The sequence below is a fragment of the Pholis gunnellus genome, assembly GCF_910591455.1.
Source record: "Pholis gunnellus genome assembly, chromosome: 7".
NCBI lineage: Eukaryota > Metazoa > Chordata > Actinopteri > Perciformes > Pholidae > Pholis > Pholis gunnellus.
In genome coordinates, this window is record NC_136533.1 from 25,774,593 (window position 1) to 25,896,488 (window position 121,896).

Sequence of the window (121,896 nt, forward strand, 5' to 3'; positions counted from 1 at the left end):
ATTGCGCCGACAAACTCAGAAGGACCACATCTTCAACCACAAAATCACCTCCTAGTAAGCTACTTACGGTGTCTGGGCTAGATTTAGGTTATTGTGTTTATTGTCTTGTTTGTGTTGCTTAAGTTACTGTCATTTTTATAACGTGGTGTATGCTCAATAATTGCAGAGATTAACGATCGAGATCGTTAATGTTGTGTAGAAGTTACTGTGTATTTCATACTACTGCGATCGTGTTGAGATAATTCACCGCTAGCTGAGGCAGAAGTTGTTTCTCATCAGTTCAGAGGTCAGAACCGCAACTGGGCAATCAAAGAGTCGTCAGCTTTGCTTCTGTAGCTGAGAGGACAATCTTCCGTACTCCACCACGGCGGGGAGGATCTTAATCTGTTTTTGGAGGATCCCTTTTGTTTCGTTTGCTTTCTCTCTTCTTTTACTAACCCACACACACATGTAGCTTTAAGCTAATGTAGCTCCGGGGTTGTGCTAACGGCCTCAGACACGTGTAGATAACGAGATCTCTATTGTCTACCACCATTGTAGAGTCTCGTGCCATCTTGTGGTTTCGCGAGAGACGTCGCCACGTTTCAGATTACGTCATACGTTGTCTGAGCTGTTCTCTCGCCCCTCCCCCCATACACACACACACACACACACACACACTCTGCATAGTTTGTTGATTTTAGATAGCGTGCTCATGAATGTATAGTTTTGTTGTTAGTTTAGATATTAGTTGACTAGATCATTATTATTGGAACTTAATAAACTCTGTTATATTTTAAAGAGCAGCTGTCTGTGATTACTTTGTGCATGTATTGTGATAATAGCTGGATATGTGGTCTGTTGCTCAAACTAAAACCTTCACTTTCACTCTGAATGTATAATAGTACTTTGACTGTTGACATTGAATACTAATTATGAGACTTAGTTTATCATTTGGTTATTGGTCCCTGTTCGCAGGGTGGTGCCCCGTTATTATTAATAATCGTTAATAATCTTACTGACATTAATAATTATATTGATGTCAATCATTTAGTTTTCATATGCTAATAACTCAAACACGCTCCTTTTCATTCCCAACATTACATTACAGTCATCTTCTGCCTCGCCTTTCGGGCTTTTATCCAAAGCGACTTACAATAAGTGTATTCAACATCGGTATTCCAGAGAACTACTAGTCACCAGAAGTCATAAGTGCATCTCCTTTTTTAAACAAGCATCTAAGAGCATAAACCAGAGCAAACGTACAGTGCAGAAACAAACTAATATGAATATAATAAGTGCAACAAAATAATGTGAATACAATAAGTGCAACAAACTAATATGAATACAATAAGTGCTGTGTGTATGTACAGAGGCCACAATGTTGTGCAACACCCCTCAATATGGGGTTGATGAGATCTGTAAAACTGAACATAAAAGTTTCAGTTGCATAGAAGGACAATCATTTTCTGTGTATTTGGCGCCATGACCAACTCTTTAACAATATATTCCTTTACTTTGATGTTTATATCAAACATAGTAATAAGGGCCCGAGCACCTACGTCGGGCCAGCGAAGGCCCTATTGAAACTGGTATGTTTATTAGGGCCCGAACAACTGACGTCGTGCCACGAAGGCCCTATTGAAATTCGAATACACATAGTATATCGGGTGCATATTTGGGGGACTTGCCATACTCGAAAACTCACCAAATGTTGCACATTTGTCAGGCCCGGTGAATATAGCCATCTGATATAGGTTGCATATTTGTGTGTAAAAAAATGGCTCTCTAGCGCCCCCTACCAGTTCAACCAACGATGCCCCTCGGCCATGTCCGATTTACTTGAAATTCGACACACATGTCCAGCTCCGCTAGTCCTACAAAAAAGCCTGACCCCTAAATTCCGCCAACCTAGATTTCCCACCATTTTGAATTTTGCGAAAAAATTATTTTTGCAAACTCCTCCTACACGCTGATTCCGATTGCTACCAAATTTGCTAGATATTTATTAAAATCTTTTTGATATCTCTTTGCGTTTACAAGATATGGACCAATAAACTTCTTAGGGCTTATATATTAATACACATAACTTCTCAACCATTTCTCCTAAAATCACCAAATGTGCAGAATATGTGCACATCGCATCCTGTAACTTACCCTACAATTTCCATTTCATTCAACCACTAGGGGACGCTACAGTAAACCCGCCATGTTGTGCTTTTTTGTCACTTTTCGACAGTTTTCAGCCTTTGTACGAACTCCTCCTACAGAATTAATGGGATCAACCTCAAATTTGGTCAGGATGATCTTCAGAGCTTTGTGATGGAAATGTATCAAATTCGTGAGTTTTCATGTAAGAACCTTGGGTACATCCCAAGTCTCTTAATTGTCGTTTCTTCGCTCCTCGCTCGAACCGGAAGTTGTTCTGCGCCGCCATATTGACGGCCGTCCCAAAGCTCTTATTTAGCTCGGAGGAGTGAGGAGAGAGGAGGGATCTCGGAGGAGCCATGAGCGAGGACCCACGAGAGCAGCCTTTCAGGAAGTCTTTTAACGGCCGACACGCCCCCTCATTGTTCATCAGTTATGTGATTGGACGCTGCAGCCGATCGGACTGATGACATTTTTTTCAACATGTAAACAGTGAAGACGGATCGCAGATTAAACTCTAGTTTCTATTTGATTAGTTTTCTGATCTGGTTTACATATATGTTCATTGTAGACTGAACAACAAAAGGACCACAAACAACTTTCTTCATTTATTAGAAAGATTTGTCTTTTCTTGATCTGATATTTCCCTCAATAACTTTTATTATTGAAACAATTAAAGTCAGAGAGAGCTGGAGAGACGAAACCCTTCATATATTTAATATAATATAGAGCTGGAGAGACTAAACACTTTATATATTTAATATAATATAGAGCTGGACAGACGAAACACTTTTTACATCTTTTATCATCATTTCATTCAGTCACATGAGGCTGATCATTCCTGAGTGTCGGGTTTGATGAAACAATGCATAAATAAGATGATCGCATTCCGCCGGTAGAAATCGGTCCAGCACTTATAAACAGAACACAGACACAGTTTGTTAACAGGCTACAGAGAGAAAACACCTCTACAGTCATGATTACTGTGTGTCTTTATTAGTTACTATTATTAAATACAGTGATCATGTGAACAGACACAAACTTCTCAAAAGTCTCTCCAGCTGTTAAAGCCGACTAACAGCTTATCCAGCTGTGATCTGATCCTCCGTCATCAGAAACAGACGTCGCTTCACGTGACGCAACTGAGGAAAGGACGTCTCATGTCTCTTAAAATATATTTCCTTGTTTCCTCTCTCCTCGCATGGTTTCCTTGCGTCTCTCCATGCATCCCTGGTGGGAGGGACTAAGACGTAAGGAAAGGAGCCAAGTGAGGGAAACGGGGATGCAATTAAGAGACTTGGGATGTACCTCTTGACGTGGCGTGGCGGCCATTTTGCCTCATTCGGCATGAACAATAAAGTAGTTATTGTTATGTGATGATGTCGAGGTGGACCCAAATGCACGCCACACAGCAGGTTATATCCAGCAAAGGACTTTATTAAGTGATGCAGAACAAAAACAAAGTATAAACAACCTAACGCGGCTAAGTGTCCGGTGGAAAAAAGGTCTCTCCTTCTCCACCGGAGTCGGGAGGGCAACTCGACCGACGCCGGTAAGGGCAGTCTTCGGAGACGGGAGGGCAACTCAACCGCTCTCTCTCACAGCCAGGACGGCACGATTGTGTGGGGCCCTGGCGGTCCGACACGGTGAAGGAAGGGGCACAGGTCTACGGCGCTGAGTGGCAGAGGAAACAGCAAACAAAAGTGGGTTAACGAAATGCAAGGACACGGAGATCCGACTTACGTGACCAGACTGGTAACTGGACGGACTGACGCCGCGTCGGAGAAACGCCGTGGTATTTAACCACAGCATGTGGCGATCACCGGAATGAGTTACAGCTGCGGCGAGGGGCGTGGTTGGGGGCGGAACACAAGGGTGAAAACTGGCTGACATAAAAACAAAACATAAGCACATGGCCCTACATAACAATAACAGACAGGGGAAAACAACAGAGGAGCACACAGACGGGAATCCTAACAGTTATAACTTCAAGTTACATTATTCAATCTGCACAAAATTACATATGCATGATGCTACTTCAAGTATGAGAATACATCAATGCCAACATTTTCAATAACTCATAGCGCCACCTACTGGCAAAAGGAAATGTCACATTTTATACTCACATTTATTACTCCTAGCCAGTTGACCAGATCAATTTCAAATTTGGTAAGGATAGCTTTGACACATTCATGATGCATCATCATGAATATTGTGACTTTTCGTTGAACGCTGTTGCAACGCATCATTTGACATAAAAAGTAAGCTGATAGTTCAGTGGCTTGGGACGCTCAAAAAGTCATAGAACTTTGTACATGTGTCATAGGTGATGGAAAGACGTATTTTCAATGGGTTTTTGGCTTGGTTGTTGTAAATTGTCTCCATAGCGCCCCCCCCACCCATAGACGTGACCTTTGCTCTATGTATTGTTTGTTGCTTCAGTGTTTTTACAAGGTTATTTTACTGTCATTGTACAACAGGGTTGCACAACAAAATGCAGATGATAGTCCCGTTTTGCTACATAACAAAACACAAAAATACATCATACACAGTCATATGTGGAGGGTGGAGGATGAATTTAGGAGTCTCAGAGCCTGAGGAAAGAAACTGTTCTGAAGTCTGCTGGTACGACAGCTTCTGTATCTCTTTCCAGACGGCAGCAGGGTGAACAGGTTGTTGCTGGGTGGGTTTTGTCTTTTAATATCCCTTTAGTTCTTCACAGGCTGCTCCTGTCACCAACATCACTGATGCTCAGTAGATGGTACCAATGATGTTCTGGGCGATTATAATCATCTACTTTTGAGTCCTCCTGTCCTGGGGTTTGCACATCCCAGTTTGTAATGTTCGCAGTCAGGATGCTTTCTATTGTTCCTCTGTAAAAGTTGACAAGAAGTTGTCACGGGAATTTTATTTTCTTAAGTTCCCTTAAGAAATACGGACGTTTATGAGCTTTATTCACTTGGATGAAGATGTGTGAGGACCATGTCAGTTTGTTTGTGATGCTGATTCCCAGGAACTTCAAACTGTTCACTTGCTTCACCTCAGCTTCATTGATGTAGAGCGGGGTGTGTGTCTTCCCCCTGCTTTTTTCTAAAATCAACAATCAGCTCCTTGGTTTTACTTTAAAGCATATATTTATTGTTTTAATTCGCTATGGAAATCTATTTTCATCATCTCTTTTCCTTCTCTTTCCTCTTCTGCCTCGCCTTTCAGGCAACCTCCTATATTTCCCCTCTCCTCCCTCCTCTTTCCTCCGCAATAATGAACTGCCTGTCTTGCCCCTGTGAATCTGTTCAGAGAGTTTGTGAATGATAGACTAACCCCTTTCGGAATTATAGACTCCGAGGGGTCACCCTGTGTCCCCAGGGGCCCATTGTCATTGCCCCGCTCACAGCCTCTCTCAGCTGCACTTGACAGCCCATTGGTGTGTGTGTGTGTGTGTTTGTGTGTGTCTGTCCTGTGTTTCCTCTCAGGTAGAAGAAGCCAGCAGATCCCGTCCTGCATGCCTCACTGCCTCTTTTATAGAGTCTCCCTCTCTGACTGAAAGGAGCCTGGATACTTAAATCCAACTGCTACCCTCTCCCACTAACTTCCCTTCTCACCACATTTTCCAGGGAAGTGAGCAGCACAGTCACACAGAGAGTGACTTGGAGATACTGGAAAGAAGAAAAGAAAGAAAAGAACAGAGTGAATGTGCAATAAAAGAATATGATTTAATGAACCTTTAAATATCTGTTGGATAATTGGATGAATATTACAGCTGATTGGAATACAAAAAGGTAAAGATATTGAAGACAACAAATACAATAGCTTCAAAGTACTTGCAGGAATATACACTGACATAATGCAAATACTCCATCCAAAATTGTTGCATTTTAGTATTGTTTTTAAGTCAAACGAGTATTGTTCGCTGTTCACTTCCTTTGATTACAAGAGGAAAGCCCACAAACTGATGTTGAACATATTCGATCAGATTGTACCCAGATTGGTTTATAGGAACAAGGGAAGCATACAGATAGAATAACAGAGGATCCAGTCAGATTCCTTTATTAATTACAATAAAGAATTGATCTAAATATGAAGTCTTTCATTTTGCTCTACCCACTCAAGTTTGCAGTATACATAACTAAACCACTTATATGTTTGAGGTGGAAAGAGATTTGTCAGATGTGTATTTAAGACTAAAGACAAAAATCCCCCAAAAATGTTTGCCACGGTAAATCCCTTCCTGCAGAATTTAGCTTCCAAATCACATTTGTGAACACCAGTCTTTTTAACAGTTTTAACAGTCTAAGACAATATAACAATATTATACACAAAATGTTCACTGAGCCACAAACAATACTTTCGACGGACGTGACGGTGTGGTGCCATTTTTGCTAACACGGCACACCTGACAATCAACTAGACACCCACACAAACACATTCATCTTTATATTCACAGACATCCATTTCCTAGCTACCTAGCCGCTAACAATATGCTTATCTAAACAGACTCATTCATTATTCAATACTTCCTCAACCTCCTGCAAAGAGGACACACAAATGACACAGGGTCATTTCACGTCTGTTCATCTCACCTGATCCACAGAATGAGGAAACGGCTTTGCGCCATTATGGTCATAACTCTACTGTCGTAAAGTCTGCCCAAAACAAAGCAAAAAGCACCACCCTGCCCCCTGCTGGCCACAGGGTGGAATGCATACTCCATACACAATGAAAGCACGTCAGTCCTTTATAAGATTATTATATTTCTAGCATATACAATGCTCACTGCAAACCATATTGGCTGTACATAACACAAAACACACCAATTCACATGTGAAAGCACATTGGTGGGCGTCACACACTCCCCGACAAAATAACAAAATGGCTCCTGACATTTCCAAAATTCAAAAGTCCCAAAACTAACATCAAAACACATATAACTCACAATTTCTCTCAACATCAGAAACTCCCTTTAAAATCCATAAACAGGTGTAATGTATGGCATGTATGTTGGTGGCATGTACGGTGCAGGTTGGTATGTCAGTGGGAAATGGTAAGGTGTAACCCATAATGGTAAGTAAGGTGCACCGTATGCCCCGACTGTGTTAACTGTAGGGTTCGGTTGTAATGAAGGCTGGCCAAGTGTGTCATAGGTCAACATGTTCCTCTGCCTTCTTTCCCTAGCAGATCGCCTAATCTCTGTGTGTATGTTTGCTGGAGGTGGGGTCACTGGTCTCTCTTCGTGTCCATTCTCTGCTTCTGTTTGGACTGACCAAGGTAAGTGTTAATTTTCATGCGTTCTTTCTGTATGCCTTTGTTCATCTCTGGCAGGTGCTGAAACTGGATCAGGTAAGTATTCATTCTCACCCCAGTTTTCATCTCTTACAGATCCTTGGGCTGATCCTCTCTGGATTGAACCAGGACTTTCAGGCACTTGGACTGAACCTCTCTGTTGTGTTCTGCTCATTGGTATCCGTAGCCAATAGCCTCCAGTGCTCTGTTCATCCTCTGAATCATCTGAGTTGTCACTCTTATCTGTCTGTTCCTCCAAATCACTGACTCTCGCATGCCTTTTCCTCTGTCGTGTCTTAGGTGCTGACTTCTCCGGACAAAGAGGAGTTTCAACAGGTAGGTCACTCACAGGTAACAACAGGTTGCGATGTAGAGTTCTCCTTTTCAGCTTATCTCCAGCCTCTGGGTAGACAATGTACACAGGATTTTCCGATACCTGTTCCTTGACTATGTGTATGGCCTTCTCCCAGTAGGATCTTAGCTTCCTGGGCCCTCCTCGCTCGTTGAGGTTCCTTACCAGCACTCTGTCTCCGGGATGCAGGACTGCTCCTTTCATCTTGCTGTCGTAATAGGACTTGTCTCTAGCACTTGACTTCTTGCTGTTCTCCTTTGCAATCTGATAAGCATCAGACATTCTCTTTGCCCACGTTTGTGCATATCCCTTGGGTGTGACTAAGTCTGTCTCTCACATCCAGCCTAATAAAAGTTTGATTGGCAGGCGTGGATGATAGCCGTACAGCAAATAGTAGGGCGAGTAGCCAGTGGACTCGTGTCGGGTACAATTGTACGCATGTACAATTTGTGGGAGATGGTCCTTCCAACGCTCTTTCTCTTTGTCTGCCAGCGTTCGCAACATCTGCAGTAGGGTGCGGTTAAACCTCTCGGCTGGGTTGCCGATGTGCCTTCACATGTCCAGTGTCCTGTGTGGATCTCACACTTAAAACAACGTTAGTTGCTCTGAGCAAACAACAGCGATCTTCCAGCCATGAGACCACTGTTTGTCCCCCATGGTAAACAAGAAGTCAATGTTCATTTATATGTCACTTAACTTGCTTAAGTACCACTACCACTTCGGTAGTGGTACTTTTATCGTTATTTTAACCCAAATGATGATCTTTTCCTAAACTAAGTGGTTTTGTTGCCTAAACCTAAGTGTTGTTTCCTGTGATAACGTTTATTTTGAAAAGACCGTATATGGCTGTAACCAGCTGAAATTGACACGTGTTGCTAGCTTTTGTCGGAACACACACAAAAGTGAGGAGTAACTCTTCAGAAGATATCATAATAACCGTTGTATGAGGATATGCTGCATACCTACATAAGGAGTGGGTCCTCTTCATGGAGTCCGCATGGGTACAGAGCCAGGTTTCCTCAGTAGCCCAGAACGGACAAAGGGGACCATGATATAGTCACATCATCGACACCTGTTTGAGAAGAAAGAAGTAGGAGACATATTGTGTCCAGCTGTTAAAACTTTTGAATTGAACAATATTTGAGTATTAATAGTTTCTGGCTTTTTAAATGAGAAAGAGGGAGACAACGTAATTTGGAGCAGTTACTCACACCGAACACTATTTCAGGAGATGAGACAGGCAGAGATAGTGTAGAAAGAGTTTGAGATGGAAATATCAGCATGGATTTACATAATTAAATGCTACATGTATGTTCTGCGTGTCACTACTCGTCACTCATGATTAGATAATCAAGAGTATGTTAGCAATCCCAACAAACAATCTTTCTTATTCAACTCTAGATAAAAAGGAAAGAAAAGGTACGAAACAGAATTAAAGGAGATAGTTTATATGAGAAATAAGTGCAATGAAGTAAATAGTTCAAATGTTTTCACTTATTTTTCATATTAAGGCAATACATTATACTACTTTTTGTCTAAATTTAAAAGACTGATTAATCAGAATATTGTTTTTTTTCAGCACATCATTCTGTAACCACGTCTCCTTCACCAGACTCCCATGCCTTTTAACCAGGAGTTAATTAGCCTTTTCATTTCCATGAATGACTTAATTGATTAACGAGAAATGTTAATAGCTTTATCTGTAAACAGCCTCTCATTTGCTTTCAGTACTCTCCTCTTCACCCCTTCTGTCATCCCTCTCACATTATAGTCCAGACGAGTTTTTCAACACATTAAGCTCTGAACTCAGAGAAAGAAAGGCGAGGCTTGTTTAGAATTTCTCAGGGTGTTTTAATTAAAACCTAAGAAAGGAGCCTGGGTACTTATCGCTGGCACTCTTTTTCTACCTCTCACATCACTCTACTTTGGTCTTTCCCCTTACACCGGCTATACTCTTCCTGATCCACTTCTCCCATCATCCTTTCTTCAGAGTGGTAGAAGGAATGGCCCTATCCCTCCTTGAGGGATCCCTTGTGGCCTGTCAGCTCTCACAATAAGAGCCATTAAATACAATGAGAGAGAAAGACGGTGCTCTAATTTAAATCCCCTCCTCCTCTACCTCTTTACATCATTATGGCATTAGACACTGATAGAGAAGGGAGAGAGGAGAAAGAGATGGATGAATGTGGGACTTCAAAGTCCCGCAGCAGCGGCAGCACTTGAGGGGAATAATCAGCCAGGCACTCTGGTGGCAGAGGCTTGTATGTATAGAGCTCTGCGTGGCTTAGCAGGGCTTCTGTGGCCTAATATAAAAACCTTCATCAAACTCACCCCATTTTCACTTCAAATACCGCAGCTTGGTCAGTTGCTCCTCAGCAAGTAGGCTTGTTTGAGATGAGCTGCGGCCTCAAAAGTACACAAGAGTAGCTGAATGCAGCTGGGGGAGGTATAAAAAAGCGCGCCTGAAGTCGAACAGCTTGGAGTTGGTTTGACTTCAGTTACCTCCACTTAAAACTAAAATCAAGTGAAATAGTACCCAACAGCAGCAGTGATGGAAACAATGACAAAACACTACAAATCAATGTGTCTGTTCATTTTAAAGCAAACCAATACAGGGTGTTGAATACTGCCTGTAAAAGGCTTTACTAATACTAATCGATCTGTCACTGCTTAAGATTAAATTAAACCTTGACGTGATTGCATAGAGTACAGAGACTGACCCATGGAATGCAGTTTAGCATCTAACCAGGAGAGCAAAAAAGCAGTAAAGTGCAGGGTAATGTACAGAATCTACAAAAGAAATGGAAGGGGAATAAACCGTATGGTATGAATACACTAGATATACAGTAGCCTATGAACAGTATGAACAGTGTGTATACGCTAAGATACAAAAAAGTATGAACCTGGTAAGCTGTGCAAGTATAAAATACATAGAAGTTCATGTAAACATTGTAAAATAATGATTAAAAATGATATTGGAAGTCTTGATGTGAATCTCTTGCTGAGCCAATTGGAACATGTTAAAAACTCCCAATAAGTGCTCAGCTTGATATCAGCAAGTTGGTTCACATCAAGCATTTCAAGATTGCGGGGTCTCTTTATGCAGTCAAGTTTCCAGAGTAAGTCTGACAAAATGACTTACTAACAGCAAGAAGGCAATCACAATGCGCAGGTCTGTGTCGGTCTGGTTCATCTCAAACAAGCCTACTGTTAAGTGTCTGTATGTAACAAACTGGGTTTTTAAGTCCAATGTAAACACACCCGCGTCCTTATCTCACTCAGAGCTCAGAGCAGCTGACGTAGTATTAAGTCCACACCGGCTGGGCGGGGTCCACAAACACAGGATTTTTGTCCTGGAGACTGATGTTTGTGGCACCTGCAAAACTAAAAGTAACGGTTGACACCGACTCGTCCTCTTCAACCATTCGCTTTTCCTAAACCTAACCAAGTGGTTTTGTTGCCTCAACCTAACTTACTGTTGACAAGCCACTTGCAAAACATGCAAAAATGATGCCAGAAGGGTACATAGCGCGTCATAGTTTGAAGTAGTGCTGGACATTATACTGTTTCATCCAGTATCTGGTATTCATTTCCCATGCGATGTTCATTTTAATATGCCACCATACTGCAGAATAGCCATGAAGCCATAGCACTGCGACCATGAAAACTTTGAGGTGCATTGACAGGGGAACATATTAACGGCGAGCCCATCTCACTCATGCTTAAAACTTTGTAACACAACAGTTTTACAAATAACTCTCTTCGACAGGGCACACATTCATTTGTGACATATAAACAATTTGTAAAACTAAAAAGTGTACATTTACAAATTTACAAAACAGTCTTTTAAAAAGCTGGGAGGCTCCGTCACTGCACATTTAAGAACAGAAAAGAGAGATGGAGGATGAAGAAAGAGAAAGTGGAGAATGCGACTGTGGCTCAGTGGTCGAGCAGAATCGTCCTTCAATCAGAGGATCGGCGCTTTGATCCCCGGCTCCGCTAGTCCATGTGTCCTTGGAGCAACTTAACCCCAAGTTGCTCCCGCAGGCTGTTCCTACAGTGTATGAATGGGTATGAATGTTCTGATTGGCAGGTGGTACCTTGCATGGTAGCTCCTCCATCAGTCGATAGGAGAAAAGCAGTCTAAATATATATCAGGGTTTATAGTCTCTAAGGTTCAGGTATTTAAGGATAAATTGGCACAAAGATGCGACTGAGGTCTGTAGGAATACACGGCTCAACAGAGCTGTGACTCTCTGTCAGCCTGGCTACAGTGCTGAAGAGAAACCTGGGGTTGTTCTTATTTTTCTCTATTAATTATGAGTAATAGGCTGCTCTGGCATTATGGAGGGCCTTCCTATACCTATGAGACTATCTTGCCAGACTAGCCGAGATTCCTACAACGCTTCGTCTCAAACCAAAAAGGAAATAAAAGCAAATAAAATCAGGTAGCACCATCATGTCTTCTCAAATAAGGATGATTCATAACCATATTAATTAACCTTATCTCATTATTACAAGGTCCGGATTGTAAAAACGATGTCATAATTACAGATATTATTTCAATAGAAAATCTATCTTGAGATAAGGCCTCTAAATTGTTCTTCTTATTTTCCTTTATGAATGCGTATAGGCGACTCTCCTAGATAATTTAACAATGCTATGATTTATATTATAAATTGTATTATTTCAAATTTGGCAAAAGATAAGTTACATTTTACTAAGTCGGCCAATGCAGTCTATTTCACATGTCAACGACGTCATTGTAAACAAAGTGGATGCTGTAAAGCAAAACATCTCTCTGAAAGGTTGAGTTAATTGGTTGATAAATGAGTTTCAAACTGGGCTTTGCTGAAATGTGTTGTGGATTAGACTTAAGATGTTTAACAAAACTCTCCTCTCTCGGGAAACAGAGACGAGAGAATTAGGTCCAAATGGAATTAGTCACGTAGGATTCATTCCTTTTTTACTCTTTTACATAAGAAAAGCATCAATTATCTCAACTCTAAAACATGGACGAATGGATGGATGGGAGGAAGGAAAGGATAGAAGAACGAGGGTTCTTACGTCAATGATGGGAATGATAATTTGAGGAGAATGTTTCACTATCAGACATATGGTGAAGTGGAGCAGGCTGGTCCAGCAAGAGGGCTTTTCATGATCTGCAATCTATCACAGGGATTAGAGATGTAGGGAGGGCAGGCCACACACACAATACACACTACTTTTTCCCACTCTCGCTCTCTTTCACACACACACACACACACACACACACACACACACACACACACACACACACAAAATCTTGAGTCAATCCTTTCTAACGCATACAAACATAAACATATGCACGGACATGTTACACAGCTGAACATAAAATACTCAGTCTAAAAAGAATGTAATTATAGGGGAACCTTTACCATGAGAGTACTCTGTTCCACCTCCAGCTCCTACAGTCCACATGTCCAAGTGTCCTTCAGTGAGACACTGAACCCCCCAGTTGCTCCGAGGGCGCTTCACAGCAGCACATTGCTCTTCATGCTTAGGAAGGGTTAAATGCAGAGGTCACATTTATTCTATGTAACGATTGACATAATGTTAGAAAGCTTTATTAATCCCCAGTGGAGAAAATCATCTGCCACCAAATCGACTCATACAGACAACAAACAATAGACATTGCACACACCAAACAGAAAATACAGTACAATGACTAAATAACAGCATAAACAGCGTGAGACCCAATTAACAGCAGAAAGATACTACATCTAAAAAACACATCTAAAAGTGTTTATGAAGAAATCTGACCACTGCCGGAACAAAAGACCTTCTGAGTGTTCAGCAGAACACTGAGGCGTCCTGCGTCGCTCACTGAATGAGTCCATTAAAGACATGTGATGTGATGGATGGCCTTCCAAACACACAACCGGTTTTAACTTTGCCCTTGTTTATTGATTGAGATTTTTAAGAGACCAAAACTATAGTCTCACGAGGCGATTCATCTGCCACCCCTCTTGTCAAAAGAAACAAGGTACATTTAGTCAGACTGGCCATGATTGCTGGTAATAAATGTTTTGCTTTATTATAGAACGGTGCAGATCTTCCGCCTCTCTCCATGGAGCTTAAAGGAATGTCCTCGTACATGTCGTCAAAAACAATTCAATTCAATCTCAAAATAAAAGCACATATCTTTGATAAATGCTGTTCTGGTTTTAGGTCTGTTATGGGTTTATGACATTTGTGTAGAAATGAGTAGTTGAATTGATTTGTATTAATGTGTGTACTTCTAGTGTTTATTTCACCAACAGTTTCTCTCTTCTCCTCTAATACTATTGCTTTTATTGTGACCCTTGTAGCGGAGGGAGGGACTGGTGGGATTACTTAATCATTACTTTATTTTGTTTTCATGTTTTTCTGTAACATGAACATTCTTTTTATTTTCTTGAAAAAGAAAAGAGATAGAGCAGGATTATAGGAGTCAGCAAACTTTAAGTAACTACTGTGGGAGTGATGCTGATGCTTGATATATTATGTCCAGGCCAGGGCTCTATTCCTCGTACATGGCTAACTGAGTTAGCCGGATAATTTTCAGGATGAGATTACATAAGTGAGGCTTTTCGGTTCCTCGAAGCAAGTTTGGAAAAATCACCATAGCAACACATCCATAAGCCTGAACCTGCTCCAGAGCAGGCTTGAGCTAGATCCGCTGGATAAGCTGCCACTCCCCCGGAAACAAGTGTCAGCTCCCTTCCTCAGAGATCCATCGATGAGGAAGGGATATTAGTCAGATTAGCGTTTTATAGGGAGAGAGTTCTTCGAGATCGCCAAGATCCGTTATCACATCATGATGACTTCCTGTACGAGCGCTATCGATTCTGCCGACAAGGAATCATTTATTTAAAGACCTTCTCAAGCCGTACATTGAACACCACACGCCATCTACTGTCTCACGGACTGTATCACAGCCTCGCGCTGTTTTGCGAGTGGTTCATGTTTGTACAGTGTCGGTGACGCGGAGAACATCGGGAAAGCCGCTGCATGCCGTGCTGTTCATGAAGTTTATTTGGCGCTTAAGAAACTTATGGATGTGTTCATTACATTACCATGACACATGTATCGACTCACCATTCTGAATGTTTGTGTGCTTAGTGTTTACTTGCTCCCGTGTCCTCTTGATGGCTGGTTGAACTACATGATGGTTGAAAGCACTCATAATGATATGACAGTATTATTAGTACACCATAGATATCATTATTGTAGAACATGATGAAGGTGGACTCATGATAAGAATAGAGATAATTACACACAATTTATTTTTACTGCTTATTATGAATAATACATACACACTGATCCGCGCATACACAGATTCACACACACATATTCAAACTCCTATTCTACATGGTAATCTACACATACATGTATATACACATATATGTATATATATATACATGATACATAAGAGCATACAGTACATATATCCTCATCAGTATCTATTAATTCGTATCAGTTAGATACTCTTTGGGCTTGTTTTTATCTACTTATTCTGAAAGAGTTGATATAATTATTTTCGCTATAGATCTCATTGGATGATGCATTCCATTAAGCCCACTTAAAGAAATATCATCTGATTGATTGGGGTGATGAGGCACTTAAAATTAACCTATACATTTTCCCAATACTTGCGCATTTAACGACGTCTGCGATATTTTGCCATGCTTCTCGTCTAGCCCTCGCAGCGTTAGATTTCGCCATGATTATGGTCTTGAATTCTTCGTATGTGTTCATGATCATCTCCTGCTCGTCAGCGGAGTAAAAAGAGGCTCTTTCTTTGAGTTGATTTGCCGTTGTACTGTTAGAAAATCATGGTTTCGGTGATCGACGCTTCCCCCTTTTGAAGTAGGACGGACACGCGCAACGATCCTGATGACTGACATCTGGTTCAAATTAACGAGACTGTTTGAGCGGATCAGCCTTTGAGGAACCGTGATAGCCTGATGTCAATCATCGAGTTAATTTAAGCTGGATAATAGGACATTTGATCGACTTAGTTGAACCACGTACGAGGAATAGGGCCCTGGAGTCTGCATGCATGCATTTTAATTTGAATGGAGATTGTTTTTATGAACTTTTCCGTGGGTGTAGGTTTTATATATTAAATTGAGTTGTAAGGTTTAATAAACATTGGCATCTATCTATTTTACTTTGGTATAAATAAAAATCCTTAAAATGTGTTATTTTAATATTCAGCATCAGCACAGATGTGGATTTAAGTGAGGGTGCCTGCCTTGTGGGGGCTGTGTGTCAATAACTGTGAGGATCGCACTGATGGGCTATTATAGAATACAAGGACACATTTACATTATTGTTATTTGGGGTTTGATGGGTTGGGTACTACTGCCCAACTACGTCCACTCAAACCGGTTTGCATCTACGAAAAGAGAGCCTGTTTATGCATCCATATAGTGTTTTGGGTTTGTTTTTGTAAAAATGTTAACTCCTGCACTGCTGACTGAGACATCCATCAAATCAGGCAGCAGTTATCATTTCCAAGACACAAGACTGCTGGTCTCTCTCTGCTCTTCTTCACTGATGGTGGCGACACACAACATGCAGTTAATTAACAACATTAAAGAGACTTTTGCCTCATTTCAGCTGGCAGAATGTGTTGAATACATTTCAAACTGTCATCTCGATTTGATCTGAGTGTTGAAGTAAGGCGCAGTCAGTCACAGCCTGGAGCAGCCATGCACCACACTGAGACAGACATTACAAAAAACAAGGTTCACTTTTTGCATGTAGCCGAACAAATAATAGTAAGTTAGATATTAACTGACATGTTGCACTTGACTTTGACAAGCAGTAGAGCATAGAAGCACCTGGACCTGAGAGGCAGGGATTTACACAGAGCTTTCCTCTCCTTTCTCAAGACAGACCCCCATGAAATTATCCTTTAACTAAGGGACTACTCACTGTGTGTGTGTGTGTGTGTGTGTGTGTGTGTGTGTGTGTGTGTGTGTGTGTGTGTGTGTGTGTGTGTGTGTGTGTGTGTGTGTGTGTGTGTTTGTTCATGCTGGTAATGCCCATGGTAAATTGATACCATTACTGTCTGGTTGTGAAAAAGGCAGAACTAATGATGTTGAGTGTATCTGACACCATATTGATTTGCATGAGTTGACACATCTTTTTCTTTCTTTCGTTATTTCTAGACTTTTTCTTTCTACTATGTCACTCCCCCCAGACCCACCACCACCCATCTCTCCTGTGTCTCAGACCTAGCCATGTATGACAGATATGGTTGAGTTTGAGTAGATCAGAGCAGATCATTGAGGTGAATGGCTTCAGTGAAACCTCTCATTCAGCTCAGAGTCAAAGCTTTCAAAGGGGCCTTGATATGGAAGAAATGGGGATATCCTCCTGGCTGATCCTTTATTCTAATGTTTGTATGTGTGTGTGTGTGTGTGTGTGTGTGTGTGTCTGTGTGTGTGTGTGTGTGTGTGTGTGTGTGTGTGTGCATGTCTGTGTGTGTGTGTGTGTGTGTGTGTGTGTGTGTGTGTGTGAGTTGCGTGGGTTGCTGACTTCAGTCCATGTGAAATTATCAAACAAAGCTGAAATAGGAAGTAAAGTGAATAGCACTCACGCTGGGCACCATGACCATAATCTGGTGTGTGTATGTGAGTGTGTGTGTGTGTGTGTGTGTGTGTGTGTGTGTGTGTGTGTGTGTGTGTGTGTACATGCGCTGTATGGGAAAGAATGGCTTGACACAGTTTTCAAACAGGAAATGTTTTATCCTTTTCTTTATGAGAAATTTTGAATTCAGCCTTTTGAATTTTTCTTCAATGATAACATGACCCTCTGCTTGTACTATCAAAGGTGATCTTCTGTGAGACTGTCAGTCAGTTTGGAACATGAAAAGTGTTTGTTTTTCTCAGAATGAAGATTTAAATGAGTAATGTTCGCCATTTAATATCTTCACTGAGAAAATGCACTTTACAAGACAAGATCACAAGACCCTGTGGTCCTTTGCCCGTGGAGGCAATTATTCTAAAGCATCAACTGCACCTCGTGGTAATGTTAGTGATAGGGTTTCTCCATTGTAATAACTTTTACAAACAACTTTCAAAGCATTAAGTCCATTGTTATTTACCAACTGAATGACTCCCTGACTAACAGACCTTTGGCCTGTTAACTTGGTGTTTTACTAACGAATAATGTATTGTATGGTGTTTGGTGGTCCCGAACACATACTTCAAATCTTAATATCATAGTTTGTTAGTAACAATAAATAGAAACTTTTTAATTCAAAAGTTGAACTACTTGGCACATGCTGTCTCCTAAATCACTGTTAAGTCAAACCTCAGGGTATGTGAGATGGATGTCTCAGATTTTAAATTAAGTTACAATAGCTTCTACCACCCACTAATGCAATTACCTGTGACTTCTTAAACCCACCACCTGTGCCTCATCAACTCAATCCCCTGTGCAGACTTATATACGTGTGTCTAACCCTTTTCTTTCCCACTTGTCACAGTTTTGACGACCGTTTGTTTTGACTGACACACTTAAACACTGTTTTCAATAAATCTAATAGTTTAGATTGCTTCCCACTATAGACTACGAGCCCCCTCTGACTGCGATCTGTTAGACCAGTGGTCGCCAAACTACGGCCCGCATCCGGCCCGCCTCCACATTTGGTCCGGCCCCCTGAACAATACCAGAGACACATTATGATTTTTTTTCAGTCTGCACAATTAATCTAATTTTAATCGCGATCACGATTTTGGCTGCCACGATTAAATGAGCATGATCGTCTGCGATATTAACGTTTAAAATACGTGCTCTGCTACATATCAAATCAAACGCTTCCTGAATCAGCCAACCACCAGGGGGCGAACGAGATGAGAGCTGTCATGCGCGCACCCTGTAGAAGTAGAAGAGTAGAAGAAATAGAAGAGCAGAGAGATGGGAGCTTGAAGGACGAGTACTTGTGCTTAATTTATTTACACGCCGGCATGTCATGTCTGTCAATACATGGTCGTGCGTTTTCAATTCCCCTGCTCTCTGCACGGCGGTGTTCCGCCCCGATCCGCGCGCACGATGCAACAGTCGCTCACCTGCGAGTAGCACGCACGTAGCACACCCACCTTTGTCATCCTTCTACACCATAACCATAATCAGCTTCATCTCTCACGCCCACTCAGTTCTCAAAACCAGAACGTCCACCATCCATGTGTACCTTAGCGACATCAACTTCTTCATCACACTGCTTACCGGTGCGCCAGCTCTCTCCATTTCTCGCCCCCACATAGGTTATTCAAAGGCCCCATAACGCTCACCCCTGACAGCAGACCTCCTCTTACGTTGCCTCCAAACTCTCCATGCAGTTTACTCATCCCCTTCCACGAACTTGACCCTTTAATCCATGTTCCTCCGAGCATTCTTCTTTTTTTTACGATTCTTCAAATCGCCTCAATCACTACCAACCCATCAGGGCACGCAATCCTCTGATATTTCTTCCACTCCCCAAACACCCTCAAATCTAAACTTAAACAAGACAAAGCCGACTAGTTTGGTCTCTCTCACCCAACTTTCTTTTTTCATCCAAAAATCGTGTCCGAGCCCTTTTCAAGCTCTAACATACAGGAACCAGAGATTAGCCCACCATGGTTCTCAAGTCCTCGCAAGCCGATTATAACTACATTTACAGTGACATTCTAGAGCCCACGCTCACTCAGTTCAGCAATGTTTTTGGGGGATGATGAAGCACAATCGGGACATGCCCCCACTCTGAGTCTCGTCCCCGGGGGATACCCAATACTCCAGCCACAACACCAAGGCCTCTTTCATCCCCATGTCGTCGGCCCCCTTTCATCCCTCCTCTCAACCCCCACCATCCCATCGTACATGACTCCGATCAACCTTCGGCTCTCGCTCATCCCCTGGCAACCGCCTCCCTTCCATCCCTCCCTTCGACCCCCATCATCCCACCGAATACGACCCTCTTCCTACCATCCCAACGAACTCAACCCATAACCAATCTTCTCGCATTCTCATGCCACTCCAAATAAAAGTACTTTTGTTCCTTACTCATGAATTGGTTTTGGTTAGTGCACATCACACTTGTTTAGTTACATTTTAGACCAGGATTTGCCATGCTAGTATGAACATGCCTTAAACTCAGACCTAAGGTGAGCACAGAGAAACTTTCCCCCTGCAGCATAAAAAGACAAAGACAGCCTTCGAGTGTTAAACTGTACATCATTGTGTACTGAGAAGCTCAAACATCCCAGTAAAGAAACAATGAGAAAAACACATTTTTGAGTGCAGGGGGGCAGCATGCACTTAGTGGACGGGGACCTTTTAGACACCTAGAAGAAAGGCCCACCTAAAAAACTCAATATTGGTGTAAATGTATGCTATATGTAGAATATTTTCACAGCTTTACATCGAGGAAACGCATCTCCGACAGGGAAATGAAGCCATTATAACACCAATTGTCAACCCCCAAATTACTGTTTGTTTTTTGTTTTTTTCAATGGATTTTGGTGGCTTTGGTTGGTGCACAGAAAACAACTTTAGTTCCCCCTCAGAAACATAGATTGTGTCTAAAATACGTTTTGCTGCTTGCTACGCCCAGAGATGGGCAGTATTTCTATTACTTGTAATTGAAATACGTATTTCAATTACTTTTGATTATTTTGTAATTTGTATTTGATAGGGCCGATTAAAAATCTAACGTAATTTGTAACAAAATACTTTAGAGTGGAGTAATTTTGTATTTAAAATACTCAAAATACTTTCTCTACGAAACAAAAAACAGTTCACGAGTTCAGTCTTCAGATCTTCAAGTTCAACGGATTGTCTGTCAAGCAAAATATTGTATCTGAGTGTGACAGATGTCAACTAGCTTGATGTATAATTTTTGTCTGGGTCTGGCTACATAGCCTATTGTATATACATGGTGATGATTATAATATCAAGCTAGCGATCGATGCTAACATGCTAGCGATCGATGCTAATATGCTAATGACGCTAGCATGCTGTCTAGGCTAGTGCATAGCCAGTGTTTAGCAAGTTAACTTATCAGTCGAGTAGCTAGCTATTTAAGCAAAGCAACTTCACGTGGAGAATCTCCAGAAACTGAGCAGAGTGGATCTGCTTCTGTGTTGAAGGCATAATGATATGAAATGTTCTTATTGTAGAACATATGATGTGTCTACTGAACTAATCTACATCAAATTATTTTTATTAAACATGTTTCTTTTTGTTAACTTGTTTAGAACTTTTCTTCTTTTAGTATACAAGTGTTCATGGCAATAAAATCTTAAACTGCCTTTAAATATTAGTCTTGGCCAATGTAAACATTAAGAATAAGCTTAAATAAATATGTTATATATTTGTAAACACACACTGCTATATATTTGTAAACACTGCTATATATTCGTAAACACATTTAGTGAAGCTTAAACCATATGCTATGTGCAGTAATCATAATATGTCTCTAAGTGTAAAGTCACAGAGTGAGGCAGTGTATTCCACCTGCGCAGGGCCCCCTCATTATCTAATACAAAACAGGAACCAGGTACTCCCCGGTCTTGCCACTGCCTGGTACAAAATAACAGTTTCGACTAAGAAGTAGTTAAGCGACCTTGGCTTTAGAATGAACTCTCAAACACACACACACACACACACTGATCTGACTCATCGCTGGAGCGGCTGGCTATCCGTGTGCCGGTGGGGACGGACGTCCTGTGCACCAATGAGGCCCTCAGAAAGTTTAAACCAAGAGCCGTCTCCACCAATAGTCAACCAATCACAAAATGCCCTGAAGGACATATAAATCATTGTGACTGCCCCTTGGGGAGCGCCTTTTTCTTTGCTGTCACAGATAGTTTTGATGAGGTCCGAGCTCGTATTGATCTGCTGCGTCAGAATACTCCTGTTATGAATAAACACTTTGTTCGATTTTAAGTATTTTGAGTTCAGTCTTGTCTGTGTCCTCTTTCATTAACACCAACTAAAGTCCAAAGAACCTGAAATGTAGAGATGAGTATATAAGTAAGCCGTTGTAATGAAACATGTTGGTTAGATGTCTTTAGGAGAAGATATATCAACCAACATACTGTTGTCTGAGGTGCAGGGGAATGTGTCACAGACTTTCAGATGTGAAATAACTAAATAACATTACAATGAATGAGAGAGCTTTAGGGCTCTCTTAGTGTTTGGAGCTAAGTTGTATTTCCTAAACGTGCAAAAGGACTAAATATCTGTTTTAAGTTATCGATTTTGTATCAGAAGGCACATTTGTGAGGCTTATAAGGACTTCAGTGTGAAATGATTGCCTAAAGCAGAACAGCTGGAGGTCAGAGTGGGTGACATCAGCTGCTCCGCTATCGCCCCCTTCTGGCTTGGGCCCCGTTCCTCGTACGTGGTTCAACTAAGTCAATCAAATGTCCTATCATCCAGCTTAAATTAACCCGATGATTGGTGTCAGGCTATCTCGGGTCCTCAAAGGCTGATCCGCGCTCAAACAATCTCGTTAATTCGAACCAGAAACCATGATTTTCTAACAGTACAACGGCCAATAAACTCAAAGAAAGAGCCTCTTTTTTGTCCGCTGATGAGCAGGAGATGATCATGAACGCATATGAGGAAGTTAAATGCGTAAGTGTTGGGAAAATGTATAGGTTAATTTTAAGTGTCTCATCACCCCAATCAATCAGATGATATTTCTTTAAATGTGCTGCTGGCAGTAGGCTTAATGGAATGCATCATCCAATGAGATCTTATAGTGAAAATTATTATCTCAACTCTTTCAGAATAAGTAGATAAAGACAAGCCCAAAGAGTATCTAACTGATACGAATGAATAGATACTTATGAGGATATATGTACTGTATGTGCTTATGTATCATGTACTATATATATGTGTATATACATGTATGTGTAGTTTACCATATAGAATAGGAGTTTGAATATGTGTGTGTGAATCTGTGTATGGGCGTATCAGTATATGTATTATTCATAATCAGTAATTCAATCAATTGAAGCAGTGAAAATAAATTGTGTGTGATTCTCTCTATTCGTATCATGAGTCCACCTTAATCATGTTCTACAATAATGATATCTATGGTGTACTAATAATACTGTCATATAATTATGAGTGCTTTCAACCATCATGTAGTTGCAACCCAGCTATCAAGAGGACATGGGAGCAAGTAAAAACTAAGCACTAAAACATTATTCAGAATGGTGAGTCAATATGAAGGCAAATCACTGTCAAAATCCGATAGCGCAAATGAGATCCATGCGCACGTGAAAATCAAACAGTCGCGCTGTTACTTTGACGAGCGCTTTTATATCACTCAGCGAGCAGAAGTCCGTCTCGCGCGAGCGAAAGTCGCTCGCGAAGTTTAAACCTGCTCGCTCGTGAGTCTTTTTCCTGCTCGCTCGCGAGTAGTTTTTCTTTTTGACCGTAAGTGGGCGGACCCAGTCTCCCTTGTATCTCTACATATAATTGGTTACAAACCTCGTCTTTGGATAAACCGGATATCACTCTGACTTTTCAGATTTTCAGATTGCACTACAGGTTAGGGGCAAATAATGTACATTTTACTGCACGGGTACTTTTACTTTCTGCACATAAAGTACATTTTGCTGATAATAACATACTTGACTAAGGTTTCGATTGCAGGTATTTTACTCGTAGTGGATTATTGTTTCATCAGTATGTTATTAGTACGTTTACTGCAGTGAGGATCTGAATACTTTTTCATCCACTAATTACTTGTCAGTGATTTAAGTTGGGCAAACAGTTTATATACAAATAGTGGTCCCTAATCTCGGCTCCAGATCCTTGAGCGGGTCCAAATTGTTGCTCATATTATATCTCTTAACTTCTGTAAACACAACAGTATGATTAAATATGATCATCATGTTTTAATCAATTAAGATCAAAAAGTGTCTTTGAGCTGTTTGTCACAAGAGGTTTGACTATCAAACACACATTGTCTGTAATAGAATGATGGAGTGAATTTAAACCAATCTGAGCAACTTGACTTTAACACATTTTGTATTATTGTATTTAATAACACTATTAAATTGAATTGAAAACCACCTCTATCAGACCTAGCATCTGCATCAGAGTGATATCCGGTTTATCCAAAGACGAGGATTTTAACCAATTATATGTAGAGATACAAGTGAGACTGGGTCCGCCCACTTACTGTCAAAAAGAAAAACTACTCGCGAGCGAGCAGGAAAAAGACAGGTTTAAACTTCGCGAGCGACTTTTGCTCGCGCGAGAGTGAATTTTGCTCGCGCGAGACGGACTTTTGCTCACGGAGTGATATAAAAGTGCTCGTCAAAGTAAAATACGCTCGCGGCTGTTTGATTTTCGCGCGCGCATGGATCTCATTTGCGCTCTCGGATTTTGACAGTGATTTGCCTTCATATGCGGCGTGTGGTGTTCACGCCGTGTGGGGCTCTTGTAAATAAATGATTCCGTGTCGGCAGAATCGATAGTGCTCGTACAGGAAGTCATCATGATGTGATAACGGATTTTGGCGATCTCGAAGAACTCTCTCCCTATAAAACGCTAATCTGACTAATATCGCTTCCTCTTCGATGGATCTCTGAGGAAGGGAGCTGACACTTGTTTCCGGGGGAGTGGCAGCTTATCCAGCGGATCTAGCTCAAGCCTGCTCTGGAGCAGGTTCAGGTTTATGGATGTGTTGCTATGGTGATTTTGCCAAACTTGCTTCGAGGAACCGAAAAGCCTGATTTATGTAATCTCATCCTGAAAATTATCCTGCTAACTCAGTTAGCCACGTACGAGGAACGGGGCCCAGGACAGGATCCCACACTGATCCTCTTAACATTAATAAAGTTAATTTCATGTCAAAATGAAATAAATACGTGAACAACAATGTGACTACATCCTGTATGGGTCACATTCTTCTAAAGATAAAAATATTAATTTCCCCAGATATTAGTTTACATCACCGCAAATATGAATACAAAGCACATCACATGTATTTTAGAGCATCCAAAATATGCTTTCCAGGTCAGGGCCCTATTCCTCGTACGTGGCTAACTGAGTTAGCCGGATAATTTCCAGGATGAGATTACATAAGTGAGGCTTTTCGGTTCCTCGAAGCAAGTTTGGAAAAATCACCATAGCAACACATCCATAAGCCTGAACCTGCTCCAGAGCAGGCTTGAGCTAGATCCGCTGGATAAGCTGCCACTCCCCCGGGGAAAAGTGTCAGCTCCCTTCCTCAGAGATCCATCGATGAGGAAGCGATATCAGTCAGATTAGCGTTTTATAGGGAGAGAGTTCTTCGAGATCGCCAAGATCCGTTATCACATCATGATGACTTCCTGTACGAGCGCTATCGATTCTGCCGACAAGGAATCATTTATTTAAAGACCTTCTCGAGCCGTACATTGAACACCACACGCCATCTACTGTCTCACAGACTGTATCACAGCCTCGCGCTGTTTTGCGAGTGGTTCATGTTTGTACAGTGTCGGTGATGTGGAGAACATCGGGAAAGCCGCTGCATGCCGTGCTGTTCATAAAGTTTATTTGGCGATTAAGAACTTATGGATGTGTTCATTACATCACCATGGCACATGTTGTATTGATCACCATTCTGAATTATGTTCGTGTGCTTAGCGTTTACTTGCTCCCGTGTCCTCTTGATGGCTGGTTGAACTACATGATGGTTGAAAGCACTCATAATGATATGACAGTGTTATTAGTACACCATAGATATCATTATTGTAGAACATGATTAAGGTGGACTCATGATACGAATAGAGAGAATTACACACAATTTATTTTCACTGCATATTATGAATAATACATACACACTGATCCGCCCATACACAGATTCACACACACATATTCAAACTCCTATTCTATATGGTAATCTACACATACATGTATATACACATATATATATATAGTACATGATACATAAGTGCATACACCTACATATATCCTCATAAGTATCTATTAATTCGCATCAGTTAGATTCTCTTTGGGCTTGTTTTTATCTACTTATTCTGAAAGTGTTGATATAATTATTTTCGCTATAGATCTCATTGGATGATGCATTCCATTAAGCCTACTGCCAGCAGGCACATTTAAAGAAATATCATCTGATTGATTGAGGTGATGAGGCACTTAAAATTAACCTATACATTTTCCCAACACTTGCGCATTTAACGAAGTCTGTGATATGTTGCCATGCTTCTCGTCTAGCCCTCGCAGCGTTAGATTTCGCCATAATTATGGTCTTGAATTCCTCATATGCGTTCATGATCATCTCCTGCTCGTCAGCGGAGTAAAAAGAGGCTCTTTCTTTGAGTTTATTTGCCGTTGTACTGTTAGAAAATCATGGTTTCGGTGATCGACGCTTCCCCCTTTTGAAGTAGGACGGACACGCGCAACGATCCTGTTGTCTGACATCTGGTTCAAATTAACGAGACTGTTTGAGCACGGATCAGCCTTTGAGGAACCGAGATAGCCTGATGTCAATCATCGAGTTAATTTAAGCTGGATAATAGGACATTTGATCGACTTAGTTCAACCACGTACGAGGAATAGGGCCCAGATCAGAGTTGAATCACTGAATCCATGGAAATATTATAATGCATGTTTGATTCCTATATTTAAAAATGTTTGAAAATTATCATCCCACAAATATGAGTTGCTGTCAAGTGCACCTTTAAAATTTTAAAGTGATATTCAGAGATTAATTTAGGGTTGTAATTGTTTTAGCCTGAACACATTGGTCAATTGTTATTGGGGTGGATATGTATAGATATGTTAATTTATTATAATCTTCTAATAAATGAAGTATATGTACGTATGTATATGTACGTATATGTATATGTACGTATGTATATGTATGTAATATATGGGTGAAGGGGTCAGTTTGTGTTTTCTTCAGGATTTAGTTTGGTTCATTTAAAATGATCAAGATTAAATAACATTTACAATGCACCACCAGTAAACAACATTTTCCTTTATAATGTATCAAATCTGGAGTCGGTTGTTTTAAAACAGTTATGTGAATAGCTCTGAAATGTAATAGTGTAGTTAGTTATGTTAGCAGGTTGTAATGAAGTTATTTTTAAACCTTTGTTCTAATTCTAACTGATGTAAAAAGAATGACTGAAAATACAGGTGGATGGACCATAATAAAACCAACAATAACAACTTAAAGTTAAAAGGAATTTTATTCCCAATGTAATACAGTTCAACATAACATGTAACAATATGTTAGAAAATGAACAAGTACATTCAGCATTTCACATCATAATACCGCGGGCACCGCTCCACTGAGGCACTCATGTGTTAATTTCAACACAGCAAATGTGTAAACCATTCGCCGTCAAGTCAAGGCTCCGCTCCGCCGTCAACTGCCGACAGGCTCCGCCCCGTCCCGCTCCGCCGTCAAGTGCAGACAGGCTCGACGGGCTCCGCTCCGCCGTCTAGGGCCGACAAGCACGCGAATGCCGACAAGCTCCGCCGAGCCCCAAGCTCCGCCGGCCACAAGCTCCACCGAACCGACAGGCTCCGCCAACGCCAACAAACTCCGCCGAATCCGACAAACTCCGCCGTTGCCGACAAACTCCGCCGATGCCGACAGGCTCCGCCAATGCCGACAGGCTCCACCGAACCGACAGGCTCCGCCAATGCCAACAAACTCCGCCGAATCCGACAAACTCCGCCGATGCCGACAGGCTCCTCCGATGCCGACAGGCTCTGCCAATGCCGACAAGCTCCACCGATCCGACAGTCTCAGGAAACTGTCGGATCGGCGGCGCTGCTCCACCGAGCGTAATGCTCGGCGGAACCTGTCGGATCGGTAGAGCCGCTCCGCCGAGCCTGTCGCTCGGCGGAGCCTGTCGGACGCTCGGCGGAACCTGTCGGATCGGTGGAGCTGCTCCGCCGAGCGATAGGCTCGGCGGAGCCATGAAGGCAAGGCTCCGGCGTCAAGGCTCAAGGCTCCGCCGTCTAGGCTCAGGCTTCGCCGTCTACACTCAGGCTCCAGCATCAAGGCACAAGGCTTTGCCGTCAAGGCTCCGCTCCGCCGTCAAGGCTCCGCTCCGCCGTCAAGGCTCAAGGCCGCCGTCGGCCTTGAGGTCCGCTGCTGACCTTTTATAGCGCCGTGGTGGCGTCGTTTCCATGACATTTACTGACGTATGCGCGTCCGTTGTCATGCACCTGATAGCAACAGAGACTCTGTTTTTATTTAAAAATCTAGAATCATAGAAATGCTCATCAAAGCACTGAACTTCAAGCACTCTAATAAGAAAGAGTAACTTCTCCTCCTGGGGTAGAACATGATTTATCTGACCAAATAAGTGCTTCCCATGATACTGTGTTTTTAGTGGCAGCACAGATGCAGTCCTGTATGTCTGTCCATTTACAATCAGTGAATGTGTAACATAAATGATGCTAATTGTGAAATCTTTGTGCATGGATGACTTAAGTCCCTCGAGTATAAGATCAGCTTTCTTTAAAGAACCAATCAGTGGCGGCTGGTGGAAAATGTTCTAGGTAGGGCCATCCAATCAATTTCAGCAAACATCCCTGTATGATTTAATGCAAACAAATTAAGGTATCAAACACGCATTACTACTTTGCAGTTAAATATTTAACATTTATTCCAACACGAAAAAAAGCAGTAAATAACATCTTATTTTTGTCACCCTCACAGGCAATTCAATATATATATATATATATATAATAATAATAATAATAATAATAATAATGACGACTATAATACATTTAATTTCATTATATTTTTTAAATAAAGATGTCTACATTTCCCTTTCTCTCCTGTAAGCTAAGCTCTTTTTTATTCTACTAAGTAAATAATCAATGTGAACAATTTGATATTCAAGGAGGGATTTGGTAATCCTAAAATCAGTATGGTGGCACCAAACATCCTGAGCCAAATAACAAAAAGTGGTAGCGGTCAAAGTCTATTCTGAATCCAAAGTTACAGGTCAGATATGCTACTGGTTTACACGACAGGAGTTTGGTGCAAGTATCTTACCACAGCATCCTGTCAGGATTCCTGTCTGAACCATTGTGTGTTAACCTCTGTTTTCCCCCAATCTCCTCTCCTCATGTGTCTGTCATTCCCCTGTTTGTTATTGTATGTCATGTGCTCGGTGTTTGTTTTCTTGGACCTGCCTCCAGACGATTTCCATGGCCACACCTCTGATTGGCACTCAGCTGCGGACCATCTGGATCGTTATCAGCTGATCCTGATTCCACTGATCACCGCCTGGCTGCTTATCAACCCTGGCCCTGCAGGCCTGGGTAGTCTTACCTCTGTTCCGTGAATTATCAGTTGATGTTTTCCTGGACTAACTTCCTTCCTCTCCACTACGGTTGTAGATTATTCGCTGTTCTGCCTGGCCTCCGGTGTCGAGCCACGGGACTCACATCGTCGATTTGGCTACCTGTGTCGGACCACGGGCTCCACACATCCTCGCCTTTAAATCCTGGTGAAATAAAATCTGTTTTGCCAGACTCTGTCTCCTGTGGTCTTGCTATTGGGTCCTCATCTTGACCTGCCGTGACACATCCTACATCAGACCCACGGGAAGCTTGAAGTGAGCTCTGAGGCAGACTGGCGCAAAGACTTCCTGCCCCCAGGTAGCACTGAAAACTGGCCGACCATCTTTACACTCTGCTGACGGCAGCCTGCGGCTTGCCCCACACAGCGAACTAAGCCACACAGTGACCTATCACTGGCAGGACTCAAGAGCGCGACTGAGTCTTCCCCCCAGTTCAAACACTCACCGTCAGCATTGGCTCCGAGAAGCCAGCTACTACCTGGGGGTAGTTCTGAAAATATGCTGCGGCCTACCTCAGAGCTGTCCAGCTGTCCTCTGTGGAGTTGTTTTTTTTCCATACTATACAACATTTCTACAACTTGACCGCTTCTCCAAGGCGGCTCACTTCCTCGCGCTGCCCAAGCTTCCCTCTGCTCAGGAGACGGCTGACATTATGGTCAGCCAGGTGTTCCGTCTGCATGGGATCCCTGTGGACATTGTTTCTGACCGAGGCCCGCAGTTCGTATCCCAGGTCTGGAGAACCTTCGGCCGGGTCCTCGGCGCGACCATCAGCCTGTCTTCTGGGTTCCACCCCCAGTCCAACGGGCAGACAGAGAGACTGAATCAGGAGCTCGAGGCCTCCCTCCGCTGCGTGGCAGCATCTAACCCCTCCAGCTGGAGTACTCACCTGCCCTGGGTGGAATATGCCCACAACTCTCATACTTCTTCGGCGACTGGTCACACTCCATTCGAGGCCTCCCTGGGGTACCAGCCACCTCTGTTCCCCGCCCAGGAGGTGGAGATAGCCGTTCCCTCAGTTCAGCTCCACCTTCGTCGCTGTAGGAAGGTGTGGAGGGAGACCCGGGCCGCTCTTCTCCGTACCGCTGAACAAAATAAACGCTTGGCGGATCGCCGCCGCATCCCGGCTCCACGTTACCAAGTCGGTCAAGAGGTGTGGCTCTCCACCAAGGACATCCCATTAAGGACCGAATCACGGAAGATGTCCCCCCGGTTCATCGGTCCTTTTGAGATCCAGGCCATTATCAACCCTTCCGCAGTTCGTCTGAAACTCCCCTCGTCCATGAGGATCCACCTGTGGTCTTGCTATTGGGTCCTCATCTTGACCTCCCGTGACACATCCTACATCAGACCCACGGGAAGCTTGAAGTGAGCTCTGAGGCAGACTGGCGCAAAGACTTCCTGCCCCCAGGTAGCACTGAAAACTGGCCGACCATCTTTACACTCTGCTGACGGCAGCCTGCGGCTTGCCCCACACAGCGAACTAAGCCACACAGTGACCTATCACTGGCAGGACTCAAGAGCGCGACTGAGTCTTCCCCCCAGTTCAAACACTCACCATCAGCATTGGCTCCGAGAAGCCAGCTACTACCTGGGGGCAGTTCTGAAAATATGCTGCGGCCTACCTCAGAGCTATCCAGCTGTCCTCTGTGGAGTTGTTTTTTTTCCATACTATACAACATTTCTACAACTGTGTGATTATAAATACCGTGGCTCATTGGGTAGAGGGGGTCGTCCGGTAACCGCAAGGGCGGCGGTTTCATCCTTGGCTGCTACATGTCCTGTGCCGAAGTATACCTGAGCAAGACACTAAACCCAGCCCACTGCTCCCAATATGCTAGGGATTGGTTAAATGCAGAGCTTGAATTTCATATGTATATAATGACGACTATGATACATTTAATTTCATTATATTTTTTAAATAAAGATATCTACATTTCCCTTTCTTTCCTGTAAGCTAAGCTCTTTTTTATTCTACTAAATTAATAATCAATATGAACAATTTGATATTCAAGGAGGGATTTGGTAATCCTAAAATCAGTATGGTGGCACCAAACATCCTGAGCCAAATAACAAAAAGTGGTAGCGGTCAAAGTCTATTCTGAATCCAAAGTTACAGGTCAGATATGCTACTGGTTTACACGACAGGAGTTTGGTGCAAGTATCTTACCACAGCATCCTACATCAGACCCACGGGAAGCTTGAAGTGAGCTCTGAGGCAGACTGGCACAAAGACTTCCTGCCCCCAGGTAGCACTGAAAACTGGCCGACCATCTTTACACTCTGCTGACGGCAGCCTGCGGCTTGCCCCACACAGCGAACTAAGCCACACAGTGACCTATCACTGGCAGGACTCAAGAGCGCGACTGAGTCTTCCCCCCAGTTCAAACACTCACCGTCAGCATTGGCTCCGAGAAGCCAGCTACTACCTGGGGGCAGTTCTGAAAATATGCTGCGGCCTACCTCAGAGCTATCCAGCTATTCTCTGTGGAGTTGTTTTTTTTCCACACTATACAACATTTCTACAACTGCAGTTGGCAGAGCGCTACCGAGTCTTCCCCACAGTTCGAACGCTCACCGTCACCTTTGGTTCCGAGAAGCCATGGGCTACTAACCAGAATGTAGTTGTTAACATATACTGCAGGACACTCTCCAAACAGCTCAACACAGTGAGCATGAATCTGCTTACATGAAAGGGCAAGACTCGACTGTAATAGGTTGAAAAGCCTCAGCCAACTAGCCAGATGATAGACCTTCACGTCAACAGGGAGCCCCCCAGGAAGCCTGACCACAGTCAAATAAAATAAAACTGTACTATAAATTATGAGCAGTTGTTTTCCCACGGCCTACCTCAGAGCCTCAGAGCTGTCCGGCTGTCCTCTGTAAAGTTTTGGAAGATACTGAGTTTAATTTGCATAAGCACCTGGCTTCATACATAAGATGACACGTCAACATTCTAATTTATTCGAGTCAGAGAACAGTGCGTGTTCCATCCAGCATTCTATTCTATTCTCAAGGGCAGATAATGTCTTCTTTTATGAATTCACTATTTGCTAGTCCAGCGTTCACTATGTTTTCCATGGCACAGTTTTCACAAAACTCCACACATTATGACCAGTTAGCAGTAATGAAATAACACTGTATATTACAAATAAAATGTGTCTATTGCTTTGCAGAGTCACAAGTCAGAACAAAAGTTTAAGCTGTTGCAAGTAACTCAACAAATTCTCCTTTTAACATTAAGCTGTCTATGTTTGCAAATTCATATTCAAATGCTAATATATTGCATCCCGTGTACTTGATGGTAACTATAGCAACATCCAATCTCACCTGCTCCTGAGTTTGGGAATTAGTCAGTTGATTTCAATTTCAATTTCTCTTTATTTGATATGGACATCACAGTAGCATTAGAATTGTAACATACATTTATGCACAAAGCCCAGATGCACTGTGTTAAGTGTTTGTAGCAAAATGCTAATTTACAACACCTGTCCACAGGAGGCTTTTTTTCTTTTTAAAAAGAAGTGTTAAAATGGAAATAAAAAAGTTAAAATAGAAAATAGGAACAGAGAAAGAAAATATATCCACAGATACATACACAAATACAAATACAGATTCATACACAAAGTGCAAGTGTGGTTACAGGGGTGTTAGGTGTGAGAACAATGTTGTTTATCCTTTAGCCACGATTTAATACCACTATTAAAAACATTAAAATTGTGTTGCATTTTCAAATCAGTTGGTAGACAGTTCCATAGTTTTGGTCCTTTAACAGAGAAGACTGATTGTCCAAATGAGGTTTTGCGTAATGCAATGAGACAGTTCCCGTTTACTGAGGCCCGTGTGTTCACTCTGCTGGTGTGCTGGTGTCTTGTGACGAATTCATTAAGCAGTGAAGGAGCATGACCATGTAGGCATTTAAAAACAAGCTTTAGGTTGGAATAGCTTATGAAGCTTTCAAAGCTGAACATGTGTTTTTGTAAGACCTGACAATGGTGCCACCTCATTGGTTTTTTATCCATAATTTTTAATGTCTGGTTATACAGTGATATGATGGGTTGTACAGTTGATTGTGAGGCTTGTGACCAGGTAGTGATGCAGTATGATAGGTGTGAGAATATCATGGCATGCATGTAGAGCTGGGCTGTGCTGAATGACAGATATTTTCTAATGAATCTGAAGCAGTTGAGATTTGATTTAACTTTTTTGCTGATATTACGCACTTGTTTATCAAATCTTAGATGTGAGTCTAAGATGATTCCTAAGTACTTCACATTGTCAACCTCACTGATGACCTCATTATGTATTTCTACCATAAATCTTGCATTTTCATTTCGTTTACGTATTGAAAAACAAATTGAAACAGTTTTTTTTACATTCAGTGTTAAGTGAGATGACTCAAGCCATTGCGAAACAGAATGTAAGGATTCAGTAAGCTGGTCAGCGGCCTTGCTAGATGTTCTGGCAGATGTATAAATAACTGTATCGTCAGCATACATTTGGCAGCCAACCCCAGGACAGCTCTCAGGTAGGTCGTTGATATACATGCTAAATAGCACAGGACCTAGAACTGACCCCTGAGGTATCCCTATGCTATTTGCACGGATGGTGGATTTTTCCCCATTGACTCTCACACATTGTACTCTTCCCCTGAGGTACGAATCAAACCATTGGGAGGCATGATCAGAAAATTTAAATTTGGGAAGTTTGGATAGCAACACGCTGTGGTTAACAGTATCAAAAGCCTTTTTTAAGTCTAAGAAAACTGCTCCCACAGCATGACCTTTATCCAAAAGACCTTTCATTTTTTCAATTAGATGGCAGTTTGCCGTCTCAGTAGAATGTTTGGGTCTGAATCCAAATTGTTGTTGATACAGTAACTGATTTGTCTCTAGATGTGTTATGAGTTGCTCTGCTACAATTTTTTCCAGTATCTTGGAGACAACTGGGAGGATGGCGATAGGTCTGTAATTGCATGTCAAGTCTTGCTCACCAGATTTAAATATTGGACTGATAACGGCTATTTTCCATGTCTCAGGGAAGGTTCTTGATTTAATTGACAAGTTCACAAGGTGTGTTATTGGCTCAAGTAGTTGGGTTCTGTAGTTCTTTATCAGTGCAAAATCAAGATTATGGATATCCTTGGCCTTTGAATTGCTGAAGTGACTCATAATTTTGCTTACTTTTTCAAGGTTAACTTCTTTGATGTAAAATTGATTTGGAGTGTTCTGGTCCACCGTGTTAGGTGTCAGTTCTACTGGTTTAAAATTGTTTGCGAGTTCCTGTACTGAGTCTACAAAAAAAGAATTGAATTCATTTGCAATTGTTAGAGATAGGAGATAGGTTCGTTATTTATTCTCAGTTCCTTTATTCTCTGATACTTATGGGTGTTAGAGTTGGTTAAACAATTGATGTGCTTCCACAATTTGGAACTACTACCCTTAGCCTCTTCAATACATTTTGAGAAGTAATTCATTCATTTAAGACCTTAAAACTGTTTTGAACTGAAGTATTTGGTGGTTAATAGTTATTAAGACAAATAATAATAAGTCTTTCTATTAATTATTTTTTGTTTGCGTGGCACATTTCACCGCTCTGATTGGAAGAAAAGATTACCCAATTTACATTTTACTACTATGACTTTTTTTGACATAATATAGGCCTACTATGACTTTATTCAATATGCTATACTGTGACTTATTTATTATTTTATTCGACATGCTAAAGCTAAACTATGACTTTTTTAGCTAGTGAAGTAATTCATATTTTGCTAGCTACAACGTTAGCGAACAAGCAAGCTAAGGTTAGCCAGCTAGCTGTAATTTAGCTACGCTGCATGGATTTGGCAAAAACTTTTTGGACATACTTTATATGACTTTTTCCAATATACCATACTTAAACTTTTTAGACATACTGTAATATGGCTTTTCTTTGACTTGGTCCATATTATTTTGCGACAAAGGATGTTCTGCTTAATATTTAAAATGTAAAGGTATTGTGGACTCTCATCTTAGTATAAATATTCATTTTTAATTGAAAGCTTCCTAAAATTCCTCTTTTGGGGTCCCAGTAAAGGAGGACGATGCTGTAGGATCTCTGAAGTACTTAAACTGCAGGCTTGCTATCTTAGTGAGTGTGCAGTATGAGAACAACGGAACTGTGACATCAGTGGCGGCTGGTGGAAAATCCCAGTATGATTTAATGCAAACAAATTAAGGTATCAAACACGCATTACTACTTTGCAGTTAAATATTTAACATTTATTCCAACACGAAAAAAAGCAGTAAATAACATCTTATTTTTGTCACCCTCACAGGCAATTCAATATATATATATATATATATATATATATATATATATATTAATATAAAATACATTTCACTGTTAATTTACCATCTCAATTAAATGTTGATGCCTCCATGACCAAGTTAAGCAGATGAGACTGAGGACAACTATGTAGAAGAAAAGATGTTCACTTTGCCTAATATGTAGCTTGACAGAGTTCTCATGTGTGCCCTGGTGTTCTCATGTTTCCTTACCTCCTCATCCCTCACTCCCAAACCTGTTTTTTTCATGTTTCCTTACCTCCTCATCCCGCACTCCCGTAACTGTCCGTGCTGGATCTGTTCCCGTTGTTTTAAGTTATTAGCATGACTGCATCCAGCTAGCCAAACCTGTCTGGTACAGCTAGTAGAGAAGCTTCATGTACTGCTTCCTTTTCCCGCTAGTCTGCTGTCTGATTGTGAGGTCGGGCTGATCTGGGATCAGCTCTTTGGCCTGTAGTTTCTCCTAAAACTTCTCCTCTCAAACGGGTCTTGGGGGAGTAGCCTGTGGAGACTTCTCCTGACGAGAATGCGCAGCTTGGGGCCAAATCGTTTTGGCCCCACTCTGAATCTATTTGAGGACGCTGATTGGGTAAATTGTATGTCACTCATTTCTATCTTTAATCAGCAATTGGCTAAACTGCTTCATAGACCCACCTCGGTGGGGCCAGCCCCACTAGCTGCGCTTTTGAGCCGTGCACACAAGCGGAGATGATGAGCAGACAGGCTGCATACAAAATCCCCTTCAAAATAAAAGCACAGGATTTTCTTTTCTTCTTTTTTTTGGGGCTCAAGGTTGGGCCAGGCCCCATGGCCCCCTATTGACCAGCCGCCACTGGAACCAATGTTCACAGGGTAGGCAATGCACGTAGAAATGTGTTCTCAATTATATGTTATCTATTTGTATTGTCATATGCAGGCTTTATAGAGTTAATTCAGATACTGTGTGATGGACAAAGAGAACAGCCAATAAGAGGTGCTGAAGGTGACATGTGTCAATAAAGTTTTACTTTGAAAAAAGAGTTCCACTGAACAGAAGTGATGCCCCACGTTGTTTTATTCCTCCGTAATTACATTCGGGTTAGCACTGGGTATACACGCCAGCATCGCTGTACAATCTACATCTGCTAACAGGTTATGGGCCCAGAGTTATCCAGAGCTACCCAGGGTCACCCAGAGAAAATTATCCAGCGAAGTACCACCGAGAGAAAAGTCGCAACGTACCGCGTGTCCAGTGAGAGTTCGCATACTATGCTAGCACCATGAGTAGGCGAAATTATGAACTGTTGGAGACGAAATTTTTGGGCCATCTTCGGTTGCAAGGGCTAAAGGATACTATTTTAAATGAGCCCACTGAGGATGAAGAACCGGCAGCCTACGAGACGAAAAATGCCAAAGCATACGCGGAGCTAATCCAGTTTCTGGATGATAAAAGTTTGTCGCTAGTAATGAGAGAAGCGGCAGACGATGGGCGGAAAGTACTGACGATTCTGAGAGACTATTATGCTGGCAAAGGGAAGTCACACGTAATTAGTGTGTATACAGAACTGACTTTGCTTCAAAAGTCGAGCAGTGAGAGTGTGACGGAGTATGTTATACGCGCAGAGACCGCCATCACAGCATTGAGAAACGCAGGTGAGACATTGAGTGACGGGCTGTTAGTAGCAATGATTTTGAAGGCACTGCCAGAATCATTTAAGAAGAGGGAGATTGGGAGCTTGTATGTTATATGTGATGAATATTTTCTTGTTGATACAACGCCAAAGTTTATGGGCTGTTAAGTCCCATTAATAAAAATATATATATACATAATCAATCAAGTTGTTGTCTTGTAATAGCTTTGCTTAGTTACACTGACATTCCGTGACTGTTCTTCCTTTTTGTGGGGTTCACCAGAGCTTTGTGTACATTATAGCCCAAACCTGAATGCTCTGCTGTACCAAATTGTGAGAAAACAGAAAATCCAGAAAAAAGTATTTCCTATATTTTAAATACAAAATACATGTATTTTGTTACATTTTCTGGCACCAGTATTTTGTATTTTGTATTTTGTTGTAATACATTTATTTGGGGGTATTTTGTATTTTGTATCAAAATACATTTTGATGTATTTTTGCCCATCTCTGGCTACGCCCACCAACCACTTACACTGACTATGGATAGGTACCTCATACAACCCCACTTCAAAACATCCAACAACTATCCCTTTTTTACGTGGAGCTGGAGTCGGCCGGACTGTTGACAGGTGGAGCAGGGGAGGGCTGAGAAATAGACCGGTAACTAGCTATGTGGAAACTTACAGGCAGATCGCTAGCCGGTAGCAGGCTAGTCGAGTGCGCTTCGGCAGGCTGAGAAGCAGACCGGAGGATAGCTAACAGGGAGGAATGCAGAGAATCTGTAGTGTTAAGGAAGTCCTTAGCCCAGCCAAGGCAGAGATGACGCCTCCCTGAGTGCAGCCTCTTTGATCTCCTTACTTGGAGCTCTCTCCCACTCCTCAAACAGACAGAGGAGGGAATAATTCAGTTTGTAAATCTCCTCCTCAAACAATAATATTGGTCGGCTGAGCAGTGGTGGGCCGTCAGGGCCTTCAAAGCCTTCTCTGCTGGCCTAAACAGAATCACAAAGTTATAGCTATTTTATAATTTAATAATTTTTCTTAAATACACTACATGTATTGTAATTTATAAAAATATTTTTCCCATTATCTTATTTTCTCATTGCACAGCTACTGTGTTCCTCAGTTGCTCTGCTTCCAGTGCAACGTGTTTTAAGGAGAGCTTTTATCCAATCAGATTTCACCTCTGTGTCTCTAGGTAGAAGAGAGGCCCCAGGCCTGCAGACTCACCAGTGAATCCATGTGCAGTTTAAGTGAATGGGGACGATATTGTTGATTGTCATAGTCTTCAACCAATCAGATCTTTAGTTTGACATGTTGGGCGTATTCTTTGATGTGTCAGAGCTGCTAGCTGGCCTAGCCATACGTGATTGGTCAGTGAGCTAGCGTGACATGTTGAGCGGTGACAATCCCAATATCTGCTGCCTCTGTGGAGCGGACATGTTCAGCCCTCAAATGCATTCAAACATATTCAAGAAATACAACTGGGGAGGCTCGACATTCTTCACTGGCGTCCATGAATCGAGAAGGACTTCTTACTGGAACTAAAACACACAGATGTACTGAACAACCATGAGATTAAACTCTTTGTAATCAAAGAAAGGAGGATGGACTTTGTCTTTAAATAGTGAACAGCAGCTCTGGTAAGTTAAATGCGTTTGTTTTTACATCTGCAGTAGCCTTAAGATGCTTGTTTATATGTTATTATTTGTAAAACTTGTTTTTATGAAGATGGATTTTTGTTTGGTTTTATATGTGATAGGAACTATTGTTATGTCCAATGTTGCTCTGGGGACATATTTAGCCAGTGCCAGTGTTGCCAACTTGGCAACTTTCTCGCTAAATCTGGCGACTTTCCAAACCCTCATGGCGACTTTTTTTGTCAAAACTACTAGTGACAAATCTAGAGACTTGTTCTGGTGTTGATGGAGACTTTTCTGGTGTTTTGACTCTGACGTTAAAACACGTACGTTCTGCACTGTCGTGAACGAGTAGCGAATGCTGCCGTGAGGCGCCCCAAAGCACTCACAGGCGGTCACTCTCACAGCAGCCTCGCGCAGCAGTCCCAGCTGCAGTCAGAGCAGAGGAGATACACTCTCGGCGTATTCTCTGCAGTTAGTGTATTTACAGGTGTTGGCTTCATTTTTACATGCAACAAATAATAACCATAGCTGTGTTTCAGCTGCAGGACAGCAGTGAAGGCCCAGGTATAAAATGCATAGCCAGAGTCCATAAGTGGCCACTTCAGACAGGTTCAAACTTTTCTTTACTTTCCAGAGAGGTTCGGTACACAGGAAGGCAGTCAGAACACGCAAAACAAATCAGGCAGCGATCAGGCAAAACGTGGTGGAGGAAAAACAGGCAGAGATCACAAAAACCGGGAACATGACGACTAGGAAATCTCTGGGACGCTTGACATAGAGAACAAAGGCAAACTGGCCCAGAGACAGGGGAACACACGGAATTAATACACTGGGGAAGTGTAGGAGATTAGACACAGGTGGGATCAGGGGCGGGGCAGACATTCACAGTGGTGGGAAAACACACAAAGGCAGGAAGTGAAGTGATCTGAAATGAAAGGAGATTTCTTGGTAAAAAAATGCTGTGAAATGATAACTATGACCTTTTAATGATTCTTTAAATGGTTGTAATACAAGTTATACACTTTTCAACTAGTGTTCGTTAACAAGGATGCAATAAAAAGAATCACTATCATAGTATTTGCTATTGAAATGCCAATGAACAACATTAACAATTCACATGAATGAGCTTTTACTGAGAATCTCCCTTGACATATGAACTATAACATTCATTTTCACTCCACTTACTTCACATTAAAGCTTTTCTTTCTTCTCAACTTCATAAATAGGAATGACATCTATCTTACCCTCAACAGAAACCAACCATCTGGAGATGTGATTGTTAGATTATTATTTATTTATATCACTATAGCAGAGCTCCTGCCAGTCACATTATATGAGCAGCAGATCCCTGACTGGGTTGCATCTGACTGGATTAGCTGTTTTCTGCCTCAACACAATGGACTCCACCAGGAAACCAGATCAAACCACACACAAGCATATGCATTTGTAGAGAGCGCATATCACTTGTGCATGTGTGTAGTTGTGTGTGTGCCTGCAGGGAGCATAGAGCCAGGCTAAAGGGCCGAAAGCCAACAAAGAACAAGAAGAGAGAAGCAGCAGGAAGCTGACTGGTCACTTTATCCCCCTATCCTCTCTCTCTCTCTCTCTCTCTCTCTCTCTCTCTCTCTCTCTCTCTCTCTCTCTCTCTCTCTCTCTCTCTCTCTCTCTCACAGACGGCAGGATCAAGGGAGAAAGTTGAAGTTAAAATCAAAGATTGAGTGTAGAGGGTGGGGGATATGTAGAAGACGGTGCAGGTTTAAGGGGAACCATGGCAGCAGAGGGGATCATTTTTAATGATCAGATTGTCTCCCAAAGACAGAAGCACCTAAACATTACCGTAAGTATTGTTAAGCCCTAGTTTGTTACTCTTGATGATTATTTCTATATTTTAAAATGTTGTATTGATGGTTAAATTCAAACCTATTTACATGCTATTTCTATTAATCTTTTTGTTTGTACTCTGGGTGAGGGAAATGACATATTCCTTGTGAAATGGGTTTAAATTACAGTAGTATTGTTGTGCACCACACTTCGCCTGTCCATCTCCGGCTCCATCTCACACAAAGTTTTATCTTTAGAGTTAAAGTTGGTCTTTGATACGATAAAACAAAACATTGAGGCTCTACCTGACCGGTGAACCGGTAGACCACATTGACGTATTTCTTTTTGAGCAAAATGCATGCAAGAGCATCTCCAAGAAAACATCTTCCTTATTTTCCAGTGCACCTTCTGCGGAAGCCACCCGGACTATTGCTCACCTGTGTGGTCTGCCTGCATCTCAAAGTGTACTGAGGAAACTACAATCATATACTCTCATGGTTACCAGTAGAGAAAAGGCTTGTTTGAGTTTTTACACAGTCAAATTACCACATGTAGTGACTTTCACAGTTGTTTCACTAGAGCAGCAGGTGATGGCCAAATTGTGTAATGTCGCCCAAAATCGAATGGCTTCAAAGAGCTTCACTGTGCTTTCAATCATTGGAATAACTGCCCCCTTTTAACATGTCAATCCTATAGCAAATCCTCACTCTAATACTATTTCTTACTTACTTAAACAGCTGATTGTAATGACTTGTTCTTGTTATCTGGTGATGTCTTTTGAAGCTAATTAATAGAAAATGTCTAAGACTAATTAATCAATGATGATGTAAGTTAATGTACAAGGAATTAATGTTGAGAAAACTTTTTAATACAACAAAGTCACAGATGAACATGAGTTGAATATAGCGTAACACAAAAGTATGTATATGATGAATATGAATTTCGGACCTCAGGAAGATAAACTGGTGACAACAGTAGGACCGAGAGGATGCAAAGCTCCAGATGGTCAAACACTATGTGATGATGGGATGGCATATCACTTCCGGACATCACCTCATCAGTGATAGGAGAAGAGAAGAGAAGATAATCCACACAAGGTACATGGTAAAAAACAAGAGCAACAAGTAATATAAATAAGTAATAAACAGTAAAGAATATCAACTAAACTCCACAATAACTAAGTATAACTCAAACTAAAAAGATGCATAATGACAACATAGTAGTAATATGATTTCATGAGAGCTAAGCTGAAAAACACCTTTGCTAGATGTCCAAATGCACTTGTTTTCTATCATGAGCCCCAATGTTCAGGCAGAGCTTTCATGTAGTTCTCGAAGGAGTATGATTTCATGTCTCATTCAGCCTTTACTTGGCTCAAACAAACTGTTAAGACTGAGAGAATTGCACAGCCAAGCATATTCTGAAACTAACTGATCCCTTTATAGCCATCATAATCTACAGGACTACCCGGCTTCAAGCCACAGACGTGAGCCCAGCTCAGCTGATGCTAGGAAGGCAGATCTGTACTACGGTTCCCATACTGGAGGCTAACCTACAACCCGGATGAAACGGAGCTACAGGTACCACAGCAGGAATAATGTCAGACCTCTAGCAGACCTTCAGCCTGTTGCTCTGAAACCGAACAGAGAACAAAGCTGGAATAAGACCTCTTCAGTCCTTCAGCAATGTGACACAGAGGTAACACTTAACCCAGGCGGATGAGGGAGGGCTGCGTAGGAACCATCGCTATCTGCATTGACACGGCGTTAAAGACTCTTCGGCTCCGATTGGTTGTTTTTCTTCAAGTGGAATCCTGTAAATGCCACGAGGAGCACCAAGAGTTATCCTTCTCATGTACTACTGCTAGGATATATTAGATATAGAAAGTTTGAGAAAATATTGTATGAATCCTTTTTATTCAAGAAATAAAGTGTAACTTTCAGCAGCTGTTTCTTCCTTGCACAACCGGCTAGTGATTGTGTTGCTTCAGGACCTCTTTGTTATTTTTTTGATAGCGGTTTGAGATTTCAGCTTTTTAATTATCTTCTTAGCATCCCAGAGAATCATCTGCTTCATCTTAATCATTTTCCTTTTAATCTCCTCAACAAATCCTGTATCATCTAACACGCTAACATTGATCTGCCTGGCTGTAATCCTTTCCTATTCTTTGAGTTTAATGTTAGGTTAAGGTCACAGTGGTCTGATAAGTCCTCAACTACTATCTTGTATTCTACTCTAAACCAATTCACTGTGTTTCATAAAAAAGTGCTTAATTTCTGTAAATAAATGTGGGGCTGAGTAAAAGGTATAATCCTTTTCGAGTGAGTGAGGTTCACTTCAATAGAAGTCGTCACAAACAAACAACCCTTTGCATCATATTTTAGACTTCTGAGCTGTGATGCAGTGACTTGTGAGCCCTCGGGTTGTGACACCTTCTCACTCCCAACTTGTCAAAAACAGCCAATTTGTAAATACTCATCGAGGGTCAGTTTTGTGCGCTCATTATGTGCAAAGTGTCTTTTCAAAAGAAGCTTCTGTGTTCACATGAAACCTTCAGTGTCTGCTTGATGCTTTTCGTCTCTTTCCAACATTTGTTTGTAAAAAGACTGTGTGTCTGCATGTAAAAGTGTTTTCAGTTTACATACGCAACCAAAACCACTTGGTTAGGTTTAGGAAAATATTATGGTTTGGGTTGTAATAAGTACATTTGTTTGGTCAACGTTAAATCAGTGAATCTGTGTTAAGCCTGTTTGTTAAATCACAGCCTCATATTTACAACATGTGCATTAAGAAGCCAAGTGTAAACAATTGCTTCTACTCATTCATTTTAGTGTTTTACAAACCTCCACAACCACTGTGACATTGATTGATTGATCAACCTGATGTTGAAATGTTTGGGATGTATTACTCATGAAGTAGCGTTGCAGTTTACAAAATACAGCCAAAGAATTACAGATTTACATTTCTTTATAAGTTTGTCTGTATGATTTATGGCTGCTACAAGTTACAATAGAATAAGATTCAAATGGAAATTCCTTCTTCACAAGTCATAATTAGGCTTTTTTATTTCTGACTGAGACCTGGCAACAGAATATGGAATGCATCCATTTCAATGAACTCTGCCCTGTGGACTGTTCTTATGTTGGGACGTTTGACAGGAGGTCTCACCGTGCTCTGGAAGCATCAGTTTTCCTGCCAACTGGGGAGCACAGAACATTATTCTACTTTTGAACTACAGAGTTCACAGACTTTCTGACCTCTATTATCAAGCTAGATAAAGTGCTACTGGTTGGTGATTTTAATCTGCATATCAATGATGCCACAGATTGTACAGCCACTGAGTTTCTTAATATTACTGAATCTTTTAATTTCACGCAACATGTCTCTGGTGCCACTCACAGCGGTGGTCACACCTTGGACCTTGTGTTCTCTCTGGGTCTTGATCATACCCGTTGTGAGGATACTGATCAGTGACAATGAATGTATTTTCTTTGATCTTTCTGTAAATGCTGACTTCGTGTGTCTGAAACGAACATTCCCCTCCCGCATTATGACTCAGAGGACAGCTGATCAGTTCTCAATGCACTTCTGCTGTGATAGTAACACAAATCACAATGATGTGGAACTCTTAATACAGTCTTTTAATGAACATTGCACCACATTGCTGGATAAAGTGGCACCTCTTAAGGAAAGGACCAGGGCTGCCTACAACACTTCTGTCTGGATGACAGACGCTGTCTGCAGCCTGAGACGGAAGTGTCACAGGACAGAAGTGCGTCACTCATATCTCAAAGACCTCAGAGTTTCTTTTAATGTTGTAGTAAAGGAAGCTAGAACTGCTTATTTTGCCAACATAATTTCTTCTTCAAAGAGAAATCCCAAGATTTAGTTTGACACAATTAAGAGAATTGTTTCACCGTCTGTCTCTACATTACCATGCTCTTCTGTTGACGATTGGAACAAGTTCCGTACCTATTTTATTGATAAGGTAATAGCTATTAGGTCTGGTATTCAGCCTGGGATTTGTTCATCTACCTGTAGCTCCTCTCAATCTCCTGCTGTTCTGGACTCTTCCCAGCCTATCAGCCTTCAAGACCTGATGGACTTAGTTAACAAATCAAAGCCATCATCTTGTCCCTTGGATGTTACACCATCCTCTCTGTTCCAGAAGGTTCTGCCAATTATTGGCCCTGCTGTAACATCTATTGTTAATTCCTCATTCTCTACAGGAATTGTTCCCTCCTACTTTAAGCATGCCACTATCCAGCCTATATTAAAGAAACCCCACTTGGATCCGGCATTGCCCATGAACTACAGGCCCATATCAAAACTGTCTTTACTTTCAAAAATCTTAGAGAAACGGCAGAAAACTGTTTACAACTCAATGCTAATAAGACGGAGGTTCTAGTTATTGCACCAGATGAGTTTGTCCCTATGATCAAGCAGAGTATTGGTCCACTCTCCTCTGCTGCCCATTGCAACCTGTGCAGTCTAGGGGGTTTTCTTTGATTGATCCATGTCGTTTGACCCCCATGTTAAGCAGCTGTCCAGATCATGTTTCTTCTAAGAAATATCAGTAAACTGAGATCTGTAGTATCAACAGCTGAACTAGAGATGATCATACACACCTTCATCTCTTCACGCATTGATTATTGTAATTCACTTTTCTCGTCACTCAGTGTATAGCTGCTCTTACCCGTTTGCAGGTAATCCAAAATGCTGCCGCCAGATTACTCACTAGGACAAATGAACCGTGTCATATCACCCCAGATCTCTCCACTGGGTTCCTGTAGTGCATAGGATTCTCACTTACAGAGCTCTACACGGTCAGACTCCTGCATATGTGGCTGAACTACTCATGGCACTTGTATGGTCACAAAGTGCTTACAGGAGCGGTATTTCAAAGAAGAAATCATAAATACAACACTTTGTGACTGTCTGTGAAAAGCGATATATAAATACATTTTACGTACTTTACTTACTGTTTTCAAAAATGTGTTCAAATGAAAAATAAGCATATCTTTCTAATAATGCCATGCATATTTGACATTTATTGACATCCCAAAATTGCTTCATAAAATGTGTTAAGATGTCGGTGCCGTGTGCACAGATACATTCATACGGATTTACAAGCTTCTTTTTTTCAACCAAGTCAACCCATGGGGCTCCATCCACTCCTGAAGTGTGATGCAGTGAAACAGTCCTGCAGGCTTGGGGCACCATCCGTTCACAAACTGTCACTTGACCAACTCTCTGTTCTTTTCGTCAAAAAATGACATTCAGATGTTCCTCACCTCTCGTTTGGCCTCGAAGTGGAAGGAAGCGCAACATTTAATTTGGAAAAGAGTTTTTTTGGGGGAACACTGTCCAAACAGCTGATCAACATGTGGGCTACCACATCAGGCTCAAACAACTTCTGACGGCCATCAAATACAAAGACCTCATCCACATTGTTAAAGTCATCTAAATATTCAACCATGACATTGAACGTTTGACACTTTATAACATTTAGAGACTGACAGTGGCAAAAACTATTTCACTTTCAGTGGAGATAACACAGACTGTATATAAGAAGTGGGCGTAGTCAATCACTGTGTAGCCCCGCCCTAAAGCATCCCCTGCTTTATGGTCTGTTTGACTCTAAATGGACCATCATTTACTAAATGAACATCATGCTGTATTGAAGAAGACTTGAAACTAGAGATTGAGACCATAAACTCATGTTTACAATGTTTACTGAGGTAATAAATCAAGAGAGAAGTAGAGTCATTTTCTCATAGACTTCTGTACAACCAGAGGAGTCGCCCCCTGGTGGACATTAGAGAGAATGCAGCTTTTAAGACACTTCCGCATTGGCTTCACTTATCACTGCTCGGTACATGTATCCCTGGGGGTACGTGAAGGCACTCCAGGGTGCGTGAGATTTAAAAAATATATATTGAAAATTAGCATCCATTCAAAAATCCTTAAAAATAGTTATTTAATAAATATTCAATAAAATATAAGTGTAAGTTCATAAACTGAATTTTATATTCAGTAGGCTATTCAATTTCATTATCCTAAAAAGAGTCTCCCCCATACCAGGATGGTTTGACCCAACCTGTGAGGATGTGGACAGAGCTCCATTCAAGTCGGTCATAGTGGGACATTTGACCAACTTGATTCAAGATTTTCATTCCTACTTTCCTGACGGAGGAGAAATCTGCACAGCTGGATTGGGTGAGAAACACATTTCTCTTGTCCAAAGCAAACGGAAGCGAGCTACCCGTCACTTATCACATCCACACTCACACAGTTGTGTGTGTGTGTGTGTGTGAAGCAGGAGCAACCTGACCTGGGACAGAAAGCTTTGGAGCAGCTACTACCCTAACCCTCCACATATTCATGTGAGGCCTCCTTCTCTGCAATGACTGTGATCAAAACAAAGCAAAGAAACAGACTGTCTGGAGAAGAGCTCGATCACAGCAGTTGCCTCCCTGCCACCAAGACTGACAAAGATCCTCAGTGAAGCACAAACATCTCGCTAAAATGTAAATGCAAAACACTCAGTTCAATGCAACAATGCAATCTTCAGTTGACAGTTTAATAAATGCGTTGCGCTGGTCAGGGGGTACTTGGCTGAACAAATATTTCACAGACGGTACATCACTGAAAAAAGGTTGAGAACCACTGCTCTAGAGATCCCTTTGTTACTTTCTGGCGTGTCAGTGGATTGTCTTTCAGTTTTACTGCTTATATGTGAATAATATTTGCAATAGTGACATCACTACAAGCATAGGACTTATCTAATCACTTAAGTAGAAAGAAAAGGCAAAAGATAGTAGGTCTAATCATGAAAACATGGTTTATTGTTGTAAGCCTATACACTATGATAGTGTATTGTATCAGTGCAAAGATGTGTATATTTGTTACGCATGAACAGGAATTTCACAGTTTCATGAACCATCATTTCAACACACACAAACAAGACTTTTTCCCTCAAGTTCATTTAAGATATTCTTGCTTCTCTGTCCACACACATAGTTAAATGTCACAGATACAATGGGGGTGAATGGAATTGAGTTTGTTGAGCTGTGTGAAAGTGCAATGCACAACCGCTTCCCCAAGCTTTGCTGTGAGAACCAGCCAGGACTGTCGCCTGTCGACTGTCGATGTAGTGGATGAGAAATAACTGAAAGGGGCTAGCTAGCCAAATGCTAATGCTAGTGTGGTCTGTACAGAACCTTCCAGTAATACCTTCTTAAAAAAACATAAATGAGTAAACTATAGGTGCTGGGGTGATTAGATTGGTCAGTACATTGTGTGTTATGTGTTTCTTTATTTGTACACATTTTTGTATATTATTTTTCTAAATACAATAAGTACTCACAACTCTTTTTAAATTGATTCAGTCTTTATTTCACTGATGCAGTCCTGTTAGTTTGAAGGCATTTCCTGTTATTAAGTATATTTATGTGTGACGGTTTCTTCCCTCATCTAGCTGCAGTTCTGGCTGCTTTTATCAGACTGATGCTCATCCAGGGAAACTAGTATCTGTGACTGACAGAATTCACTTGTACTGTGACTTTGTGATGCAAGAGAGGTTCAGAGGTTGTGTATTTTATTTCATTTATCTTAATAGTTTTAATGTTGTAACAACTCAGCCTACGTATATATTTGTCTCGGTGATTTGATGTCTGCACAATTATTTTGAGGTCTCTATGATACTTCCCATTTATTCTTATATTTCATTTTGATGATGTCTCTGAAACCACATTTTAAGTTAATGCAGAACTTAGAACTTGTTTTTTGAACTTGCAAATTTGTCGCTAAATTTGTGAATGTGAATGAGATTATTTCCATCAAATATCATATTACTGTGTTTTTGTGGCAAAATAGTTTTGGTATTTGTTCAGTGTGGAGATGGAACAATGGGGAGATGTAACTATGTCACGCTGTGTAGAAATGCCATCACATCAATGATCTGAATCTGGAGATAACAGCAGTATGCATGAGTGTGCTGCAACAGAATCTCTCTGTCTGCTGATCCGTGTGAGAACGCTTGTCCCTCAGCATATGCATATATAAGCCTACAATACACTTTCAATTACAACACTGTTCCTGTTCTCTCCCCCCCCCCCCCCCCCCCCCCCCCCCCCCCCCACACACACACACACACACACACACACACACACACACACACACACACACACACACACATTAACACAGGGACACTGAAAAGGCAGAGTCCCTTTTTTCCCAGTTATGCAAATAACATCAGCCCTTAAAACGGTTTGAGTGAGAATTAAACGTGAATTAAATGAGGCTTGGCTTCTTTCTTTCCATTCTGTCTGAATAAGGCAAAGTCCCGTCACCATGGGAGATCCCCACGCCGTTGCTATGCTTGTTATGGGATTGACAAGACGAGAAGTGACATAAATACCGTGGCCGGCGTTCAATCCAATTATGTGGCGTTGCCCGCCTCAATACCTGCTAGCCATGCAGCGCTGTGCTGGCGTCCTTGTATTCAGCCCGCTTCAGAAATAAGACTGGCCGTATTCATCTTTAAGCCTAGCGCTAACCTTGGTCTCTTCACCTCAGCTAGCTCTGAGACTCGGCCCCCAACCCTACGCTCCAGCCATCAGCCTGGTTTAATACAGGCTCTCTAAATACCCCCGGGCTAAAACAAAATCCCCTCTGAACTATCCAAAGACCCCAAGCTAGCACTGGAAATGAATAGCTATTGATACAATATACACAACACAAAGACAGGAAGTCTAAGTGGAAAGAAATTCTGGGTGATGTTTCTGTGAGTGACTGAAGTTTCTACTGAGTCGATACACGAGGACGACCCCAATGGAACCAGGTTGAAGCCCATAGGGGACCATTGTTGTTGATGATCTTGTTTTGCACTATATAGAACAATTTGTGTTAAATTTAGGAATAGTGGTGCAATGGAACCCAGAAATCACAGTAATTATATGTGACTATTCCGCTATCACTATACACACCACTACTCCACCTGCTCTTCACAGGAAGCCACCTCTGAGTCTCTCTTTGACTTTCTTTCAGTAGTCCTTTGGAAAAATGTAAACATATGGAGTTTACAGCACATTAATCCTTTGTCATTTTAATGACGACAGATTTCTTTAAGCATGCAAAAGACTATCTTCAGTTTTCCTGCAGCAGCATAGTAGCTTTCTGGCTTCTCCATGATGTTCTCCTCTGACGTATACTTCTCAACTGTGATCTCTGGAAAAATGTTTACAGCTCTCCCCCTTATTATTATAGCCATGTGTGAATTAGCAACAGCAGTGGTCTCTTTTGTGGAGCTGGTGACATTGACACAGTAGGCACAAAGAGAAATATGCATCACCCACGCATTGTTTTGGTTTGCCTGGTTCTGTTTCATAGATCTGAATCATTGTGAAAGTGAGTGCACATGACAAACATGCTCACACCAATAACGCAGCTCGGTCAGTGACACTAAGCTTCAAACTATGACGCTCTACGTACCCCTCTAGCATCAATTTTGCATGTTTCATGCATAGCCTCTTTTCAAAATAAACATTCACAGGAAGTTAGGTTCAGGAACCAATCACATCACAGCGCGTAGCTAGAACAGCATCGCTCACAAAACCATTGTTTTCCTTCAGGTCGGCAGGCCTGGCGTGCGCTGCTCTCTTGCGCTGCGTTTTTCAAGCAGTTTTTAGACGCACACAAAAGTTATAAGATGATCAATCCTAAATATGTCTCAGAGGGCTTTACAATCTGTACACACAAATATGGGATGGAAACATTGGAAAACATTGGGAAATGAGTTTCATTGTTTTACATAGTATCCTAACACAAACAAATGAACAGAATGTGTTGTTGTTGTTGTTTTATTACATTTTTAATTAGTGAATCATTGATCAACAGACGTGTTGGTTTGAGTGTTGGTCAGCGTTCCCTGGGCTCTTTGTCGCCCTCTCACAGGGTCACATTGTTCTCACGTTGTCATTTGAAACATTTATTATACAAATAGGAATTACAGCTGCTGTAAAAAAACAACCATACCGTATATTTAGTGTGACCGCTGTGAGAGCATATTAGGTCGTTTGGTTTGACTATATTTGTGCAGTAATCACCGCTGGTGCACACACTACACCGCGGTGTCCTCTGGTTCTGAGACGACGATTCCAAGACGAAAACAGAAGTAAACTGAAGCAACGCGTTGCTGTGAGCACTGGGTCACTTTCTTTTTTCCCCAACGAGTGACAAAACCAAAATGTAAAGTGGACTTGACAACCAAATCGGTCCCCCTCCCCTCTGCTCCGGCAGTGCTTGGCTTGTGTTTGGGCCCCAGAACCCATTTTAACCACAGGCATTTACAAGCTCCCCTCTAAACAACCTGCCAGGTGCTTTGAGCCTCCCGCTGAAGGGCCGCAGAACGTTATGAGACTCCAATAAGATTAGAGCAGAATAGGCTGTGAATGGAAGAATGGAAGCTCTTATAATGGGATGGATTGTTAGCACAGCGATGTGTTGCTCTGAGCTCCCGTGACCAATCTATAACTAATGAGTATTCAGTGAGCGTGCTCTATGTCACAAGTGTCCCGAGGCTGCGATGGGGACACCGAGGCGAGCAATTTCTCATATTTGTCAGCAACATGGGCTTATCGCTTCGGTCAAGTTTTACTTGTATTGTATGAATTCAGTATGCTGAGGACGTTCTCACACTCTGCTTGATGAAAATTCATGGGGCTGGTCACTGACAACTGAGTATTTTATATTGAGATTTAAGCATCCGAGATTGAGTTTTGACATTCTGGTTCCCACGTGCTGGGAATGAAGTTAAAAAAACGTAATATTAATTTTGTAATATAGTTAGATTTTCAAGATTTTACTGTTTATGAACCTTTGCTAATACAATTGAAACGCCACTTCCAGCCAGTGTCAGTAAACAAGTGGTGCATCAACGATTTTGTGGTTGTATGTGATGAACAGAAGTGGGCATTTTTTATGAGCAAAAGCACCATGATGAATAGAAACACAACGGAGAGCCTGCAGCCATGCTAGCAGCACTGTGAAGCAGAGCTCGTTTATTTCACAGGCATTTGGTCTTAGATCAAAGTATTAGACAAAATGTAATTCTGGCCTGATGGTGGCAACAGATGAAAAGTCTCAGGGTCACCAAAGACAGAATGAGGGGGCTTCAACGAGCGTAGCAAAACCTCAGGGTGGTGCTAAGAGAAAAGGAGGATGACCTCATGCTCAATGCTGTGTTTTTAGAATAACACAGAACTAATGATTTATTGTCAAGATGAATAATATCGACCTTGTTATGTGTTATTACAGAATAAGAAACCAATAAATAAGCTTTTTGTGGTATTTAATAACATTGGGCGCTCCCTGTCCACACTGAATCTGTTAAATGCACTTCTGTCACGTCATGTAAGTCAACCATCAGCTGGATCAGACTGGAGATGGAACCACTCGAAAAATAGGTGAGTAACTGCTATCTTAGGCATTTGTACTTTCAATTTTTCTATTGTGATATTTACTGGAAATGACTAAAAGCAGAATACTCTCTGGTGATCTCCCTCCAGCCAGCTGCCTCCAATGTGAGGGTCTGAGGACAGAGGATGTTGTTTGCTGTACAGATTGTAAAGCCTTTGAGGCTCATTTGTGATTCGTGATATTGGGGTATACAAACAAAATTGAATTGAATTGTAGTGAAATGAAGAGGTATCGTATAGTTAACTCCTCCATCAGCTGCACCTCATTCATGTGATGCTTTCAAAGCGAGCGACAGGAATAAACCACAGACTGTATATAAGACGTGGACGTAGTCACAGTGACGTCACCCATTGGTTTGTGAACTATGGTTTTAAAGCCTTTAGTTCAGCATTTTGTCCGTCACCATCTTGTTTCTTTTGCCACCAGAAGTGACTCGATAGGGTGGAGCTAAGTACAAGTAAACACTGAATACTTATAACCTCCATGAAGTGAAAACACACAAAGGGGTAAAGTTGTGAGACAAAAACACGGGCAACTTCCAGACCGGACAACGTCGTGGTAGAGACCGGTCAATCACTGTGTAGCAGTTTTCATTACTAAATGAACATCATGCTGTATTGAAGAAGACTTGAAACTAGAGATTGAGACCATAAACTCATGTTTACAATTTTTACTGAGGTAATAAATCAAGAGAGAAGTAGAGTCATTTTCTCATAGACTTCTATACAACCAGAGGAGTCGGCCCCTGGTGGACACTAGAGAGAATGCAGCTTTAAGACACTTAAACATGGCTTCACTTTTCAGACCTGGAGGTTGCCGTCTGCATAAATAGAAACATGGTGTCTAACAAAAGTTTAAAAACACCGGGCTGCTGATTTTGTTGCTGTTGCAGTCGCTTGCATCACATTTCATAAGGATACGGTCAAGGAGAGTGGAAAGAGGAGAGGTCATGTGTTGTATCATTTGGGCTCAGCACAGGACGAAAGGCTCACTTGTTGGTGCACAAGCGTACCCAAGAAGTTCTGTCAGGTCGAGCACCTGAGCGGACAACATCCCTTTATTTCTCACGTCTGCTGGAACCCTCAAACATGGCAACTCAAGTTACACTGCGCTTGTGTCCTATAGCTCAAGACCGCTTCCCAGCCGTCACTCATTAGCCTCAGACACAGTGTAGAAGCCTATGGAACCTACACACAGCATCCCAATACACCAGACCTCTCAGAGTCTCGCTATAGTGAGGTCAGAGACACATGTCACTTTCTGTTTGTGTTCAAGTTTGGTTTCTATGGTCATTTTTGCAATACTCATTGAGTATTAGATGGGATATGAATATGCACAGTTTGTTGTTTACATTACATCACTCTAGGTCAGTGGTTCTTAACCTGGGTTCAATCGAACCCCAGGGGTTCGGTGAGTCACTCTCCGGGGTTCGGCAGGGGTCAAGACACATACAGTATAGCCCGGTTCGCACTAGCAATGTCGGGCCGTTTTTGTCGGCCGTCAAATTGGCAATTGGCAACATACAATTTTTCTTCGCCGTGTTACGCCGGGTTTACACCGGAAGCTGAAGCGCCGCGCAGCGTCATTCTCAAGCGCTGCACGCCTGGCGCGCCCGCCTGGCTGTTCACATTGGACGCGCATTTCTCCGCGCCGGTCAGCCCGCGATTCTGCTTTCTCCGCTTGTTGTTGTATGTAACCCGTTCAATGTAGGGATTCGGGGGTAAATGGTCTTCATAGCCCCCCCCCCCCCAACCCTCTCTTTCTCTCTCTGTCTGTTTGTAGTGGATGGGCAGATGGGGAAAGTTAATAATGAGAGGGGAAACATCGGGGAGATTGAAACTGCAGGACAACAGAAGGGGAATACAAAGTATGGGATGCATATTTGATCATTTATATAATATAAAATATGTCATTTATATTGTTTAAATAATTTTTTCAGTGTGTTTCCTGGCGCGATACGCTCGCGGCGAGCGGAAAAAATAGACTCGACGGCTCGACTAGATGGCGCGGTGCGACGTGGCGCAGCCGATGTGAACTGCACATTTGTGTAACAGGGGGGCGGAAAGGAGGCGCCTGGCTTTCCTTGGGCGCTGCGCGGCGTGGCGCGCCGCTTCAGCGTCCGGTGTAAACCCGGCGTGAGATAAATTCAGTCCACTCGTATTATTTGTGACGTCACGCCATCATTGGCTGCAGCTGATCATGCCACATTGCCTGATCAGGAACTTGGTGCGCTCAGTAGTCGACTTGTGGCTGTTGTGATTGTACGTCATTTGTGATTTTCTTTTAGTCTTTCAATCCCTTCATACTAACTATGTCAAGCAAAAAAAGAAAGTGGTTGGACGAATACGTACAATATGGATTCACGTGTATAAAGGAACGTGATGGGAGTCAGCGTCCTCAATGCATGATTTGCAATGCCAAGTTGAGCAATTCTAGTCCAGCACCGGCAAAACTAAAGGAACACTTCCTAAAGAAATCATATTTTATTTTTCCAATTACAAAGGGTTCGGTGAATGCACTGATGAAGCTTGCAGGGTTCAGTACCTCCAATAAGGTTAAGAACCACTGCTCTAGGTTATATAAAGTTCAAACTAAAACCAAACCGATGGTTTGAAAGAAACTAAAACCCGGACGGGAGCTGCAGAGATGGTGATGCTTCTCTCCGGGTGACACATAACATGTCGTCATTTGATTCTTTTTTTAAGATATAAATTAGCAGCTACAGACGTTTTAAACGTAGAATTCACTTTCAGTCAATTTACCTCATAAGCTAGTAAATGACTTTCTGAAACCAACACAAATGTATTCCATTAGACTACATTCTTTTCTTAACTTTGGATTTGTAATTATATTATTATATAATTATAATTATCTGTTTAAATCCATGATATATATACACGTATCATAGACATATAATACAAATATAATACATATTCTCATGCAGCTTCTTCTTGCCAATGCTTTGAAAACTGATATTCACGGTTTGATGATGTCACTGACAACCATAACAAAACTACAGTGAGTCTAAATGAAACAATTTTCAGTGTGTCATTCAGTATTGTTTTGCATTGTCTTTTCCAGTGCAAAAAAGTACATTGAGGGAACAGGTGCGTGCACACACACACACACACACACACACACTCTCTCTCTCTAAGGGGCTTTATCCCAGGGCTTGTGTCTTTCTCTCCCTCCACAGAGCGAGGTGATGTTTAATGGAAAGTTAATATGGCTTTAATGCTTGTCGTCGCACTTCGACACTGAAGGCCCCACTAATCCACTCTGTTCCACACTGCCTGGAAACAGATGCTCTGGCCCAGGGACACGCAGAGGGACAGAGAGAGAGAGGAAGTGGGCTCCAGGAGGAGTGAGAGAGAGTGGAGAGAGACGATATTATTGCCAATTGTATTGCAACAGTATACAATATTTCCACGATGACATTTCACCTTTTTACAAGCTTGTGTCGCTCTAATATTCTCGCTCTCACAGATGCATTTTGAACTTTTCTATTTCTAAACCGAGGCACCGACCTGCCAATGTTGCAGTTGCTAATGCTCAACTCACATGCTGATCACATTGACACAAGTACGTACATGCCTCAAAAGGTACTTCCATTTTCAAGGACAACAAAGACAATGTGTGTGAATATGTAACCCTCTGTCACTTTAAATCATGGTGTTGATGTGCCTATATAGGGATTCATGTTAATACAATGAGGTATTTGTCCTTGTCTCCGCTACACACTTCTAGTCTACAGTTGTGATGCTTCATGGAAGTTTTTAGCAACACTGGGCAACTTTGGTTGCTATCACTTAGCTGTATATATGTGGAACAAAACTGTGCAAAACAACAAGAACAAATTGAAGTTGTCATAGCTGATACTTTGATTTGACGGTGAAGGCAGTGTGGTTGCACTGGGCTAGCTTCTTCTTAGTTTTTTTATTTGGTGGGCTCGTACTTTATATTCAGCAAACACGGAATGTCACAGGGAAGTCTCCATCACGGAGATGGACGAAAGAATACATGTGAGAAAGTATGTCAGAGGTGATGTTGCATTGTCAGGTAACGGAGGATGTTCGTGCACGTGAAGAACCGTCCGTCTGTCTCTGCACACGTGATTGTGTTCTAAAAGTTGACTAGAAAAGGTCTATAAAAGTCCATATAACATTTACCATCATTTAAAAGTATACGCTTATTCTACATGAACTGTAAAAAGTATTAATCAACCACAAAAAGATATTCAATTCAATGAACCATCTCTTATGTTCTTTGGTATTTTTGTCACATACAGATATGCAGTGATGATTGCTGCGTAATATGTTTGTTGATGTTGTCCAATGTCACGTCTCTATCTGTTCATGTGACTGTGATGCGATGTGCAGGAGCCGGTTTATGTCCTTCAGTCATAGAAGCTTCAGTAAGAAACTGGGGCCCATTGTAGACGAACCACCTTTCACCAATGAACATGATTGGATGTTTTCTACGTGACACCTGGCATGAGTAAAACAACAGTAGTCATGCAGGAGCCTATCGATTTATGAAGTTTCATGTAGCATCAAAGCTAAGCTCTGTTGCCTGTATGACAAACAGAGGGAAACGACTTTAACAAGCTTCTTGTGACACATTCATCCCCATCATTTTGACAACACTTTCAAGGCTAGTCAGCATTGTGTCTGTGCTTTGTTTGCTCCATTTTTGTTCAAACTTGGAGGCTTAGAGCTTAACTAGTTCCTTCACCACAGACACAGCCTTAGTTGTTTTCCCCTCTTTGCATGTGTAACCAATTGGGCCAGTAAGGTGGGGAGGGTTCCTGTTGTAAGACTTCAAGAGGCCAATAGCTTAAAAACGAGTCTTAACTGGTGTTTAAGTCACCGACAGCTGTTGTGCTGGTTAAGAATCGAGCAGCAGGCCGGTCTGTCTGTCGGACCAGGAGCAGACATTAGTTCTGCTGATGCCCATATTCCCTCCCAGGGAACCATCTGCTCCACTTCAATACAATAGAGGGATTTTCTGAAGGAATAAAATGCTTTGAACGCAACTATTTCTCTCTCTCCCTCTCCCGCTCTCTGGTTTTGGTTAAAGTGTCATATTTCACGGCAGGACGGCCACTCAGAAATCTTCTGCATATTTAATGATCATTTCATCATGACGACTTCAAAATGATATTATATCGAAACGAGACGCGTCTAAGTGTGTATAGATTTGGGCCTGAAATGTTTCGAAAATGAGCAGGCTGCTGCTGTTCAATGTGGCGTTAAGCCTTCTGGTTCAAGACACGCTACTGGAGCATGTGGCCACTAAGGGAAATCCAAACGGACGACTGGTACTATAGGAGAAGTCTGCCTATAATATCCATCATAATGACTCGGCCAGCTGAGTCAGGTTGTTGCTGCGTCATATTCTTTTTGCTTTTGGTTGTATTTTCATTTGATATTTTTATTTGCATTGCAATCCAAAATCATTTCCCGTTTTTCTATCTAAAGGAAACTTTAATGTTCATTCATGTGATTGTTGCTCAGCACTATCGTACATTGCCAATTTTGGTTTGAAAAGGTTTTCCCCAATTGTTTGGGGGCATTCAAAATGCATGTGGTTTCCACAGAAACATCTCTTTCCAGAAAAAGCATCTCTAACTCGATGTTAACGTATCAGGTCGGGAGCAGAAACCTCAAAGACCAACATCTTCAAAGCTGGACAAATAAAAGCATAAAAACCATACATACTATAGGGGTACGTGAGGAAATGTGCGTTTTTGTAATTTGGGTGAAATGATCCTTTAAAGAAGATACTGATCCCTAATGTAAACCTGTTAGGACCGGCAGTGGAAGTGCCTTGGCCTTTTATATTGTCTTATTAAGTCATTAATATGCTATAGATGGGTGATTATTACAGTATAGTTAGTGACAGAATGTATGGGAAGATGATGAGTTTGCAGCTGCTGCAGAGGCCAAAGGAAGTAAAGGCACAGATGTGTCGTTGGTTTGGTATCTTATGTTCGGCCTACATCAGACCACACATGACCATCCTATAGCAGCTCCTCTGGTTCTAACCTCCTCAGCAGTAGAAATACAGAATGGACTTGTGACCCGACAAGTTGGTCCGAAAACATTTGAGGAGTCAGCTTCAACTGTTAATGGATGTAGAGCAGAGTGCTGCAGGACAAGAAGCCAGGCTTTGTAATCAGTTAATGCTCATTCAGTCCTTCCTGAGCGTCACTGCTCACCGGGACTTAATGCCAGTGACCCCGGTGAAAGAGAAGGAGAAATGATGCTTGTTCCAGAGCAGTATCGGCTCATGGAGGATGAACGGAGAGGAGAGCAGCACGTGCTCAAATGCCATTAGTCACAGGTCTTATCAAGAGCCGCAGTCACAGACCAGATCTTCTCTCAAAGTCTTTGTTCCTCTCTCACCTCTATCTTTGTGAAGTCCAAACACCACCACCAGTTTATTTCACAATCACAATTGTTTGCCACAACGGCAAACTCAATATATAAGAAGACACCAATGCCAAAGGTCACAAACATTTTGCCTACTGCCGTGATTTCAATGACGATTTCCTCCATTTAGCCTAAACCAGCATGCTAGGGGACCTTCAGGGGCAGTGGGTGTTCTGTGTTTCTGAACTTTGACTCATTTTACACTCATTAAAGTCAACGGGGGACATTCAGACGATCCCATGATCAAAGGCGACCAGAACAAAGCTGACTTTAAGTCTCGCTCTCTTTCAGTCGTTTTAAGTGGAAAAGGGCACCTGGTTCCAACTTCACTGGATTGATGATGATGATGATGATGATGATGATGATGATGATGAAACAACCTGGATTCAAGTAGAAAAATAAGTGCTGTGATTTTGTGAGGGAAATCCTGCAGACAACGTTGTCCAGATCTGTTATACCTGAAATGATTTAATTGACTTGAAGTGACTTGAATAAATATGAGTATTGTTAATTATCATAAGTATTATTCTCACAGGCCTGTCCTGACGATGCACCAGAGACAACATGGGCCTGTTTGTCAGAGTCCTTAATGTATAATTGTGTCATTAAATTCATCACAAGCAGACACGTTGATAACGGTCCACCTTCCAGCTTGTGATGCCGCTCCGACCGACAGAAAGAACCGGATGTCATGATGTAATGTGTGGCTGTTTTTGGCAAGGGGGGTTGTTGTTATTATGATTACTCAATTCAATTCATTTTCGTACAGCCCAAAATCACAAATTACAAATTTGCCTCAGAGGGCTTTACAATCTGTTTGTCAGAGTCCTTATTGTTGTTATTATTATTAATGTTATTAATATATCTATTTAAAATATCTCAAAACTGTGCTAGTTGTGGGGTGTCATTGTCTGAATACGGGCCTGTGTATTCCTCTGTCTGCACGGAAGGCTACATGCTGCAGTAATAGGTGAGTGATTAGGCAATGGGGTCTAGTTTTTCAGAGATTCTTCAACAGTAAGAACACATTCAGCTTCTCACATTTTTTATATCACAAATAATCCAATGGGTCAGAAGTAAAACACCTTGAGGAGTCCTGTTCATGTGTGCATTAAAGACATTTATTACACACATGTATTACAATAAATACAACAGATCAAACCATCAGGGTTTGACTACAGTCGATTCCCAAAAGAATCAGAGGGCCGTTGACCAATCCCCTCAGCCTGGCCTTACTGTTCAAAGAGATTCAGGCGGAGGCTGAACTTGTGCGCGTGCACATGTGTGTGTGTGTGTGTGTGTGTGTGTGTGTGTGCGTAGAAGTGACTGCCTTGTATAAAACCTCTCCAAGAGGGCGCAGAGACGCACAGCGCGCAGAGTGAACGTGTCTGTAGGTCCCTCGTTATTTTCTCCTTCAAGGCTTCTCTGCAAACTAAGAAGAAAAAGTTGGAAACTTTTCCAGACTGGACGACCATGATGTTTCCCTGCAGCGCTCTGCCGCCTCCTCTGTACCCGAGCTCACTGCGTCCCGCTGCGGCTCTCTCCTCGCCCCTGAACCGCTCATTCCACTCAGGCTTCCTGGTAGAAGATCTCCTCCGGTTGAGCCAGCCGGTCAGCTACATACACAGGACTTTCTCTTCCAGAAGTCCCGGGGACATTCTCCCGCTCAGCGTGGGACCGTGCGGCCCATCCCGGGCGTTAGAACCCAGCACAGAGCGCTCTGTGCTTCAGAGCTCCAGCCAGCCGATCCGCAGTAGCTGCGGCTCTCCGCACACTGCCTGCCCGGACTCCGGCTACCTGAAGTTCGGTGTTAGTGCGATACTGGCACCGTCGACACGGAGCGGTGAGTATGAGGCCGGTGTACTGGACGATGATGATGATGATTCTAATGAAGGTAGCAGCTGCTGTTAGTAGCCTAATGATCAGTAGAATATGACAAAATATGTATTTCTATTATTATTAGATTATTATTACGATATTATTTATTATTAGATTTATGATTATTAGAATTAGTAGTAATAGTACCTCACAATATGCAATATCAACTCTCCGGCTCTGCAAACTGCTGCTCCTCTCTCTTGACAAAATAAAAATAATAATAATAATAATACATTTCATTCAGGAAGCGCCTCTCTTACACAGACAGAGTTCAGGTCCAGCAAATTAGCATATGGACAATAAAAACACTGCTGAGGTGCATCAGAAACGATTTAAAATGTGATGTTATCTGTTTTTTCAATCAATTATTTCTCCCTAGACCCAGTTATTAAAATATTGGATATTTAAATGTTCCTTATATGTATCATTGTGATATATTTGTGTCTGCAGTATTTGCTGTTGATGTTGTGAAATATCAGCTCAGTCGATGTGTTCTTGTTCCGCTTGCTCCTCAGTCCAGAGTCTTCAGACCAAGTCCTTCCCTCTGCCTTTCTTTGATGGAGGCCTTCATCCTTTCATCAGAGCTTCCTACTTCACAGGTTGGTGGACTGAGAGTCATTTTGATCTCTTTAGATTAACATCTCTTTCACAAGAGGGATCTGAGAACGCGCAACATTAACAAGAACATAATCAGCAAAACAGAAACGACAGAATATACGGCAATTAAAACAGTTACAAGAACCGTACAAACATCAGACTGTGAAGCTTAAAATCTCCAAAGGTCTGCGTGTCTTCAAACATCACATATTCACATACATTGATCACATACATTGACCTTTGACATCTAGGTTTGACTTCAGGTTGAGGATATGGACCTCACTTTCACTTTTCTATTTACAATATATTGCACAAATAAACAAGATCAGTATAACATGTCTCCCGTAGCTGTGCCTACGGTGTGATAGGATCTGAATTGTACGTCTCTTTGGATAAGAGCATCAGCTAAATGACTGTGATGTCATGTACTGAATGTACGTGGGGTTACAGTACAGATGTGTGTCAGACCTCCTCCAGCTGTCTGTGAAATATGATGCATCCACATCTGTCACAGCCCTGTTTGGAGAACACTAATAATAAATGTTTGGCACTGAACATTTCAAACTGATATTGATTCATATATTAATGAATTATTTCATGGATATACCTGATTCATACTGGGCTTCAAAGCGTTATCTCTGTTCACACAGAAAACATTACAAACAGATCTCACTGAATGATTTGACAGCTTGTGAACGGGTATGAGCTACACGTCGTACCAGCTGATGCTAATAATGATGCTGATGCTGATGATGATGTGGTCTCAGCCGTTTAGCATGGGAATTCCCTGGACAGCTTGGAATCAGCTCCGCCAATTTGAAGGTCTGTTAAGCGGCGCACTGACTGCTGACATTAGCACCAGTTGTCCCAATCTACAAATTAGTCCAGTTTGTCACGCTCTCAACAGATCAGTGCCGTTTGTCATGGTCTAAATGTGAGGCGGGTTTCTTCCCAGCTCAGGAACTCAGCGCCTCTTCATGCGGCGTCGTTTTCCCACCAAGCCCCTCTGCAACCCCACAAAGATCCCGAACCGTGACCAATAGGAGCCAAAACCACACACACACACACACTAACGCTCACACAGACACACACACATTGATTTGATTTATTTACCAATATTACATAGCATAGCATATTGGTTAATTGTACACATATGAACATGTAGAGAGAAGAGCTTTGATAAGTACCTCATGAAGAGCGCTAAGCTGTGTCATTATACTGACCTGTCTTTAATGGGCCTGTAATATACTGGCCTGTCGACGGCCTTTTCCACTCTGTTCATTACAACACAATCACTTTTCTCTGTGCATTTGCAGCCTATACAAGCCTCCTTCATGCCTCATTAGAGGCAGTGTGGGCTGAGCTTTGGAGAGCCCGTCTCATTAGCATAGGCTCTGTTTCCACTGCCGGACAAATTGGGGCTTTTTAACGCCAGATTTCAGGCAGAACAAGTATATTATAGGCAGCATCGGGAGCTTGTGTGCTAATGATGGAAATAAGAATGGATGACTCTTTTCTGAGATCCCGGAGGAATGTTTAGCAGAAATCCTGCTAAAGCAGCTTCAAAGCTTCTAGTCATAAATCAAATTCAAACTTATCCACTCAGAAACTGCATTTTTACTAAATAAACAAGAACATCAAGAAAGTATGACAGATGGATAGATTTCTAACATGTTCGACACATTAAAGGCACACAAACAATGAAAAAGAAGCCAGAAATGCCAAAAGGCTCAATTGCTAACTGTACTTTTATTTCTTTTCTCAAAGCGCTTTAACACTACATGTCATCATTCACACACTGATGACTCACAATGGTACGAGTCAACATCTTCAAGATGCTAAGAAACTTTCTTCATCAGAGGAGAACATTATAATTAAAGTTATTAATGCAAATAATTGTTAATTAATCAAATTGTACAATGAATTGTGGAATGAAACTATTTCATCTTCAGCAGCGGATACAGAAACAACTGCAAGGAAATGTAAAGAACAACATGACTGATGCACTCACTCATCATCCCAGTGTGTTAATGTTAATACCACAGTATAGTTGATGAAGCCATTATTCTCTGCACATGGACACGTACAGTCATCACTCAGCCATTACTGGTCATGATTGTGAGCTATAAACGTCTCACCTACTTGTGTCTCTGTTGTGCCACCAGAGTTCAGAGTAGCTTCTCTCCTCAGGCTCTTTAATGCCGTACTTCATCCTCATCCTCATCCTCCACCGTAAAATACTTTCTTTTTGTGTATTTTATGATGTAGCAAAATGACCCTTTGAACTTCATTTTGTTGTGCAATGACAATGAAGGAACCTTGTAACCTCGTTTTGATGGCTTGCTGTTAGATAATGACCTAAACTAGTTTTCCATCTTTTATAAACCTGATGACATCATTTCTTCTTTGTTCATGTCTGCTGTTTCTGGGAATTTGGGAGTTAAAGCAACCAGCAGTTGTTCTGTGTAGAAAATCCCAGCTATGGGATGTTTTGTAGAATCTATCTCCTCAAAGTTGGCTACAGGGGTCCCAAGGGTCTTACAGAATTTGATTCATTGTTATTTCATTTATTTTTCATCATTAGCCAGATGCAGAACGCACAATGACAACTATAATGCGGTGTTTCCATGGGTACAAATCTGATCATATAGGGATGGCTTATGAATCTCTGTTGTCCCTCCAGCCTCGTCCTCTGTGGTTCCTGTCCCGGGAACTTTTTCATGGCCCCTGGCCCCCAGAGGGAAACCCAGGAGGGGCATGCTGAGGCGGGCTGTGTTCTCAGACCTCCAGAGGAAGGCCCTGGAGAGAACCTTCCAGAGGCAGAAATACATCAGCAAACCAGACCGGAAGAAACTCGCCAGTAAACTGGGACTTAAAGATTCCCAGGTACAGCACCCCTCACGGACTATTTCAGCTTGTCAAATGTATTGTACACATTCACGTTATATAATGAGACAGTGCCCCTTGGCTCTCATATTGTGTATTTAAAAACTGACCGAGGTTAGTAGTCGATGAGGTCAGTGACATTCACACACTGGTTTTCTTCGGTCCTTTGAAGGTGAAGATCTGGTTCCAGAACCGCAGGATGAAATGGAGGAACTCTAAAGAGAGGGAGCTGCTGTCGACAGGTGGCTGTCGCCAGCAGACCCTCCCCACCAAAACCAATCCCCACCCAGACCTCACTGATGTAGGCATTACCCATTGCCACAGGCTGGACAGCCATGAGTCACGTCTTCACCACCATCATCATCACCACCACCATCTTTCCTCTCCGTCCGGCAAACAGTCTGAGGTCTCAGAGTCAGACAGTGAAGAAATCACTGTGTCATAAGAGGCAGACATCTGGCTAGACTCTCAAACAGCAGCCTCCTCTGAAAACATGCCGTCAGCTGTGAATGACTCCACAAAAACTGGTGAATGGAGGCGAAAACCACAAGTGCTTGAATCTTCTGTGTACATAGCTATATCTACTCCGCCTTTCCCCTCTGTGCCACGTCTGTACAGTGTTTATATGACTTGTATATGTAGTCCAGTATATCAATAGAGTATCCAGAGTTATTTTAGATATTTGTAGATTGAAATGTCCAAAACTCTTAAATATACAAAGTGGTCTTTCCATGCATATTTGTATTCTTTATATTTTCTCAAATAAATCTTGACAAGTGTCATTTTGTGATGTTTAGTGTCCTGCTTCATGAACTCTGTTCATAGTACATCTTATATTAAACTACACATTACAGGCTGTTAGCTGCGCTCTGGTTTCAGGCTGAAGACAGCTGGAACTCGTGTGGACTCTTAAACCTCATCTCGTTGTTACCTGAACGCCAGATTCACTTTCATTTACTGCACATTAAGGTTTAAGATCACAGCTCAATATAGGCGCACATTTCTTTAGCTCATAATGGAATCTTTTTTTAAAGTTGAATTGTTGATGGTCTTATGAAGGGAACACTCAAAATGTAACTGCTGTAATCATAATTACAGATTAAAAGAGGGTCAGTTCTGTTAGGACTGCAGACTAGTCATGTGACAGACCGACGGTGGAACCATGTTTTAATGGATGAAGACCGGTGAACTCAAGTCAGAGGAGGAGGAGGAGCTGCCACTGCAGGTTTAGTGGAAGAAGAGATTTCACACATGACCTCTGACCTTCTACAGTGTGACGCGTTTGTTCTGAAAACATCCAGAGGACACGGTTAGCTAGCTGAGAGACCAAGTTACTGTATGGACACAATATTCCACATTGAATTCTAGTCATTGGCAGCCATAGAGAAAGAGGGGGGGGGGGGGCTGTGTGGGTGATAAGTTAGTCCTGAGGTCTGTCAGTGTGTGAATGACATGTAGTGGTAAATGGACTACTAGTCCTCCGACCACTCACTACACGCCCCTCACAGCCCTCAGGAGGGTTAGGAGTCTGGCCCACGGACAGACAACCCGCTCCACCTCTGAGCCACAACGACAGCAGCGCCCGCTTCAGTAACATACAGCCGAGAAAAGAAACGCAGCAAACTCAAAGCTGGATTGTTAGAAAAAAAAGACTATTGCCATTTACCACTATGTTTTTTTGTTATTGGATTGTGTGTACTGGTCTTACATTGTTGCTTTCCTTGTATAATCCAATGTGTTGTTTTCCTTCTTTCAGATAACTGACAAGGCCATCATCATCATCAAAACAATGATTTAATGAACACAGCCGGTTCGTTAATGGAAACTTTATTTACATGACAAAATAAAAACAATCACTGACTTCACTTTCTGCAAGTAATGCAAATCAGATGCTCCCAGTGCTGAGAATTACAAACTGATACTATGACAGTGTTCAGCCACAAGGGGGCGGTCACATGCTGCATTTACACAGCTACAAGTTGAGCTCTTAACCAGCAGCTCTCCTTCTAAACCCAGCAGCAGTGACGTTGTACATCATGGTGAAACAGGAAGAAACATTTCTTTAGTCCTGAAACCACATGAGAAGCACTTTATAACAGTTAAGTGGTTACAACTTTTAAATATGTACAAACATATTGAAACAGAAAGAGGAAGAGAAGTTTACCATTTAATTATCAGAGTAAAAAGTGTACATGAGTGATTAGAGGGTGGGAGTGTGTTTTGTCTGCTGCTACCTGGTTTGTTGAATTGCTTCCTATTTCCGTCCACCAGAACATGAACATACACACAGAATGGGTTTTCTACCACCAGCTGAACTCCACAGGCTCTGAGATGAAATGAGGTGATGTGGCGCTCCTTACTGCCGGTTGCTCTTTATCCTCTCCAGACGTTTCTTCAGGTCGTCCAGGTTGGCCACCGGTGAAGTTGAGCGGGTGTGTGCGCGCGTCGGGGAATGGGAGTGTGTGTTATGTTCCTGCTGGTACAGCTCTCTGGACTCTTTGAGCTGAGACAGCTTACTGTGGAGCATGTCGGTGGACGAGGCCACCGGCGGCTTGGAGGACAGCAGGGAGGACATGGGAGGTCGCTGCTGAGGCTCGTCCTCGCTGCCACCGACACCCTGCTGCAGGTAGAAAGGGGAAGACATGGGTCAGCTTCTATTAGGAGCACACAGTCAAACTACAAAATTTAATGTGCTGCAGCAGAAGAACACCAATTCAACTAACATTCCAAATGTCATCAGAAGCAATATGTTTAGCAGCTGAACTTCTTTGTAAAGCAGCAAGAGGGAAAGGAAAGCCAACCAAGCTCACATTCATCCAGATATTACTCATTGATAGTATGGAAATTAATCATGACATTTCAAAGTACTGTTACACTACATTTATTGATTAACTGCTACACAGTTGACAGATTTAGTTGCGATGGCCTAGGATAGGGTCAGGGATTTAGTTGCGATGGTCTAGGATAGGGTCAGGGATTTAGTTGCGATGGCCTAGGATAGGGTCAGGGATTTAGTTGCGATGGCCTAGGATAGGGTCAGGGATTTAGTTGCGATGGCCTAGGATAGGGTCAGGGATTTAGTTGCGATGGCCTAGGATAGGGTCAGGGATTTAGTTGCGATGGTCTAGGATAGGGTCAGGGATTTAGTTGCGATGGCCTAGGATAGGGTCAGGGATTTAGTTGCGATGGCCTAGGATAGGGTCAGGGATTTAGTTGCGATGGCCTAGGATAGGGTCAGGGATTTAGTTGCGATGGCCTAGGATAGGGTCAGGGATTTAGTTGCGATGGCCTAGGATAGGGTCAGGGATTTAGTTGCGATGGCCTAGGATAGGGTCAGGGATTTAGTTGCGATGGCCTAGGATAGGGTCAGGGATTTAGTTGCGATGGTCTAGGATAGGGTCAGGGATTTAGTTGCGATGGCCTAGGATAGGGTCAGGGATTTAGTTGCGATGGTCTAGGATAGGGTCAGGGATTTAGTTGCGATGGCCTAGGATAGGGTCAGGGATTTAGTTGCGATGGTCTAGGATAGGGTCAGGGATTTAGTTGCGATGGTCTAGGATAGGGTCAGGGATTTAGTTGCGATGGCCTAGGATAGGGTCAGGGATTTAGTTGCGATGGTCTAGGATAGGGTCAGGGATTTAGTTGCGATGGTCTAGGATAGGGTCAGGGATTTAGTTGCGATGGTCTAGGATAGGGTCAGGGATTTAGTTGCGATGGCCTAGGATAGGGTCAGGGATTTAGTTGCGATGGTCTAGGATAGGGTCAGGGATTTAGTTGCGATGGTCTAGGATAGGGTCAGGGATTTAGTTGCGATGGCCTAGGATAGGGTCAGGGATTTAGTTGCGATGGTCTAGGATAGGGTCAGGGATTTAGTTGCGATGGTCTAGGATAGGGTCAGGGATTTAGTTGCGATGGCCTAGGATAGGGTCAGGGATTTAGTTGCGATGGTCTAGGATAGGGTCAGGGATTTAGTTGCGATGGCCTAGGATAGGGTCAGGGATTTAGTTGCGATGGCCTAGGATAGGGTCAGGGATTTAGTTGCGATGGCCTAGGATAGGGTCAGGGATTTAGTTGCGATGGCCTAGGATAGGGTCAGGGATTTAGTTGTGATGGTCTAGGATAGGGTCAGGGATTTAGTTGCGATGGCCTAGGATAGGGTCAGGGATTTAGTTGCGATGGTCTAGGATAGGGTCAGGGATTTAGTTGCGATGGTCTAGGATAGGGTCAGGGATTTAGTTGCGATGGTCTAGGATAGGGTCAGGGATTTAGTTGCGATGGCCTAGGATAGGGTCAGGGATTTAGTTGCGATGGCCTAGGATAGGGTCAGGGATTTAGTTGCGATGGCCTAGGATAGGGTCAGGGATTTAGTTGCGATGGTATAGGATAGGGTCAGGGATTTAGTTGCGATGGTATAGGATAGGGTCAGGGATTTAGTTGCGATGGCCTAGGATAGGGTCAGGGATTTAGTTGCGATGGTATAGGATAGGGTCAGGGATTTAGTTGCGATGGCCTAGGATAGGGTCAGGGATTTAGTTGCGATGGTCTAGGATAGGGTCAGGGATTTAGTTGCGATGGCCTAGGATAGGGTCAGGGATTTAGTTGCGATGGTATAGGATAGGGTCAGGGATTTAGTTGCGATGGTATAGGATAGGGTCAGGGATTTAGTTGCGATGGCCTAGGATAGGGTCAGGGATTTAGTTGCGATGGTCTAGGATAGGGTCAGGGATTTAGTTGCGATGGTCTAGGATAGGGTCAGGGATTTAGTTGCGATGGTCTAGGATAGGGTCAGGGATTTAGTTGCGATGGTCTAGGATAGGGTCAGGGATTTATTTGCGATGGCCTAGGATAGGGTCAGGGATTTAGTTGCGATGGTCTAGGATAGGGTCAGGGATTTAGTTGTGATGGTCTAGGATAGGGTCAGGGATTTAGTTGCGATGGCCTAGGATAGGGTCAGGGATTTAGTTGCGATGGCCTAGGATAGGGTCAGGGATTTAGTTGCGATGGTCTAGGATAGGGTCAGGGATTTAGTTGTGATGGTCTAGGATAGGGTCAGGGATTTAGTTGTGATGGTCTAGGATAGGGTCAGGGATTTAGTTGCGATGGTATAGGATAGGGTCAGGGATTTAGTTGCAATGGCCTAGGATAGGGTCAGGGATTTAGTTGTGATGGTCTAGGATAGGGTCAGGGATTTAGTTGTGATGGTCTAGGATAGGGTCAGGGATTTAGTTGCGATGGCCTAGGTAAGGGACTAGGGAATGCATAATATTGAGTGTCCTCATGAAGATGGAGATCCTGGGATCGTGCAGGTCCACTAACCTTGGAGTTGTTTTCCAGGCCTTGTCTCTGTCTGAGGATCTTGAGTCTCTCATAGTAAACAGCTGGTTTCAGCTCTTCATTGTTACTGCTCAGACTGAAGTCCACACCATGCTGAGGGATCACTGTGGAGATGCGCACACGTTACTATACAGGGCTGGCTTCACTGGGACCAAAGAGCCGGTGACAGCTCAGTTCTGACCTGCTGAGGTCTGGATGCGAGCCTTACCCTCCCTCTCGGACTCGATCATACGAAGGCCACGCTCTACGTAGCTCTGGAAGAACTGGGACGTGTTTTTGAGGAAGGGCTCCAGGTCTGCGTCCGAGTAATTCTGTTTGTACTCGTACAACTCTGTCAAACCCTGGGAAGAAGATCGGACACATTACTAAATGTGTTCCAAGCCCTTCGTCATAATACTCCTTTAGTTTTCTCTGACGTTTTAACAAGTTAACTGTAATAGAAACATTTCCTTTAAGTTTGAAACTGCAACAACTAGTACACTTTGAATGATGTGAAAAATGGAGCGGACCTCTTTGGTGTTCTCCTTGGAGCCGATCTTCTTGAAGATCTCTGACAGAATGTCACTGACCTTGGCCTTCGACATCCGATCCTCCTTGGAACAAAAATGAGAGATTCCCGTCAATTTAGAAATACCGCCACCCCAAAGACAACGATACAGTTTGTGTAAATGCTTGACCAAAACGACGGCCTCTACAGTGTGTAGTGTATTTGGTGTGTGTAGCTCACGGTTAGAGGTGATACTCTAGGCTCCGCACAATTCGATTCAGAGGGCTACAATGTGGTTATAAAACGATCGATGCTTCGTGATGCATCAACATTTTTGATACACGATTTATTTTTTCTCACTGACCATCTGCTACTTTAGCAGCATCCTCGTAGTAAAAACACAGAACTCAGCATGTTCTGAGTTATTTGACATACAGTCAGGTCCATAAATATTTGGACATTGACACAATTTTGGCTCTGTACACAACCACAATGAATTTTAAATGACAATCAAGATGTGCTTTGAGTGCAGACTTTCAGCTTCAATTTGAGGATATTTACATCCAAATCAGGTGAACGTTGGAGCAATTACAAGACATTGTATACGTGGTCCCTCCCTTTTGAATAACGGCTGAAGAGAGAATCCACCACCGCTACTCACCGTACGCAGACCGGTCTTCTCGTTGCCACGGTCACTCTTGTGTCCGGAGGGGTTTCCAGTGTGTTTGACCACCCGCCTCAGATGGGCCTCCAACTCTGACTCATTACGGTTCTCTATCATCGATAGGTGGTCCAGGATCTGTTGATCAATGAATCGATACAAAAGTTAAAAACTCAATAAGTCAAAATGAAATAGTTATCACAGCAAGTCTATCTGTATAGCACATTTCAACAAACAGGCAATTCAAAGTGCGTCACATAAAACCATCAAAAGCAGAATAACTAATAATATGATGGGATAGTGTTACCGCGGCCCCCTTGAGTTTGCAGAGTGTGTGTAACAGAGTCTTCATGGTTCGGTGTGGGACGTCATTCTTGAGCTGCTTGAGTTTCTCTTTGGGGAAGATCTTCATGAAGTTGTGGATATCCAGTAAGATCCGATCCAGGTTGATGTTGTCGATGGTCTCGGGGAGAAAGCGGATCAACCTCCACAGACACTGAACACACACAAACCACGCAGAGTCAGTTAACGGACAGCAGGGTCAGTAAGAGGAGGTGGAGTCACTCCTTACCTTCATGACCAGCTCACAGAACATGGGAGAGGCATTCGTGACTAAACTGTCCTGAAGCAAAACCAGCAGAGCACTGCAGAGACAGGAAGGGAAGGGTTAACAACTATGTTCTACCATTAGTGTCGTTATGGCCACACCATGTCACTGTGAGGTCACTCAGGGACATTCTAAGAATGTCAAACATATTGGTATCGATAGACTGAACCCTAAAATAAAGCACAAAACGGTGGATTTAAGAACCATCTGTTACTTTAAAAGAGGAAACTATTTCTGCACTGTACACAATCAGATTGTTGTTGGCGTAGAGAGGCCACATCCCTGGGACCATGTTGGTAAAAATATGTACGATAGTCAACAGCAAGAGAATAACTTTTGACCCCATTTGAATTGTGCCATGAATTACACATATGGTGTTTGACACTTTCTTGAATTGCAAAACTGTCTGACAGTTTGTTGTAGAAACATTTTGTTTTGTGTGAAAGCGATCAATGAACTACATCTCTCGTCACCAAGATGGCTGTTAGCTAGACTTGCTAGCTAGCCAGCTAACATAGCCATGTTCCCCGCACAAGCGTCACGTTTTCTTAATTTCGTTTCTTTTCATCTGCCAGGAAGCAAAAGAAGGAGGGAGACCAGTTGTTGGCGTGAGGCATCAGAGACGTCTTACTCCCCTCCTGGGTGTCTTTGTAATAACCTCATTTCACAGGCTTGTACTTTAACCCTTTTTGACAAACTGCATCTTTCTTGACGAGCACAATTAAATTAAATTCAAAATGGGATAAAAAAAATTATTTGTCCCTCTCCATTGACTACCGTAAATATTTTTTGAAATGATATCATATGGTGGTCCACTGGAAGGGGCGGGACTTCGGCGCTCTATTATAATAATACAGGAGATTAAAACCAATTATTTGAAAGTCTGGTTCAGGCAAATTCTCTCTTCCCTCATCGAGTCCCACAAGACTCAGCTCTATTACGTACTTGTTGAATAAATACATTCAAGAACTACTGGGCGGTTTGGAATAATGTTACCATTTCTTCAGACCAACCTGCTTATGTTGGTCTGGTCAGACTTTTCCACAACTCTGGTCACCAGCAGGTTGACTGATCTGATGAGCTGCAGTCCGTCTTCTATGTCCTCCATTCTGCTGTCCAGCATCAGTGTTATCACACCGTGCATCAGGTCCTTCAACACTCCCATAGATGCCTCTCGGGCCAGGGACTCCATAGAGAACAACTAATAGAAAGAGAATGCGTCACCGTCGTCATATCAACCTCACCGATGTAGTTACCGACGCATCACGTTAGTATATGTGACTCACAGAGAGCATGTTTCCGATGATGCAGCTGTACAGTTTCATGATGTCCTTCTTGTCCATCCGCTCATCGGTCATGTGCGTGCTGTAGATGAGCCTCAGCTGCATGAAGGTAGCAATGAGGAACTGATCGATGTGTCCTGACATGACTTCCGCTTTGTCCTCCTGCCGCAACACCTCGTCGATCTACGGGGACAAACCACACGTTTGATCCCACCTCAAAGCATCTGTGTTGGATATTTCTATTACAACAAATGCATCATGTGACAATATGAAGGGGGGTCGCTACTTGTAGTGTTGAACATACGGAGAGGTATCACTAGATGCTTTATTGAGTGGATTTTCAGCTCATTGTTTAGCTGTCTGGTCTATGGCTTTACTATGGATTGGTAGGTGTTGTGGTGGTTCCAGCATGCTCCACCTAGGCTCACCCTTCGACCAAAGTTGTTTTCTAGCTCTAGTAATTGCAATAACGGCAGTACACAGTAAACACAAATCCAAGCTTCAAAACATCCCATCATCAGTGATGCCAACTACATGTTTCATACCTGTGCCAGTGCTTGTACGCTGTTGTTAATGTCCCCACTAGCAACCTGAGAGATGACAAAGTTGATGGTGGAGGCCGTGCTGTTGTGGAGGTCATCAAAGTGTGGAGAGACCGAACGCATCCTTTGAACACAAAAAGACAGACAATATTAAATCAATTCCCCCCCCCGTGGCTTTACTTTCCATCTGAACTGCGTATTTGCTTCAGTGTGTGTTAGTCTGGTTTCAGAGTGCGTTTACTTGGGTTCAGGGATCATGATGGGCTCTAGCAGCTCGTCCAGCTTGTGTTGGACGAGGTCCGGCAGCTCACACACTCGACTCTGGTCCATCTCGATCATGTCCAGGTCTAACTGAAACTCCTTGGGAATGGAGGGGTGGGAGGACTCGCTGTGCTGGGCGTTCTGACGGGCTTGGCTGGATGGACGGATAGGACAGATGAGGGGAGTCGACAAGAGAGTATATTTAGTCCAGTGTATTATCGATCAGTGCCTTTTAGCTTCAGTCCTGACTGACGAGCTTTTACGTATTAGTTTGAGCATCTATGACACTATGTGGGTGTATCCGGTAGCTGTCAGACTAATGCGAGTGGATTCAGTGCAAGGAGGTCAATAAAATGTTTGTGATCCTCAAACGGTAGAACACTTTTATTGAGAATCAATTCCATTTCTAAAAAAAAGCATAATTTCCCCCCTTTGGCTTCAAAAACCATCAATATCCAATTCTAATGAGTTCAAAACAACTTTGACTATTGTCTGACTGTTAAACATTGAGAGGGTTTTGTGGGTTTACCCTACAGTGCATCCCTGCTCTGAACTCTGAGTTTAAAGGACCTGATCACTAAGGAGCTGATCAGTACTGATCTAAAACCAACATTATGCATATGTATCAAGCATTTTCGTTCAATGATTGTTGGCCACATTAATGAATAACATTGTTGCTACTAGGTGGTGGAGAGGGGGACACTGAAGAAACTTATCCATATTGGATAACCCGGACCACCCTCTGCACCACCTCCTGCAGGGTCAGACTGATCCAGCTCCGCTGTCACAAGGACAGATACAGGAGAACATTCCTGCAATAAGACTTTAGAATAAATCACCTCTGGCCAAATCAATCACAACCAACACCATTAGGTTGGTTTTGTTAAATCTGTGCACTGTTTAGTTAGTTAATATTCTATTTTATTGTATATATTGTGCATTTTTAGATTTCATATGTTTTACTCTTGTACCTATAAATGCTGCTGTAGCAAAATGTAACTAACTGTCTGTCATTTATTGTCACAATGTTACCAACGTAACATTGCAAAAATCAGTCACATCCCATCTCAAAATGAGTTCATGCATTTGTTACTTCTGGACTAGATTATTGCAACTCAGGCTGCTCTATGAAGTTCAAATTAAGACTCCAGTTGATCCAGAATGCTGCAGCATGTGTACTAACAAACACTAAGAGAAGAGATCCTATTATTAGTCCTCTTTCTAATATTATTGTATTATTATAACTGTTGTGCCATTATTGTTGTTGCCGTCTCACTTTCAACCCAACCAGTCGAGACTGGACAGGCTTCTACTCATTTAAAGGTTAGTTTTTTTTCTTGCCATAGTCTAGTGCTTGCTCATGGACAGTTGAGCCTCTGTAAATTATAGAGCAGTCTAGACCAGCTCTATATGAATGGTGTCTATGATTTGACATAAAATAAATAGAATTCACATTATAAATTTACTTTAGTTCAATGCACATTTTTACTAAATGGAGTTTGAACGCACCGCCATGTAATTCAATGGAACCTCCGAACAGCTCTTCTCCGTTCTAACAGCGGTTAGTTGCCAACGTTAACTGTCGATTTCAACACAGATTTGTTGTTCAGTGTATCATTATCAGACCAGCGACCAGAAAGTGTTAATGTGGATCTCCAGATTGCATATTTTTACTGAAACTAGGTCTATGAAGATCGGCAGTAAAGCTTTTTTTCACACTATGATGGTCAAACTGTGGAGTTAATCTGTGGTTCACACGACTCCCTGATTATAATATCCAAAACGCTCCCACAATGCGATTGAAGGCTGCTTTATAAGGATGGAGAGTTGGTTCCCTCTGAAACGTTTACAACGCTTCAGGTGAGCAAGACTCAACACTAAAACCGTCTCTCTCACACACGGGTTACGTAATTCACATGAGAGGAGATTTCACCGCACAAACAGACCTCTATGGAGGAATCACAGGACACCATAGATATCGTAGCTTCTTTATAAAACCGTAACTTACATAAACGCAGTTATGGCCAAATTGGTTAATCCCTACATCTCTATTGGCAATGTTAATACATTATATAATAAAAGATAGTTACTTGGAGTTTGTGTATCGATACAACATTGCGGTGGTGGGCCGTCAGGGCCAGCAAAGCCTTCTCTGCTGGCCTAAACAGAATCACAAAGTTGTAGTGTATTTATGAAAAATTATAAAATAGATATGTATTCAAATTATTTTTTCCATTAGCTTATTTTCTCATTGCACAGCTACTGTGTTCCTCAGTTGCTCTGCTTCCAGTGCAGCTTGTTTTAAGTAGAGCTTTTATCCAATCAGATTTCACCTCTGTGTCTCTAGGTAAGAAGAGAGGCCCCAGGTCCTCTAGGTAGACTTCGCAGTTTAAGTGAATGGGGACGATATTGTTGATTGTCATAGTCTTCAACCAATCAGATCTTTAGTTTGACATGTTGGGCGTATTCTTTGATGTGCCAGAGCTGTCTAGGTAGCCTACAAGTCAGCATTAACGTGCAGCATGATTGGTCAGTGGGCTAGCGTGACTGTTGTGAAGCTGAAGCGAGCTAGCAGAACTTAGTAGTAGTAAGAGTTAAAGTTGAAAGATAGTTATGACATTGACATGACATTTTTAGTGTTTTGCTTGGTGTAGCTTTGTTTTTTTTTAACACTCAATGGCTGAAGGAGGAGAAACAAATTTGGGAGTTACTGGCAACGCCTTTCTGGAGAAGGACATTTCCAGAAAAGCTGGACATCGGAAGAAAGGGTCGGCCAACCCCACAGCTAGCAGCCCTGACCCAGCCAGGAAAAGGACTTGTACGAACGGTATTCCTGGCTGACAGCGTAGGAGAAGCATTGCACATTTTATGGCTAAGAATGCGTTTTCTTTGCATCCGAGCGTCTTGGTGTTTGGAGCTACGCTAACCGGAGGTGGCTAACCAAGGCAGCAACACGACACCATAGCGCGACAGGACACTTACAGGCTACGGTGCTTTTGAAAACTTTTGCTGAGACCCGAGTGGATCTACAACTCAACGAACACGTTGGCAGGAGGACCTCTGGCTGGAACTGAACCGCACCGATGTTCTGTACAACCGCGTCATTAAACTCTTTGTTAACAAAGAAAGGAGGATGGACTTTGTCTTTAAATAGTGAACAGCAGCTTTGGTAAGTGAAGTGCTTTTACATCTGCAGTAGAGTTACCACTGTGTTCATTTGTCTATGGTGTCGTTTTTATGATATGGTTAATATTGTCCCCTCTGATGTGAATAATATTTGAATGGCTCGTGCTCTTCAGTGTGTGGATGAATGCGTGTTTTAGCGCTGCAGTGTTGCTGGATTGATTTGTTGCTTTGTCGTCATATAAATATATGTGACTGGTTCTTGTCATTGTGTTAATTACGTTGATTTTGACTATATGCATTGTCTGTTAATGACGAAGCATCCCGTCATGCACGTATTGTTTTCTTTAACAAAACAAGAATTATGGTCTGGAGAAATGGGGATGGCGATTGCTTTAGCCCTGTTTGAATCAGTAGGGAACAGCTAAACGCTGCAGGGGAAGTTTTCAGCGTGTGTCCTGCTGTTGGTTTTCCTGCTAAGCTAGTTTAGCATAGTGTGCCTCCAAAAACACACTTGCCTCAGCAGAGTACAATGTTGTTCTTCCGCGGCGTCGGGTGGGTTGCCAGTTTGAGAGCAGTGGCTCCACCGAAAGAACATCACCCACAATTTAAGCTTCTGCATTTTCCAAATGCACTAGTATTATTCAAACCTATTGTTCGGTTCGCAAGCCTCGTACCGAACGGTTTATTATGAATATGTGTATTGTTACACCGCTAGAAACAAATAACAGTCGCTGCGGCGTCATAATGAGGTTATTAGAAGGTGGTTCAACTGTAGTAGGACAGCACTGAAGGCCCAGGTATAAAATGCAGCCTGCCACTGCAATATTGTCAAGCAAATATCGCAATATGCTGAAATAAAACTAAAATAACTAAGTTTCTATTATTTTTAGAACCCCACCACACGGGTCCCTTTCACCTGATGCAGTCTCTTTGCATTACGTCTCTTCCTATAACTGAAATGTATACAACAGATTTGTTGGCCTCAAATAACATCAAATATACCAGATACAAACAATAGGAGGTTGTTTTAAGTTTAACAGAGTTATTTTAAATGCAGCACAGTGTCCGTCCGTCTCTTAGCTTCCATGAACCCATTTATGAATGCTTTAATTTCCTTTGGTTCTTTCACAACTGTTAACACCCAAAGACTCCTGCTGGATGTTGATCGAATGAAGAAACAGGAGATGACCACCGCACAGTAATTTTGGGCTGGAGCATTACCCACCACTCTGCATTGCTTCTACATAGGTCCGTAATGGGTCACGGTAAATGAACTGTATATCTCGCTTCTAGTCTTTCCGACCACTCATAGCACTTTAACACTACATGTCATTCACCCATTCATACACTGGATGGTAGAATGGTAGCCCCTACCATCAGGACTAACTAACATTCACATACCGTAGGCACAGCTACAGGAGCACTTTTGGGGTTAAGTGCCTTGCCCAAGGACACATCGACATGAGACTGGCAGAGCCGGGGATTGAACCGCCGGAGCACGGTAATTGAGTCACGGTCCGTAATGCAGAACCAAAGTTTACAAGTGCAAATTCTGCTCGGACACATTTAGCACACAAAGCCGATTGTCTGTTGAGTCAATCGCACTTGGAAATTAAATAGTGGAGCTGAAAGACCCACCAGCAGGTTTCTTGGTCAGCTTCAGAGTAACTACATAGAGTGGTGTGTAAGACGAGGACGGCGTGTCGGCGTTCTTCCATCGTTGTAGAGGATGTGAATGAAAACTCATCCCCCAGGATGAGGAAAAACAACCAAAATTTTGTATTTTCAATTTCGAATTCTCAGAGATGCTTTTCAGTTTCATAGCCAATCGTAACAGAGTACCTTTTGGCAAAGTGTTTTTGCAAAACACAAGTCAACGGTGTAACCAGCCAGATTCTCTTGCGGCACGCAGAGAAAATAGACCAGATCCCGGGTAGGACCCGAATCGTGACTCCTGAACCTGGCTATGAACCAAACCGCGACTCGTTACCCTGGGGCTGCCAACAAATACCATAGCCAAGGTTGCGGCTGACCGTGGGGATGAACGTGAATGAGTGCAATTTAAACGCAGTTGAATTACATGCCTGCTCTCACCGATTGTTGAAACCGATAAAGTAGCCACGCTTCAGTAGGTTAAATAGCCAACATTAGCATAGCAAGTCATGGCCAAAGTTGCTAGAGCTAGACAGACGATGGTCCCGGCCCTCTGGTCCTACAATCAGTGTCTCCGTTTGACTCGTAAAAAGTTACTGTTGAGGCTAATCAAAGTAAAACTACTGGTGAAAGGCAGGATAATCCTGATGACAGTAATAGTAGTAGGAGGTGTTGATACCATTAAAATAGTTCACTACAGTTTCTACAATAGTAAGACCAGTGCACCGGCACATCTCTACTAAGACCACACTTCAAAATTGTGCACAATACGTCACATTTTGAGCAGAACACACTATGACAACCACATAACAGTCTCATTACCAGTGTAGTGACTTATAGTCATTGTGTTTAGTAAATTCAGATTTCACATAGAACCACCCAAAATTTAGATAATTATAAAAAGGTTAAAAAAAAAAAACAAGGTGTGGCCATCAATGGGGGAGGTCTTTTTGCAACTGTCAAAAAGCAGATTTATGTCCCCATTTGTAGCTGGCAAAAACTGGTACAGTACAAACATACATAAGTAAGACGAAGGGATGATGGGAGAAGAGGGAGTGACAGCTAGACACCTTGACTATTAGTCTGGTGCTTTACCTACCATGTGCAGAAGCATGACTAAACCTCAACGTCACAGCAAACGTTTCAGCTTATTAGTTGTTTGAACGATGAGTATTCGATCACATTCAGAGGAGAGTTCTTCCAATGACAACATGTAGAAAAGAGGGGCGAAGAGGAAGAGGTACTCACATCCTATACGTGCGATACATTATTCTGCTCCAGAAGAGGAGGAAGGCAGAGCAGAAAAAGAAGGAAATCACACAGGAAGAAAGATGAAGGGTTAAGAGACAGACGGGCAGAAGACAGCCCGCTGCTTTGACAGACACAGTGGATCGGATTATTAAGTGCCAATTTTCCTTTCAAATAAGTATCTGTGAGAGCAGCCCAACATGCAATGACTTAAAACACAAGAAGAGAAGGAAAGATTAGTTGCGAGCAGAACACAAACAGTCAAAAGATTGAAGAGTATGAATCCAAACAGTCCTCAGCATGTAGAAGGATGCTATGTTTAACGATAGAATGGATAACATGCTTATGAAAAACCGCTGGGAAAGTTGGATTTTAGTGCGTTCAAGACAATTCATGTCCAACGATAAGACATTTTAACTGCATTAATTTAGAAGCATCCGAAGGTCTTCTACCTGTAAAATAAAGGAATGAAAGTTGCGTTTGCTGACCAACATCACTGGATAAAACAGAAGTTGGTGTGTGTTAAGGAAGGGGAGGAAAAAAGGGGCGCGCAGATTTCTAGATGGTTTGCAGCCTTTCTACCATTTGATGTTGGGTCCACCCCATCCATAATATTTAGTCATCAGTAAGGCTGCTCCATCGCGTCAGAGTCTTCTATTATGAAAGTCAAAACTTAAACCAATTATGGAAATATCAGTATTGATTTTATGTCTAGTTTTACTTCGGCAAGAAGGTAACTGTTAAGCATTAAAGTCCTAAAATATTACAGGATTTATTTATGAAATACTGTCCAAACTCCCAGTTCAGAGAGCAGCTAACTTTAAACAGCTGGATCCAACAAAGTCTTTTTATATTGTATATTATGCCCACTGTGATTGAATGTTTTATAATAAACAAAGTAGTGAATACATTTCATATTTAGGCACTTTAACACCAGGGATTGCCATGTTTTTATGGTTTGGAGAAAGATTTGTTCACTTTAAAAGTGGCTAACCATGCTGACACAACATCAGTCTTATTTTTAGTTTGTTGCATCATGTTTCTGTAATGTATGCTATATTGTAATGAGCCATAGAGAACACACTAGGCCATAATTTAACACTTGTTTATCCATCCAACAGTAACCATGAAGCTTTCCAGGGCCTTCCACACAACCAACTATAAAGGTCAAAAGCATCCTCCAAGTCAGCATACAGCCGACCACATAATCCTCAAGCTCCCAATGTTCTTGTTAAATGCTTTTTACCGACAAAGCAAGGGATCGACCCCCGGCTAAAGTAAAGCTCATTCAAAGAGTCTCTATCCACAGCTTTCTACAACTTCAAGCATGTGGCAGCTGGAATGAAGGACTTCATCCAGAATTATTGAATTTATGTCCATGAATTAATCAAAACCAGGGGAATGACTAAATTGAGGTATGAAATGATAACTTGTACGCACAAAATAGTAAACCATGGCTCGCTATATATATATTTTTTCTTTCCCTCTATGGCCATACATACTGTATATACGTTCAGTTTTTCTTCCTCAATATTATACATTTTGTGGTGAGCTGGTATTATTGGCTTCCTTAGGCTAACTTTAAAACAAACAGCCCTGAGCCAGAGGGGACCTACTTGAGTTTGTTGGGGTCTTCTTGTGCAGGCTTGCGAATGAGGGTGGCGTTGGGGTTCGTAGGGTGTTCTCTCTGAGACCTCTCCATCGCACTCGGCTTGGCGGGAGCTGCCATCGTCTTCTTGGCTGAACGCTTGATTCTCTCCTCTAGCATGCTCATGTCTTTCTCTGATAACTGGAAAGGATCGGGGAAACGAGTCATGTACAATCGTATGTTTTGGGGTGGATTCTTTTGATAATGGTATCCTCTATCTTACATTTCCTATTAGTTTGTAGACTTGGTCCCCACAGACGTTGTAGACAGCCACCACAGTGTTCAGGGCAGCGTTGCGAACAGATGTGTCTCTGTCGCCGATGTGCACAGCTATCTCCTTCAGAGACTTAGCTTGTGTTGAATGGCATACAGTCATCCCATAGCCCTCTATCAAACAACCCAACTCCTCCAGACATTCTGAGGACAGGAAGGAAACCACAGAAACAATGTTAGAATACATCTCTTCAAAGACATTCTCCCCCCCATAGTTTGCTGTTAAAGAGACGTATAATGGAACAATACAGGTCTGTAGAGACTTACCAGCTCTCTGTTTGGAGTTCTTGGATTTTGTTCCATCCATGATCAAAGGGAAGACCTTGGATGCTGGGTAAACCCTACACAGCATGGCCAGTATGGCCCGAACATCTTTGCGAACCACATCCTTCGACTCTCCTACCTGAAGAAGAGACGAAACTGTGAGCAGAAAAAGCTCTACAGTGGCTTCTATCAATCTGAGGGGGACGTGTGCTTACCTTGAGTATGATGTAGGGGATGAAGGAGTTGGCCTCGTAATCAGTCAGGTGGTAGTTCTCTCTGTTCAGCATGGCAAACACCAGCTTCAGATACTCCAGCACCTTCATCAGGACTGTGGTGTTGGTGTCAAAGAACCGCAGAGTGAACCACTTCAGAATCAGGTCCAGACAGCTGATTGTGGCTTCTCTCTCACTTTCCATCCTCTGCCAGACACAAACACACATACAGACTTTAGTACCAAAACTAGCCTACTCCTAATCCTGTAATTTGTAGATTAAGACCAACCACTACCTCAATCATGACTCCTATAGCCTTGACCTGTCTCTGGAAGTCTATGTGAAAAAGCTCATCTTGTAACCACTTGGCAAAGCAGGTGGACATCTGCGTTTTCAGCTGCTCCAAATATTCATCTCGGGGAGTGGTGAAGTTCCATTTCAAAACCTACAAAGGAAACCGTTTGTCAGCAATATTTACGGAGAGTTATTTCGACAAGTCGCCAGTTTAGGCCGCCTGTTGGACTTCCCAAGAGGAGGGGTACCTACAGTCAAATTCACATTCATATTGTAATATGCTTGTGGTGCCTTTTGTTTTAAATGAGAGATTTGTTTTTTTCTAAACAAACATTACTGATATTTCCTCTTCAATACATCTCACCAACAATTATAGACAATGCATTACTCATGGTAGCCCCACCCAGTTACAGTCCACCCACCTCTCACTAAACTACTAGAACATCTTACATGTCAGCTAAGCAGTCCGTCACACTGGACTGAAGCACTCACACAGTTTTAAGAGATACAGATGAAGATTGTCAACAACATTTTATTCCTAAGAAGATGGTGAAAGTGGATTTCTTTTCATGATGTTGACAGTTTTTTCTGATTTATGGAGCGATACAAAGCGATATCCAAAATACCATCTGTATAAACCCTCGAGTTCAACAGGTCAACAAAATGAAACTATTTTGAACCATGCTTCATCCAATGTTCAGATTTATGTTCTGGAATTGTAAGCACATATTTAATAAGACAATGCTGACTTTGCATGTTTGTAAGTATTTTAGTAGGGAGGCTGCATGCTGGTATCTATCAGTTAAATTGTTTGACCCTATTCACCTGGGTGTAGTGAATAGACCCAATACACCGGCAACTCAGTGTATACAGTACTGTGATTTTTATCAGCGTGTATCATAGTGCCTTGTTAGGAGTAAGTTTGGTAATACAAGTTGTTTGGTTTCATTTGATCAGCATCTCATTTTATTACACTGCACAAAGCTTTTCTCGGGTTCTATCCTACAGCTGACACTTTCACTACACTTTCACTCTCAGACACAGAATAGAACTGATCTCCCACTGGGATCAGGACATGTTTTTCAGATTGTCTGATACCTTTAGTTGTTTCTCTTCCTTGATCCTTTGCTCCTTAGCGTTGGGGATGAGGACAAAGATTGGCCCGGACTTATCTTCATCATCCTTCTGGCTTTTGGCTGCAGGCTTCTTGCCAGCTGCACCCTGAGAGGAGAGGCAGCGTCACAGAGTGAGGGACAGCAAGTGACCCAATGTGCTCCGCCTGTGGAATGTTTTGTAGCATTGTGTGTAACCAGGTATTGATGTGGAGGACGGCGGTGTGTGTAGGTGGCAGACAGAAGAGACAGGAGACAGAGGGTGTTACGCTGAACAGATCTCAGTGCAGGTTAACACAGAGTGCAGAAACACAGATGTGCTGCTATTCTAAAACATTGATAAACACTCATGCAGTGGGGTGACCTGAAACCTGAAAAGTAACCTCACTCAGTTTGTGTTTCATTTCTGTTAGCATGCATGTACTGCACTGTGTCTGTAGCACTGCACGGTCTGATTTATCTCACGTTAGCAGGTTTTTACATGTTACGGTTAATACAGACGTGCGTTGATCTCATTCCACCTAACAACTGTGTGTCCATGTGCTTCCATTTATACAGTGGTGTGTTCACTGGCAGTTTTAGTGATTAGAGAAAGAGGATTAGACTGAGCCGAGAGCCGACCGGGTCAAGGCAGAGAGAAGCCGGACAGGGGTTAACATCTGTCCACGGAAAAACTGGCCCCACATCTGCTACGCAGCTTTAATAAGTAGCAACAGGTAGATGAAGTGTAAACATTTCATCACACGGACTACCTGTTGACCGCTAGCAGCAGCCTTCCCTTTGCAGGGGGGCTTTTTACTAGCATTACTGTCCTTGGAAGGGGGAGGGACAGGTTCTTCTGGAGGGGAGGGAGGCTGGGTGAGTAGAGAAACCACATCATATTTACACTCCACGGTGAGAAAATGAAACGGTGCGCATCAACAAAAATTAAATGTGTCAAATGCTCATGCTTGATATGCACAAGCACTAACAGGAGAGACATCAATGTGTGAATATTTACTAAAAGGTACAGATCAACTCTAGAGTGTCTCAAAATGTCAAACCATACAATTGGAAGGGTCAGACTGGACTTGAACATGTCTCTCTTCCTTCATTATTGATATAAATGACATTTATATCAATATAAATGAAACAAATACTTGAGCTGAACAGCCATTCAAACATTTATTAGGTCCTACAAAGTACAACACGCCTCTGTTCCTCTGTGCACGCTGAAACATCTCAAACAGAAGACATACCTTCTTCCCGGCCGCTCCTCCTCCTCCTCCTCCTCCTCGGACCTTCTTGACTTCAGGTTTACCGTCCACAAAGTCCTCACTGGCTGGCTGCCTGGAGGCTGCAGAGGAGGGACAACTTTGCTCAATATTAGTTTGATCACTTATTCACAGACTATTAAAACATTTGACGTCAGACACTTACTGTGTTTGCATTTATTCAGCCCATTTTGTAAATTCATTTGGTGCTTTCAAAAAGAAGAGAAAATCATTCCCCAACCACGAATGCTGGATGAGAGGTGAAGAACGTCACCGTAGGAAATTTGGATATCACGATTAGTGTCAGACTCAAATATTGATCAGAATATTTTAATAGGCCTATAGCGGCTTAACTAAAATAATGTTGTTGTACAAAGTAAAATATGTATTATTTGTATCGAGTCATCTATAGAGGTGATTTGAATAAAAACAATTCAAATGATAAAGTAAAAGATTGTATTTTTATTGATTAAAAAGAGCTTGTGTTAGGAAGTTAAACAGGTCATATTTCTCTCTTTAATATCTCATTTATATTGATGTGAAAACATCTCCTTCAAACAACTGGATTTATTCAGGTTTCTCACTACAAACTACAGTTAACAAGTTTACATTTGAACACATCATGATAACGTTATCATTTACTTCCCCAATACTCCTCTTTAGAGCTTGAACGCACGATGCAAGTTAACAACCGTTAGCTGTTCAGCTCTGTGCTGTCGGCAGACGAGCCGGTCACAGCGATGATGGTAATTAATTACAATATATAATAAGTGTCTGATTGAGTTAGTTGTACCAAATCTAGTTATTCCTCTATGCCTTATTTTGGACTTCTTTACTCACTAACAGGCGTGTGTGTGGCGTTAGCGTCTGTGCTGCTCTGTGCCGATGTCAAACTAGCATGCGTGTAAATGTGACGCACAGAAATAAAAATGAGAAAAGAGAAACAGACCAGTTTTGGTCAGCAGCTGATCAGTCAATCTCCAGCTCTATTTCCTATATCTTTTACCCATTCCTCCCCTTGTATGCACGTTTATTGAATAGTTATTCTGCTGAATGGGAACCAGATCCAACATTTTGTTAGCTGTCAAACCCAACCATACTTCACATTATGTGTAAAACTACCACAGTAGCACAGAAGTGGTTTGACATTGAGAATCTGTCTTAATGAGAGACCGTGGTTGTAATAACGAGTCACTGTAATGGACACAAACCTGAAGCAGCTCTGCTGGGCTCTGCAGAGCCTCTCCCCCCTCCAGCTTTGGCAGGGGCAGCAGGTTTAGCTGGCATCACAGCTCTGGCCTTCTCCAACATGCCTACCACCTGATCTTTGGAGGCGGTCTGCAGGCAGATGAGGAGAGACAGTCGTTATTGATGTTACTAAGCTAGTAAGTAGCTAGACGGTTGTGAAAATGCATTCAGATAATGCATTTAGATAAATGCTAGCCACAGCACAATACATCTGTTAAGTACTTTGAGTTTGCCAGCAGCCTTGTCCATTTTCTCGTAGCCCAGGTGCATCATGAAGGTAGGCAGGGCATCCTGAGCTTTCTTCCTCACATCTCCGTTTCTGTCCTCCAGGCAGGCGTAGAGCTGAGGGACACACAACATCAAGTCCCCCGGTACTGTCCTCAAGGTCGGCAGCTTCTCTGCTAACCAGCCGAGCACCTGGGTGATCAGGAGAGGTTCATGGAAACTCGTGAGCCTCTCATCTGCGTTGTGTGCAGTTTTCTCTGGAAAATGTGTGCCTGAAATTTCATTCTGGGTGCAGAATGGTGGAGCAACGGATCATAAAACTCACGGTTCGGATCACAGATCAGCACAAAAGAAAAAGGGAGCAAATAGAACTTTTAGAGATCTTTGATCGCGTTCTTTTTCCACCAATACTAACTGCGGATCATTGATGATCCGTATTGTTGTTTGGAGCCTTGTAGACCAGCTGCTATAATCAGACTCTTTAACATTTTTAGAATCGGACGGTGGCAAAATACTTTGTTATAGTCATCGATAGTGTCGTTTCTTCATAAAAATACACTTCAAATAAGGAAATACAAGTTTGTAGTCATTAGTAGTTTTCATGATGTATTATAATCTGCTTAGAGCTAGTGTAAACAGCTCATAATTCATCTCTAACATCCATTTTATATTAATGTGAAAACATCTCCTTCATAACAACTGGATTTATTCAAGTTTCTCACAAACACTACATTTTACGAGATTACCTGTGAACGCATCACAAGTCATTTTCACCAACAGAGCCTCAACGCATCATAATGGAAGTGAACAGAACCGTGGTTCGTTGTCCATTAGCTACATTACCAGCTCTCCTCCGGTCAACACAGATTAGTCGTTTACAATGTAAAGTTATCAGTGAACAGGAACCATAAATGCAGATGTCCTGAGCGCATATTTTACTGAATATTGGTGGATAATGTCATCAGTAAAACTTTATTTCACACTGTGATGGTTAAAGTCAGGGCTTTTCAGCCCGTCTTTTGCGGCTACATCCACACTAAACGATTGTCTTTATTCTTGTTCTATAATTTCATAAAAACAAACCATAGTTTTTCTATATATAATATAACTATAGATAAAACTTTATAAGCTGCGATATCTAATAGTTTTTGCGGCTGCAGACAATTTATTTGGTGGAAAATGGGACAAAATGGCTCTTTGGATAGTAAAGGTTGCCGACCCCTGGTTCAGGTAAACTGTGTAATTAATCTGCGGTTCACATGCGTGCCATGAGGGGTGATCCGTTACACCACTAGTGCAGAAGGTACAAGAAAATGGAATTTCTCTTTTCTGAATAAGTGGAATGCAAGATTTCCTTCACAAACAAGTCAGTCAAGAGTGTTTCACGGTGTACCTCCTGTCGTAGGAAGGGATTCTCCCTTTTTAGCTCTTCTGACAAATCTTCTCCCTCCAGCCACTCCTTCATCCCAGTCTGCTCCACCCAGGCCTGCAGAGTGGTCATTGCAGCCGCCCTTACATTAGACTGCAGAGAAACAGAGGACATGTCCATCATCACCACAGTCAGGACTCAACAGGCCCCAGAGCGACAAGCTTCTTCAGATTTATCATTCTAAAGTAGACATTTGAGTATTTTACTTTAGTGTTAAATTGTAAACTGCTGTAATTTAATATTAAACTGTTATATTTAATGCCCTCCACTTTGTTTTTCTCCCATTTCTATCTCCCCTATGTTCCGTTTTGATGGATTTTATTGCTTCGCTGTAAGTTCATGAAATGTATGACAAATTAAAAAAAAGGTGTCTGTAATGCTGCGAGGTCCCTTTCAATGGTTGTTGAACATGGAAACACAGATGCTTTACCTTGCTGTCTCCCAGTACGGTGATAACAGGGAATCCCAATGCTTTAACATGCTGCTTGAGTCCAGGTCCCATGGGTGTCGACATCTGCTGCAGGATAGCAAGAGTCTGCTGGACCTGGAGCCCACAAACAGAATTGTCATTTTAACTTCCCATTACTGTGAAAAGAAGTTATTCAAAAAGTTAAATATGCATAATTTTCCAAAAAAATGATGTACAGATTAATAGAAAAAGAATCCCTCTGAACCACCACTAAAAGTTAGTTACAAGGTGATTGAATTGTCCTTGTATAACAGGGTTTCTATCTGCAACGATGAAATTACCAAAAATCTAAGGAATTCATATGTTGACTTAAGGCCTTTCATTTCTGTCCACATTTAATGTTTCATTCTAAACAGAGCTGTGCTGCTGCAGTAACGTCTGCTCTCTTACTAACCAGGATCTTGTTGGAATCGCTGAGTCGGGCTTTCAGGGCCAGAGGCAGGTCTCCGATGTTGGTTGTGATCAACTTGGCCTCTGAGATGATGGCTGCAGTCTCATCCAGACCCTCCTTCCTGATCTTCCAGTTCTTATCACTAATTTTAGACAGCAGATCAGATGTAATCTTGTCACTGTGAGATGGGAGGGAAGAGAGAGAAAATAGGCACAATACTTCAGTTTAAGTAATCGCAAGCAAAATCAACTGAGTGTCTCCTCACTTGAGCCGAACACAAATAGAATGGGACACACACACACACACACACACACACACGTTACTAAATATTGTCTTTGTTAAAATCTTGTTCGGAGTAAATATGTCATGTTTAAGTGTAGCAATAGTAATGTCACATAATATGTAGATCAGAGGTCTTCAACAGGGGGTCCGCGGAGGTACTGCAGGAGGGCCACGAAATCTTTGGTTGATTAGACAATTTTTTATTTTTTTCCCCCCCAAACATGAATGTGTCTATTATTTTAATAGTTCAGTATTGTATGCAAGATAACAGGTATGTTTATGCATGGCAGTGGCACTAATAGGCCATCACTCATTTTCGTTTCCACATTTATGGTTCAAACAACTGGATCTATTCAAGGATGTCATACGTTTACAGATTGTTAAGCCCTCTGAGGAAAATTTGTGATATTTATTATTTCATGTGGCGTGATTATATAGAGTAAATGTGGTGACGCAAAATGTTCAAATAGGGTAAATTTGTGTCACGAAAGCATATCAGCATAAAGATTCTCCCGACATCGCTGACTGCCTGAGGTTGTGTCAACAATAGTACCTCATGTTTGTACAGACCAGACAATAGAGCTATATGAATACTAAATGGATAATCAAAATAAATACTGACCTATTCATGACGTTATTTTGAGTGTTGATGGAGCAGCTACAATGTTAACATAGCCTAGCACTGAATGATCCAATAACAAGCATTTTAAAAGTGGTTTGCTTATCGACGTGGATACAAGAAAAAGAGTGTGTGTATGGAGTGTATATATATATATATTCCATACACAGGTACAAGCAACACTAGTGTATATTCTGGCCAAGGTGGATGTTTTATCTACAAGGCAAAACTTGGCAACTTTAGGCTTAAGGATACCCTCTTCTCATTTATAGACAATTCCTCAAAGCTTGAGAATTCTCAGAATAGGTGTAGAAAATAAAAACAAGAACTACATTTACTAATTATTAACGCGTTCATATTCTGAAAGAGTAGGGCTGTATGAAGTTAAATCTTGTTTTGGTAGACTGAGGCTGTCAGTGTTTGGTTACCAGATATCTGTTCTGGGCAGTAGGTCCATAATGTCCTGTGCTGCTGCTGCTCCTGCTCCATCTTCTTCCTGCTCCTCTCCTTCATCACCGTCTTCCTCTGCTGCAGACTTCTTGGTGAATCTGATTGGTGCTGGTGGGGACTGGCTCTGCATCTGCGTGGGACACAGACAAATAGACATTTGTTTTTGTCACGTTCCCTTTTCCCTGCACGGGATGACCAAGTAGTGAGAGGCTGTTAGAGTCAAAATCTAAATGACCAATAAGTGTGCTTACAAAGTCTGGTGTCCTTATGTGTCCTCGGTGTGTGAACTTCCTCTGACATTAAGCGCCACAGCTGTTTAGTCTATCCGAAAGAACACTCAGCACTGCTTGTAATGGTAAATAAAGTTGTAGACGGCGTCAATACTTCATGACGTATTCCGATTATAAAAGTGACCTTTGTACTAGAACGAATTGTTAAAGTGTCCCGATACTTAGAATATGCTGTATGAAGGCAATTCGTGTGTGTTATGCTTTTGTGACGTATTGCCTGAGACACTGATGTTTATTTAGTATAAATATCCGAGGCTCGGGGACAGATCTCCGAGCAGCCTTGATCCATGTATACTGTATGTGAATCAATTCTGTCTCCTTCTTGCAAGAATAAATGTCCCGTTTAATGATTGTTACCACGGCTCGAGTGAATTTTTCCTAACAGAGGTATAGGTATATGCTGTGAAGCGGGGGATCGTAGTTTTGCTTGAAAATGCCCATCCCTCGTCCATACCTTCTCAAACTCAGCATCTATCTGTGTGAGGAGAGCAGGCTTCTCGTCTTCAAAGAACATGCGAAGACGAGCTCCCATGTAGAGGAACATGACTCCCAGCAGGGCGATGGCAGCTGTCCGAATAGCAGGGTTAGTCGCTCCCAGAGCGGTCTTCACGTTGTTGATGAAACCCTTCACATTGATACTGGAGAGAGGGGCGGTTCAGGTGGTGGAACAGATTTTTCTGTCGTCTTAAGCCAAAACACTTTCAAATGTTGGAATCATTTTTTAAGAAAATCACTGAATTAATATACATATTACATTGATTTGATATAATAATGAGCACTAAAATAAGGACTGTAAATTACCCAGCAAAGCCAAACTCCTTCATGGCATTAGCCAGCCAGTTGAGAGTCTCTGCCTGGTTTTTGGGGTTCTTCTGTGCAAACGCCATCGACACAACCTGACAAATACAACAAGCTCTGTAAATACAGTTGATGGCTTTTAAACAGAATGTATTTTAAAGTTTTATTTGGGCAAAATGAACTTTTCTTCTGTCCCGAGTATACCATCCCTCGTAAAGAGAAACCGTCTACAAACCTGATCTGCAGTCCACGGCAGAGAGCAAGCCTCTCCAATAGCAGTCAATCCCGCTTTGGCGTTTCCTCCACATTTGACGTCTCCGACCTTGTCCACCAAGCCATCCAAAACCACGGAGGCTGACGTCTTTGAAAACTGTCCTCTCTGAGCGATGAGCGCCACGATGTGCAGCTTCATCTGCATCACCTACACAGGGCAGACCGCATCAGAATGGGTACATCCAATCTCTAAGTGACCATTCCAGCATCCATCTCTGTAGTCGACCTACAAAACAGGCGGTTCTAAAGCAAGCAGACAAGATAGTAACCGACCCATTAGGTGTGGAAATGTCTATTCTAAGACGCATCCCTAAGCAGCTTCTGTTTTACATATTTAACACAAAACAGTCCCTGACAAACCTCTTAAATAGAAAGAAAGGCGCATGACAAAGATAATACAAAGAGTACTAATAGTTAGCAAGGTTGCTGACAACACTATTATAGACCGTTACAAGTCTGATTTCACGTTCTCAACAAAAAGAGTTGAGATTTATCGCACTGCTTGTATAAACTCTTGAAAAGGTAGCCATGAGCAGTAGTAGAGAATTGAGGATGAGACACATTGAGAAGCATCGAGAACCGTAATGGAATGGTGAGGATTCACAGAACCATGTTGTCCACTGAATAGATTCCTTAATTATTGTATGCCCACTTAAATAAAACATTGTTAATGGCGGCAGATCAAATAAGGATCAAATCTGTAAGAAAAAATAAAGCTCCGTTGGTTTCCTTTATCGATACCAGTTTGCACCAAGTTATTATTGTGTTCTTGTTCCTTCTTACCCCCGTCCTTTATGCACTTGGTTATAGTTACAGTAAGGGTGGGAGCACAACCCAAATTCCTACAGTAAAAAGGGACAATATGGTGAGAACCTGGATTAAAAACTAATGAACAGAATTCTGCAGACAAAAAAATAAATGCATAACCTGTGGTTTGACAGTACGAATACAGAACGAGGTCTACCTCAGGTTTGTACATATTTGAGACCCGACTAAACTCTGTATTCAAATGTATATGTGCATTACCCCTAGTCTATGGTATGAACCATAACACGGCTGCCTATTTAAGTCAAGATGGTGATATTTTGGGTGTTGGAGCAGCTACAATGTTAACAAAACAAACTGATCCCAACATTCAGAAAACAAGGATTGAACGGGTTGTTTGCTTGTCGTCTTGCGGATAGAGCTGATAAAGCATGAAGTCAGACTTTTTACAAATAGGCTTCATTGAGTGGTAATTTCGGCCACCTTTTTTATCCGTACTGATGATCATAAACCCAGGTATTACAGCATTACGGTTTGGTATTTGCCCAGCCAGACAAGTTAAGGATATCTGACGGCTGATCAGCTGTACCGTCTTAAATCAGAAAGTGATGATTCAGGGGAGAGGATCTCTTTTCTCTAAAAACGTGCTTCCTCACAATTAAGAGCGACAGTCAACCCCAGCCCAGACGACATCCACATGGCTTCAGGAAACAGTCTGCCGCTGGAACAGAGAGAGACTTACCTGGAAGTTGGTCTCCTTCCAGCCTGGTTTCTTGGCCAGCATCCTGACTAAGGCCTGGCAGGGCATCTCCACCTTATCCATGGTCTCAACAGCCTAGAAGCATACATCAATCCATAGATTAGGATTCCTGCATATTATTGTATAACCGGTAGGGACACGTCAGCCTTTTCCACGGCTCCAACTGTCGTCAATATGCAATGTAGAAGTTTTAGCATTTCACACAGAAAATTTTCATATATGCGTTTAATTAATGCATTTCTTCAACAACTGATACTTTGAGGACATTAAAAACTTTACTTGAATATTTACTTTAGTACCCTGTAGGGCAGGGGTGTTCAATTAAAATTCAGCAACATCCAGTTAGAGAATACAAAAGGTCCAGAACATCTGTGGTTATTAAACCACTTGTTTCAACTCTATTCTCGGTTAACATCATTGTTGCAGTGAATTCATGCGTTAGGATTCTGATCATATTGGACTCTTAGATTATTTATTATCTCCGACTTCATTTTGGATGCGAGTGGGTACGTTTGCTGAAAAGAGTTTGAGCAAACGACTTTGTCTCGTAGTGGCGCTTCACATTGCCGCTTTAAATAATCCTCATGGTCTCTGAACACATGAGACATCCTGGTTATGAACTATCCGTGGGAAGAATTAACATATGAGAGTCTGTCCATTCTTGGTTAGAGGCTCTGGTCTCTGTCTACTTTTCTCTTTTTGGAGAACACCATGAGAAATAACATCTTTGAGTTATATATTTCTCAGACTATTTTGTCCTGTGTGTGTTTATCTAACTTGGGTCACGATGCTTACCGGAATACACATTTGATTGGTTGGGCAGCATCACGTGATGTGACGGGCACCATCATTTTCATGCAATAAGATAAAAATGTATGAAATAATTGGTCATGAATTAACACAGTCATCAAGGAAGAACGCTTCACCCTCTGGAACTCCTCCATACTGGCCAGTCTCTCCTTCCAGTTGGCCGAGTCCAGCTGCTGTAGACAGGAGGCAGGAAGTACACCCGCAGCCCGCTCTTCACACACCTCAATCTGACATGACACACACACGTCATTAGAACGTCCAACAACAATGTACTGATAAAGCTTAAAGTTGGTGCTAAATGGTAATTTAAGTCTCCTTTCTAATCCTACGACCACTCAAAGCACTTCACCACACACACACACACACACACACACACACACACACACACACGGTAACACCTGCCGATTAGACTAACATGGAGTTAATAATAAATTGACTAGGACTGGATGAGCCGGGGATCAAACGGCCAATCTTCAGACTGAAGGACATGCTCAACCTCTGATCCCCAGCCACCCTGGTGCTCACCATAATAGACGCTTTTCAATGCAGACATTGACTTGTCAAAATACACACAGCTGTAAATAACATTAACAATGGCTCCATTCCATTAGTGTCCCAGTAGGCCATGACGGTGAGCGAGCATGTACAATACCAGAGCCCTGTGACTTAAGAATGCAGCCAGCATCATTAACAATTCCACCTGTGCTTTTCCTGCTTTGACAAATTAAATGAAACCTTCAAACTTAACCACAAACCTTGATGTGGTTGTAGTTTCACACCTAGATTCTAAAAAACCACAACACTGATTTATATTTCAAACCATCGAGGAATTCTGATTGGTACCGAACAATACGGACCCGTCTACACTTCCAGACATTCTGAAGACATTTTTAGAACTTGAGTATCAAGAACTGCATTTAAAACATTTTAAGACTTAAGGAACTGCAGGGACCCGGCTGTGATAAAAGCTTCAGCAGCAAAGGAAAGGAAAACTCATGCACACAGACTTACCGAGAGGTCGCTCTCAGTGAACTCTTTACTCTCGGGGTTCTTCTTGGTTTTTCCACCAACTACAGAGGTTGGTTTGGCCTTCTTCGATGGGCCTGCTGACGACTGCAGAAAAAAGACAAAACGCTTCTAGTACAACTGTAGACCCTTAATGCGACCAAGTTATCGGGTCACGATGTCCATAACACAGCAACATTGGGTAGAACCAGGGGACAAAGTTGTTTCTCGATTGATTTTAGTTTTCTATATGTGCATCACCCTGAGCATACCTTGCTGGCAGCACCAGTTTGGGTCTTCTTGGGTGGGGCAGAGGGTTTAGGTGGAGCTTCAGCAGGGGGAGGAGCTTTAGCTGCTGCCTTCTTTTCCCCCCCTCTTCCTCCTGCACCCTTGTTCGCTCCAGGGAGCTCCACTTTATCAGCAGACTCCTTTATCTGATCACATATGGAATAAAAAAAGACAATGGTAAGCAGTTCACTACAATTAAAATGGGAGCTTTAACCTCGTTTGAATTTATTTACCCATCTTCTACTGGTCCTTACCTTGTCCAGTTTGAGTTTATCCAAATCAGACAGAAAAGGGTTTACAGCTTTCTCTCCCACCACTTTCATTGCCGTCCCCAAAGCTTCGAAAGCGGCGTCACGCACCTCTAGAGCAGAGTCATTCACTTGCTGAGACGGTCAGAGAGAAAAGCACAGGTATGCTTTTTAAAGATGGCATTTGAAATGACATCATGTACAGCATTACCAAGAGGAAAAGGTAGTGAACTGTTGAGACATTTCCAGCCAGCAGACGAGTACCTTGGTGAGAGCAGCACAGAGTGGTTTGAGGACACTCTTGGGCAGCGTGGCCTGTGTGCAGTGTCTGAAGGAGCGGGCCAGAAACAGAGCGGCCTGCTGCTTAATGGAGGGGTTCTTATTGTCCATCACACCCAGAATGTCCTCCGACAGGTTCTGAAGAGTGGTCTGGAAAAAAAAGTCGTCACCTTAATTATGACATTATATAAAATTACAATCCATCCAATTGAGATTAGAGTGTCTTCTAGAAGCTTGTCTGGAGAGTCAGTAGAGTGCTCAATAAGAAAACACGAGGTTTACAGCAGCAGAGTCAGGACAAGCCAACTGAAGAAAACATTTGGACCTTTAATAGCAAAGCATAACAGCAGGAATAATGTTTTTATTTACTGCACGGCTAACATGATTAAAAGGACACACACACAAAAGTAGTGTATTGCGCACTTTTATTTTAAAAGTACTGCTATATGAACAAAAGTGCAATAACATTTGGTTTGCAAACACTTTAAACAAATAAGGTTCCTTTTAACAGCAGTATTCCCTTCACACAGTAGCAGTTCTATCTCTTCACTATCTGTGCTCAGTGTGTGACTTTATGTGAAACGTTCCACTGCTGTGCAACAGGAATAACACGTTTCATCACAATGTGTGTCTTGTGTCTTCATGACAGTCAGAGCATGTGAATGCAGCTCTACTGTTCATCACTATGATGCTGTAACTCAGAGGTGATGATGGTTACCCAGCGATCAAAGAATAAAGACACACTTCACGCACAATTTAGGTGCGTTTTCCCTTTAACTCACGAGATGCAGGTAGCATGTTTTATAATTAATGTGAATATAATTCATACTTTCTTGGTATCTCAACTCGAAAACCGGATGTTCGTCTGAAGAAACCGGATGTTGTCTCAAGTTAATCTTTCCGCTAACTTCCCGATCTGTGCCGTTTGAATGAGTTTACGGTGAATTTCAGCATATAGGTGCACGAACATGCAAGTGCCATATTGGCACCGGTTTTCGGTACCCAACCCTAATCATAAGTGCAGACCCTTATAGAGCAGATGTCATGATTACTCCATGGTGGGAATGGTGCTGGAGGCCAACATGAATCACCTCAGAGTAGTGGGCTAAAGTTACCCATCCAGAATGTGATCTTGGTGTGTTGCTGGGTGCTAGAATCAATATCACATACAGTGATAAACTGGAGAGAAATGGTGCTAATAGACTAAACTATGAGAGATGGACAGAAGTGGTGCATTTCTACATTATCAAAATAGTTGAAATTGCCTTCAAAACATCAAAAGTGATTGTTTAATCTTGTTCATAAATCTATAGTTTATATTTAAACTGTTGCAGAGTTTTGACTCCTCATAGTGAACGTTAAGTTATAATCAGCTTATTCACTGCAAACGTCTGCGTTAAGTGTAATGTTACCGATCAAACACTCAAAGGTCAGCTAACTGGTAACGTTATTATTAGTAGCAGCAAGCTTACGACAAAGACTTGGGCTGCAAGCAGTAACACCGGGAGCCAAGTAATGGGCCAGTTTCCAAACGGGCACACAAACCCGACAAGTTGTTACATTTAGTAGAGATAGCTGATGTGACCTACTGCTGGCAACATTTGTCATTTTAACCGGTTAAAGCAACAGTATTATCATCAATTCATCATTTCCTTCCTTGAATTGTCCTCTGACCTTGATTTGATTTTGGAGCATCAAATCTTTCTTTGAGAGAAATATCTTAGTTTTGGATTTTAGGTCTCTCTCTGCCAGAGTAAGGGCACTAAAGCAGTTCCACTGCTCCAAAGCCTTTCTAGAGATCATTGTCAGTGGAAGTCGTGCTTAGAAAAATGTCAAATATATCAGAAGAATGCAAACACAGCTGCAGATGTATGCCTGTATGTCAACTTTAGCAACTGAACCATGCTAAACCATGTCAACATTGGGAGCTCTGATAGAAGGCCTTAGAGTTGGTTCTGAGCTAAAGGTAAATAGGAGTATGTTCAAATCATTTTCTCTCATTTCCATGTGTTTTCAATGGCTGGAAAATTGATCGACTGTTTTCCACGCTTACAGAGATACGTGAGCACCCGGAGTTTGACGCGCTTCACAACAGCAGAGCAGAAAAAGCATGGACATATTTGAGATATGGCGTAGAGATTTTCAACTGTACATGTTCAGGCTTGTTTAACATAGAGCCACAGACATTGAGCGGTATCACACACACTGCCTTTCCTGAGCTGGGTTTTGTCACAGTAACCAACTCCTCCATTATTACGCTCATTAACATTTCATTGGATGATTCAAGAAGAGCTGCTCACAAATTATTAAGTCAAATTAATGACTGAACTTACAGTGAGGAAGATGGCATCAATAGCCTCCTGCAGGGCCTGGACCACCTGAGGCTTCTTTTCCTTGAACTTCTCCAGAATAGTTGGAACCACCTAAAAAAAACCAGATCTAATTTAGCACTTATCAATGATTTGGGTACATGGAATAGAACTGTCATTTGCAGTGGTGGGCCTTCAGGGCCAGCAAGGCCTTCTCTGCTGGCCCTGACAGAATGACAAAGTTATAGCTATTTTATAATTTTTCATAAATACACTACATGTATTAGTTTATACAAATATTTTTCCCATTATCTTATTTTCTCATTGCACAGCTACTGTGTTCCTCAGTTGCTCTGCTTCCAGTGCAGCTTGTTTTAAGTAGAGCTTTTATCCAATCAGATTTCACCTCTGTGTCTCTAGGTAAGAAGAGAGGCCCGAGGCCTGCAGACTCACCAGTGCCTCCATGTGCAGTTTAAGTGAATGGGGACGATATTGTTGATTGTCATAGTCTTCATCCAATCAGATCTTTAGTTTGACATGTTGGGCGTATTCTTTGACGTGTCAGAGCTGCTAGCTGGCCTAGCCATACGTGATTGGTCAGCGAGCTAGCGTGACATGTTTGGCGGTGACAATCCCAATATCTGCTGCCTCTGAGGCTGAAAATGTCCGCTCCACAAACGCATTAGAACGTATTCAGGAAATACAACTGGGGAGGCTTGACTGTCTTCACTGGCGTCCATGAATCCAGAAGGACTTCTGACTGGAACTAAAACACACGGATGTACTGAACAACTGAGATTAAACTCTTTGTTAACAAAGAAAGGAGGATGGACTTTGTCTTTAAATAGTGAACAGCAGCTCTGGTAAGTGAACTGCATTTGTTTTTACATCTGCAGTAGCTTTAATATGCTTGTTTATATATTATTATTTGTAAAACTTGTTTTTATGAAGATGGATTTTTGTTTGGATTTGTATGTGATAGGAACCATTGTTACGTCCTATGTTGCTCTGGGGACACGTTTAGTCGGTGCCAGTGTTGCCAACAGCAGTGAAGGCCCAGGTATAAAATGCATGGCCCGCCACTGTTCATTTGTTCACGTGACCAGTTAAATGTGTTGGTAACTGGAAAATGGTATGAACAGCCAATCTTAAATTCCCATGTAGTTTGTATATCCTGAATGGTATTATCCAATATAAAGTTATCTAATGACTACACTCATTTCTTTCCCACCCACATGAATGCAGCAACAGCATTCTGCTTTCTGGCGGTGTGTTTGAAAATGTTATGAAAAAAAACTTAGCTCTTGATTTTATGCATACAAAAAAATAAAATAAATAAAACATTTAAAGACAAAAACTCCACGTTAAAACCAAAAATAAAGTTGTGAAAATGGCCGATATCCACTGTAGCCATTTTCTGTCAAATGAAAACAGCAATGCTAATGAGTTCTTTGTTCCACACACACGCGCACACGGACACTTTGAGACAACAATTCATTGAGAAAAGAAATATTCTTGTCATAGTATAAAGAGATTGCTTTACTTACTTGTCCTGCATACGTTCCAAACTTCTTCCTGAGACCAGAGGCCAGTGCAGCGAGACATTTAGCTGCCACTGACACCAGCATCACATTGGCATCTTTCCCCACAACCTGAAACATAAACCCAGTAAGTCTTGTTATGCTGTGTTCACACTGAATGAGACACAAATTTATTGCGCGACAAGGTTACATATGAAGTCAATACAATGACACGAATGGACACGAGTAGACGCAAAATTGCATCAATCGGCGCGAATGATGATGATTTTGATGAAATTGGCGATCACTAATGTCGCTGAATCAGAAAATGGAGGAATACAAATATTATATATTTATAATATAATATATAATGTGGTCGAAGATGTGTTCACCCAGAGCTCTAAGATACCTCCTATTAGTAGACCAAACGAAACTATGTGTATAAATCTTATGGTACGAAGAATGACAACAACGCTGCCGTATTTACGCCTAGATGAAGTTATATGCAGTGTTGATGGAGCTGCTACAATGTTAGCATAGCCTAGAATCAATCGATCCGAGCTCCAATGAGAAAAAAAGCATTTTAAAAGTTGTTTACTTGTGGAGAGAACTAAAAAAAAAAAAACCAACATGAATTCAGACCTTTTTTTTTTTTTTTTTTTTTTAGTTCATACAGCTGTAGTACACAGCCGACATGTGGCTTGCTAGATAGTGATTACACCACATCTGGGACTTCCACAACAAGTACTAGGCAGAAATAGTGGTCATTTCTTCCACTGTTGATGGCAGAAATAAATGGCGTAGTTGATAACGGTTTCCATGGAGATAAGCCACTCCTCTCTGGCTCATCTAACACGAATGACGCCAAAGCGCGAATAAACAAATAAAATAAAACGGATATTCGTTTTCAGTCGTGCTAGTATGGACTGAGATCATTTCACAAATCATGCTGAAACGCCAGTGTGGACGGAGATAGTCAGTTAGCCCGGTATTAAACGAAAACGTAGTGGTGCAGATGTAGCCTGAAAACGTCTTTACCTTCTTCAGAGCTCTGACAAGGTCTCCATAGTCTCCATTCTCTAGTTTGAGGTTCTTTGTCAGAGCCTCTACAGCCTCCAGAGCTTCTTTCCTCTCCTGCCACTTTTTAGCTTCCTGCAGTAACAGACAGACCAAGGAATTAATTACATTAAATTATCATTTTCCATTTAGGAGTGTTTCTGTAGCAGAATCTTAATTAACCAAGACTACAGCTTGGCCAACACAGACTTCATGCTTTGAAGGGATTTTTGAGTAAGCTACGTAGTAAGAAAAACGTACTATTTTCTCGTAGAAGTCTTTGGGTATCTTGGACAGAATCTCCACGGCTTCCAGCAGTTCATAAGGATCCACTGCTGCCACTGTTTCCGCCTCATCCTCTCCTGAAAAAGGAACAGAAAAAGAGATGGCAGCAGACCGTCACTCTAGTTATCTGTTAGCAGTTAGCTACCTTCTTAAACCTACCATCAGACTGTTCTCCTCCCTGGGCTTGTTGCTGTTCAAACTTTGCCTTCAGGTCCTGCTGTGAGCGCAGGAACCTGGTCTGTTTTGGAGGAGATGAAGGCAGCTTCAACCACTCCTCCTCCAGCTCCTTCAGCTGCAGGGACAGAGAGCAGACAAGCATCGTTTAGTTTAACTTGATTTTCAAAGCTGAACAATAAAAGGTGGGCAAGTGTGCAATGATGTGTGTCCCACCTGTACAGAGTTAATATTTTGCAGTGGTGGTCTCAGAGCATCTCGGATCCATTTGTAGATCTCTACAGCAAGCAGCTTGACTTCAACTCTCACCGCCTTCTCTCTGGATTCAAACTGCTTGGACAAAACCTTCACTACAGGCTTCAACGTCACTATCTTCGATCCAAACTCACTGGAGGAAGATGATGAGACCGAGAGGGGACAACCAGTTAGTGTCTTTGACAAGACAGTATATTAAATTTAAACATACTGTACACACATGGAATATTGTTTTCAATTAAAAAGGAAAATAGTTTGTCTGAAAAATTTCAATTTGGTTACACCAGGACAGAACCATTGACAAGTATGTCAGTATGTTCCTTTCATATTATTTTACATCAACGTCAAATAATATAGTCTGGTCCATCATTCAGTCATTTTTAAAAAGGGAAAATTTGCCACCGTTAAAGCATTGTGTTTTCAGTGCTGATGGTAAATGTGGTCCACTGAAGCTAGATTGACAGAGAAAGCTAACTTCTCCTGCTGTAGAGCAGTGCCTATGTGTACCAGCATGCATTGCAAATGAGCAGCTTGTGAGTGGCTCTCTCTCAGTCTTCAAATATTGCCCTGCTGGTCTTTTCCAGTTTATCTTAGGGATCCTGAAGACGGTCTCCAGCACACATCTGTCCCAGTGAGGAGGAAAACTTCCATGCACAGTAACTTACACAAGGACCGCTCTGTCTGGGTTCTCCTCTCAACAGCTTTCAATAAAAATGTTCCACGACGACATTCATTCATGATAGTCAGAAAAAAAAAAAAACTCAAATCTACACTGTTAAAATTCTTATCCAAAACAACCCCTGCACTCATATTTTGGAACGCCATAATTGCTGTTGGAACCATAACACAAGCGAAGAGAACGAGAACATTTATGAATGGCCGCCAAAGCTGAAGTAGCACACCGTTATCAGTTATTAAAAAAAAGAAATGAAAAATCAGTAATAACATCGGGGATGGTCGTTTTATCTGAATTACATTGCACGAATAACAGAGTGGAAATAAAATACCATGGTGCCTTTGAGAAAGACGGCTAGTAGGACTGTTGAATAGACTTGTTAGCAAAATCGTCTTCAGTGCATTTAAGAAAGCAACACTGACCTGAGAGCCTTCCTGAGTGTCTCGATGCAGGCCACCACTATCTTGGGGTTCTTGTTGTCCAGGCCTTTGAGCAGCTCGTCCTGAACCACCTCTGCCTTCTCTAGCTCCATGTACATCAGACAGATGTCTGTGCCTAGCTCCTTAGCACGGGCCTTTGGCTGGTTGAACACTTTGGTCACCACGCCCGACACCACCTCCCCCGACGTCCTGAAACAGAGCACATTGATAAACTCAGCGTCAGAACACACTGGACCAACTCTTACGAACCGGTTGCCTTACGTCATACATATACAGTCAGGGCCAGAAGTATTTGGACTGTGACACAATTGTTCTAATTTTGCCTCTTTACACAACTCCAGTGGATTTGAAACTAATCAGTCAATATGTGGTTGAAGTGTAGACTTTCAGCTTTAATTCAATGGATAAAACAAAAATATCACAATAACCGTTTAGGAATTACAGTCACTTATACACAGTCATCCACATTCTCAGAGGCTCAAAAGTAATTGGACAAACTAACATAATTGTGAATATAATCATTATTTGTAATATTTTGAGGAAAATCCTTTGCATTCAATGATTGCCTGAAGTCTGGCACCATAGACATCACCAAACACGCCGAGTTTCCTCCCTTGAGATGCTTTGCCAGACCTTTTCCTGCAGCCTCCTTCAGCTGCTGCTGTTTGTGGGTCTTTCTGCTTCAGTTTTATCTTCAGTAAGTGAAAAGCTGCTCACTTGGGTTGAGATCAGGTGACTGACTTGGCCATTGAAGAATATTCCATTCCTTTGCCATAAGAAGCTCTTGGGTTGTTTTCACATTATGTTTTAGTTCATTATCCATCTGCAGTGTGAGGCGCCGTCCAATCAGTTTTGCAGCATTAAGCTGAATCTGAGCCGATAGTTTAACCCTAAACACCTCAGAACTCATCCTGCTGCTTCTATCAGCTGTGACATCACCAATGAACACAGTGACCCAGTTCCATTAGCAGCCATACATGCCCATCCAAAGCACTGCCTCCACCATGTTAGACAGATGATGTGGTTTGTTTCAGATCATGAGCCGTTCCTTTCCTTCTCCACACTTCTCTCTTCCCAGCATTCTGGTACAAGTTCATCTTGGTTTCATCTGTCCAAAGAATATTGTTCCCAAACTGGTCAGTCTTTTTCAGATGTTTTCTGTTAAAGTCTAATCAGCCTTCCTGTTCTTCAGTGTTACCAGAGGTTTGCACTTTGATGTAAACCCTCTGCATTTAGATTCATGGAGGAGTCTCTTGATTGTAGACTACAACACGCCTACCTCCTCCAGAGTGTTCTTGACTTCAGTAGATGTTATGAAGGGTTTTTCTTCACCAAGGTACATCAATTCTTTTAACCTAATAATGTTCTCCTTCACTTGCATTGACACCTTTTTGGTCTGCATGCTGAGAGTTCCAAGGACCAGCTACCAACTGCAAACATAACATTTTGAATCCTATGATCTGCATAATTTGTCATGAAATAGTGACAGAACAGGCCAAGAAATCGTTTATCAGACAATTGCCCAATTACTTTGAGCCTCTGAAAATGTGAGTGGCTGTGTAAAAGTGTCTGTAATTCCTAAACGGTCATTGTGATTTTGTTTTTCACACAGCTAACTTAGATGGGCAGAATGAAGTGCAATGACCAGTTTCTCAGTGTTTTCACATGAATCTAAATTCACAATTCGTGTGCTGGATTTACAGATTCTTGGTCAATTTGGGGTCTTTACAAGTTGATTGAGTTACTTGTAAAAAAGGACAAAACATGAAATGAACACGCGTAGAAGAATGATTGTCAAAATCATTGCTTAGTAGAAAAACAGATTGGCGAAGGCGTGGCCAATCACTTTGCAAGATTATAGTCTGCTCTCATTTTCAAATGAGACAGAGAACAGAGTCGAGCTAAAGGAACGGCCCACTTTAAAAATAAATAATTTTAAAAATGTTTTTGTGTGTATATAATGTAAGCTATATTGAATATTTTCGCCGCTTCATATTGCCATCACACAGCCCTTTCTGACAGGGAACTGAACAAAGAGGGAAACGCATCCATACACTTTTATCAGGGGTATTCAATTAAAATCGAAGTAGCCAACAGTTGTATCAACGTCTGCATGTATAAACGACTTAAGCCCCGTTTGAAAAAATGCTGCCCTCTCAACTGCAACATCATCTAGAAAACTCAACATTATCCATAAAGGCCTCTCAAATACATGCACATTTCTAGCGATTACTTTACTTGGACCCTGAACACTGCATTTCTACCATTTACCTCAGAGTCACCACACCAAAAGTTAAAATAGTTAAAGCCATGAGAACTTTCCAGAGCTGTAAATTCCTGTCTGTTACAAACTGCCACGTTTTGGTGTCTGATACGCCTTTAAAAAAAAAAAAAAAAAAAATCTGTTAATTAGTGGTGCAATGGACCATAACACTCACAGTTCGGATCAAAGATGGAATCAGAACAAAAGAAAAAAAAGAGGAGTGAAATAGACCTTTTAGAGATCCCTGATCATGTTTTATTTTGTTGCCGATCATTGATGATCCATATTGTTGTTCGATTGTAGCAGCTGGTTTACAAGGATCCACACTATTTTTAACCACTCTGAAATCTGTAAACTATTAAAAAAAGAAATCTAAAAAGGCTATCCTTTTACTTTACTTAGTGTCCCCCCCCCCCATCATAAAAACACACAAGACTATATTTTCATTGATAAAAACAGATCTTGTCATTAGTAGTTTAATGATGCATTATAATTTACTTAGAGCTAGTGTAAACAGCTCATATATATATATACACATCTATTTATGTTGTTGTGAAAAAAAAAATCCTGAACGCATCAGAATGTCAGTGAACAGAACCTTCGTTCTCCCCCGGTCAGTTTAAACACAGATTAGTTGTTTACATTGTAACATTATGAGAGTTCAGCGACTAGAAAAACATAAATGCACATGTCCTGATCGCATATATATACTGAATATTGGCAGATAATGATACTTTATTTCACACTGCGGTGGTTAACGTTAAACTGTAATTAATCCACAGTTCACGCGAGTGCTGAACTGCGTGGGGTGATCCATACTGATCAACCGTGGTCCGTTACACCACTACTTTTAATGCATCTGTACTGTATTTGATAGTCTCTCCAGTACCTTAAAACACAGACCCCAGATGAAATTCCTTTGGCAAACATCACTTACTTGCCAGCTACATGGGCATTCTCAATGAAGGCCAAGGCAGCCTCCAGGCCTTTAAGCTGAGCCACAGCATTCGAGTCAGTAACAAACTTCCTCATCAGTCCCAGGTACTTCCCCCACTCCGGACTCTTCTCATCCGTTATCCTCTGGAACAACTTCAGAGCTTCTTCATAACCACTCAGACGAGCTTTCCACACCTGAAGAAGAGCAAGACAGAGAAAAGGTGAAGGCCAGAAAGAGAAAGGAGTCTACAAAGTTCACAACAGCCAGGAGTTTAAGGCAAACCCAGATGTGCATGAACAGATTCATCTTTCTTAAAAAGCAGAAAGAGAAGCATGGCTGGACAAACATCTTTCCGGTACCTGGTAGGAAGATGGAGGACTGTAACGAACAGGGGCTAAGACCTACATTCCTAACATGTCACATGACATCTTCTCCATTTTCCCTCAAGTGTATGTTAAGCTAATTCTATTCTTGCTTTTATTCCTGGCTCATTTGAGAATTTAAAAGAAAGAAAGATAAACGTCACTGTTGGTTTGGGTCTTGTCATGGAATTATTAGACAATAAGCAAAATATAGATATCACCAGCCTCATCCTTTAAAGGAGCAGTGTATAGGATAAAGTGGCATCTAGTGGTGAGCTTGCAAATTGCATCTGACTTAATACTCCTCTGCTCACTCCTCCCCTTCCAAGTGTGTCAGAGACCTACAGCAGCGTTCAGGTAAAGTAAAGCCAGCGTTTGGCTCTCGTCTCTCTAGAGCCGGCGTTTGGCTCGTCTTGGGCCCCTGTGTGCTGGGCGGTTTACCGGTTATAATTAGTTTTTTTCTTATTTTTTTTTAATAAACCGTCACACTGTAGTATAGTTGTGAGGAGTGCTGCTACCAGGAAGGTTTTGAGTACATTGCCGTTAATATGGTACCCTCTCCATGCACCCGATGGGTTCCAGGCTGTAGCGCTCTTCACAGCCATTTTTGAGTACGGTGGTATATTAAAATGAATATCGGTATACCGTCTGAAACTATATACAACCCAGAACTGCCCCTCTGGTCACAGCGGTCTTGCGCATGCTGCAAGTTGAGTTTCAGACTTGGATTCGATTTGTGTATTACAGGTAGTTTTATCCAAAATGTAAGACTTTAGGTGATAAGAATCAAAATAAACAGACCAAGCCAGTCTGTAAGAAAGATTATCAGGTGGATGAGCCACAGTAAATACCAGCTGTTGAGTAAGAACCATTAGCTGGTTCAAAATCTACACAACAGTAAAACATAACACATCATTCTCACTCGTATTTATCACTGACGTGGAAAGTATATGAAAACCATCTTGTGTCTATAAAATGAGTGAATGAGATTGAAGTGAATTGCATTGAGGACAAATATTAGTCAGTGAATCAGTCACCTTGTGTTCACATTTCTGATCGGTGGGAAGCTTCATCCACTCGCTATCGTCCCCCATGGCGGCCACTCTGGGGTGGGCTTCCCCAAAGGTACTCAACTGGAAAACAACAGAATTATTGAAATAAAATGACATTTGTTGTACTTCATCTGTGACTTGCTGCTGGGGGAATAAGTGAGCCATAAAATGTATCACAATCTTGGTGACACCAATTTCATCAGATACATTAGCTTATTAAAAAAAGCTGTTTTTTTGTGTCTCACTCACACATCTGCTCGGGATATCCAACAACATTAGGACTGCACAGAAGCTATTACACTCCAATAATTAGGACCGTAGTGGTGAGAGTCAACTGGCCCTACAATTACTGCAATTTTCAAATTGCAAGGGGGGTGTCGCTTAATACAGATCATCCACATGTCAACTAAACAGACTCATAGAAATGTCTTCAGTTGCAATGTCACCTCCTGATATGCATTCACTTCCACTTGAAAGCATTAAAATGAAATGGTCTAAAGCACATTCAGGCTGGGCTATGGCTTCATATTACATATTGATCCAAACCACTCTGGTAAACAGGCCAAAGACATCATCAACATCTTGGCAAAATACTGTCAGCTTGGAGCCAGTCCTACACATAAGCAATGCAAGCTTAGCAATTCTTTGTTTTAATACTGTAAGGGCATATTGAGCCGGCATCCGTAGACGTTCACAACAATGACTAATAATGTGTGACACAAACATAGCAGACCTCTGGATGGAAAGAGCACCTAACCCTATTAAAATATTGCTAGTTTAATGTGCATATTAGAATGAACACAGGGGGTTGAGTAGGACGGGCATTTCAAAACTAGACCATCAAATACAGCCAGTCATAATCAATTAGATTAGCAGCCGTTTGCAAACTGTGCTATCATCTAACTTTGCCAACCAAGTAACTGGTTGTCCCCAACGCTATTCTCAGTTTGCTCAGACTAGGAGTGGTCCCCATATTATCTAGCTGTTTATACTACTAGCAAGTCATATGAGCGCCATTAACTAGCGAAGTTAGCAACGACTGTGATAGTTGCTACATTAGCACGTCACCCCGCTCATTCTGGATAACGCCTCTACAGCAAAAATACACGCAGCTCACATTGACGACCAGTATGTGGCTCGTTAGCGTATTTGGTGTAAATGTATTGGTCCAGCAGATGCTCATAGGGAGTATTGTTTTCTAGCGGTGGGTAGCCGCCGTTAGCTGCTTAGAAACAAGGCTATGAGCTAGCGGTAACCTTCCACAAGCGCCAACACAGCCAGGCCTAACAACGCAGTTCACAGCGACAGCTGCTGAACACAACAGACTAGCATTCTAGCTCAGAGCAAAAGCCACGTTTCAACCAAAATAAGCAAATATCCGTACATCACTGACATACCTGTGTAGGTCTCTAGAGGACAATGAGATGCTGGTCATCCACTTAGATGATGGTGATAATGGTATCACTAGAGAGAAGCCCAGCCGATCTTTATAGTGCCACCCAGAAGACAAATCACTTCCGGTTCTAAATAAAAATGACAGACAACGTTTTTTCCTCAATAGAGTACCTAATTAATTGACCTATATTGTGCAGTAGTAAACGCCTTAAGTAAATCAAAATAGCAGACAAGAGTTTCATTTGATCATGTCTTTCAGTGCAACTGAGACATTTTACACTCTTATATTAAATACAAATGAACACCAATTTCCGGTCCAGTCACTGCTGCCTGTGTCCAACTTGTTGCCGTTTTTTTGAAACGCCTTCACGGGCGGAGAGACAGAAGAGGTGCGGAGACAGGGACACCACCCTGACGGACTAACGCTACATCCTCTTTTATTTTATCCTTAATCCAGATTTAGTCACTGCATGAAGAATAAAACACAGAATAGGAAACCCCTGTACACCCCACATAATGCTGGATTCACGTTTTACACAGTTTAGTCATTAGCGGCTTTGTTATTCGTCACTGGACAACGCCATTGATTGGTTGCATTTGAATTACTGCCCGCCCCCAAGGTATGACATCTCTTTGCTGATTGGACCATCACGCGTCCTTATCCTTGGTAAACATTTGATTGGCAGCTCTGGAATTAAGCCCTTTCTGTAACTACGAAAATCTCTCCATCATTTGTTAATTTCATGCATTGCCTTTGCATTGACATCATTTGTGAGCAATATGCAATACATATAGAAGCAATTTAGCACTTGGGCATTTAGCACTCTAATCTTCCGTGTTGTCAATGTTGAATGTCACTTACTGTATGTGTTATGATGGTTTTATGTTGTTTCTGTGATGTTTTTTTTATTTAAAGCAACGGACTGTAGCACGTGACTAAAGTAGAGTGGTAAGCATGCAGGAGAACAGCACTAAAAGGGAGAGTGTGTCCTACTGTTAGTGGGGATTGAACTCCATGTTGAGCGGGCATTTCCTGCGAAACAGAATCAAGTATGGGTTTGTTTCAAAGACAAGTACTGCAATACTTAGGAAAGACACAAAATCTTGCAAACAAACCTAAATCACTTTGAGAGGAATCACTTGGTGATGCAATTACCGTTACTTTAATCCTCTCTGAAGTCCAGGAAAAACACAACTAGACTAAATATTGAGTATAAGGCAGTGGCGGCTGGTGGAACAGGTTCTAGGTAGGGCTGTGCCACATCCAATCAATTTCAGCAAACATCCCAGTATGATTTGATGCAAAAAAATGAAGGTATCAAACACACATTACTACTTTGCAGTTAAATATTTAACATTTATTCCAACACGAAAAAAAGCAGTAAATAACACTTTGACAAACACGTCAGGACATCTTATTTTTGTCAACCTCACAGGCAATTCAGTATAATATAATAACATATATATCATATAATATATAGTATAATATAAAACACGCACACACACGTATATATAGAACATGTTCATTGAGATGCCCCTATGGACCTTTTTTGTTGGGGAAACCAATAGGGAGGTAAGATCAGGAGAAGTAAACATGAAGTGCAATTAGGAACTAGAAAATTCCGCTGGAAATTTTGACAGCGTGGCTGCTACTGCCCGAAGACGTCGCAATATGCACACGCCAATGTTACCGGTAGTATCATTGAGGTTCGATTGAGATATCTCTTCTCTCATTTCTGAATTTTAGATTCATACTCTTGGATTGAATCTTGTATTTGTGGGGCTTTTATTTTGAAAGGGTGGGACTGGGTGGGTGAGAGAGGGGGAGACAGAATCATAATGTTTGACACACACACACACACACACACACAGGTTATTAAATGACAGGCTCTTGTGTGTGTGTGAGAGAGAGAGACAGACAGAGAGAGCGAGACAGAGAGACAGACAGAGAGAGAGAGAGGAGGTCTAACAATGCCTTTGACTGAATATCTCCAAGTCATGTGTGTGTGAGTAGAGAGAGACAGAGAGAGCGAGACAGACAGACAGACATACAGAGAGACAGACAGACAGAGAGAGAGGAGGTCTAACAATGCCTTTGACTGAATATCTCCAAGTCATGTGTGTGTGAGTAGAGAGAGACAGAGAGAGCGAGACAGACAGACAGACATACAGAGAGACAGACAGACAGAGAGAGAGGAGGTCTAACAATGCCTTTGACTGAATATCTCCAAGTCATGTGTGTGTGAGTAGAGAGACAGACAGAGAGAGTGTGTGTGTGTAACTGGTTGCATTGGTGAGGACGCACCTGGCATTAGAGGCAGACTGATTAAGAAACATTACAGTAAACAGTGATTTTGAACAAAACTCCTGCCTCCTTTTAACAAAAAGCAGGAGTCTGAGTGCCAAAATATGGGTTTCATGAGAAAGATAAGACTCTGCCGAACGCGTTGATGTGTGTACATTTTTGTGGTGTTAAAAATCTGAGCTCCAGAGCAATATACAAAACTGGTACCGTCTGCTTTCTTTGAGAAATTAGTGGTGACATTTAACATGGAGTCTAATGGAACAGTTGGTTGGAGTTCATGTCGCTCTGCGGCTCTTTGAGCCAAATGTGTAAGTCTGTTGGATCCATAGACATCTGCGTGCGACAGCATATTTCCAAGCTTTTTGACCAAAAATGGTGTATAAAGAGTAAAAATTGTGGGAGCTGGAGCAATTTGTTTGGAAAAATCACAGAATATTTTCCTGCTCCGCTCCACTCTGACCGCTATGCTCTCTAGCGCTGAACATTCCGTGCAATACACACCCATTATAAAATCTGAAATGGACCCAAAATTTTCCTCAAACTTAATCTGTGATTTTATGAAAACTGTGCTAGCTATCAAAATGTCCATTTGGCTCAATAAAGTGCAGTGTTTTGTCTAAGTTTTAAACTTTGAATGATTTTTCTACGTTAATGTATGGCTAGTCAATATGGGCCCAAAGTTAAGTGTTTTTTCTAGCTCTCTTCACGCTGAAACCCCATTCAAGTGAATGGAGAAATTTTGCTCAGTTTACAGCTGGGCGAATCTCTAGAAAATACATAGCACACGATTCCCAATCAGGCCGCACGTTTTGATGATTTTTTTGTGCAGGTGTTGGCAACGCTGTGTGAGAAGCGCTGCAAACTTTCTGGCGAATAAAGATTATTATTAAGCCTGATGGATCTGTCCCCGTTGTTTAAAAAAGCTATATAAGTTATTAGCATGACTGCATCCAGGTCCAGGGTTAGGTAAAGTTGGAAAGATATTCAAAGATTCGGACTTCCCGGTTCATTAAATCGTTACTTTCTGGTGTACCAGCTACTAGAGAAGCTTCGCATGTTCTGCTTCCCTTTCCCGCTAGTCTGCTGTCTGATTGTGAGGTCAGGCTGATCTGGGATCAGCTCTTTAACTGCAGTTTCTCCCCAAAGTTCTCCTCTCCAAACGGGTCTTGGAGTAGTAATGCTCGCGCTCGCCTTTAGAGACTAGTCCCGACGAGGACGCGCAGTTTGGGGCGAACATTTCTGTATTTGAGGACGTTGATTTGCTAAATTGTACATTTATATCGTTAATCATCAATTGGCTAGACTGCTTCATAGACCCGCCTCCTGTGGGCGATTTTTCCAGCGCCCTGTCGCTGCTGAGACATGCAGACAGGCGGAGAGGACGTGCAGGAAAAGCATATATTTTGCGCAGATATCACATTTTACACATATTACTGGGTGCATTCTATATTTCAAAAAGACAAATAATGACAATTTGTATAATTTATTTTTATTTGTTGTGGCTCAAGGGGGGGCGGTGCCCTCTATTGGCCAGCCGCCACTGGTATATGAGACTATTGGATACAACATAGGCTGTATAAAACGCAAGTCATCGAGTATTAACCATAGAAACACAAGCTTAAGAAGACAAATAACCAGAAACGGTTTATTGCCAAGTATGATGACACAAACGAGCAATTTGACTAGTATAAAGATACAACTAAAAATGAATAGAATATGAAAAGCAGTAACCGGATGTTGGGACTTCCTTGTACAGCAAAGGTTCAATTAAAACTGTAAAACGGCTCACAGCTAATAGTGCTAAAAGCGCTAAAAGTGCAAACAACGGCGATGGATAATATAGCTAGTAATAATAATAAAAATACTGCTAGTATAAATAATAATGATGACGATTATTATTATTATTATTATTATGTCGAAAATAGCAATGGAACCTTTGTGTGCTATGTTGTTTGGGGGCATTTAACTAATGTAACTCACAACATCCTGCTGTTTCCATGGATGCCCCAGCCCACCATATTAGGGTCACATCCATGCTACGGATGCTTGGTGCTATGATGGCGCTATGATGGATGCTACAGAGGTCGCATTGCTTTTAACTGTGTACATAGCTAACTAGATAGTTCGCTACATTTACCTCAAGTTTATTAATGTTCATTTCAACGTCCTTTCCTGAAAGAATGACCAGAATGAACCGCTTTAATTCCACCGTCCCAGATGACGAGTACCTCGGTAGGATGTCTGTTAGCTTTGCAGTGCTAACAGCTGATCTCTTTAGCTGTATACTTGTATACTTTGCAGTCGTGAGCTATCTAATCATCGCTGTGTGTCTGCTTCCTCTCAGCGGACAGTAACGTGTTGTTCTACCTGAGCGATGCAGTGACCCAGCTGCTGGAACACAAAGAGGAGTACACCCAGTTTGGGGTGATCCGCTACTTTGCTGAATAGTATGTCACACTCATCACACAGTTAGTCTGATAGTTCCCTAGTTCCTCTGACCTGGGCAAGAGTTTGGACTGATGTAGGGTTTGGGAGGGCAAATCTCCTCAAAGATAATATTGGAAAATTACAGAATATAAGGAAACTGGAATTCACTACAATTTGCAAACTTCCTCAGTACCGTTTATCTATTAGGTGTACAGTATAGTCACAATCATTCAATTGCCATTGTAGTTGCTGGTTTCTTTTGTAGGAAATGTATACTAAGCCAGTGTTATAATATGATAATTTGTTTAATTAATAATATACATTTGTACATTAAAACACTCTAAATGTGATGCATACTCGTCTTTCACGCTTTTTTGCTTTCATGCATAGTATGTAAGAAATGTAATCTAAACGGTGAGAAGCCTACTGAACTAGATCACATTTTGTTTTACAAGCGAGACTGTCATCCGAGCATAGAGTGGGTGGAATAAACACAATTTAGTGCGTCTTGTGTTTCATTTTGATCTAACTGATTACATGTATGTTGAGGTGGACTTCTTCCTGTTTGTTTTAATTCCTCTGTGTGTGTGCGTGTGTGTGCGTGTGTGTAGTTTCAGCAGTGTAAAGAACAGTAACCACGTCCTCTTCAGAGAATATAACTACATCAGGGCCACTCCCCATAACAGAGCCTCCTTCATCAGAGTCTTCTGGAGATGCTACAGACAGATCGGCAAGAGCGGAGGTGAGTGAGAGCCAGAAATCATTAGAATGGACACTTTTTCTGTTGTGATTATAGATTGATTGTTATAGTCATCAATAATTGCCCCATTCTCTATATAAGGCTACGTTTATGTTATTACATCAGAAAGTATTAAAGTATGAATAATTCATTGACGTGTAAAACCCACTAGACCTGACTTGGTTGGTTTGACTGTCTTTAACACCGAAGTGAATGCATCACTGTTGTCTGTTCTGTAACTACATTGAGTTGTATTCCAGACTCGCTGTCCGTGCTGGAGTACAGGTCGCTGCTGCAGTTATTGTGTCCAGACTTCCCTTTGGCGATGGTGCAGAGAGCAGCCAGGTCAGTTAGACAACACCTACACATTTTATTATTTCTTTGTACTGTTGTTCACTGATCCAAAGAGGTCACACCTTTTGTTTGTTTGGTTACCGCAACACTAATGTTGCATGCTGTGAAAATGTGCCCTTTTCAGTTTACTCTAACAATTAGTATGAGGTACATGCGGTAGAGTAAAAAGGATGGCCACTAAATTAGTATTAAAGTACAGTGTAGTCATTATTTTGTAGTTACACTAAACAAAAATATAAATGGAATATTTCAGTATCTGTTTAACTGAAAGATCTAAGACCTTTTCTATACCCGCAAAAGGCTTATTTCTCTCACATTTTGTGCACAAATCTGTGTTGCTGATTTGTACACAGGTGTCACTTGGGCTGGTCCCAATAAAAGGCCACTGTAACATATGCAGTTGTATCTTAATAAAAGATTTATTAGGCTCTGAGCTATGGATTTGACATGACTGGGGCTACAGAAATGCATCTTTTAGTCACATCCGTCTTTTATTGTGTTTCTATTTTTCTTTAGTGTATATTGTGTATACTGCACATGCGAATGCTCTATGTTACAACAGACCTAACAAGAAAATATAATGCAATCAGTCATTGGGTGCAGAACCTTCTCTACTATGTTGCATACTGACATGTTACTGGGATAGTCGGGTCCCTTAATGACCAGTTCACCCCTGGACTCATCTGGTATAAACGCTTGTTATCTGCTTTTCTTTTCTTGTCCTGTAGAATTGTGCTGATGGACGATACCATAGACTGTCTGATGTCTTTTTCTGATTTCCTTTATGCCCTCCAGCTGCAGTTCTACTACCCAGGTACAATAAAAGCTCTGTTCAGTATGTCCAGGCTTATACACTCAGTTCACTCAGTTTGGCTGTAACCTTTACTAACGTGGGTGTGTTAAAGGGACAGTTCACCCCAAAATGAAAAACTACATATTTCGCCTCCTACCTGTAGTGCTATTTATCTAGATAGGTTTGGTGTGAGATGCCAAGTGTTGGAGATATCATCCATAGAGACGTCTCCCTGCTCTCCAATGTCCAACAGAGTCTCCATCTCTCTCCAACCGTGCACTATAGTTCCTACATGAAACTGCTCACAAGGTCTGAGGATTATCTTGAGTAACCGGGTTATGATTTCTAGAAAGTGACATCACTGTTGAGTTTGTAAATGTACTTTTTTGGTACTTTGAAGACCACCAGCCGAGCGAGTGCCAACTAGTCACATTATATCGGAGAGAAGGGAGACATCTCTATGGACGATATCTCCAACACTTGGCGTCTCACACCGAAGCCATGGCTGTACCCCCCGTTTAGGTCACTGAGGTCCTAACTTTTGCAAAGATGTTGTACAACGCCACGATTAGCGACCTACGTATCTCATCGCCTTCATTGTTTGTGTGTGTGTGAGGGAAGGGGGGACGTGGTGAAGTGGATGATCTTGTTGTTACTTTAAAATCTTTACTCAACACGTTGGTTCTTTGATTATATCAACAACTTGAGGTTTACCTAGAGGACTGCTTGTAGTCCAATGCCATTCAGTAGCGCTGCGTTGAACAGTGGCCAGTGATTTCTGCTCGTCAGTTTCACTTCCAGCCCGTATAGCCTACATGTGTTTAAAGCCTTCACTGAGACAGATGAAAATGTCAGTCAAAGCTCAGCTTTGGGGAGGGCAGAGGTAAACAAAAAAACCATCTAGATTGATAAATAGTGCTATTTATCAATCTAGATCGTTTTTTTTCAGGTAAGAGGAAACATATGTATTTTTTATTTTGGGGGGAACTGTCCCTTTAATGATTTGCATTTGTTTAAATTCTTACTCGATAGAATCTTTGCATTTTATACTCTATAGTAAGAGGTATGTTATACAAATGTTTCATATTTTCATTATGGATTGATTGTTGTTCAGTCCATTATGGGGTAAAACTGTCTGACAAAGAGAAAACTCATGCACACTGGAAGGATTTCTAAGTTCAGATATCTGATATGAAAATACTAAAAGCTACCTATTATCTACCGTTAGTGTGTGAGGAATCATCTTATTAGAAGTGAGCCATATAGAGTCATATCAAATGTATATCTGATATTGAATTTATGATGTGTGCAGTGTTAACAGTCTAATCCCATTTCCATACAAAAACTGAATAAAACAGTATTTAATCCCCCGTGTCTGTAGAGTTCCTGGACAGCGTGCTGGTGATCTACCAGGATCTGTTAGCAGGGAAGAGTCCTAACACCGTCATCGTCCCCACATCCACCTCCACCGAGCAGCTCCCTTCTGTGGCTGCAGAGGAGAACGACAAGGAGAAGCAGCTGCAGGACGGAGTGGAACCGTCCACTCTGGCTCAGTGTATTGATGCCCTCTGTGACCGGTTCAAACGCAGGTAAAACATACTTACACATTCCAGTCCTCACTCTTTGGGACCAGACATCTTGCAGAACACACTTTGATATTATAGTGTACATATTATTTACAAGAAAAGACATGTTCAGAGAGGTTACCTTTCCATTTCGAACAGGTCAGTGTCCTTGCTTCCCATTGGCTGTTGAGCATTCAGGTTGAACCATTTCTGTAACACTTCTAAACATATTATGAAAGGACCTGTACTGCAGTTTGACTAGTATTTGTTTTCATCAAAATAGTTTAAGCATGATTAAAATAAAATAAGACAACATTTAGTTAAAGTTTAAAATTAGATTAGATACACCTTATATTTGTAGATTTATATTATATTTATTTAAAACAAGAACTATTTGTGCATGCATCAGATATATATTTGTGAATTAGATGTTTTGTGTGGATTTTGTTTACATTTACACATTTGAAATTCCTTCTTCACAAGTCATAATTAGGCTTTTTTATTTCTGACTGAGACCTGGCAACAGAATATGGAATGCATCCATTTCAATGAACTCTGCCCTGTGGGCTGTTCTTATGTTGGGACGTTTGACAGGAGGTCTCACCGTGCTCTGGAAGCATCAGTTTTCCTGCCAACTGGGGAGCACAGAACATTATTCTACTTTTGAACTACAGAGTTCACAGACTTTCTGACCTCTATTATCAAGCTAGATAAAGTGCTACTGGTTGGTGATTTTAATCTGCATATCAATGATGCCACAGATTGTACAGCCACTGAGTTTCTTAATATTACTGAATCTTTTAATTTCACGCAACATGTCTCTGGTGCCACTCACAGCGGTGGTCACACCTTGGACCTTGTGTTCTCTCTGGGTCTTGATCATACCCGTTGTGAGGATACTGATCAGTGACCATGAATGTATTTTCTTTGATCTTTCTGTAAATGCTGACTTTGTGTGTCTGAAACGAACATTCCCCTCCCGCATTATGACTCAGAGGACAGCTGATCAGTTCTCAATGCACTTCTGCTGTGATAGTAACACAAATCACAATGATGTGGAACTCTTAATACAGTCTTTTAATGAACATTGCACCACATTGCTGGATAAAGTGGCACCTCTTAAGGAAAGGACCAGGGCTGCCTACAACACTTCTGTCTGGATGACAGACGCTGTCTGCAGCCTGAGACGGAAGTGTCACAGGACAGAAGTGCATCACTCATATCTCAAAGACCTCAGAGTTTCTTTTAATGTTGTAGTAAAGGAAGCTAGAACTGCTTATTTTGCCAACATAATTTCTTCTTCAAAGAGAAATCCCAAGATTTAGTTTGACACAATTAAGAGAATTGTTTCACCGTCTGTCTCTACATTACCATGCTCTTCTGTTGACGATTGGAACAAGTTCCTTACCTATTTTATTGATAAGGTAATAGCTATTAGGTCTGGTATTCAGCCTGGGATTTGTTCATCTACCTGTAGCTCCTCTCAATCTCCTGCTGTTCTGGACTCTTCCCAGCCTATCAGCCTTCAAGACCTGATGGACTTAATTAACAAAACAAAGCCATCATCTTGTCCCTTGGATGTTACACCATCCTCTCTGTTCCAGAAGGTTCTGCCAATTATTGGCCCTGCTGTAACATCTATTGTTAATTCCTCATTCTCTACAGGAATTGTTCCCTCCTACTTTAAGCATGCCACTATCCAGCCTATATTAAAGAAACCCCACTTGGATCCGGCATTGCCCATGAACTACAGGCCCATATCAAAACTTCTTTCCTGTCCAAAATCTTAAAGAAAGTGGTGGCCAACCAACTTACTGCTGCACTGGAGAGGCACAACATGTATGACAAATTCCAGTCTGGGTTTCGTAAGCAACACTCTACTTAAACTGCTCTCCTGAGGGTTTCAAATGACATTCTCATGTCCTCTGATGCAGGTGACTGCTCTGTGTTCGTACTTCTGGACCTCAGTTCTGCATTCGACACTGTAGACCATAACATCTTGATTAATAAGAGGCTACGTGATTGGGTGGGCATAACTGGCATAGCGTTAGACTGGTTTACATCTTACCTCGCTGACAGAAGTTTTAATGTCTCTGTGGGTGATTTTGTGTCTGTCACCTCTCCATTGTCTTGTGGTGTACCGCAGGGCTCGGTTCTGGGGCCTCTGTTATTTTCCCTATATTTGTTACCTTTGGGACCGATTATAAAAAGTTACAATGTTGCCTATCCTTTATATGCAGATGACATACAACTCCATCCGTCATTCAAACCCAGTGAGGCTTTTGCATTAACTAGGCTCCTGGACTGTGTCAATGCTATCAGAGACTGGAAGGCAGAAAACTGCTTACAACTCAACGACACCAAGACAGAGGTTCTGGTTATTGCACCAGATGAGTTTGTCCCTATGATCAAGCAGAGTATTGGTCCACTCTCCTCTGCTGCCCATTGCAACCTGTGCAGTCTAGGGGGTTTTCTTTGATTGATCCATGTCGTTTGACCCCCATGTTAAGCAGCTGTCCAGATCATGTTTCTTCTACCTAAGAAATATCAGTAAACTGAGATCTGTAGTATCAACAGCTGAACTAGAGATGATCATACACGCCTTCATCTCTTCACGCATTGACTACTGTAACACTCTTTTCTCATCACTCAGTATAGCTGCTCTTAACCGTTTACAGGTAATCCAAAACGCTGCCGCCAGATTACTCACCAGGATAAATCAACGGTCTCACATCACCCCCATACTCCGATCTCTCCACTGGCTCCCTGTAGCATTTAGGATCCACTTTAAAATTCTCACCCTCACTTACAGAGCACTACACGGTCAGACTCCTACATATGTAGCTGATCTACTTCATCCATATTCACCCGCCCGCGCTCTCAGGTCAAAAGTGTTCGGTTATCTGTCTGCCCCACGCACTCGCCTTAAGACCCGTGGTGACCGAGCTTTTGAGGCAGTAGCACCAAGGCTGTGGAATGCTCTGCCTGAACCCTACGCTTTGCTGTTTCTGTGAACTCATCCAAAAATCAGCTCAAGACACACCTCTTAGGCTGGCATTTGGGTAACAACTCCTGTCCTAGGCCTGCTTTTAAACCATGTTTTACATTTGTACTTTCTGTTTTTGTGCATTTTAATGTAAATTATTGGCCCTTCTATGGTCACATTGTGCTTTTTGTTTGTAATTCTGCTCCTGTTAAGCATTTTGTGACTTAAGTCTGTGAAAAGCGCTTTATAAATACATTTTACTTACTTACATATAATGATGACTATTTCTATGTGCATTGAAAAATATTTTTGTGGCGAGAGTCATTTATCACAAAATACATTTGTGAATCTTTCTGTGTGCATTCATTACTATTGAGACTGATCTGACCCTGTTCCTGTGTGAAGTCATCCTCCCAGGTCCTGTATGAGGGAAGTACTTGAACAGACCAACAAAGTCTCTTACTACAGCTTCCTAATGAGCCTGGCTAAACACGAGGCCACCAACCAAACTATTGGTAGGTTTAACATTACACAGTCGTAGTATTACTGCTGCTACTACTGCTTCTGCTTCTACAACTACCTATACGTCTACTGATACTGCTACTACTACCTCTACTCCTACTGCTATTGCTACTGCCTTTTCTACTTCTACTACTACTACTGCTACTACTGCTGCTACTACTGCTACAGCTTCTACTACTGTTACTACTACTTCTACGCCTACTACTGCTATAGCTATTGCTACTGCTACTACTACTGCTATAGCTATTGCTACTGCTACTACTACTGCTATTGCTACTGCAACTACCAGTACTACTATTATTACTACTGCTTCCACTACTATTATTACTACTACTGCTACTGCTACTGCTACTCCCACTTCTGCTACTACATACAAAATGTTGTTAAAACAACATGAGTTGTAAAGTGTACACATACATAAGAGTACAAAATGTGCTTTATGATTATATCCACCCTCATACAGATTTCATGACTTATCAACAGTACATTACTAAATACCAGAGTTGTAGACTTGCGACTGTAAAGACTCAACTTGCTTGGGACTCCACCTAAAGGCAAAAAGCTGAGGAGCGTTGACTCTGTGACTCATAAATGTTGGAAAATGCAATATTGTGAGTAGTACATCGCAATATGTCTGTGTGTGCATCCAGGTTATTACAAATTGCCCGTTAGGACTTTGGATTTTACTCAAATACTTTCTTCCCTTATCATGTCTGACACAAGCCTGTATGCTCAAAGATAGTCTGGTGTTACTTTCTACCCTTCTATAAATCTGTATTCTTCGGTCATTGGTTGAGTTCTTTGCAGTCTCCCCTGAAAAATTCCTAAACAATTCATCTTTCTCTTTAGCTGCTAAATCCTCCACTGTGTTAACCAGCGAGCAGCTAGTTTAGTTTAGAAGAGGCTGTAAAGCTCCGTAGAGCTGCACGGTTGGCGACAAAGTGACCCCTTTGACATTACACAGAATAATTCCATTCAATCACATTCAGGGAATATGCAATAACGTTGTCTTTCGTCCCTCTTTCTACAGGAGCATTACCCAGCATGGCAGAGTTTCTCATTGATCCAGAGATGGACCAGGAACTGGACAAACTGTGAGAGCACATACAGTGTACTGTATACTGCACAGGATGACAGTATCATAATACGCACACACATCTAGCTTTTCTCACATTTCTTTAACAGACATGCTTTTCCTGTTCTTTCCTTTAGCTGTTTTCTCATTTTGTTGTCCTCATTTCCTGTGTCTGGCCTTTACTTCCTGTCCCCTTTGATGTTTTTTTTCTCACTTCTCCTATCTTCCTTTCTTCTCTTAATAACTCGTTCCTTTTTCCCGGTGCTGTCCAGAATCGCCCAGATCTCAGTGAGTCCCGGCAGCAACAGCAGCGGCAGTGCGGTGGGGGGGCTGAAGGAGGTGCAGAGGAGGGCCTCCCCCAGGAGGAACATCCACCACAGGAGGAAGATGGAGGTGGAAAGCGATGGTTCCACGGAAGAGACTGACTCCTCTGAAAACTGACCTCTAATCTTTCACCAGTCTGTGACATCTCACCTTCCATCTTAAGTCGGAAACACACTGTGGCTGTATGGTACAACACTTCCATGACCATTATTTGTTATGTGAACCCACACTAGTAGTGGACCAGCGCACAGCGGTGCAAGAGAACACTCCACCTTGCAACAGACTGTCTGCTTTTTCTCCAGCATGAGTCTTCATCAGTGTAGCGCTGCCTGCAGTCTGTTGATGCTGCGTATTGTTCTCTTATGTGCTCTTAGGTCCTAAAGATGTGCAAGTCCCACGTCTGCACATGATCATGTGACATGCTACTGCTCTGCGGCTGCACAGTGTTTTGAATTTTACTGGAATCTTACCAAACAAAATGTTTGTATTGGTTGGCAGTAATGGTATTTATTTTGCTAGTTATGAGTAGTATAACTAAGTTGAATATCAACAGTATCACTCCAGTTTATACTCAATTTCAAAGTATTTACAATTTTACCTGGAATTTGGTTGTTGTCATGTTGGCGAAGCCTCTTCATACCATACCATAATGAAACACCAATACTCTCCACTAAGAGTGAAACTAAGAAGTAGTTTTAAGTAAGTTAGCTGCTCCATATTACACAAAACAAGGCAGGTCTCATTGCTGGAATAAAAGATAGGAACCTCTGTCTTCTTGGGTGTGGAATTAATGACTAAATGCTTGAATACCGATGTTGAATACACTTATTGTAAGTCGCTTTGGATAAAAGCGTCTGCTAAATGACTGTAATGTAATTTCTTTTATAAAAAGCTGCACTTAATGTTTTCAAACCTACCTAATGTACAGCATTCCTGCTGCTTTAAATCCATCACTTTAAATGGCGGCCAAATTGCCAAATTTAGAAATCTGCAGAAAAGTTTGCGCCGAGCTTCTGCAGAGCCACAGAAACGGTTTGTGAGGCTCGCAGAGAGCTGCAAAGACGCACTGCACACCTCCTAAAGAATGGGACTTTGTGCCGGAGACGGCGGACGCCGCAGAGGTTTGATTGGAAATCAGAGCTTGGGTTTTATACTGTATATAACAAAACACCCAATCAAATACCCAGCAATCATCATTGCATATCTGTACATGCAATGCTGATTGCTGGGTATTTGATCATGTGACGAGTCCATATGATAAACGGTAGCTAGTTCAGTCGCAAGACTGACAAGCTGAGCACAAACTGAGCAAGCAGTCATGCCGTTCAAACATAAAAGTGTCAGTAAGTAGGGTCCTTCATATTAGCATGCACTGGGGCCG

At 41.9% G+C, this 121,896-nt stretch overlaps 3 protein-coding genes across 5 annotated transcripts; 2 read left to right on the plus strand and 1 right to left on the minus strand.

Annotated features, from left to right (window-relative positions):
- Positions 1-59,926: 59,926 nt before the first annotated feature.
- LOC306699213 (homeobox protein DBX1-B-like) lies at positions 59,927-64,259 on the plus strand (the record flags this gene model as incomplete). Its single annotated transcript, XM_079163756.1, has 4 exons — positions 59,927-60,296; positions 60,847-60,930; positions 63,612-63,814; positions 63,987-64,259. The coding sequence occupies 4 exons, from the start codon at positions 59,927-59,929 to the stop codon at positions 64,257-64,259; spliced, it is 930 nt and encodes a 309-aa protein (XP_079019882.1).
- A 1,365-nt stretch (positions 64,260-65,624) lies between these two features.
- Positions 65,625-107,525, minus strand: ckap5 (cytoskeleton associated protein 5). Of its 3 annotated transcripts, none has more exons than XM_079163805.1 (44): positions 107,428-107,525; positions 106,016-106,111; positions 104,617-104,810; positions 101,399-101,605; positions 100,262-100,433; positions 100,031-100,163; positions 99,848-99,948; positions 99,569-99,682; positions 98,558-98,662; positions 97,035-97,124; positions 94,687-94,851; positions 94,429-94,557; positions 94,159-94,320; positions 93,893-93,994; positions 92,998-93,108; positions 92,054-92,146; positions 90,509-90,694; positions 90,277-90,371; positions 89,930-90,113; positions 89,164-89,315; positions 87,838-88,012; positions 87,405-87,518; positions 86,939-87,067; positions 85,543-85,737; positions 85,284-85,410; positions 84,058-84,155; positions 83,572-83,673; positions 82,806-82,928; positions 81,709-81,858; positions 81,417-81,620; positions 81,205-81,340; positions 80,888-81,081; positions 80,633-80,805; positions 72,970-73,143; positions 72,732-72,852; positions 72,190-72,369; positions 71,917-72,104; positions 70,868-70,940; positions 70,604-70,792; positions 70,297-70,434; positions 69,658-69,741; positions 69,357-69,489; positions 69,131-69,252; positions 65,625-66,434 (listed from the first exon to the last, which is right to left on the minus strand). In XM_079163805.1, exons 2-44 carry the CDS (start codon positions 106,070-106,072, stop codon positions 66,171-66,173), a joined length of 6,138 nt encoding a protein of 2,045 aa, XP_079019931.1. In that variant the 5' UTR covers positions 106,073-106,111; positions 107,428-107,525; the 3' UTR covers positions 65,625-66,170. The 3 variants fall into 3 exon arrangements, with proteins under 3 accessions (XP_079019931.1, XP_079019930.1, XP_079019932.1); XM_079163804.1 differs by having other exon boundaries at positions 69,330-69,489; XM_079163806.1 differs by lacking the exon at positions 83,572-83,673 and having other exon boundaries at positions 69,330-69,489.
- A 4,290-nt stretch (positions 107,526-111,815) lies between these two features.
- cstpp1 (centriolar satellite-associated tubulin polyglutamylase complex regulator 1) lies at positions 111,816-121,454 on the plus strand. Its single transcript, XM_079162300.1, has 9 exons — positions 111,816-111,962; positions 112,075-112,177; positions 112,769-112,899; positions 113,157-113,241; positions 113,979-114,064; positions 115,425-115,632; positions 119,000-119,109; positions 120,147-120,210; positions 120,464-121,454. Exons 1-9 carry the CDS (start codon positions 111,881-111,883, stop codon positions 120,630-120,632), a joined length of 1,038 nt encoding a protein of 345 aa, XP_079018426.1. The 5' UTR covers positions 111,816-111,880; the 3' UTR covers positions 120,633-121,454.
- Positions 121,455-121,896: the final 442 nt, after the last annotated feature.

What these genes read in the sequence shown, in the direction of transcription:
- ckap5 (XM_079163804.1), bottom strand. Translation starts at nt 106,072, where the DNA reads ATGGGGGACGATAGCGAGTGGATGAAGCTTCCCACCGATCAGAAATGT. An exon ending in GGAAGGAGACCAACTTCCAG is followed by an intron (nt 90,695 to 92,053) that starts GTAAGTCTCTCT and finishes TGCCCTGTGTAG; the next exon opens with GTGATGCAGATGAAGCTGCA. An exon ending in AGGAAGAGAAACAACTAAAG is followed by an intron (nt 81,859 to 82,805) that starts GTATCAGACAAT and finishes TTTCCTTTGTAG; the next exon opens with GTTTTGAAATGGAACTTCAC.
- cstpp1 (XM_079162300.1), top strand. Translation starts at nt 111,881, where the DNA reads ATGTTCATTTCAACGTCCTTTCCTGAAAGAATGACCAGAATGAACCGC. An exon ending in CCCAGATGACGAGTACCTCG is followed by an intron (nt 111,963 to 112,074) that starts GTAGGATGTCTG and finishes GCTTCCTCTCAG; the next exon opens with CGGACAGTAACGTGTTGTTC. An exon ending in ATGGTGCAGAGAGCAGCCAG is followed by an intron (nt 113,242 to 113,978) that starts GTCAGTTAGACA and finishes CTTGTCCTGTAG; the next exon opens with AATTGTGCTGATGGACGATA.